Below are 105,694 nucleotides of genomic sequence, written 5' to 3'. Positions count from 1 at the left end.
GAAACAAAACTCTATTCAGGGCAGATTAAGATCACATTCTGAGGGAGGACAATGGGACCACTGATCTGGGGCCAGAAGAAATAGAGAAGATTACTTTACTGACCTTAGCTTGAGATTCACCTTTTTCCTCCAGACGACTGATGTTTCTAAAAAGAAACCAAAGACACTTGAGGTAAATCTTCAGTCCACTGGCGTTTTGAGTTAAGTGTCATAGAGATTTATAGATCCAATTCCAGTAATCCCATCAGCTAAACTGCTGATGAAACCCTTTTCTGGTTAGCTATGAAGTTTAAGTATGAATGCAACATGAAGTTTCTCCTTGCTTTGGACAACAATAACCCTGTTTATAGGATGTCCATGCTTTGGATGGGACCAAGTAAGAAATGATAAATCTCTGATTGTTCAACTATCTACAGCAATAGTTTAGTAATTTGGGAAGCGTGTTCCTTTATTTCAGCTGGAAAGATTAATGAGAGGAATGATACATCAATTAGCTTAGCTTAGCACAAAGACTTGTAATTGGAGGAAACAGCTAGCCAAGTCATGAACCCTGCCAGCTGCCGGCTTAAGTTCTATATTAGCTTCAAACAGACAGATAAGAAAGTAGTATCAATCTTTCATCTGACTCTCACCTTGAAAGCAAGAAAAACATTTTCAACAAAATGTCCAACAACTGATTTAACTGCCTCAATCTTAATCAAATCTCTTAATTTACCAATCCTTTGTACTATTGTACAAACAAAATAGATACCACACTGATGGAAACAACATGGTACTGGGTGGAAAGCAAATTTATCAGTGGGTTAACAATTTACTGTGAGGTTTTTACCACACAGTGTCTTGTCATGTTTTAGCTTACTGAGGTGGCAACATCCACACCAACTGAGGGGAATAACAAAGTAATATTGCGGGAAAAATACGGTGCTTGGTTGCACTCAGTTCCTTTTCGGCCTATAAAAATAGCTGTACAAATAAATCTGTGGCCAGTGGATCAACCTCAGCCTCAACCATGACCACAAAAGTTAGATATGGGTCTGATATGCAGATCCTACATATGAGCATTGATTTTGGACACCGACAAACCCTTAGGTTCCTTTGGAGCCATGGACGAGGAAGCTGAACTGGCAAGTGTTGATTGATGAGGTGGTTTTATTGGGAAACGCAGCTTTAGAATTACTATCATTACAAGTAAAGCTTCCCTGTAAAACCTCTACACACACACTGTATGATCCCTCTAGCGCCCTCACTCTTTCCCTCACACAGAGTTAGAATATCTTTATATTTTCTCAGACCAATTACAATGTCGAGTAGTAGTCAATGCTTTTGAAAATAACAGCTGTAAAGTATAGTCGAAGAGACCGCATAGCCTCACCAAAGCCCATCAACATGTACCCACTCTCTAATCACGTGACCTTATATGCTCTATAACAGATGAGCCTCCACCCAACTCTGATTGAGACAGTGACTGAGGATCTCTTTAAATAGAGCCAGCAGAGCCTCAGTAAACTGACAGGCCCGGCTCATTGGCGGACAACTGGTAGTACCATTGGTTATCACCAAATGTTAAATTATTTTGAACGGGCTGCCCACTTAAGTCCAAACATTGGCACTGTTGGAAATAGGATCCAACCACATGCAACCTGCCAACATTTTGTAGACATTCAGGACATGGTGGTTATGTAACATTTCTGGAAATCCAGGATAGGATAAGTGTTTTTCTTCTGTAATTAGGCCCACATATGACTTGTTTTTTTCTCCCCATTAACATTCCATCATCAGCTAGATAACATGTTTAGCTTGGTAAGAATTATTGTCCGAAAATAAGAAATTTGTTCATTAATGAAATAAACTTTAAATACATTGACAACTTTTAAGCTGTACCTGTGTTCCTTCCCTACCTGTTACATTGGGTATTATAATGAAATATTTATGTTTGATGGACTTATATTGATCCAGATGGAGTATACTTTGGTATCAAAGTCATTATGTAACTAACACTACAAACTATACAATGTTTGATTAAAACACAATCACTAAAACTGCACTGTACAAGAGGCAGAAAAACCTTGGCTTGGCAATGTTACCAAAACCTCAAGGGAAGATTACGGAGTTTACAAAAAGGGAAAGGAGAAGAAACCACGAATGTCGTCAAAAAAAAACTAGGTTTATCCTTGAGGTTAGTGCTTCTACGTAGATGTACGTGGGTTGAAGGACCACATGAACACTGAGCCTCTGATCTGAACAGAAAACTCACGAGGATCTGTAACGATTGTGTGCACACGTATAAAAACGCACCCTGTATGTTCCCACGAATGATACATGTGCACAAACATGCAAAACCTAAATCCCAGACAATTATTTCTTTCACCAGTAGAGACCCTATAACCCTCCCCTCAAATCAGTGGCTGTGGCTCTAGAGCCCCGGACTTGTTCCTTCAGTGTAAACATTCTAAATAAACCAGTGTTTGATGAATCCTCCTCTGCAGAGATGCATCTCTCTGAGGGGAAGCATTCATTAGGTCACTGCACCACCCACATTCAGTTTACCGACCCCTCGACCTCACATTAACAATCTCAGCAGGCTGTGTTACTGTATGAGTGTGTGTGTGCGTGCATTCAAAGTGCTCATGTGGTTTGGTTGGTCTGAAGGCTTTCCCGCCCTGCAGACCCTGTTACACTTTCTCCTGGAAAACCCTTCTAGACCTCAACAGAGATTTTGAGCCAGTATGTTAGCCTCTGTTGATAATTCTGAATAAGGAATTACTCACAAACACTTTTAGCAACTTTTTCAGTTCCACAGTAGCAAGAAGAAAAAAAAAACCAGCATGCGGTTTTGGTCTTAAGAAAAGTATGTTCCTTCTGTAAGTGTGGACATAAGGCCACAAGTTGGATCTAGCTTTTACGGTACCCAAACGGAACAGTTTAACATTCTTGAAAATATGCTTATGCTAGTATGCCATGATTAAAACAAGGCACCACTCTCCTATCTGAGTTTTAAATGTTTAGCAGGAGGCAGGAGACTTAGCTTATCACTAAGTAGCTTGCATCTTGTTTGTTTCATCCATTAAAAACTAGTGGAAAAACTAATTAGAAAATTTAGGGGACTCAGTGCTGGGTTATTTAACCTGGGTACAGTGACTTGGAGTCTCCAGTGGTTGCCCTAGACAAAGCAAAACTAGCTGCTTCCCCTCAGTCATATGCAATTCTAAGCTAAGCAATCTGTAGTTTTATATATAACTAGAAGTGGGCTCTACTAACCTTTATAAACAGGACGATGAATGTAAAACCTGTTTCATACTGACAGAATCCCACTCTTTCAGACCTTCATTCTTATCATAATTAAGTAGGAAAATAGTCTGACCGAAACTGAGAAGAAAATATTTCTGTTATGATAATGAAGGCGTTGTTTGTGATCTTTTGATTTTAAGACCTAAAATGAATCATTTTTTTTGTTGGATGGCGAATTAGAACACACAAAAGAATAGAGTGATAGGCCTACTATCGATTTCATTGATTTTTTTGACAGTAGTAGAATGTAGTAGGCGGTTTCAAAAAAAGCCAGTTTTTAAGAGAACTGAGATGCAGGGTGGGTATCATGTGGTGCTGAGTCCAGGGATGTAAGGTGTTGACGCTTATTAATACAGATTAATCCTGGAGAGCGATCTGGGTTTAGACTGATGGTATGCCAGTCAAATTGTTGCTATGATTGGTCAGCGGCCAGAGTGATTGTAGACATGCTGAGTTGTTATTCTTTGGATACCTCAGGCTAATGTGGTGAGACAGGAAGCCAAGGAGATCTTTGCAAACACAGTGGAACCTGGCCAAGGTGGAGTAGAGAGTTGCGGTGTGAAACACCGGCCATAAAACAGAAGAGTGAGATCTGTAGAGCACCCAAACATTTTGTTCAAACAGCTTCGTGGTGTTGGGACAAAAGGCTTAACTTCCCTTTTCAGGAATGTAGGGAGCGAAGAAGTACTTTGAGAATAATGTCAAGGAAATTGCTCAGACTCTAACATGGAAGTGAGACAGACTTCTGTCCTGTGGGTTTCCATGCTCACACATTTAAGTTACGCTAAACCCATTATAAATAACACCACAGTTTATTGCTAGAAATTAAAAGTCTGGAAACACTTGTTGTAATTCTTTTAACTGCTGCCTGTTAATTGAATTGTGACTGTTTGGTGTGAAGTAGTGGGATTTATGGATTTAATTCCTAAATACCAGTTTTTAATGGAAGAATTTAAGAGACCATCCTATCACATGTTCAGAGAGACTGCAAAGCATTATGTAAGTTTTCCTCACAGGCTAAACACAAAATACTCTTAGGGAGACGTGTTTCTAGTTGCTATACCTCATGTTGGGCACTGGATGTCCCTCTTGGTATGGCATGTTCAGTGAACCGGCTCTTGCTCTGGAATTGGGGTGACAAATGAAAAGAATTCTTGAAAACAGGTCGATATGTCTATAATAAATCACACTCTGTCTATAGTAAACTTAATTCAAGTTTACGTACAAATTGTAAATAGTGGTTTCTAGCTTATAAAATAATGAAATACTTGATTTTACAATACACCGACTTATTACTTGTGAATAATTTCTCAGGGACAAGCTTCAACTCAACAGGACCTAGATGTCAGAATAAATAGTCTACTGTATCTTACCACTTTTTGTTCTCGTTTTAAAAGAGATTCTCACCAAATGTCACCCACACAGCTGTTCTCAACTATGCTTGCCTGATTAGACCCCTGCTCAGAACTGTGTGGGCTAGTAGACCCCGTAGGCCTGCTTTATTGACATCTCCCTGACTCACCTGTCTGTAAGTCCACATTTAAAACGAACCAGACTTTTACGTCTTTTATAACAGGGAAAAACACTCATATTTAGTGAATAATTTTAGCAGTCGGAGGTTGAAATGCGAGAAATTAAATGTACAATGCAAGCACAATGCATTTCGTATATTACTAGTAAAAAACAAGTGCTTACAGAAATACACAATCCATTACAAAGCCACCACAAATTGCACCTGTGGGTTTAAAAGTGCGCCAGGTTAGAGTCGACACTTCTGTAGCACTTGTTGAAGTTTAATACGGTGAAGAAAAGTCATCCAACCTGACTGTAGAAACAGCAACACACAACTCCAGCTGGCTTTAGATCACGAGAGGCACACACAGCACTTAGCAAGTACCGTAGCTAAAAACATTCAGCTCACAACTGCTAATACTTTATGCTTTATTTCAGACCCATAGGTCCATATCATTACTTACGGTGTGACTGTGAATGCAAGCTCCGTCCGACAGTCCACTTCTTCACCACCCTCTGCAGGTTACATTTTCTCTCCCCCTTTTGCTGCAATAATATTTAAAGCGCTCTTTAGGCTACTGCTCTCTTAACACAAACTTGTTTTGTTTACTAAAAACTCGTCATATGCAAGCAAGACTAGTAGGCTAACTGTTGGAGAAAGGTTTACTTTCTATCTTACCATTCAATCAAACTTTGAACGATATAACCCACCAATCAAACTAGCAGAAAAAAGGTAAAAGGTAATCATCACTGTCAATTGCGTCTCTCAAAAATATAATTAAAAAAAAAAGTTTGTTTAAAGTTTTTGTATTTTTTGGTAAATACCATATCATTAAAATGAAATGGCCAGATAATAAGCCAAATATTTAATTTAACTCAACCTATTTACAAATATGAATACACCATTTAAAACAAGAAAGCAGTCTGTGCAATCATATCAACATAGCCTACAAAATGATTAAATAATGACCAGACTTCCACCACTTTATTGGGCTATTATTATTAGTTAATCTAATACTGTCACATTATTGAACGTTGATAACTGTAACTGAGGCCCATTTTTTACTTTATGCGCTTTTTTTCTAAGTCCCCTGGCACAGTGAAACTCATTAAGAAGGCCTGCTCTGTGACAGGCTGCAAGCTGGACTCTTTTGTAGTGGTGACAGAGAGGAGGACTCTTAACAAGCTGTTATCCATTATGGATAATCCTGATCACCCTCTGCACACCCTACTGGACAAACAGCGGAGCAGCTTCTCCAACAGACTGACACAACTCCGCTGTCACAAGGACAGATACAGGAAATCTTTCTTACCGAAGGCCATAACTCTGTACAACAGCTCACCTCATGCGAGCAGAGAACTGTCATCATGATAATATCTGTCTCTCCATACTGTAATCTGTTCTGCACATGTTAAATTTACAAATTATCCCTGCACTCATGTTCACTTTATTTGGCTGTCTACTCGCCGTTATATTGTATAGTTTCTGCTTATAATATGTCTACACTCATGCACTTTAACTTATGTCAATACTGTCCATTTACGACTCTGTTTTTGCACATTTACATTCAATCTTCCATATTTAATCTTCCTATTTAAGACTAGTAATGCTTAGTTAAATCCTGGTTGTACATATTCCCATTCTTACTTTTGATATTTTTAGTGCTTATCTACTTTGTATTTAATGTTATATTGTGTTTAGATTTGCTAACATTGTGTTTTTTGCTCATATTGTGTGTTTGGATAACCTGCTGCTGTAACGCCACAATTTCCCAGTTTGGGATCAATAAAGTAATTCTATTCTATTCTATTCTATTCCTCTTTTTGTTTTTATTGTTTGATGAATATAAGCCAGACTGATGTATCCATTTGAACAGATTGTTTTATCCCATAACTTTCCCTAGCAGAATAGCTTAAGAGTTCGGCTGTGGCATGAAATAGATAGGCCTATTTTCGCACTGGTTTAACAATTACCTCTCAGTGGTCAATGTCAATCACCTCCACATGTAACTCTGTGCACCACAACTAACAGAAATATTTTATTGGATTTGCACAATGTAATGCAAAATACGCTTAAGGAAAAAATATAAAAAATGCTTCCTCTAATGGAGCTCCCATTCTTTGTTGAATTAGCATTAACATTGATTAATATCTTTATTTTGAAAATCTAAATAAAAGGACAACAAGATAAATATACTTTGGAAGAACAAAATCATAAACAGTACAGCTATACAACAATCTTAATTGCAAATTCACATAAGCACACACACATATATATTACATATTTGAAAAAGAGCAGGATAGCCTATTCACATATCTAAATCCTGTAAATAAGTTACACTGAGGACGGTCCCAAGTCTTTGTGTAACCATTATTTTCAACCGAGTCAAAAGCAAAGTCAAACTATAGGCCAGCCTTTCCAAACTCATATACCTAAAAGATATTTAATTTCTACAAAAATCTTAATAAATGTTCCTGCTTGAATGCTTCTGAACTTAGAATTTAATACAGATTTTCCTACTAACCAAATTGACAACAAACTTATTTCAACCCTACTTTCTGTCAGTCTCTGTCGGCTCTGAACTAATCACACATCCTCCATCATTAACCATGCCATTCAGCTTGGCCTTAGGAGTTGAAAAGGGACAGTTTGTCCAGGTATGTTAGGGCCTTGCAGGTCACGAGACCATAGTAGGTCTTTAAAAGTGAGCATCTCCCACCCTCCTGTCTCAGGTCTGCCCAAACTCTATCTAGTTCTTGGCTTCCCATCCCTGCTGAGCTGAACAGGTAGCGGTAGCAGCATGCGTTGTAGCGGATATGTTTCCCTCCAGAGAACCTGGCACTGTGGGTTGGTGCCACTCCAGCTTTCTGGGCACAAAGACCCACAAAAACATCAGTTGGTACAGGCGCACGGACTGCTGTGGATGCTACGTACACTTTTCTAACCACATCTTGGGATAGAACATAAGCTGTGTCGTCACAGTATTCGGGCAGGTATTTGTCAGGGTAAAAAGCTGGGGGGAGATAGCCAGGACTGTTGGGGTCCCTGTCAGGAGAGTCTCTCTGGAGCACCCTGCCAAGGTAGAGATCTTCAGGGTGCCTGTGCAACCCGAGAAGGTAACCTCCAATTGCAGGGAGATTGACGAAGACCGAGTCCTTTGTAAGCAGAACAAAGCGCGCCATGGGACAGAAAGCAATCACCCAACGGAGAGCAAGAACCGTTTTTTCTGTTGGGCCACGGCGGGACGAGTCGGAAACAGCGTGACCTTGCACCATGTCTCCATAGCGTTCAGATTCTGTCAGAAGGGAGTCTTGTGCAGCGGCCGTCTGAGTTGATCCTAAGAAGAAGAGAATCCGTGCCGGTAGGCCTTGGACGACCGTTTGATTGGCCCATGTCCTTCTGACTGCGTCTCTTTGTGTGCTATTAGTTGTCGAACTGAAGACTAGGGCGAGGAGGAAGAGATCGGAGTTCCTACAGGCATCAGGGTTAGCAATAGGGTAGGCCCGCGATATGTTCTCTTTGACGTTGCTCAGGTCTAGTTTCCTTGCTTTCTCTCTTACATCAACAACCATGCCGTCAGTGTAGACCCCCGGTGTGGGCTGCAGGAGGTACTCCTCGACGAAGTCTGCGCCAAACAACAAAGCATGGAAGAGGAGCACGTTGAAGATGAGGAAACACCACTGGTGGGTACGCAGCTTGCACAGAGAGAACTGGAGCATGAGACAGAAAAAAAGAGCATGAAACACAATAAATGTAGCCAATAGAACTTGGGCAAAATTGTACGAGTTGGTAAGAATCGACACAGTACCTGCATGACACCTGCCTTAACAGCCTTGTTGTTTCTTTGCATTTATTTGGTGCTCGTGATCCCTCTGAAATCTCCCCTACAACAATATGCGCTGACAGACAAGGTTTCCACTTTCATGAAACTCTAGCAGCATGTAACTCTGCACCCCGACCCTGTCACATGCTTCATCAAGAGGAGTGTGTCCTGCATCATGCATACAAAGTGAATGATTTTGAGAAGGAACAGTTTGTTTACACCAAAATGCTTTACTTTTAATTGTAATTTTTGACTGATTAAGGTTCTTCCTTGAAAAGGTCAACTGACTTCATAAAACTTCTTAAAATGATTTCCGCTAATCTTCCAAACAATCTATGAATGTATAATGTTTTGGTTTTCAAGGTTTTTTATGCAAAGAAGATGTCTCCTGTCTAACTCTTAGTGAATCTAGCCTGGTGGTTCAAGTTGCGTTCTTTTCAGGATACAAACTGGACCATGATGGGCTTGACAATCATGCTTGAAATTTGCCTCCTTTAAGATGAATGTGAAAACAAGCTGTTTGAGTCTAACTGTGCACAACAGAGCTCAGACAACCAAGTTCAGTAAGAAACGTGCAATTTTGAGTTGGAGAGTGAGTTATGGATTGTGTTTGGCATCAAATTTAAACTGTATGAAATGTTAAACAGTCAATTCCGTAACATTGATGTTTTAAATTTACAGACATTTGCCGGCTCAGAAAGTTTGACAGAAGTCTCAGAAGTTTTGTTCTGAAAATTTGACTATTAGATACTTTTTTTAGACAAAGATTTGTCTATTGAAATATGAAGCAACTCTACACTGTAAAAAACAAAAAGTCATAACCTAACATTTTAAGTTGCTGGTAGTGACGATGATGGTGGCGATAATAATGATGAAGCGAACGATGATGTTGTGGAACATTACTTATTCATTCATTTATTATTTTTATTATAATAATGTCATATAATAATGTTGATTTCAAGTCAAAAGAAATTGATAGACCATTTTGCCTTAACTAGATAATTTCACAGGAACTGAATTGTGATTTAAAGTTTTGTTAGCTTAAAGATTTAAGTACAGCTGACTTAATTGTATTTCTTTGGAATAATCACAAATTTATCTCAACTTATCTTTTTAAGTTCAGTTAACTTAAAATTTTAAGGCAGCACTAACTTTTTTAAGTTGTAACAACTAGTTTTTTTTTTTACAGTGTACTTATAAGCTATTCTTTGGTCTTACTTTACACGTTAAAAAAATCCATTCAGACCATCAAATTTGTAGCTCTGTCACACAGTTTAAAAGGTTCCTTTAACACCGTCTGAAAATGTTGTTTCTACTGACCTCCAGTGTTTAACCTTTTACCCTGCTGCTACAGTGATTTAGAAATGTCCTCCGGTATGTTTATGTACGTCAGTTTCGTTTAAACACAAACTTGTAAAACCTAATGTGTAAAAGTGTGTTCAAATAGCTTGCATGAAATAAAAAGCATCACATTTCAGGAGCAGCTTAGTGCACTTTGCTTAAAACCAATGGATACAAAGGTATGCTTGTTGAAGTGCCTCTGTGAATGCTCACATGCCAAAATGTATACAGCTCCTATTATCTGAGCTGTGGCCTGATGAAGAGAGACGGAAAGCTTTACAGACACAATGGAAGTCAGCCAAGTTTCAAACTTTTAGTCTGTGAAGCAAGGTGAATCCGAGATCAGGGAGAGACTTTAAATCCACATTTGTTTCCTTTTCCCTATATTTGGCTTTAGTATAAACATTACTGAATCAAGTTCAGGTTAAAGTCACTTAGTTAATCAAGCAATATTTAAAGGACTTAACCATGAAGGTCTTTACTGTTGTTGACATGTGACTTCTCACATGAAAACAGATGGGTTGCCAGTTTTTTTTTTTTTATTAACAATTGTACATTGCAATTTCTTGTAGGAATCAAATTTAAATATAGGCTATAATATGTCTACCACATTTTCAACAAGTAGCAGTGATGTATTTCCCTGTTTTGTGACACATTTCTTCAGAAATAATAATAGGCAGTCTTTGTATTTTTATTCCCATTAAACATGTTCCCACTCAGCTACAGTACGAGCAAAGTCTGAAAGCAAGGCCAGACCTAAATTTCATTTTGTTTAACTAGGGATCTAATTTTGCACTCGTGGTTAATATTTGTGTACTCCATGACACAACTTAATTGTAAAATTTAAGGAAGTGGTTTAGAGGTTTTAGGAAACTGTAAAATATGAGTTCCCCGTGTTAAAAGAATACTCGAAGAGACAAAGGGAAGACATTTATACTCAATCCAGAGGGAAATAGATAAAGTAAAATACAGAGGGAGCAACAGAATAGAGGAGGTCGTAATGTCCAGCTTAAGAATTGGTCACGGTAATTTAAATAGCAACTCTACATATCATTGGAAAACATTCATCCGGTCTTTGTGAGATATGCGATCTAGCAGAATGAACATGTAGTTATTAAATGTAGAAAGTATGTAGCACATAGACATAACATGATGTCAGACATGGAGAGAGAGAGGGACTCGTGAGAAGAGATTTAAAAAGTATTTTGGAGTGTGGGGAGAGAGGGAGAGGCCGAAGATGCTTGTTTAAAGATCTCTTGAGAACAGGTTTATTGAGGAGGATTTAGGAATTTGAGTAATAATTGAATCCAGCAGATGGCAGTTATGCAACTTGCCAGCTGCCAATAAAATCCAAAGAAGAAGAAGAAGAAGAAGAAGAAGAAGAAGAAGAAGAAGAAGAAGAAGATTACTCGAAGTGTTCCGCTCAGTCCAGCAGGTGGCGGTAATGCTCAACAACGTTACGTTAGGCAGAAAAGAAGGCGAAGAAGAAGTAGGCGGACTTTTTTGTCGGTGGTTTTTCTCCCAAACATTGAGAGTCATGGCTGCCACCATAGAGAGCTTACTGGAGGAAATCTCCGACGTTGAAGATCCAATTGAGGAGCTGCAGAGTTTGAAAACAGCCTTGATAGCGATACCTGTCAGCGCTTTGAGGGACTCAGTGAGCGGACAGCGTTTCAATGTGATATTCTCCCTGTTAAACTCAGACAACAGGTTGGTTTGGCACAATGATTGTTCACCCATGTCTGTTACAAACTGCTGAGTCAGTCTTATGTCAATATGTTTTGGTGAATATCCAGTCCAGTATGGATGTGAAATAGTATAAAATATTCTTAGCTCAGAGTCATTAAAAATGTGTAGCAGGTTTAAACTGTATGTCTGTGTTCACAGGGAGCAGGTGGAGCTGTGTGTGGACATTCTTGAACGCATCTTGTTGGCCCTCAGCCCTTTGACTCTGTCTCAGAACTACAGGGTGGAGCTGCGGGGGGGTCTGACCCATCCCAATGAAACTGTCAAGATACTGGCCCTGTCACAGGTCAGCTAGTTGCACACAGTACACACACACACACACACACACACACACACACACACACACACACACACACACACACACACACACACACACACAAGTCTCTTACTGCCACTGATATTGACCAGATAACTCTGTCTCTCCATACTGTAATCTGTTCTGCACATGTTAAATTTACAAATTATCCCTGCACTCATGTTCACTTCATTTGGCTGTCTACTCGCCGTTATATTGTATAGTTTCTGCTTATAATATGTCTACACTCATGCACTTTAACTTATGTCAATACTGTCCATTTACAACTCTGTTTTTGCACATTTACATTTAATCTTCCATATTTAATTTACAACCATCTACAACTCTGTTTTTGCACATTTACATTCAATCTTCCATATTTAATCCTCCTATTTAAGACTAGTAATGCTTAGTTAAATCCTGGTTGTATATATTCACATTCTTATTTTTGATATCTTTTAGTACTTATTTACTTTGTAGTTAATATTATATTATGTTTAGATTTGCTAACATTGTGTTTTTTGCTCATATTGTGTGTTTGGATAACCTGCTGCTGTAACGCCACAATTTCCCAGTTTGGGATCAGTAAAGTAATTCTATTCTATTCTATTCTATGATTTTCCTCTTGTCAGATTGGTAGAATAGTGGAGCACCCTGACGCTGCCACCGAAGTCCTCAACAACCATGACATTCTTGGAGCTGTGATCAACTGCATTGGGGAGGAGAAGATGGCTGTGGCAAAACAGGTAACAACTGAAGCTTGAAATGTCCTGCGTTATGTTGGAAGTTAGTCAACAGTGGGGGTTGCAGTGTTTCTTTTGTGTGTGTGTGTGTGTGTTTGTTTTTAGGCCATCCAGTCGTTGTCCAAACTGAGCCACTCCAAGCCCGGGTTAGACAAACTGTTCCAGAGCGACCTGCTGAAAGTTATGAAGGACGTGATGACCAAAAGTGACATCATCAGATACAGAATATATGAGGTACGTTAAAACTGTGTTTCGCTTCACTTGCATTGTGGCTGAACACTCAAATACATCAACACTTTCTTGAGTGACATTTTGTTTGGATGGAATCAGTGAAAAAGATGACTAATCCTTCCATGGAGTCATGCCAGACTGTGGGCTTTTAGTCTGCATTCAGTCTGCAGAATAAACGCAGCAAACATGTATTTTTTTCCTGCTTAGATGTTACTGATGCATGTTCACAAATCAAATAGATGTTTGATTTTTGTTTTCTGATCTGACCTTTGTTCTACCGGTCTTATTTGCTATTACACAAATATAGAGTGACATATTGAACAATTCTCTGCCGGCACTGACAGGTGCAAAACGGAATAAAATAACATTGCAGGCGAGCTTGTAATCATGTACTTGATGGCAGATGAACGACTATTACGTGTATGTACGTATTACCTGGTGTCATAATTTTTTTCTTTTCATACAATCACCTTTCAGTCATAAGAAAGAAAGTTGCACAACACCGCTCATGGTTGATAATTGTAACCGGTTGCCTGGATGGAAAGAGAGATCCGATGCCAAATTCAAATGTCTCTAGTGTGTCCACTTCAAGGCTTTTTTTTTTTTTTTTGCTTCTTGCAGCTGGTGGTGGAAATCTCGTCTGTTTCTCCCATTTCCCTCGGTTACTGCGCCAACAGCAGCTTCATCTCTCAGCTGCTTGGAGAGCTGACGGGAGATGATGTATTGGTCAGGTAATACAACAAATCCTGAAGAGGAAAATACCACATTAGTTTAAACGGCCTTCTCTTTTGCTTTATGTTTCAAGCTGTCGTTTCTCTTTCTCCAGAGCCACAGCCATTGAGATGGTGACCACTCTGGCCAACAGTCAGCATGGCCGGCAATATTTGGCCCAACAGGGTATAATGGACAAGATCTCCAATATGATCAGAGGAGCAGATACAGACCCCTTGTCCTCCCTCTACCTTCCTGGTGAGTCTTGGTAGAAAACCTGCTCAAAGGATATAGTTTATTGTTGTTCTGTCTTGATGTTCAACTTAAACATGATTTTGTGGTTTCCCTTTTCCACAATCTATGAGGATTCATGTGTTTTTCATGCCAGATCATTAGTAACCATGTCTACCACACTGTGCATTATTACTGCATTATTTAAGCTTATTTTAGTCAGATCATAACGCTACACACCCCGAGCAAAATAAGGTACATTTTTTGTGTGCAAGAAAGTCACATATAGTTTTTATTTATAAAAGTAAGGTGTTCATAGTGTCTATAGTTTTTGTTACTTTTAGTATTTACATGGTCGTTTTGTTATCCTTTGATTGACCTCGGCCTTTTTGTGAGCTTACCCCCTGTGGGGCTTTAATAGCTTATTGTATCTTAGATGTGTAAGACTATTTATTTCCAATATTGGAGCAGTAATGACATAATTAGGTCAGATATGCTCTATCAGAAATAAAATATATATTATTTGGAAGAACTTAAGTGGAGGGGAAAAAAAAATTCTCCTCTGATCAACATCATCATAACCAGAGTGCCATTCAGTGCTGCGTTTTTCAGTCCCTGACACTCGTGATAATTATGCAGGTTTGGTGAAGTTCTTTGGAAACTTGGCCATCATGGACAGCCCTCAGCAGGTTTGTGAAACGTACCCGGCCTTCCAGAACAAAGTCTTTGAGATGGCTCTGGATCCGGACCCTGCGATGATCGGTGTTGCTCTGGACACTCTGGGTTTACTCGGATCTACTGTGGAGGGGAAGCAGGTCCTTCAGAAAACAGGTGAGCTCATTTTTTTTTTAAAGCTCTCCTTTAGTAAATGCCTGCTTTACTGAAAGAGGTATTTTAAATGTATTGTCAATGTATACATATGAGTTCAACTCAAAGTTTCTTTCAGTGATAAATAAATGTCCTTGCCCCCTTAAAGAATGTGTTTATGTCTTATAACTCAAGCTCATACCTTGGCTTCTTTGTGTGTCTTTAGGACAAAAGTTTAAATCTGTGTTGTTAAGAATGAGCCAGCTTGCCAGCTCTGGAGCCACGGAGCTCAGAGTGCGCAGCTTGGACGCCATATCACAACTCCTCACCCTTCAGGTATTTATGTACCCATTGGGGGAAAAAAAAAAAAAACAACTTGACATCTGTATGTCTTTTAAATTCTGTCTACAGGGAAACACACATGATCGGTCTATAATTTCTGAATGTTTTATCACAGCCAGAGCAGCAGAATGAAGACCTTTTGGCCCTGACGGAGTCCTGGTTCAAGCTTCTGTCCAACCAGCCCATTGACATGATACGCAACATCAGCACTCAGCCGTTTCCAGAGCTGCATTGTGGGGCTTTACGGATATTCACTGTGAGTGCTCGACTGTTACTAACGACCATCATTTATCTGTGTTACTGATTGTTTTGTAGCCTGTAAAGAAACACCAGTGCTATAACTATTTGAGACTTTTTGCTTGTTGTTTGTATTGTTAGCACAATGTGATGTTTAATGCTTCAGTCATTTTTTTTCATTTCGTGGATATCTGTGTGTTTGTTTCCAGGCCATTGCCTCTCAGCCGTGGGGTCAGAGGTCAATGATCAGCTCTCCCAGCTTCATGGAATTTGTGTTGGATCGTTCAGCGGGTAAGACGAAGGAGGCCAAAGACGCAAAGTTTGAACTGGTGGGGGCGCTCGTGTGTTCGTCGACAGCAGCGGAGATTCTGGGCAGCCAGCACTACATCCGACTGAAAACGTATCTGAGAGAAGGGCCGTACTATATTTCAGCTGTGGCCTCAGTCAGCACAGAGGGAGCAGAATGAGGAGAATACACACACACTGACACACACACACTTTGGTTTCTGGTTAATGCTTAAATAACAGGTAAGTGCCTGAATCATCTGGGTTAACATATACATACGTAATGTGACGTGAACAGAGTTTTTGTCCTTACAAAAATCTGAAGGTGATTTTTACAAGGATGCATCTTCTAATGTTGACAACAGCACACACTTGACTTTACTAAAAAACACAAGCTCATAAAAGGATGGGTTAAGGACTTGAGTATTTACACACAAATACGTTTTTCATCTTTTATACTTGCTTTTCCTGAGACCTCTTTGGTTTATTTAAAACTTAATTCAGGGTTTTTTTTCCCACACTCTATATATTTATCAGACTTTTGTGACAGGACATTAAACTTGTGAGAATTATCTTTACTCAGTTTTCATGAGTAAACCGAGCATTGCAGGCCACCATATCCTCCATATCCTCTAAGTAATGGGGAGTTTTGACAATGAAAAGATTACAATTCTACATTTTAAGAATTCAACAGCATAAGAAATGTGTTCAGTTAACGTAGCTGACTTTGTTTTTTTGAACATGTTCTTTAAGGCAGACTTTGTTTGACAGTTTTTAGTCAGCAGAGAAAAGATGGGAGTGTTTCAAAGAAAGTGTTAAACGGAAAAAAAAAGTCACTAAACAATTTAGAGATAGCAGTAACAGTAGTGGTATGTTAAGGGCACTCCAATTCCGTCTATCATAAGCCCTACGATGCAGTCCTCGATGAAAGTTTAGTTAGGAGAGATACAAAAAAAAAAATGCATGTATCATAACCCAGGGTTTCTGAGTTTGAAACACGTGGAGAATTACAGAGCAGTGTTAATAAAAGACATACTGTATTTACCTTAAGAGGCATTGTGGGAATTGTAGGAGATTGGAGCCTTACCAGAATTAGAGACAAAATGTTTGAATATTTTGAAATCTGTGGCGTCAATGTTAATGAATGAGTCAAGTATCCTTTATATAAAGCTAACATTAAATCACTGGAGTTTCCCTTGAGAACTGGGATCCAAATAAAAGTTCTTGCAGCACTTATGTAACAAGATAGCATTCATGGTTGATGTGTGCTTATAATATACACATACATGTTTAAAAACTGCCACATAACTATTGACGTTAAAAAGTTCCCATCATCACACCAAAGGCTTTTACTTTATATTAAGCATCAATTAATAAAAGGTAAAAATGTACTCTGAAATGTTTACCCTCACACACTTGGTCAGACGTACTCGCATCCTAATATCGCTTTTTTATTTTTATGAAACTGTACTTATCTAAAAATGTCACTTCATAAATCAAATCCCTGCTCTCAAGATTCAAACATTGATTCCATTGGTTTGTGTCAAAAGTATTTTTGTTTGCTAAAGAAATGGAAATGGTGATTTTTCTTTTTGTAATTAAAGAGGTTGTAGTATGAAAAATAATGTGTTTGTTAATTTTTTATTTTTTCCACAAATGCTGTGGAAAAAAAAAACCCAGAACAGAACCTTGTATTTTCTAATAAAAAAATATTTGTAGTAACAGATCATTTAAGGAGACTTTGGATTTAACTATGCTACTTGTCATTGTTATTCATTTAAAAAAGTGAATCCAGCATGTGAGGTGATTTTAAAATGTTTGTCATACATGCTCAAATGAATAGAGTTCGAACCCCCAGTAGCTTTAGTTTGTCATCTCCACTAGAGGGCGACATCTCCCATTTCTTACGCTGAAGAACATACTGAGTGGGGGATTGATATTCTGGCCCTTTCCTAAATAGACAATGTATAAAATGTCCTGTTAGAAATGTAATAATGTATGTTAAGTCAAGTTTGTCTATTTCAAACATTTCAGCAACAAGGCCGTTCAAAGTGTTTCACACGAGACATTAAAAGCATCCAGACACGAGAAAAAGAAACATTAAAACAGAACATTTCAAAATCACTAAAAAAATGATCACAGAGAAGATTAAATGTGAAAATATTAAATAAAACTGAAATAGAAAGATCCAAAAGAAATACAGAAATAGGTAAATCGTGTAAAAATACAGATGTCATATCAGTGACATTTACTCCAAGAATCAAAGTTAAAGTACTTCTACAAAAAACAACCATGTGCTTATAAATTATATATTTTACATGATTGGATTGCTAATACTCAGTAGAATCTTACCGTTGCAACAGGTTGCATGTAAGTTAACTTCTTTAAAAAATAGTGGGTCAGTGTGTCTCCTTGGTTAAAAAGTGAGGTTGTCTCTAATACAAGAAAAATCCAAATAGATCAATAAGATTTTTGTTTTTAAATTTTGATATACAGTAGGAATAAGGAGGCCTTACCTGTAAAAAAAAAAACAATTCAACAATACAGCAAAGATAACCTGAAAATTGGGCTTGAGCGCAGAACATAACAAGTTCCACCATTATGCTGAGTCATCATTTCCTGTAAGTTACAATTGTAATTAAATCAAACAAGTCAACCACTTACCCGTTGATATTTTCCAGAGTTATGTGTCATTTTATGCGATACACTTCATAGAATTAGCTGATGGAAAACCAACTCTCTGAGTGTTTTCATACATGCTTCATGTTACAGGAAGAATAGGAAATTCAGACTTCGAAAGGTGAGTCTGCAAATGACAATGAACCCCAAAAATCCAACCCCAGTTAAACTCCAATACAACTAATCTTGAAGGCTTTGAAAAGAGTGATGTTCTGTTTTTTGCTGTTTGCCATTTTCAGAATTAGGATTTGTATAAAGAAGTGCAGTGGAGGGGTCAGCTTGGTGTGGGAGTACCCACACACCAGATGGGGACTGTCATAGTGCAGGATTAAGGTCTGACTGAATATAGTAACTAAGCTTATGAGAGTTTGTTTTACAAGTAAGCTGAGTCCTTTGCAAAATGCTGATAATTGAGTTAGATAAAAAAATATATAGTCCTCTCTGTCACATCACTGCTGTTGTACACACATTTAAACTTTAAATTAGTGTTACACAAACAACAGTTGAGGTGCTACATCAGAAGTGAAGGCATCACCAAATTCTTAGGAATTGAATCTCTTGGAACCACAAATGTCCGCAAATTTCACAGCAACACGTCCGATGGCTATTGAGATATCTCTGCCATTACGTCTTTTGATGACATAAACCTGGTTCAGAACATATTCATATTTAGCTTTATACTTTATAATCTGTAGACAAAACTCCAAGGGTTTGAGTTGTTTTTCCTCCAGCAGAAAAAAAAAGACTTCCCACTTGAGTCAGAGTGACTGACTCAATCCTGAACATCCATCATGAGCTTCAACTCTTAAAACAACCTCGTGTCAGCGTCTCCCCGGTGAATCATATCACCTCTCCCACGTCTCCTCTGTATTAGCTCCAGTTTGCGTCATCAAATAAACAGAGGGAAAAAATTTCCAGACTGTCAATCTGAATGTTATATTTTCATTTTTTCCTCTGGCATTTCTTCAAGTGGTCGATAACTAATCAACTTCAATCAGTCGGTTCGTTTTTTCTTCCTTCTGAAATCTTTTATGATTTGGCATTATGTGTATTTTTCTAAAGAATAAAATAATCTGCTACTTTAGCCCAACAACCCTGAGAAACACTGACATCATCAGTCACAAGATGACGCAAACTATAGGATTTTCATATTTGATTTTCTTGATGAGTCACAAGGTCGTCATTAAGCTTTTGTATTTTGTACCAGCCTGCTTTCCTGTGAGGAATAATCACCCATGAAGCCATGTTTCTTCTTCAAACATTTTTTTCTTAATGTCAATGTGTCGATTAAGTGTGTGCCATCATTTGTGTTACATAGTTACATACAGTAGACTGCTGAAAAAAAATTAAAGTGACACTTAATCGTCACAGTATAACCAAAATTTGTCCATTTAGGAAGCAAAATGGATTGTGAGCCAATTTCACCTGCTTTTGTGCAAAAATAGTGACCATACAGTAAGCGCAATGGAGAAGCAAAAACAAGATAACCCCCAAAAAGGGATTGGTTATGCATGTGGTGGCCACAGACAATTGCTCTCTCCTTCTCCTTGTTAACACTGGTAGCATGAGGCAGTACCTGCTGCCAAATCAGGTTGCACAAGTAGACCAGCTACTCAAGGATAGCACATCCATGCGTGCGGTCTCAAGAAGGTTTACCGCGTCTACCAGCCCAATCTCAAGAGCATGGAGGAGATACACCGGAGACCAGCAGTTACACCATGAGACCTGGACAGGGCCGTGGAAGGGCATCAGCCTAGCAGGAGGAGCACTACTAAATGACCTCCAGGAGGCTACTGTAGGGCTTATTTCTGACCAAATTGTCAGAAATGCATGATGGTGGCATGAGGGCCAAACGTGCTCTGGTGGGACCACGGCTCACAGCCCAGTATCTTGTAGCTCCATTGGCATTCACCAGAGAAAACTGAACAGAATTGGCAGTTTCGCCACTGTTGCCCCATTTTCTTCACAGGCGAGAGACGGTTCAAACTGAGCACATGTGACAGCCGTGAAAGAGTCTGGAGACACCATGGTAAACGTTATGACGCCTGTTACACCATCCAGCATGACTGGTTTGGCGGTGGGTCAGTGATGGTCTGGGAAGGCATAGACCTCCATGTCATAGCCTTAATATTGAGATGCTGGAGGATGCCCCTTGGAAAAAAAAAAAGCTTGATTAAGGCAGCTTGACATTGGCTCCACTTCTAAAACTAAAAACACATCTCCCACTCTCCTGTACAGTCTATCACCGAGTCAGTGTGTTGGATATGGTGTTGGCGTCTGGGGTGGCCAATCGTCATTAATCGTCCATGCAACCACAGATCTGGAGTCACACCTGGTAGACAGGTGTGCAGTAATAGTACCATTTAAGTGATGCATTTTGTGTCTATAACTAGTCATAGACAAATATGCACAAGACCACATAATTAAGATGGGTGAAACAGATTGCAAATATTTAGAAAAATGAAATGTTCCTTTGTTGTAAACAGGTTGAGAACAGTTCAGTTCAAAGTCTCTGTGTCCATGAAGGCCTTATATTTTCATTTTGTTGAACTGCTGATACGCCAAATCTCCACTAGATGGTGCTGATTTCTCTGCACATAAAGAGTTAGGTGATAATTCAACAGTTATGTCATTAGTTGTGCACCAACCTCAGGAAGGAAAACTCATCACTGATATGCTCAGTGCTGCAGATCTGTCCTTTACATTTCCTTGAATCTTGAATCTGACCACTTTGGCAGACTTACTGAAACCCAAATGACTCAATCAGCATCTTTCAGCTGCTCTGTTCAAAGAGTTGATCATAGCGGCCACTTTGCTCGCAGCTTCTAATCCGCGTGGGCGCGAGGAAAAAAAACCAAACTCTTCCACCTCCAAGATGCACCTGAGTAGGTGAGGGGGGCTTTTTCCACACTGAGCACGTCTTTCTCTCCGGCTGTGTCCACTCCCTTTTGGCAGATTTCCCTCCGATGCAATTAACCCAGGAAGAAGAGTTTGTCACGGGGGACTCAACGCCGACCACCGCAGCGCACCAGTCCGACGGCTGCGCCGGATCTCCGGCCAAAATGTGCAGTGAATGTTACGAGAACCAGTCATTCGTGAACGATGATGGGACCGTGAACGTGAACCACAAGGCACGGTAAGAGAGAGAACACGAGAAACAAGTAGGAAATAAAATAAAACTTTACGCATCATTTGTTGATGATGAATGAGATCATATTCTTTCAATAACTATTATTCATCATATTACCTAAAGTATTTCCTATCTAACAGTCATTGTAGATGATGCTATTTGTTTAATACAACTTTGAAATATGTGCACTTTTGCATATTTTCCAATGAGTTCGCTCTTGGTGTTGTGCGTAAACATGATGATTTCCAGGAGTGTTTCTCGGAGCATCATCTCTCCAGACACTGCCTGCTGATCTTCTACTGCACCGTGTGTGTGTGTTCAGCTGCTCACACTGTGTCTCAGCGTACAGTATAACATCTGTGTATGATATTACATGAATATTTTGTATTGCTTAAACTTACCACACCCAAAACAACCAAAATATTGCTGTAGTAACGTCTTGCACTTTGCCTTTTATTTTTTTGGAACATTTGTGCGACTTTTCAATAGAAACATCTTTACGTCACCAAATATATGAAGACCTAGATTTAAAGTTCAAAAGATGACACTCATCCTCCAAAATCTACCACAAAACCTGTTTAGTTTTCATTTCTGTGTATTGGGATGCACTGCGCCTCCTCCAAACTGTTTTACGAGATATTCCTGCTGCACTTTCCCCCTTAGCTCTGTTCGGTTAGCTTGGATGGATTGATTTCATGAAACCGCATCAGAAATATTCCCTTCGTCTATTATACAGTAAGTTTGACAAGTGTAATGGAGGACCGCAGCAAACAAAGTGACACAGCTGAGGGAGATTGACGAACACAGGTGTTGAAGGCTCATCAGTGCTGCTTCACTTTCCCCTTCATTTATATCTTTTAAGAAATCAGTTTTAAAGACACTGAAAGAGCACATCCATCTTCAGCTGATTTCACACCAAAGCACTTCAACTTCATTAGAATCATTAAGTTCATCTGTCTCGTTGCAGTGAGTAATATTTAATGGACGCATGATTTATCCAGGGAGTTAATGTTCAAAGAACTTCCAGCAACTGAAGCTTTTACTCTGAACATACATGTAGTGATTTAAAAAAAATATTAAGGTGTAGCCGAAATCAAATATATCAGTCAATGTCTCTACTCTGGGATCACCTTTTGAAATAACACTAGTGCGTCTTCACACACTTTATACTGGTTAAAGGTAACATCCAGCTGTCCTTCACTTCTCCTTGCCTGTCGCTCGGGCTGTGATTAAAAGAGGAGGAGGGGGAGCTGGAAGAGATGACTCAACATCTGCAGCCCTTAATGTATTAATGGAACTAAAAGTTGTGACTTCAAGCCAACCAGATCTTTTTTTCCTGTTTTTTTTTTGTGTCTTGATTTGATATCCAGATAAAGATTAGTCTGAGATTTATGAATTCAGGATTATTGATGTATTGATGATGAATACGTTACTAACTTAATGCCCCAGCACATGAATATTAAACTATCAAAAGAAAAAGACTCAAAATCCTGCATAACTCAAACAGATACTTTTCAGCACAACTTACTAAAAGTATTAAAATTAGAAAAAAATATTTTTAAAAAAGTCACAGAGCCTTCTCCAAAGCTGCCCCCTCCCTCTGGAACTCACTTCCCACACATATTCAACACTGCACTGACCCTTCTGTTCATTCAGATCACTACTCAAGACTCACCTCTATGGATGATTGTGATGTGTGCTCTGTTTATATGTGGCTTATATGTTGTACATCCTTGTTAGATGATTGAAGATGGGTTTCCTGCATTGATGTACAGCATGTTGCCTTCTGACTCGTTCCCTCTCCACACAGACTGATTTACCTTAAACAGAAACCAGACCACTTCCGATACCAAAATCTAGACTGCACGTACAGAGTCGTTAAATGGCATTTTACTGTTGTAACTAATCAACTTAAAGCAAGTTTAATCTACTCTGCTCAGTGATTCTCTGTCTAAGAGTCAACAAGCTTTTTTTGTGAGGTGTGACAGGCCTCACCACGGTCTTCTCTGATCAGTCAATGTGTTGTATTTTATCAACTTCATTTAATTTATGATGATTTTTTTTCCCCCCATGAAATCTTAATCTGTATTGTAACCAATATATTTAACTGTCAGATGAACATAGCAGAACAAAGTGCACATCATTTCTGCCTGAGATGTATTGAAGTAGGTTAATCGTAAAATGAAATAACACAGGTGAAATGCAAGTTCTTTAGAATTTTACTTACACACAGTTACAGTTTGTAATTTGTACTCTAATTTCCATCACTAGTTGAATCCTTTAAGCAGAAAAAGAAGAAAAAATGATGGAAAGTATGCAACAGTTAGTTGAGAAGGTAACCAAAAGATAATGAATTCCTGAATAGTTGGAAATCCTTTTGGTCATTTTTCAAGCAAAAATATCAAAGATGAGCTTTTCTAGCTTCTTCAAGGGAAGGATTTTCTACTTTAGTTATGTTTGAAGGGCCACAGATGTAAACGCACTGCAGATATATATTCCCTGAAGTGCAGAGTGGTGATGCAGCTGGTTAACATTGTGCTGTACTTGAACACATGTTCGCTTGTCGTGCTCTCTATTGTCTGTGTGACTCCAGGATGCTGTTTGATCAGCTCATATTACAGAACAAGCAAAACAGACTGATTACATGGTAGACAACAAAGCTCAGTGTAGAGAATTTTCTAAAAAAAATTGAAATACTTTGACCGTGTTTTTTTTTTCTTTTTCATATTCTCTAACTTTTACTTTTCTGCATTCCTGTAATAGTCCACCATCTGCACTCTACCATCCTTTAATTCCTTACTTCCTCTCCTCTCCTGCTCCTGGTTTCTTTCAACAAGGCCTGCTCTTTAAAACCCCCTCACTTTGCACTTCCTCTCTTTACCTCTCTTCATTTCCTTTCTTTTTCTTTACTTTTCTCCTCGCCCTCCTTCAGCTCCTCTCAAGCTCCTCTCCCGACCAACACCAACAGCAGCGGGGTTATCTTAGACATCTCGACCCTGAAGATGGAGCAGCAGGAGAGTGAGGTACTTCCTCTGCCGCCCCGCTTTCGCTTCAGAGACCTGCTGCTCGGGGACCAGAACTTCCAGAATGATGACAGGTAGGCAGCAGGGCATTATCACCACGAAATACTCTCAGGAGGCAGGTGGAGCAAGAGCAGTGCTGTTTGACATGGTCAGAGAAAGAAACCTCAGATCATTTTGTCGTGGGACAAAGGTGGATAAAACGTAAAATTGATTTTAACACCAGTTATAGATAATTGATTGTTTTAGAAAATTAAATCTTATTCAATAAGTTGATTAACCTGTTTGTTCGTAGTTCTTTATGCCACAAATAACTCCAAAGCCCTGTTACATGAACTCAAAACCCCCTTCATTAAAACTACCATCTTATTTGAACCATTTATCTTTTTCCCAATTTAAACGTCATGCTAGCTTTAAGCTAACTATTTGAACTATTAGCCATAACTTTGAGTTACCTATTTCAAGTGTTTGTCCACTTTGTTTACTGTTTCAACTGTTTATTGACTAAAATAAGATGTTTTTCCTTTTATCCATTAGTTCTTGCTAACTTGTAAACAATAGATTCATTTCTCAAAGCCAATTATTTCAACCATTTGTCCGTAATTTAGCATCTTAGCGAACTATTGTTTTGAGTTTTCTCCTCTACGTTTAGCGAACTTTTAGTCATTTTAATCCAGCCATTTCAATAATACACAGTTATTTAATCTTTTTAATCTATTTAATTTAGCTGCTTTTTCAAACAACTAACCAGTAGTTTGAAAAAGCAAATTTATCAACTGAATAACAATTTGCATTCATTTAATGTCCACTACAACTGCTTTAGTTATCTTTAAAGTTAGACGATGTGTTGTTTTTAGGTAATTGATTTTTGTTTGGTCTGAAGCAGAACATTCAAGCACCTTGGGTTCTTGGAAATGTGATTAAGCTAAGTAAATTGAGCTAAACAAAATAAAGAACTTGTGACTTCAAAAATTACAGAATAGAATATATAGCCACATAAAAATAAAATATAAGGCTGTAAGAAAACAGCTGTAAACATCTTTACAGTCTATTTGATCTATTATTCATTTTGCTTTATTTAAACTAGAGCTCTCCTCCTTTTTTAATGACACTTGTTTGCATACAGTATGCTGTCATTACTTTTTCAGACACTTATTTTGATGAAGGGAAAAAAATGTGTTATCTGTCATCTTCTCATGTCAGATTCACAATCACAAATGCTGACTTGCCAGACTGCCAATATAGCTGACAAATACTTTTATAGGATTCCCCTTGACTGATCTTTCTGGTAGGGATTTTGTCGCAGTTATTGTGCATGGAGTGTTTACCTGTCTGCAGGGAGTCTTAGCAGGCATTCTTAAAACAAGCACAACAAAAATGTGCAGTTTGAATTTGTGTTTTAATGCTTACGATTTGTCAGCTTTGACAGAGGACTTGAAGCAAGAAACATGGTAGAGTTTGGGTGCTGTCCATGGTGCTGAAAAAAAACCAGTCGTTGAAATACTGTTGATGCATAAAGGAGTATCACAGAAGGCTACGTTGTTGTGTTTGATGCTCAACTGAAACTTGTTTTTCCTCAACCACACTATGACCCAATTCAGGGATGGAATTTAAAATGAGCTTTCACAATCTTTGTCGGACCTTTCCCCCATCGACACTTTCTTCTCTCTGCACTCTTCTCCTTCAAACACGATCAGCAGCAGTTTTTCCAGTTTTTCCAAGAACTGCATCATTCGTTTTCATCCTGTGAATCAAAACCCTGCAGGCTTTAAGAGTCAAATCATATCTGCTTTTGAAATCCAAGACAAAGAGTCAAAAAATAACTTCAAAAAGGAAAACATCCTTGCAATTGTTTTAAAGAGACTGTTGAATCCAACAATCCAGTGTGGTTAGTTATCCCTCAGCCTCATATCTGCATTTCCTCCTGATATGTTTTTCAGTTTTATAATCTAGGTTTCTGCCAGATGGACCTCAAGAGAGTGATGATCAAATGTAATTTTAGATGTGATTGCAGCTGCAGCAGAAAACCTTTTCGACTGCGCTGCTGTTTGTAATACTTGACATATCTATTTGACGCTGAAAAACAACACAGTCTGCCAATGCTTTCACTCAAATGTGACCTTTCCCCAGCTGTCCTTGCAACAACCTCCTTGATAAAGCTGTCTACATGTTCAGCAGCTCCTATTTGGACACTTATTATCATTTCTGTTGTTTTTTCCCTTTCAAAAACCCCTTCCTCTGCGTTGGTTAGATAATGTTGTTGTTGGTGAGGGATGTTGCTGGTTAGATCATTCGAGGTTAGAGTCCTCGCCTGTGTTCAGCACCTCTGTCCACTTAGAAATGTCACTGGTCACATCCATCACACAAAGGTTTCTTTCTCAAAGGTGGCCATGCATGAGAAAAAAAAAATACACAAGCTTTATTGGAAGTGTTGCAGTAGCATATTCTCCTTGGCTGACTCTTTAATCTGTTCTGTGTTTGCAATTTTAGTCATTGTTTTCCAATTTACTGCATTTTCACATTTTATAACCCTTTTAGCATCCTAACGAGATCTCCGAGGATTTTTAACAAGAAACTTGACAAACATGTTGTAGCGACTTCTGAGACTTAAAACATGTTGAAAAGGAGGATGATATGTGACATTTTAACTTAAAATGGATAAAAGGTTTAATCAAAACATAAGATACGAAAGGGCTTCTGAGCCAAACTAACTAGCATAAAAAAATATATAGTTAGAAACTCTTCCTTTATATGTTTATTAAAGTTTTACAGTACATTAAAAAAAATGACACAGGAAGGCAGCATCAGCAAGGTATATGAACAAAAGGTGAGATTCTAGGAAGATTATATTTAAGAAAAGGAAAATCCAAGAGATCTTTGGAAATCCAAGTAGTATTGAAGATGACAATATATGGCCAGTATAGCCTAGACACTTTATAGAAAATCAACAGAGGAGTGATGAACACATGTAATATATCCATTAGGCTATAAGGTTGTGCCATTTTTGTAGGGACAGTGTCTCTGATCCAGAAAAGTGAAATATTCTTCCTTGCTGTAAAAGTTAGTAGACTAAATAGTCCTTCATGTTTGCCATGTATGCTTTTGTAATATGAACATCATACACTATTTGTGATCAAATGTCTCATGTCGTACAGGCAGGGGTTTTTGTGTCACTCTGGCCCCCTTGTGTTTCTTGAACAGCCACACTGAGTGGCATTTCAGTGCCAGCGTGGGCTGAAGGGGTTCAAGTGGAGTGCCCTCTTCCGGTATTTTCTCTGACTCATGGAGGAGGTCATCCGTATATCACTACTTCAGACTCTTTCACATTAGGAGACAACCAAAAAGGTGGGAAGGATGGAGAGAGAGAGAGAGAGAGAGAGAGAGAGAGAGAGAGAGAGCAGATCCTCCTACAATGTTGTTTGTTTTCATTTTTCAGGACAGAAATAGGGGATACAACCTGTATTCTTTCACTAGATCCAACTTAGGTACTGAAAAATATGAAACAATGTAGCCTTCATGGGCTTAAGATCATTGTGGCTTTATATAAGGTGTTGAAGCATTTCTATGAGCCTGTAGGCCTACATTCTAAAATGCTGCAGACCTTCTCTTTTTTTTTTTAAGGAAAAATCTGTGTTTATTTGCATCTGATCTCTATGACCACTCCTCCACTGTATCAGGGGGAACGCTAACAGCCTTGCCTGTAGCTGTAGTGTTGCTGGTTAAGGGGTTATACTCTGTCGATGCAACGTTGCTGTGGCAACAGGCCCGCGCACGAGAGAGAAAGAGAGAGATTGAATACATTTCTAAATGTATTCCAATAATCACTTCATCTCTCAAAGTAAATTATGCATAAAGCACAAAGCTTTTTTTTAAAGCTTGTTATTATAATATTCGTCTCGTGATTTTTGGAAAACTCAACAACAAAAAATAATTTTCTCGTTAAAAAAAACAAAGAACTGTAGCCTAGTGTTGTGCTATTCAACAGCTGCGGGGAAGCGCGTTGGTCAAGAAGCATTAACACTGTAGGAATTAAGCCTGGGAGCACGACGCAGGTGTCAATGGATCCGAGGATCGTCATTCCCACCTGGGTCAATCCGTCCGTGAGCGCGTGGAGGTCGGATCCTTTTGATGGTGACACAGGGCAGAGGTAGGGCCAACTTCGGAACAATTTTACCTCAAATGTGTGTCCCAATGTCAGAGCGAGAGCTGCATGCGGTGATAGTGATAGAACCCAGCTGTGAGAAGTTACATTTTTTTATTCATTTCTCAACTGAGCAGTTATGCAACAGTTTACATTTGCAGGTAACTCTGGAGGAAGCAAACGTCGTGAGCTCGCCCTGACAAATTTAATCCGCGCGCCCAAAAAAATGTGCTGACTTGTAGGCTATAATGCTGCCTGCGTGTTTATTTATATAATGGCACTGTCCTCAAAGGCTAATATTTAAATTATTTATGCATCTCCTGTTATACAACGTAGAGCTGTGACGAACATTATTCATTTTTAATCTTTTGGTTCAAAGTGTCACGATGTCCAAGCTGACTCATTGCAATTACATATTTTCTGCCACGAATAGGCTATGAATCTAATGATAATTTTAATTAAGTTTTTATAGATAAGGCTAAGTCCTGTGGGCTAGGATTGTTTTTTATATTTTTTTGTCATAATAAATTAATTCACTGTAAGTGAATTGTCAGAGAATTGTGAGAAATGTAAAGTTACAGCCCAAGATGATATATTCGCTTTTCTTTCTTTCTTTCTTTTTTTAAAAAAAAAATCCAGAAGTAAAAAAAACAACAACAAAATATATTCAGTGTGATATAAAATATCAAAGAAACAGAAAACAACAGGGATTTTCAGTATTTTTGCTCTACTAAATTCAAAACAATCTAATTGATTTATGTTTCTGTGCACGAGCTTATCGACCAATCAGTGAATCATTTCAGCTTTAATACAAAGAGTTAGAGCTAAAGCAAATGATTCTCTTTACAATGCCAATTTTAACTGACCACATTTTTCACATTCTTTGTGGTTTACTTTGATGTTAAAGAAATATAAGCAATGCCTCACAATTAGGAAGTATGGAATTTTACAAGTTTTGCTGATTTTTTTAATTATTTTTTTTATAACTATTTGCTTAAGTGTTATAACTTTGTTGATACAGCTCCTAAAATATTTTTCCCATGACTAACTCTGGCTTTGTGTGAAGTTTTTGCATTCAGATCAACAGGTCTCTTTCTGTTGTAAATGAACACCTCTGGGCTAAAAGATGTAATATAACCAGACTGCAGAATTATTTGACATGCAGAACTTTCTCTGCCGCAATTAGTTTTAAAAAAAGATCTGATTACTCCCAGAGCTGAGCGTCTTATTACCTCAAACTCTATGTGAAATGGCAGTATGACTAATGTCAGACCACTTCAGCTGGTAATTGTGTGCTCAAGAGGAGCTGATTATGGTTCATTACTTGCACCACAATATGTGTGTGTGAGTGTGTGTGTGGGTGTGTGGAGGGGGTTAGACACTGAGACAGACAGAACAATCTGTAGGACCCTCATATGTGACATATCTGTTCTGCTGCCAGGCACGTGCAACAGCTGTTCGGCTCTCATCACACAGGATTCCTCTGAAGGGTTTCTCCTCTCTGTCGTGTTGTTTTATGATCCAGCAGACCTGAAATAGCTGTTGAACACAGAGTCGCTACATCCAACTACCCACACTGCTTTTCCCTTCCCACTGTGAACCTTCCAGCCACGAGCCCGAACCTTGGATTACTCTACAGCACGACTTTCAACCTTCCTGAGATTCGTCTATTCCATTTTGTGCTTCTTTTTCATTCCTCTCTGTTTGTGCTCTCTTCTGCAGGCAGCACTCTAAAGATGATACTTTATTAGTCTACAGCTTTTCTGTGTGTTGCCAAGCTACCTGCTGGAGGAGTTGTCGCTTATTCCCTCTGACTTACTCTGGTCCACTGACCAGGGATATAAAAGCACTTTGAGTAGAAGTCTAGAAAAGCGCTATACAAGCTCAGGTCCATTTACCCTTTACATGTATTTGGAAGTCAGTGTTAGCCAAGATTAAAAAAGTTACAATTAAAAAAGAAATTGCATACTCAAGTTTATTTTTCTTTGGCAACATTTTAATTCAATAATAAAAAGTACCACAAACAAAAAGTAAAATGGAAAACAGTGTATATTAACGTCTGAAATGAAAGCACAAATGAACATATAACTTTTAATCTATTCATCTTAATCAATCAATGTTTATTTGTATGGCGCCAACTAATTACAAATGTTTTCTCATGACATGACATTTTATTCTATTATTTACAAAGACCCCCAAAAAAACATCCTTATAACAGATACAGACTCATGATGAACAGCCATCTGCCAAAAACTGTGTTGGGCTTGTGAAATGGGACAGAAGGAAAAGATAGAGATTGAGACAAACAGCAACAAAAAAAATAACAACAATGAATAAAATACATTTATCTAAAAGAGAGAATTGATTATATGGTGTATAATATAAAGTCTGTAGGGGAGACTTTTTATGTTTTTCAAGCTGTGTGAAAGATGAAATTAATTTTACCATGGTTTGATTTTGTACTAAATAACAATTTAATTTCCACATTTTTACTTTATCCTTTCACCTTGGTGTTAATTATGTAAATTGTCCTTCCTGTTGTAACAGCGACTCAGGTGTCTTCGGTCTAATCAACATGTCTCAAAGTTACCCTGTCCTGTAATAGGAAACACAATCAGAGATAGACAATTACCAAACCGTCCTTGTGCAGATCATTAATAAAACTAACAACCGTAATCACACTGTGTTATTTCAGTTTTAAAAAAAACACGCTTTGAAGAATCGTCTGATTTTGCTGCTTGTTTTCTTTTCTGTTAGGGTGCAGGTAGAGTTTTATGTGAATGAAAACACCTTCAAGGAGCGTCTGAAGCTTTTCTTCATCAAAAACCAAAGATCAAGTAAGTGCAAACTGTCTTTTCATTCATTACTAAATTGTCGCTTCTCCATATTTAAAAGGGTCCATTAAAGGAAAAGACAATGACAGTAGCCTCCATTATTCAAGTGTTATGAGGCCCAGAAATATTAGGAACACAAAACAGCACGGGAGAACCACATTCGTTCCTTGTATAGCTTATAGGTTAAAAGAAACACAGCGCTCTGCTTCACTTACTGTAAGTCTACACAGATGAAAGTGTTTTAAGGCAGTAATGTTTCTCGTGAGTCAAAAAACCTCAAATTGTATTTGCTGCTAATAGTTTGTTTAGAAAATGAGTTGCTCTTTGGGTTTTAGGTCTTAGGATCCGTGTGTTCAACTTCTCCCTGAAGCTGCTCACCTGTCTGCTGTACATCATCAGGGTGGTGACTGACAACCCCGTCCACATCGCAGGACAGCAGAACCCTCTCAGTGGCAAATGGTTTGTTCACACTTTGAGATACGTGTCAAGTCATGCTTGATGTCAACACACGTAGAACACTTGAAACCCCAGAAAAACTAACAAATTATCAAAAGATAAAAGGTAGAAAGTGACAACACATAAACAATGGCAATGTATTGGCAAAAGTGCAAAAAGATGATTTAAAGGTAGCATATTATACTCTTTTATAACAAGTTGAAATAAGTCTCAGAAGTCCACAAAGTATGTCTGTGAATGTTATTGTTATAAATCCACTCTGATCCTGTATTTGATCATGCCTTTAAACCCCTCTATTTCAGCCCTGCTCAGAACAGGCTGTTTCTGTGCCTGTAGCTTTAAATGCAAATGAGCTGTGTCTGACCACGCCCCTCTCTCTCAAATCTGACCTGTGGCTACTTTCCCACATTTTCGCACGCTCTCTCTCTCCCTGATTTCTGACTCTAACCACTGTCCTGTCTCATCAGAACAAATAAGTTCACTGCTTATTGATTAATCATTTTGCTCCCTCCTCCTCATCTTCATCATCGTCATTGTTTTTGCAGTTTTGACAGCCAGTGGAACGGCTCAGTGCAGGACAGAGAAATAAACTGGTAAGAACCTGAAAATGGGATGGGGGGGTAACTAACATTATAACTTAACCTTGCATAGGATCTGTGTTTATATCAGTTTAAATGGACAGCCTGTCATTGCTCTTTCCTCCTACTTAAGTCAGCCCATTTAAAAGCTGTGCGACCTGACATAAAGTTGCCTTATAGAAGTCTCATTATGTGTCATTGGTGGTTTAAAAACAATCCATATTGCATCCTTTCTCCGATGTAGAGGGTTAACATATAAATAAATTACATATATTTTTGCTGTTACTAAAATAGTTGCTGTTATGTGCTCTATGTGGCAGGGGGTTGATCTTCTGGGTGGATAGAAAGCTTCCTGTCTGGGCCATTCAAGTGAGTCACAGCTGATTATGAATAGAGAAAAACAAATCAATCTCAAACTTGTATAAACGTAAGTATGTATGAGGTGAACAAGTAATGGTGTTCTAAACATAAACCTCAAATGCTTTATCACCAAAGTGAATAAGAGAACACTGAATTTATGACTTTGTGTTTATGAGTTCTGGTTTTGTTTGCACAGGTGATTGTGGCCATTATTAGTTTCCTGGAGACAATGCTACTGATGTATCTAAGCTACAAGGTAAAGACTTCAAGCTTGTCGGTGTGATAACTCTGATACATTCAGGTACAATTGGCCAATCGCAGTCTGTGAGATTGACAGTTCATAAGTGGCATAATTAGCCAAAGTCATTTGTCACGGCTACATTATGGAGAGACAGTAATTACAGGATCTGGTGGAGGTGAAGGATTAAGTGGTCGATAGAAGTGACAGACTACAATTAAGAAGTGCGTGTCTGCACTGAGTCACTGTCTTTTGTGTGCTTACTGTTAAAAACTGTTTTTAATTTCAGGGAAACATTTGGGAGCAGATGTTCCAGGTGTCTTTTCTTCTGGAGATGATCAACACTGTTCCCTTCATCATAACGGTAAAACATTTGACCTATGCCAATACTGAAATAATCATTATCCCAACTATCTCCTACTGGGAAACAACAAAAATATTTGACGTGTTGAATATTATGATACTAGTTTGTTATTTTTATGATTTTTTATCATTTTTTAATAAATGTTTAACATTGTCAATTACAATAAGGAAAAAAACAAAATGTTTGGTTTTGTCAACAACCCACAAACATACAGGAGAGAGGAATCATACACGTCATACAGATAGTCCCTTATGCATATCTAAAGAGAGCTACAGACAACAGGCAGAGGGGCAAACAAAGATTGAATTGTCTGTGAGTTTGTTATTTTTGACAGATGACAAAATAAGCTGTCATTCGTACAGCACAGTGGTTTGACGTTGTCAGCTGTGCCAGCAATGTTCCAACAGTTCTGATTGAGACTGTTTTTATAGCAGAAATGAACATGTTTACAGCTTGGTTAAAAAAACAGATAGGTCTGATTAGCTCTCCATTGGCACAGGAGGATTACAACCCGCCCCTCAGGTTTACTGAACGTTAGGGTGAGACAGCATGTCCAGCATGGTGACCACCATCGACAGGCTTCCAAAGCCCCCCCGCAGTAACACAGGCTGACGTCACTCAGGCTTCCATTCATACTTCAAGCCTATGAAGCTGGCATGGAAAATAAAACGCTTTACAATGTTAATGCTAATGTATTTTTATAACTAAAAAAAGTTTGATATAATACAACATTCCTATTTGTGCACATGTTTCAGCCATGCTAGCGAAGCTGCTTCAGGTGGTTAACTACCTTGGTCCAGACCATGGAGGGTATAATGGTCATAAATATTCTATGAATTGCCATGAAATGTAGAAACAATTTGATTTAGTCCAATGCTATTTCTCAGCTAAAGACATTCAATCAACCTCAGTTAAACTAGGTGTGCAAATTATATAATGCTAATAAAACACTGAACATATTTTACCAGCTGAAATTTAGCTTGTAAGCATAGCAGCATGTTAGAGTAGCATACTGACATTAGCAATTAGCTCATTAAATCACTGCATCCCAACCTCACAGAGTTGCAAGCTGAACTTTTCTTGATTTGTATATCCGAAGTGTAAGCCTTTCAAATAAACAGACATAAAAATGTTATGTCAGATAGTTTTGCCATCAACTATTCATAAAATAATAAATGGTTAGTAACTGAGGCATGTATCCCTGAGCTGCAGTCATTTGGTTGTAAAAAGGGTAAAAGGGCAAACAACCGGAGCAGGTTGTAATTTTCAAAGGTGAAGCTCTTAAGCTACAATGCATTAAGTATTTCTTATGTGCGGTTTTTAATGTAAAGGTTGTCATGAAAGGTTAACGTAAGTGTTTCACTGTTTTCGTAGATCTTCTGGCCCTCAATCAGGAACATTTTCATTCCTGTGTTTCTCAACTGCTGGTTGGCCAAGTGTGCTCTGGAGAACATGATCGTGAGTCAAACATATTAGCTTAATTGTTTCTGTTAATGACCTGTTTCTAATCAACATTTTAATGACTTTGTTAAGACCAGGCGCTGTGAGTCCCGCCATGGTTGGTCAGCCGCCAACTAGTTTGTGTCACAGCCACCACATTTCACTGATTTACACAGACCTTAATGCTCACAGTCATTTGCGTCGCTGCTGCAACAACACATCTTTCTCCTACTTTGCTTCTGCTGTGATTGTGTGCACCCTGGAGGGTTTCCATTCAGATCAAATCCTCTTGACGTTTATCATGCTGTTTTGTATTTCATGCTGTTCAGGTGTACTGCTGTGACAGAACTCATCCAAGAGAAAATCCATAATGCCATATCACTTGCAGTACATAGATAAACTTTTTATGTGAGCGGTGTTCATCTTTCAGGTTTAAATGTTAAAAAGTGTTCTTGTTACTGGGTAGAATGACGTCCACAGAGCGATCCAGAGGACAAACTCGGCTATGTTCAACCAGGTCCTCATTCTCATCTGCACCCTGCTCTGCCTGGTCTTCACTGGGTGAGGCACTCTCTCAACGATTTGTTAATTGTTTTTCTTAACTTAAATATTAATGACATATTTAACCTCTTTGATGTGCATATGAAAATGAATGGATTCAATGATTGATATTTATCTACAGATAAGATAAGACAGTCCTTTATTAAACCCCGGAGGGGAAATTCAAGTGTTGCAGCAGTTTAAAGACAAGAAGAAGAACATGCATATGAGTGAATATAACATAAGAACAGATAGGAATAAAATCAAAATACAAGATATTTAAAACTTTTAACTAGTAAGTGTAAGTAAACTATAAACCCATTAACTGCCAAACAAAAAATAATTACAGAACATTCAGACATGTTTTGCTCTCTGATGTACGTCGCTTTGGATAAAAGCGTCTGCTAAGTGAATTGTAACATTGTAACATTTTGCAGTAAGTGGCAAGCTAAAGTTAAATTGACAATTATCAGATAAAGTGACAAAGTTTGAGATAAGGTGAGAAAATGTTGTTCAGTTTGATGGCAGTGGGCACAAAGGAGCGCCTGAAGCGCTCAGTTTTGCACACTGGGGGGGATGAGGCATTGGCTGAAGGAGCTGCCCATCTGCCACAGCTCATCATGGAGACAGTGAGAGGAGTTGTCCAGGATGGCTGTGATTTTGTCCCTCATCCTCGTCTCAGCCACTGTCTCCAAGCTGTCCCGTTCCAAAGCTGTCCACCTCCAGGTCTTGAGGAGCTTTTGTGTTATAATTTATCACTTTTGAGACACATTGTATTTTCAAGGCAAGGCAAGTTTATTTATAGAGCACATTTCAACAACAAGGCAATTCAAAGTGCTTCACACAAGACAAAAGCATCATGACAGAGGAAAGAAAAGAAACATTAAAATAGAACATTAAAAAATCACTGAAATTGTTAAATCTGAAAATATGTTCAAATACAAATAATAAAAATGAAATTAATGTAAATACAAAAATAAAAATAAAAAATAAAAGTAGAGAAATTAAAAGAGTTAAAAAAAAAAAAAATAATTACAGTGCAGAGTTAAAATTTAAAATCTTATTAAAGCTGTTTAATGAAAGGCTGTAGCTGTAAACAGGTGTGTCTTCAACCTGGATTTAAAAGAGCTGAGAGTTTCAGCAGACCTGCAGTTTTCTGGGAGTTTGTTCCAGATATAAGGAGCATAGAAACTGAACGCTGCTTCTCCATGTTTTGGTTCTGACTCTGGGGACACAGAGCAGACCTGTCCCAGACGACCTGAGCGGTCTGGATGGTTCATAATTAATCAGGAGGTCACTAATGTATTTTGGCTTCAGTTTGATAGTGTTTAGCTTGTTGCACAATTAGAAAGCAGTTACTTTGAAATAGCGATCAGATTAAGCAGACCTGGGTATCTTGCAAGCAATTTTCTAAATTCTGGGAAAATAGGATATTTTACACTTTCCTTTCCCTGTATTTCCCTATATCGAAATAATAATATAATATAATAGTAGATTAAAAGTCAAACATTTGGCACCTTAATTGCTAATGTGGAGCTAACCTAGCCTTAAGACTTGTAGTTAGTTCAGTGCCTGTCAATTTTGGGTGAAAAAACATAAATATACAGTATCTTTCTGATTGTATGTGATATGTAACTTATAATACATTTATTTATTTATTATTTTATTTATATTGCGAGAACTGGCTCTTTGATGAAAATGCTGTAACGTCAAATTTTGGGGTGGCAGTTTACAGTGTGTTGTCTTGGCATTAACTATGACCTTAATATAGTTAACTTAATATACCTTTGAGATGTGGGTAAGCAAGAGCACAAGGACGACTTCTTCTGTGCAACTGGTATACTTTTAATGTTCTTCTACCAACCATCTCCTCTTATCTTATTCCTACACAGCACATGTGGAATCCAGCACCTGGAGCGAGCAGGTAAAAACCTCTCCCTCTTCAACTCCTTCTACTTCTGCATCGTCACCTTCTCCACCGTGGGCTTCGGCGACGTTACCCCCCGCATATGGCCGTCCCAGCTGCTGGTGGTCATCATGATCTGTGTGGCTCTGGTGGTGCTGCCACTGCAGGTAGGAAGATGTTTCGGTAATCTTGGGTTGCTGTCAACATTCCTCTGTGGGTTGGATTTACACTCGGCTTGTTGTGTTGTCAGTTTGAGGAGCTGATCTACCTGTGGATGGAGAGACAGAAGTCTGGAGGGAATTACAGCCGCCACAGAGCGCAGACAGAGAAGCATGTAGTGCTGTGTGTCAGCACGCTAAAGATAGACCTGCTCATGGATTTTCTCAATGAATTCTATGCCCATCCAAGACTGCAGGTATCAAGCAACACAAAAGAAACATTTGTTACCCAAAAGATCATAGCATGAGGAAATCTGTTGACAGTTTTTGTAACAGTAACATCTATTTCAGGGCTCTTTATGCATTTTTTTACTGAATGTAACTGTATTTAATCTTAAAGGATTACTATGTGGTGATCCTGTGCCCAAGTGAAATGGATCTCCAGGTGCGCAGAGTGCTGCAGATCCCTCTGTGGTCTCAAAGGGTCATATATCTGCAAGGGTCTGTTCTCAAAGATCAGGACCTGCTGAGAGCAAAGTAAGTGATTTACAAGGCAACATATTCCCAACTGTCGTCTGATATCGCTTCACTGATTGGCCCATTGTTGTTGCTGTAATAAAAATACCGTCACCAAGCAGTAGAGAGTAGAGCGGTCATTACAGACTCATTACAGACTGAAGTGATGAATATAAAATATTCATTAAAATAATATATAAAACTCAGTTTGTTCTTGAGACCTGATGTTTTTCAACAGTTCTGTGATCTATCAGTGACATTAAAGAACAGCTCCACAGACTAAAGTGCCTTTGTACTGTGAGAAAATAATCAGCATCATTAAAACACGTATCCACTGAGAGGTCTGTCAACTTGACTTCAAAACTGTCAATATGTGCACCATTAGTCGTTTTGAATTCTCAGGCAGTAATGGTAGGCTAAACATAGGATTACGTAGTCAAGGTGGGATGTTTTGAAACATCTGGCTAAAATTGTTCAAAGTGCAATAGTAGTTGTCTGAGTCGTCCTGTGTTTGCATTCATAATGTTGTTATGTTATGTTGGCCCCAAAATCCTAAATGAACTACTAGGGCTGTTTTGCAACATTTTGCGAGTAGATTTCTTTGCAATTCAATCTGGCACAGTACAAGTATATAAACTTCTCCAAACATAAATACAAGTATTTTAGGGTACACTCACACTGTGCCCAATTGCCTCATACCGTCCTGAAGCACGGTTGTGCTTGCTCTAGTCTGTCTACAAACCCCCAAATTACGAGATAAGTCCATCCTCTCCATCTTTTGCCTGCTCCACATTCCAGAAAATGTGTGCAGATCAGTTAGATTTTAAGCTATAGACACAGATAGATCCTGTTCTGAGCGTGGCTGAAATATAACGGTTTATAGGCATGATCAAATACAGGATCGGAGTGGATTTTTTTGGCAGGAAACATGTTTTGAGGAGCTCTGAGACTTATTTAACTTTGTTGGAAAGGAGTATAATACATGACCTTTAAAATCAACTTTCAGATTTGTTTTTGATGAGCTATTTTCAATCCCCGAAATCCAGCTGTTCTAAAAAAAAATAAAACACACTGATTTGTGTAATTGCTATAATTGCCGTACTTCATGGTAAAACGAATCAGCTAATTTTGATATATTTTGATTACCAGTGGGACTACTGAGAAAATGATTAGTAGTAGATCTTAGTGATTGGCCAGTACAGTGTTTGGATCATTTATGTGGTGGGTGTGATGTTATATTGAGAGGGCTTCATGGATTCCTTTGATTTTCGTCAGTCTTTGCTTGTAACTTGTCCCTTTCTTATCAAGCTGCAGAGCTTTGTCTCATATCAAATCGACTATAATGGATTCTTAGATTTGATATTTTACATGAATAAATAATTGCTTTAAACCATCAGTAGGATATGAATCTCTATTGTCCTTCTATTCCCCAATGTCACTAAGATATTCTCTCATTCCTCCCTCAATAAATAGGCTTGTCAGAGCTATTGTGCTTCCTCATCGTCGCACACCTCTGTTATTAATCATTCAAGACACCGCTTCTTTTGAAACTCAACTGGTAAACGGACCCCTTTCCTCTGAGGCATTTCATTGTTAGTGTTATCACTGAGACTAAGAGGGAAAATGTAACCGTGATGATAGGTCTGACAAACTTGCTGTCAATTAGTTTGAAAAGTTTATTTATGCAGCCTTCATGTTTCAAAGCACAGCGATGAGACCAAGCAGGAAAGCTAAACAGGATTTATCTTACACATACATTGTAGCTGACCTGTTACTTGTGTAGGTACACACTGTTTTAAAAAAAAAGTGTCTAGTCTATTAACCTGACAATGTCATCAGAAACTTCATCATAAACACAGGATATGAGTCTGTCCGGCTTTAATTTGGCATTGAATTAAAAAAAGTCTATTTTAAGTCCAGAAATGTATAGATTTAAAAATGCATTCTACAATGATTTACAACATAAAAAAAAGCATGTCAAAAACACAGACTAGTCCTGACCAGCAGTTTTAACAAAAGTAAATAAAAAACCTGATATCCAAAGAGAAACCAAGTGTAACTTGAAATGAGTTCTTTCACTTCACTGTTTGGTGAGTTTTGTGATGGAGCAATTAGAGTTGCTGTGTGTCGAGCTCACATCCTGCATCTGGTACCTTATCAAGTCCTCCCACGCTTGTTTTGCATCCTGCACCCTCCTGGGCTGTGTTAATCATATGCAAAAACATTTCAACACTCACTGCACATATACGTACAGTACAGAGCATTTTGAAGTTGATCTTTGTGGGATGGTCTATATGCACGCAGTGTGTAACTAAAGATTTCAATGAAATGATAGTGATTATGTCTCCTTTGACTGGGAACAGGTCATTTTATGTGATGTTTGATTGGCCTTTATTTTTTTAACTTATTTTTTTTTTTTAAATTAAGGTACATTTTTGGGCTTTTTGTGCCTTCATAGTAGAGATAGGACAACGGATAGAGTCGGAAATCAAGGAGCGAGAGAGAGAGAGAGAGAGAGAGAGTGGGGAATGACATGTAGGAAAGCCACAGGTCGGATTCAAACCTAGGCCGCCCGCTTGTGCCTGCCCGTACATGAGGCGTCACCGCAGTTTAAATAGTTTTTCTTCTGAGAAGGTCCTTTGCTTTTCAAATATGATTTAGTTCTATTATCTATCATATCTATATTATATCTATTATATCTATTGACTTGTTTCCCTGCTGCAGAATGGACGACGCAGAAGCTTGTTTTATTCTAAGCAGCCGTAATGAAGTGGATCGCATGGCAGCGGTAAGATAAAAACAGTTAATAAACTCACTGCCGTAACTCTTCAGAGATTATGAGTTGTCACTCTGTTGTTTACAAAAAACTTAAGTCATTAATGCTGTCACTCATACAGACAATTACCAAGTAATTAGAGGAGATTAAATAGAGAATACATGTATTATTTTGAATGTTTCCCCTCAGGACCATCAGACCATCCTAAGAGCCTGGGCAGTGAAGGACTTCGCTCCGAATTGCCCACTTTATGTTCAGATCCTCAAACCTGAGAACAAGTTCCACGTAAAATTTGCAGGTGAGACTTTCTTAACTGTTTTCAAAAGGCTTATCTGTTTTCTGGCTGAGATTTAGATGGATAAAAATGGACACACCTCTGATATCTTTCCAGTAAAGCAACTATCAAATATAGATAAATATTGGATCACGTGACATCTTAAACTGTATGTGAGAGCTCAATTGTGAAAATAAATCCTAAATGTAAACATGTTTAGCTGTTAATTTCTCCGTAGCTCTGAAAGGTCATACAGCATCTTCCCGCTTCTTCTTTAGGTTTTCCAGTCCACTATTAGCTAAATCTGTTTTTTAGGCCAGGGGGGAAAAAAAGTTAGCAACTGGATGAAAAACAAAACAGGGCACTTGTAACAGCTTCTTCCCACAGGCCATAAGACTCTTAAAAAATAATAATCCCTCCATTCCCCCTCAAACCCCCACACAGGACTACCTCACTGGACTGTAAAATACAATATAACATACATCACAAATGTGCAATATATTTATCTGTATAGTAATTTTACCCATAGCTTTTCTTTTTATATCTATTTATATCTGCACCTTATTTTTCTATGTAAATACTTGCTGCTGTTTTTTATTCTGCACTACAACGAGCCAAATGCAACAAAATTTACAAGTTTGAACGACAATAAAGAAAGTCTAAGTCTAAGTCTGGGGTGGCAGTAGCTCAGTCTGTAGGGACTTGGGTTGGGAACCAGAGGGTTGCTGGTTCAAGTCCCGGTGCAGACCAAACATGGAAGTTGGTCTGGTAGCTGAGCACTGCCAAGGTGCCCTTGAGCAAGGCACCAAACCCCCTCCCCACCATCAGCTCATCTCTCTCTTAGTGCATGTCCATAGGATCCTGTTTGTGTGCATGTGTGTGTATACTTCAGCCTATGTGTGTGTTGCATGACTACAGAGTGTAAAAACTGAAATTTCCCCTTGCAGGGATCAATAAAGGTTAATCTTCTAATCTTCTTCTTCTAAGTCTAAGTTAATAGTGCCAAGTCAGTCAAAAACGTGTTGGCCCTGAAGGTGCCCAGTTGCTGTCAGAATTCTGGTGCATCCTATAATGCCTCGTGGCTGTAACATTACAGCAGTCTTACGTGTTCTTAGGGAGCCCAGAGGTCGCACAGACTCAAGTGACTACAAGCTTCTACTCTTCTCTGACGGTGTAGAACTAAGTGACAAAAACTTTTGGTCAAGAAAAGCGACCCTAAGGTGCCCAGTGGCCGAATCGTTAAGGTTATTTAAGGCACAGTGGCTTTAGTGTCCATCCAGTGTAATCCATGTTCTATCCATCATTTGTTAGATCTGTTCAAAGAGAAAGAGCCATTTCGATATTGAGTTTTCCCTAACACAAGCAGGCACCTGTCTCAAAGAAACAGTTAAACAGAGGCACTTAACACCACACCGCTAAACTGAGATGTTTCTTTAAATTATACTTTAAATCTAGAGGTGTTTGTAGCTGTATCTTTGAGTTCTAGATAGAGCCAGTCTATAATAAGTCAAGTCAAGTCAAGTCACATTTATTTATAAAGCACATTTAAAAACAGCAACAGCTGACCAAAGTGCTGTACAATACATTAAAGAAACAACATGAGATCACAACATCCACAGGAAACAGAGAAATATATAGATATATAAAGAAAGAATATATATAAAAAATAAAGAAAGCAACAAAGGAACCTGAAAGAAACGGTCTATGCAGGACCAGAGGACTCAAATGCGAAAATGTAAAAAAAAATGTCTTGAGACTGGACTTAAAAGAGTCAACAGAGGGTGCAGACCTGATGGGATGAGGGAGGCTGTTCCACAGTTTAGGGGCTTTTACTGAATCCTCATCAACGGCGTTTTGATCAGCTCATTCACTCCTTTACAGACCACGTTGTGTGCGAGGAGGAGTTCAAGTACGCCATGTTGGCTCTCAACTGTGTGTGTCCTGCCACCTCCACCCTGGTCACTCTTCTTGTACACACCTCCCGCGGACGGTCAGTCTTCTTTGAAAACTACGGTGCCTAACTAAGGCTTATTGATTTCTCTGTGGTGCGATTTTAAAGTTCAAACTTCATCACATTTTTGATTTATGCTTCTGTGCATTCACACTTGTTTTTTTTATTTTTTTTTTATGGAACTGTCACAGGGAGGTGAATAAGCCAGCTCAAGGACAAAAGTCTTAGTTTTTGTGGGAAACTGCAGGAAGTGAAGAGAGAAAAAAACGAGCAAAAATCGATTTGATTTTTTTTTTAGCATGTGCCCTCTGTCAAACAGTGTGAAAAGCTCAGTGGTGGAAAATGATTTCCCACAGCATGTGACAGGATCACTTTTAAAAGCTGAAGTCAAAGGCTCAGGGAAACCGCATAAAGGGACAATCAATGTCTCAACTCTTTACAAAGGGAAACTGTCTGTATTTTAGCTTGAAGAATACTCTCAATGGCCACAAAGATTTGAATGAATATTTAGCATATTTATCCGACTTTGGTAAGGGAGTATGTTTATGATGGGATTTGTTTGCATTTGGGAATTTTAGGGTGCAAAAGAAGAATCTAGAGAACTGCTACTCATCAAGGAAGTTTCATAATAATGATTTAATTGTTTTAAACAGGCTGCAGTATGGAGAGTGTAAATATGATATATATTTGATGGGTACCAAGATCAACTATATGAACGTCTTCCTCAGGGTTGTTACATCTCTTGATGCCCATTGAGCACTTTAGCAATTATTGTAATAAGCAGAAAACTCTAGAAAGGGCAAGTTCCACTGATTAAGATGGATGAAGTAGTTAGCTTTGTTTGACAACACAGGAGATCACACAGGACTCTGAGGATGTGGGGGAATTAGTGGAGTGGGGATGCAGAGGTTTGCTGAAAAGCAAGATTTTTTTTTTTACTGCTCAGAGTTTTTTTTTTGTTTTTTTTTGACAGCATGGTAATGAGCATGCGTTTACTGATATGTCAAATGTTTGTATTTCCCCTGAATGAATTCAGAGAAGGACAACAGTCTCCGGAGCAGTGGCAGAGGCAGTATGGATGTTGCTCTGGCAACGAGGTCTACCACATCCGAGTGTGTGACAGCAAGTTCTTTGGAGAGTATAACGGCAAAAGCTTCACATACGCCTCCTTTCATGCTCACAAGAAGTGAGTTGACATGTAAGCTAAAGCATCTCTTTCAGATGCTGACAAGTTGAAAATGTAATAAAACTTTTCCAGGAGTTGTTACATATTTTTTTACACATTTTTACATTTCATGTTTTGTCTGACTGAAAAAAAAACAACAAACCCCAAATTCACTCATTTGTGGCATTTTACTTTTTATGGTGTTTTTTTCTTTTCTCTTTTTTTTTTTTATGTTGGAGGGCATTCAAAATATTGATAACTGAGCTTTAGATGTGCTTGAAAGAGATTTACTGTCCTAGTACAGAAAGCCAAAAGTGCCTTAATTGTCCAGTGTTTTATAGGGAGTATGATCATATACTTTTTAGATGCTGGCACAAACGCTGCTTATCTTTTCATACTTTCTGTTTTGTTCAGTCAGCACTTTGTAATTGAAACTTTGAACTCACTGTCAATGCAAAATAGAAGGAAGGACTCAGTACAGGAACATGCCTGAGTACTGTTTTTGGCATATCTTGGGTTTAAAAAATGTAGGAAAATACTTTTTAAATGAAATGTGCATTACCACAGTGGTTCTCAAACTTTTTCTGCCGTGTCCCCCTATGGAGGAGGAAAGCCATTTAAACTTGAAATAGACTCTCTTTGCTGTTTAATAGTTGGCACCTTCAGGTGTTTCCCCTAAAAACATTTTAAGCATCAGACATTTTCTTCTGCATTCTGATCAATTTGTATGAATCCATTTGTGTCTTTTCTGCCCTTTTATAATTATGATCTACTCTTTTTGTAACTATTAATGTCTCTTAAAATCTCTTTTCATGTCCAGCAGACACATGTTCACACAATGATGTCTGCATTCATTTGAATACTTTTATAAACATGTGGACAGGAGAGTCGAAGTGTTATTACTTCTGTTCCAGCTGCGTAGATTTTTTAAAGCTGTCACTTTATACAAGTAGCCTGTGTTTAGTAGCCATATAACTTAGTAGAACTGTATTTGTTTGTTGATGCACATGTAAATAATATGACAATTTAAACATAATCCAGGATGTGATTCATTTCTGTGACACATGCAGTGAAGATGTGATCTTGTTTTTTTTTCTTCTGGGTTTTGACTTGTCTTGATTTAAAGAGGCGTCGGGACAGTTGAACACGCGCCCCTCCCCTGTAATGTCGGCCCATACTTTGAGAAGTACTGCATTAAAGACAGTCAAATGATGGCCCCCTTTTGGCTCTCCATACTGGGGCTAGCTGTCTCTATGTGAACACTGCTAAATTATTCCTATAATGTCTTTAAACATCAGGTTCTTCTCTATTTAATCCCGGGTTTTAAGGGATTTACTGTTGTCGGATAAAGCTCTTCATTTAAATTCTAACAGCAGTTGTTTGTGGTGCAGGTACGGCGTGTGTCTGATCGGTATTAAGAGGGAGGACAACAAGAGCATTCTGCTGAATCCTGGCCCACGCCACATCATGGCTGCCTCTGACACCTGCTATTACATCAACATCACCAAGGAGGAGAACTCCGCCTTCATCTTCAACCAGGAGGAGAGGAAGGGCCAAACTGTGGGGGGGCTCTTTGGAGGACCGTCGCAGCTTCCTGTACACAGCATCCTCGCTAGCATGGGTATGAGAGGACGAAAAAAGATCACTAAACTCCTCTTATCGTTGAACTTTCAGACTCTGTTTTTTCTCATGTGTGATCTAAAACTCAGTTCAACTCCATTTTCAGGCACTGTGGCCATCGATCTTCAGAATACCAGTCCACCCGACCCCTCAGTTGGTAAACTAGTCCCTCCTACAGTAAATGGGGCAGGAGGGCGCCGGCCGAGTATCGCTCCAGTGCAGGAGATAGCTGACTCCTCCTTAATTCTGCCATGTGACCTCCTGAGTGACCAATCAGAAGATGACTCGGTGTTCACAGATGAGAAAGGACACTCGTCCACAGAGTAGGCTTTCTGTTTCTCGATTTAAACATAAAGAAGTATACAACACAATAGAAACTAACCACGTGGAGGCACAGTAAATAGGCACAGAGCTACTACTGTATTGCTACCTGACTTCTAAATCAAGTACAAATGTTATTCATTAAGATGACTTTTAGGACATTTTGTATTTTTAGTTTCCTGGCATTAAAGATAGAGTCAGTAGCTTTTCACTAAAAGATAAAATATACATAACTAATGCTGCTTAATCATCACTTGTTGGCCTCCATACATGTTTGGTGATGACTGTGTCTGCAGAGACCCTGTTCTCTGATGCTTTGGTTTGTTTTGGTTGACATGGGAGGTTTCTGGGCGGGGAGTGGATGTGTTTCCCCCAGCCAATCATAGCGCGCAGGCCAGTTTATGAGTGGATACAGTTCAGGTATGGATATGATTCAAACGGACGACTATGACGGACGCTGACATAGCGGCAAAGAAGAGAACATTTTATCATAGTGACGCAAAACGCCAAGCACATAATGCTCATTTTAGCTCTCACATGCAATATCTGAGTATGCTTGCTGTCCGTTGAACAGGTAAGTGCCAAACACTGGGTGGTTATGTTGTGCTAGTGTGCAGAGTAGATTGCAATGTAGGTGCAGCAAAGGTTCACACTACGTCCTGCAGTGAGTGTGCACATCTGGTGGTGATGAGCCCAGGAGGAGGGACACAGTTGTTGTGGTAAATGTTGTGGTGACAAGCTGCAATAGACAATGCTGCTGACTTTACCTTTAAAGGAGAGAGATTAAAGTTTAATTTCACCTCAGTTCAGAGTAAAATAAATGATTAGTTCATACGATAAGATTCATTGTTGTAAAAGTAGTGAAGTGGTTAATTGATAGATTGATTCTCAGCAGACTGCACAATACTATTTAATGTTTTTATTGTAGTGTTCTTTTACTTTCAATACTTTTTAAATGTATTTCATGAAAATACAACTACTTTTACCTAGAAAGACAGAATGTTTGCCTTTTATGTTGCTTGAATTGCTGAACATGGCAAATATGTAGAAAGTGGTTCTTTTGTTTTGCATAACATCCAAATAGATTCAATTTTTTTTTTTTAACTTATTCAGCATAAGTGGCAAATTTCCGAGCGAACATTTATCACTTGGAAAATGCTGCATAATTTGAATTATTATCAAATGGTTTTACACTGAAAAGCAGCGCTGGCTTTTTTTTTTTTGTCTTAGAAATCACAAAAAGAAAACCCTGACAAATCTTTGGACCACAGTATGTTTCCATGAGATGTGTCACTCATGCTTTTTTGGATTTGTTGGCAGGTACGTGAAAGGTTATCCCCTTAACTCTCCGTACATTGGGAGCTCGCCCACCCTGTGCCATCTGTTGGCTGAAAAAGCCCCGTTTTGCTGCCTACGCCTGGACCAGGTGGGCAGTTGCTGTTCCTCCAACTTAGTCACTCAAATACTTACTGCCTGCATCAGTCCTTCTCTCCTGTCTCTGTCCTTCACTTCCTTAAAAACAAACCTTAAATACCTGTCTGCGTTTTTCTTCTTCCCTTTTTGCAGGGATGCCGGCACAACAGTTTTGAAGATGCTAAAGCTTACGGTTTTAAGAACAAGCTCATTATTGTGTCAGCTGAGACTGCAGGAAACGGTCTCTATAACTTCATTGTGCCTCTCAGGGCTTATTACAGACCTCGGAAAGAACTCAACCCCATTGTTTTGCTGTTGGATAACCCGTGAGTTCACAGTAACACACACAAACACACACATTGTTCCTTTTTCCACCCTTCAGTCTTTCACTACTTCACACTGCGAAACATGAAGTACGCTAAATGCTCACGTCAGCCGAGCACTTAGGACAAGGCTGCGGAGGTGGAAATCCATTGTCGGTCCCCGATGTTAGGTTACTGCTCACGGTGACGGTGTGTTTTGAGCAACAAAGAAAATAAAAAGGCTTCACTCTGTAGCTCCAGACAGTAACCATAGCAACTTAGTTCGCCTTGAACCTGAAAGATATATATTGCTACAAGGGGAGGAAAAAGATGAAGAAAATGATTTCGAGCAGAGCAAACCGAGCAGGCTTCCATTGACAGCCCTGATGTGTCCCTTTTCAGCCCCCACACGTGAGCTCTCAGGACTCCCATAGAAACTGTTCAAAACAATCAACTCTCTCTCCCGCCTGTACTGCTCTCTCTCTCTCTCTCTCTCTCTCTCTCTCTCTCTCTCTACCTTCCTATCGCTGTTGCACACACACAAATACAAACACCCACACACTTGGATACGCAATTCAAGCACTTACGACAGCCTTGGGTCTCTAGTCAGCAGGACTGGGCAGATGCATAAAGTAATTTTCTGTCAGGGAGGGTGGAGGACAGCAGTAATAAAGCAACTCAATGTCTCTGAATGTGCTCAGCACCAGATGGACTCGTCCTTCATTCTTTAGACACATCAAGCAGCAACCATCAGCCATATCACATTTACATTTACTGTACATCACAAATGACATGTTTTTTGGGCACAAGTTCAAATAAATTGCGCACCACAGATATTGAATTTCTGTATCACATATTGTCACCAATTTTAGGGTGAAAAATGTATTGATAACTCATGTGGCAGCAGACAAAGTGAATTTATAACCAGGAAATTCAGAGAGATGGTTTTCAATCAATAAATCACTTTTGATTTATATAGCATTGAGTCATAACTAAAGCCACCTCAGCCTATCTTTCAAAAACAGGATGTCTAGACTGTACTCTGTGTTATATTACAAAAAGGTCACTCAACAGGCAGAAACCTAGAGGTGCTGCTTGTCCAAAGGAAGACCAACATCAACACAACACGAAAGCCTCTTACTGAAGCTTTAAACAACCTGATTCAAGAATATTTCACATTATTGATAGGGCTGTCTAATGATTATATTTTTGATAACGATAGCTAAATATCAGTAGTTCATCGCGATTAATCGCATTTTCAATCTCATGTTTGAAATTGTCCATTAGATATATGTATCCTTCCTACCAAACAGCAAAAGAAGTGCTACTAAGCTGACGTTTGTCCTGATGAGCAAACTTTTCTGCACATATCTATATTTTTGGGCAATTTTTGCCTTTATTATAAAGAACAGCTGAAGAGACACAGGACATTTGGGGAAGAGAAAGTAGGGGGTGAAATGCAGCAAAGGGCCAAGGCGGGGTTTAAACCCACGGCCGCAGCGTTGAGGACTATAGCCTCTGTACATGGGGCATGCGTCATAACCACTAGGCTATCTGACAGCCCATAAGTAACTTTTAAAACTTTTTTTTAAGTTTGTCTCCGTAAGTGACTTAGTGTAATGTTTGTCCACGACTTAAGAATATATTTCCATCCCTATTTTTTTTTTTCAACCTACTAACATTTTTTTGAATTTGTTGTTTTGCTGTAAAAAAAAGAAAACACAAAACAAAAGGGAATATAATTTCTCTTTATATTTCATGTTTCCCGTAGGCCAGATAATCACTTTCTGGAGGCCATCTGCTGTTTTCCTATGGTCTACTACATGGCGGGTGCCATAGACAAGTAAGACCAGCATGCTCTTCATCATTATCTCAATAAATGTGACATTTATTCTCACATTCAAATGTACTAAATAAGGAGTGTTTGTACTGCTCTTCACATTTCTGCCTTTTAATAAGTCAGTTTTTTTCTTACCACTGTAACTTTTTGCTGCTTTGCTAAAGTGGTCATGATGGATAGGTCTGGTCTTTGTAATATAGCAATAAGTACTGTATTAACATAACTATGAGTAAGGTCTTTTTACCTGCTCTTTTGTAAAGTGTCTGGAGATAACACTTGTTAAAGGTTGACGCTATACAAATAAAGATTGATTGAAGTGGATGTTCGACATGTTCCAGGGAAATCAGTGTCTTGTGTTCTGCTCATTGAGTGTATTGTGTGTGTTTCAGTCTGGACAGCCTGCTGCAGTGTGGCATCATCTACGCTGATAATTTGGTTGTTGTGGATAAAGAGAGTACAATGAGTGCCGAGGAGGACTACATGGCTGATGCCAAAACGATTGTGAATGTGCAGACAATGTTCAGGTAATTCATTATAATAATCATAACTTATTCAGGACTTTTTTATTTTATTTTAACATCCCTTTATTCTGTAATTAAGCTGTGCATTAGAGGCTGCGATTAGAGCAGTTTTGTAAAAAGATTTTAAAAGTTAGTCAGAGAAATAAGAGTCATATTTAATTTCATCCTCTGACTATTCTTGATGTACTTTCTCTTCTATAATCACCCTGTTTTTATTTAACGTTTTTCTCACTCCAGGTTGTTTCCCAGTCTCAGTATCATCACAGAGCTTACTCATCCATCCAACATGAGGTTTATGCAGTTCAGAGCAAAGGACTGCTATTCACTGGCGCTCTCCAAGCTGGAGAAGGTAAGAGATAACAAGAGGGCTTACAGTCAAGTAAATCGAGGACAGGAATCGCACAAGGGGAGATTCTTTCCTATCGTTTTTTTTTATGTTTAGTTACAAAGTTTGCCATTTCAATCTGTTTTACATCCTGTCAGAAAAAAAAAAAAAAGTGACAGACCTTTAGAAGCTGTTAACCTGCCTCTCCCCCACAGAAAGAACGTGATAAAGGCTCCAACTTGGCTTTTATGTTTCGCCTACCCTTCGCAGCAGGCAGAGTTTTCAGCATTAGCATGCTAGACACCCTGCTGTATCAGGTTGGTACACACCTACAGCTTAAAACCTCAGATGTCTCTTTTAAATACCAGGTAACGGAAATGAATGTGTCATACAGCGACAGAGAAACAGAATCACCTGAAGGAATAAAAGTGGGATTCCTTCCATGAAGCAAAAGTGCCCCCTTGTGTTCATCGACAGACACGTTGAATGAAACGTTTCTTTATGTCTGCAGATTTTTTACAATATGAAACAAAGTGATAACCGTGTTTTTCTCTGATTCCACGTCAGTCTTTTGTCAAGGACTACATGATACTTATTGCACGGCTGCTGCTGGGGCTGGACACCACTCCAGGATCAGGATTCCTCTGTGCTGTGAGTGATGGCAGAAACGATACAAAGATATGATCTGTCACGGCAGCATACTCGATCCAAGTAATGGGATGACTTTGAATGTGCTGTTGCAGATGAAAGTAACCGAGGAGGATCTGTGGATTGGCACTTATGGCAGACTTTTCCAGAAACTCTGCTCCTCCAGTGCAGAAATTCCCATCGGGATCTATCGCACCGAATCCCACATTTTCTCCACTTCAGAGGTGAGATCTTGCACCGTCTGTATTTTCATCTTCAATAGTTGTCACAAAAAAGGTTAATACGCTCATGTTTGATGCAGGATCTGGAATGATAAATATTTGCAATAGTTTTTGACTGGAAGAGTTTACAGCCATGCTAGCTGCATGTATCTTTACATCGGCACAGCGGTAGTTTCTTTAGTTAGCCAGAAGTAGTTTGAGCTAAATGATGACATCAGCATGCTACATTTCTAACAGTGGTATGCTAATATGCTGATGTTTGTTCTTTGTTTTAGTTAAGCATACTGGGATGCTAACATTTGGTTATTAGCACTAAACAGGGACCTCCTTCTCCAGGGCATATATATACCTCACCTGAAACGTGTTGCTTCTATTTCTCTGACATTTCTGACCCAAAGTGGTAACTGGCTTTTTCCCTCCACCTAGTCGCAGGTTTCAGTCAGCGTAGACGACTGCGAGGACACCAAGGAGAAGGGGGATGAGTCTCGCAGCAATGACCAATCGGATCACCCCTTGCTGAGGAAGAAGAGCATGCAATGGGCGCGGCGTCTGAGTAAGAAAAGCGTGAGGTGGCAGGGAGTGAGTCGGGACTCAAGCAGGGACCACGCTCAGAGAATCGCTCAGCAGCGTCTCAACCTGTATCGACGCTCTGAGAGGGAGGAGCTCTCTGAGCTGGTCCGAAACCGTATGAGACATCTGGGCCTCCCTACTGCTGGATACGGTAAGGAGGGTAGACTCTTAGAAAACCCAAATGTTCAGAGCCTTACCTTTTCCAGCCTTTGTCTTTAACTGCTAATGAGTTCAAATGTTTCTGTTTACAGAAGACCTAAATAATCTGACAGCCAGTGACGTCATGAACAGAGTCAATCTGGGATACCTACAAGGTAAGTGTTCAAGTTGCAATTCTGTGGCTAGCGGAAATGTCACGTTCATGCAGATGTACGTGAGCTAATTGAGATAATGATTTTGTTCCAGATGAGCAGAATGACCACCAGAACACTCTCTCCTACGTCCTTATTAACCCTGCTCCTGACACCAGACTAGAGCTAAATGACATTGTGTGAGTATCACTACTTCATTGCTTATACTGCTGCAGTGTGTGCGTGTGTGTGTGTGAGAGTGTGTGTGTGTGTGTGTGTGTGTGTGTGTGTGTGTGTGTGTGTGTGTGTGTGTGTGTGTTTTTAGATGAAGAACTTTTTGTCAATCTGACTTGTTTCAGATCTGTCAAATGAATGTTTTCATGCCTGGTCAAAGTGTTCTTCACAGTGAACCTGTCCCACTCTTGTTTTTGCCTCAACCCTCTCAAGTCTTGTTTTTGAATGTTCCTGCAGATTAATGAATGAATGAATGAAAATGTGTTAAATTTGTCTGAGTTTAATCCCAGTGACAACCGAGGTTTAAGGGGAAAAAAATCAAATACAGTTTTCCACTGAAGATTTTAAAGAAATCACTTAAAAGTGAAGGACAAAAATAAATAATAAATCCCTCTCAGTACATCGGTTTTACAGGCTGCAATGTTACTGTTTAAGTTTGCTCATCAACCTTTTTCCCATCCAAGGAGACAGATGAAAAGACACAGTGTGCTACCTGTCTAGAACCAGAACGCATAGAAAATAAAGTTAGCAATTCTTGTTGGAAAATATAGCAACTAAAGAACCTGATTTTGGAGATGTGAGGAGAAAACAGAGGTTAAGGGAACATATGGGGAGCGGCCAGAAACACGACCCCACATTTAAAGTTATGTCTACTGGATGTTAACGCAATTTTCAAAACTTTTTCTGATACCAAAAACACGTAATCATTCTTTATTAAAAGAACAGGCCCTTTCAGTTTTTAGCCACATGTATTTTAACACAATAATTTAACCAACAATGAGCCTACAGGTATCAAACATCATGACTGTCTCCTGTACAGGATTCCTAATAAATAAGGTTGAAAAGAATAGATGTTTATAGGCATTTGCAGTTACAGGATAGTACAGGTACTTGTTCATTTGTGTTAATTGCTCCTAGAATTATCTTTATGAAATATCAAGATAGAAAAGCTACAAGTTAAATTCTAATCACAAAAACACACATGAAGTATACACTAAAAATGTCTGTACACTAGACCTGGTTCATACTCTGACTGTTGCAGGGGAAATGTCAGTGAGTCGGGATCCGTTCAGGAAAACGACTGAGTTCCCATGAGTCAACACATGTTAATCTTCATCTGCCCTCTTTCTCCTTCTCTTTTTCTCTTCAGATACCTGATTCGTTCTGACCCTCTGGCTCATGTCCCCGAGGTGCCTCCGGTCCACCACAGCAGTCTGAAAGAAAGACACGAGTCCAGCGTGGACACCAAAGAGGACACTCCGCTCTGATACTGTCCTGACCTTCACTGGTGCACTCCTTCATAATCGGGGAGGGGGGGGGGTGTCTGAGAGAGGACAATTTGTGCAGCAATGTTCCAGCTCTGCAGTCTACAGCTGTATTTATGAGTGCCTACTGTTTGGTAGATGACCTTTGGCGTCGTCATTGACATTTTCTTGCCTCAGACTGTAAGTAAGAAAAGTTGATCCATGTCTGTGAAAGCTTTTTCAGACAGGCTTGTTAAGAATTAATTATAGCTAGCTGACGCCATTTCAATCATGTGTATCACACACCTTAGTACGAGTTTGTCTGATTCACCAAACAGATGAGTAATATCATCACAGGGCCATCCTGAGGTTAAGCCTCATGAATTTCTCAGTGGCTGTATGTTATCTTTAGCATCTTTTAGTGGTGGATGATGGATCCCTCTGGAAAAGTGCAAGATGAACATCGTGATCAGGTATTTAAGGATGCAGAAGTTGTTGGCACTGGATTTCTACATCTTTTCTTGACTTTTAACAGGAGTCAAATACACAAAGCTTGCATTCTTCTTAGCGATACACTTCCCTTTTTAAATAACCCTAAACACTATGTGACTTGCATAAAATATGGGTAAAAAGACTTTACTTTAAAGCTTTCAAATTGTTTTTTTGTAGCTGACTAATAGAAATAGATATCCAGTGGTGCAGAGATTTTATTAGTGAGTGATTGTAACTTGTATGTTTTCTGTATTATTCTGCAGTTTTGCACAATAGCCTGGGTCAACCCTGTAAACAGGTCAAGCCTTTTACTCAATTGTGAGCCATAAAGGATTTATTTTATTTGTACTCGATTATAATTCAGAAAACATTGTTTTACTTTCTGCAGCTGCTCAGTAAAATAACTTGCTTACTTATTTACACATGCCGCAGTTTGGTATTTCTAAAATGCTACATCCTGTACAGGGACTTTTGACTTTGTCTCTATGACTTCTTACATATTTAAATGTTCAAGATATTTGTACCCGAGTTCAATTTTTGTAAATTTGCACATTAAAGTGCTTTATTAGGAGAAACAGCAATGAGCAACTTTACCGAGTTTGTAATGTGTCAAGATTTAAGTCTAGGATATGAAATTCAAAGGAGACTGGAAGTTGAATATTTCTGAAGTTTGTAGAGATTGTTTAATGACAGTGATATCTCTTGTTTCTGTAAGGTAAATTTGAGGCTAAAGCTTGGCTCAAAAGGCTCAAAACAAGGGGAACAGCAGTTCTTAATCTAACTTTCTCACATTTTGAATCAGTAGCTAAACCCTGTAAGTATAAAAAAAAAATGAATGTCTTTATTGGAGGTTATTTGCAGGACTATTTGTTGACCTCTAGGAGGAGTTATGGCAATAAAATGTCATTGTGATAAAAATTCTTCTTTGGACTTTCCTGACATTTGTAGTGAGCTGCAGCTAATTGTTTAGCTGTTCAGCCCGCTACTTCACGGTCTCATTTACTTGACATTTTTTCATAATGTTATTTTTTTTGGCTGCAATGGGCACTTGTTCAGTGAAAAAGCTCTTAAAACCCACTACCTGTTTGGCACCAAACAGCGTTAGTCAGCAACTCGCTAGTAAAATTGTGGAGCATTAAGCAGCTTAAGCGTGTACATTTCCCTTTGGTGTTAGAAGAAACTCAAAAATAGAGCAAAAACAAACTACTAGGTGGCCAGAAACAACTCCGTAATATTGTTCTACTACTCAGGCAAATGTATCCTTTTTTCAGATTTCTCATGATAAAAAGGGTTGTGAACGAACTTGTTTCTACTGCCCCCATGTGGCCAAAGCCATTATTGCAGTTATAAAGACATTTCTGAGGGATGTGCTTTCTCTGCGCTTCTTGCACATTTTCTTGAATTAAACATATTCTTTCTTTTTTTTGGTCTTATCTGTAAAAGAACAAGCTTTTATTTTAGAGTCATGATGGACTGATCCATGGCCAGAAGCAGTGACCTCACTTTAGATTTTACAAACAGGTTACATCTGTGCTTTTCTTTTTTAATGTAAAGAAGTTTTTCTGACTTACCCGCAGATATAAATCATTTTATGTCCCATACATATGTGTGAGTGGGGCTATGTTTTGGTATAATAATATATAGTAATATCTGTGATAGTAAGTATGGTTTATGACCTTAACAGCCTTCTAGACTTTTCATTACACTGTTCACCTCCATCAAACCCAGAAGAGACAGACGTGGGGAGTGGAGAGCAGCAGAGAAAAAGTGAGATAGATGCAAAAAAGATGAGGATGAGCTCAAAGAAAGAAAAGGGGAGAGATAAGGAGCAGATACTTTAGTGTGTATGCAGCACAAAACTGAATACACAAAAATGTAAAAATACAACTTAAGTAAGCAGACACATTTCATCAGAAAAAAACCTAGTTGCATTTTATTATAGCTCTCCCAAATAAATTAACATAAATATAACACAATGAAATAAGACTCATAACATCTCTGAAGCCTGTAACAGAATACACCTGAAAATAGTGCCTGCTTATTAGTAAACATAACTTGTACGTAATGTACAAAAAATACTACTCAAAAATGTACAAAATGCAGCAAATAAATATCAAGTATTGTGCAGTTCTTCCCCCTTCTGAACATTACACCAGCTGCTGACAGTTATTCATCACAGGGAAATTACTAGTGTTGAGCGCCAGAAGCTACATTGAAATCGAACGTCTCATTAGAATCAGTGAGCAGTTGATGAGCAGAAAACAGCTCAGTGGCAGAGCTCAGTTCATTTTGGTTCAGCAATATGAGCCGGTCCAGGATCTCTGGCGGCTCATACGTGAGGTGGAATATAGTATGAAGGTAATACATTATAACAAACCACTGTATAGGCATAATGCAATAAGCTTCAAAAGCGCTTCCCGTTTGGAAAAATACTAGTAATATCTCGTCTGCTTTAAAAACATAATTTGTCTTCCACTGTAACAGCAGCTCCAAAAACATAAACAAAATCCGTTTTGTTGCTTTGCTCCATTGTTCTGTGTGCATGACAGAAGATTTAAAGCATAATCAAAAGAGCGAGAAAACATTCAGAGCTGAATGCACAAGCAGTGCATTAATCGTCCCCTTTTCCCCAACACGAAACACTCACACACTTCCCCAAACACACCAAAATAGAAAACATGATCGGACATTACCACTCACTGACTTTAACTCCATTCTCACGTTAAAAAAAGTTTTAGCAAAGCTCCCTCTTTATAAAAGCACTGACCAGTAGCGTTTACTGGTAAATACTCGGGGCTCTGGATGCTGAGCCGTGCATCAATCACAGCAGAAGGGTATTTTTTTGTCCAAGCACAAATGGCTTTACAAGACGTTAAGTGGATTTTCACCACTGCCTGTCTGTAGTTGCACTTGATATTTGTTGTGTGCTTGCTACTATGAGTAGATTCAGTGCTATTTGACTTGTCCTTCTCCGCACTGCAGCATAAAAAACGGTCCATCGTCATTTCACTGTGTTTACATGGTGCCCATTTTCCAAAACCTTCAGCCAAGGGTGGAAAGCTCAAATGCTGTTATAGTGTGGTACTCGTATCATGTAAACACAAATCGTTATCAATAGCTTTCAGATTTATCAAGAACTTTAAACAAAGCATGGTCAAAATGTGTTTGGACATTGGGCCACACTTCAGTTAAAACATATTTCAAAACCCTTAAGCTTCTGTTTCACAAAAGCTAACTTTAGCATTCCAAGCTAGTAACTGTTAAACAGAATTCCAAGATACAAAAGGAAAGGTGTAACTCCAAGCTAACAGTTATATCAGCTGCAATGAAGTTAGCTGGGTACATTAGCTACAGTAATGTTAGCTATGTTAGCTTGCTAGCTAGCAGTAAATGGAAGCGGAGTATGAGTAATAGTCATTTTAGCTAGTTTGCGGTAGTGTTAGCTGGTTAAACTAACTACCGCTAACACTCTAAGCTAGGAATCGTTTAAATGGGAAGTGTTTTTGTCATTTAACTGAAAGTACCATATGGTTTATGAAATATGTTGGTTTACCTTGAAGTTAGGCCTGATGTGCATCCAGATTTTTTACTACCAGTTGTCTTGTCAGGTTTTGATCAATCTACAAATTTGTAAAATGATAGCGATTTAACAGATTCCTACAACTATACGACTGGAAGCCATGATCAAATCAGCACACTAGAGGGAAATGGCCATCATGTAAATATTGTGAAACGTGCCTAAAATGTAGAAAATACCAACAAAGTAAAGCATAAAAGTGTCACATGCAACAACAAAAAAATCTGACAAAACAGAATGAAAAGAAAAAGCATCCAGTAGGCAGATGTTTCATTTTCTGCCATACACAGAAATTTCCATCCACGAGGACAGCTAATCCCACTTTGTCATATCAAGTCAATGACCACATGTAAATTGTCTCATCATTGGGTCCTGCCCAACATAAATCGATAAAACAGAAAATAAAACAAGTTTTTCTCCTCCTCCTCACTTCCTGCGTGCACTCCCCGGTCTCTTGACCTGCCACAGGTGATTGTGGATGGTCAGGGCGTCCACACTGACAGACACCGACTTGGCGGGGATGACCGTGAACTGCTTTCGGTCCGAGCTGTATTTGTAGAGCTTTTCCACCATCTTTGAGCTTATATTGCGCGGCCCTGTGCCTGTGAACTTGACGATCTCTTCTGTGTCCGGTGAGTAAGAGTAAATTGCACGAAACTGGCAACCACCATCTCTGAAGAGGATGATCAGGTGGTTGGACTCGCACTTTTCCAGCTCCTGTGATCAGTCAAACAGATGAGGAAATATGAGTTAGTATGAAAAGTGAATATACTTTACATAGAGTGGTAAAGAATAAAATAATAAAGATATATAGATATATAATTAATTGATTACACTGACCTCCAGAATAGCGTTCTTCTGACCCTCATTAACCTTTCCAGCCAGACAGCAGTGAGCGATGGCATTGATGATGATTGGCTTGTTAGACTTGGAGCTCGGCTCCTTGAAGAGTTTTGGACCTTTTATAAAAAAAACGTGAGAAAAAGTATCATAAGATAAATGCTTTAAAAAATAATTAAGGTAATATGCATACAAACTCAATTAGTAGAATTAAACTGATTTAAATTCTGTCCATCAAGTATGAGCCTGGACTAGACGTCGATTGGGTAAGCTTAGCAGAAATGAACACAACGATGGGTGAAGTATTTCCTGGTGTTTCGGCTTGTTGACGGCTAACTCAAGGTAAAGACAAGAATGCAAAAAGACAAGGCCAAAGCAAGATGCATTTCTTGACCTGCATATCCCCTCGTGAAAACTACATATTACTGATATTTGGTCTTTCATATTCAACAGATTAAATAAAGTGCTTAATGCTAATCAGCTGCTTGCGCTGTCTTCTATTTGCCAGACAGTTACGACAGTGGTATGAGTTAAAAAAAAAAAAACAATCCTACATCAGAAATATCAGGCCAGTTCTTTTAGGTCTTATACTTTGAGTCTTGGCTAACATTTTTATTATGGCTGTATTAAAACGTCTTTGCATATCTGCTCACCATTGTACTCCATTGAAGTGATAGAGGAGGCTATAGAACCGTTCTCCCAGTCCCTCTCCATGTTCCTGCTGGACGCTCTGCTCAGCATGGGAAACGACTCCATTGAGCAGACAGAGCCCGCCCTGAAAGACACACTTCAAGGTCAATCAAATGGAAAGGACAATGGGAATAGATCTTCTTTTCTCCAATCAAACACTACATAGCAAATCACACCTGTGGGAGTCCGCCCCTCCAGAGATAAAACTGTCCCCCTCAGTCGCCAAAGAGAGCGTCGATCCCCGATGACTGCGACTCAGATCAGCTGAAAGTGATGGAGACATAAGAAGTCAGCATCAGTTACTTCATCATGTTGAAAATATGACTAACTGTTTACAGCAATCCAACGTTAATGTTAGACTGATGTGTCTATAATAGTTAGTTGCTAAAACTACAAATACTGTACATTGTACATTGTAGCTATAAATCTTATTCATTGTTGTTGTTGTTGCTCTGTTTGTCCCTATCCTTCTTCCTGCATCCCCCTCTAGCCCACTTTCCAAGCCTAACACAGTTTTGGCAGGTGGCTGTTCATCGTGAGTCTGCTTCTGTTCGTTGTTTCTGCCTGTTTAAGGCAGTTTTTTCTTGCCACTGTAACTTTACAAAAGGTTGCTCTGTGCTCATGATGGGTTAATGTTGGGTCTTTGTAGATAATATAACAATGAGTATTGGCGCTATACAAATAAAGATTGATTGATTGACTGACTGCTAAGTCAGAATCATCCACTCTTAAAGTCTTCCCAATAGATTATTGGGCCGACCTCCCAAGAGTTTGCGTAAGCTTTTTTAACGGGCTGTGTATCATTGGTATCACATCATGCAGAGCAGGTTAGAATGTTCACCTCCCCTGCAGCCTGCTGATGCTGAGCCCTTCCCTTTGATCAACATGGACACCTTCAAAGAATTACCTGCAGAACACATGTAAACACTCAGAGCGTGACGATGAAGTGAAGTGAACTGAAAATACACACACAGATGGAACAACAGCATGTAGACAAACAAACTACTCTAACAGTTAAACATGGAGCACCAGACAAGCATATACGCTGCTTAAGTGTTCAAGGTTTCTTACATGCGGTGGATCCTTTTGAGAGGCTGTTGGACCCTTCACGGTGCAGTGATTTAGGCCGGTTCCTGCGGGATTTGGTCCGTGGGCGGGGCTTGGACAGACCCTGCTCTTCCATCAACTCTTCCTGCTTCTTCCGCAGGTATTCCTGCTTAATGAGCTCTCGTCTCACCTTCTCCTCCTCTTTACGTACACGATCCTCTTCTGCCTTCCGCCTTGAAGAAAGGCGAAAAAAAGAGAAATAGAATTTGATTGTATGAGAAAAATACACCACAAAGAATAAAACCTTGTCGACTTAAGTCCTTGCAATTAAATTGTGAGAAATAAAAACGTACTTGGCCTCATCACGTTTGAGCTCGCTCTCAGCCTCTTGCAGTTGTTTGCGTAATCTTGCCCCTTCTGCTTTGCGTTGCTGTTTGAGGAGGAAGGCTGCACGACGTTTCGCCATTTCATCCTCTGCCTTCTCTTCATCCTGTGACATAAAGGGTAATCGTAATTAAATAAGCAATTGTGGGCACCAGATTGTGCCATAAAAATTAGAAATCCCTTTACATTTTCATTTGTACATTTGTCCATTTGTACAGAAAAAAATAGAATAAAATGAAAGATGGGGAAAACATTTTTTCAAATCTTTTGTTCTTGTAATACCCATTTCCTCCACAAGAGGCTGACATGCATCATTTCAGTATGTTCTTAAATGATCTGAAAGTATTGTTTTCTTTCAGCCATGTTTTAATAATCCACTCTAAACACATGGTCCATACTTCTGTGTATCATCTGTTAACAAGTTGTCCTGCATTCATAGATAAAAAAAAAAAAAACTTTAGAAACCTGTTATTCATTATAAAACATCCAAGATGTGTGATTTACTTTCACCCCGCTAACCGCAACAGCTTCCGATGATGCAAAATTACGATTTTTGCGTCATCGGAAACTCCTTTTCCCATCTCAGGGGAAAATGAGGGTGGGATGCATGACCATTCAAAAATACTACCAGGTTTTTAATGATACAAAGCTCAATGCAAATGGGTGAAGTATCCCTTTAAGTCTGATCTTGGGCTTCTCTACCACAGGTCATTCTCTGCCCCTGGTTTCCTACTTTCACCACTGTCCTATCCATGAAAGGAAAAAAGCCCCCCCAAAAAACTAAAGGTTAAACCAAAATAAAATTAAACTATTCAACTATTATTTTTCTTCTTTGACAACTAAAGGATGGGAAACAACTAAGATTTCAAAAATCGTTCACCAACACTGCTTGTTTTGCCTCTCAGGACTTCCATACAACTCACACCAAAAAGCACACATGGAAGTCAGAAATCCAGAATTTTACCTTAAAGAAGAAGCCAAGCACATTCTTCTGTTCACCCTCTGCCATGCAGTCTTCAACATCCCCACCACCATCCTCCAGTGGATCTTTCAGTTCTGACAGGTCGACTTCAATCAGTTGGCCTTTTATCTTGGAGTTCTCATCTCCCCCCACAGCTTCCTTCCCTGAGTTGGTAACATTATTCTCGTCTTGTTCTGCAGCCTGTGACAGGGACAGTGATGCACTTTTCATGACGTGTGGGTCTTGGGATTGAGTTTTGTCCGAGGAAGGCCCAGTTCCGTCTGTGTTGTTGCGTTTGTTGGAGTCATCATGGACTCTGAATGTGGCTTTTCTCTGAATACACCTTTCTAACTTGGAGCACTCAACAGGACTCTCAGTATTCTGGTCTTCATTTGAGTCTTCCCTGGGAAATGCAGCGTTAGACTTGTCAGAGGCCTTCTTGCTATTCTCTCTGCTTTGTTTTTGCTCCAAGGTTTTGCTGCGTTGGCTGGAGCTGAGCTTGGGGGGACGGCGATTAGGGGCAGAGCTGCTGCTGCTACCACCAATATCCACGAAGTGTACGGCAAACGATCTCGACTCCGGGGAAGAGGAGTTGGATTGTGTTGTGTTGGGAGTTGTGCTTGTACATGATTCCACATTTTCCGAAGGCGACACCACATGCTTCATCAGCATGTCTTGCTGTAAAGAGAGCTGCATCATTTGTTGCTGGATAGAGCTAATGGCTTCATTGAGTAGATCGATGGAGTGGGAGCACTCGTTCAGGTCAGGTTCAGCTGCGTTATCAGGGGACAGAATGTTCAACTTTTTATCTCTGTTCAAATGTCCTCCCTCTAGTTGACCAGCTTTTGTCTGGACCTTCAGAGCGTCAAGACAGGAGTCGTCCTTGCACATCTGGGTCTTTACTCTGCTCCTGTCGGGTAGCTCTGTTGATTGGGAATGTTTCAGGGGTAGTGGGAGGGTGTCGCTCTTCCCTCCGCCCTTCTTCACAATGTTCAAGAAAGCCGCTTTCCCGAGTTTTAGCCTCTGCCGTGCTGACAGGGTCTCCATCTTCTTCTTCTGGTACTCGATGGCGCGTCTTTGCTCTTCGAGCTGCATGTGAAGCTGCAGCAGCGCTGAAGGCACTACCGGGGGACTCACCCCCAAACTCTTCTCCAATACAGAACAGGGCTCCTTCCCAAGCCAACCAGAGGTGCAGTCACTCTTCAGCCAGGGAGGGCAGGGGGCAACCTCAGAGCCATCCGGTGTGGTCTTCTGAGAGCTGCTGGTACTTGAGAATCCATCACGGAGGCCAAGTTTGAGAAGCTTTCTCTCTGCAAAGCTAGTCATCTTGACACTGGTGCTGCCTGATGCACTGCAGCTGCTCGCCCAGGATATGGTGCTGAGGCAGGGGCTCGAGCGCCCACTGTAGTCCTCCTTATCGTCCCGCTCGCTTACCTTCGAGTCTTCTCTCAGTTTGGTCGACTCACTCTCAACCTCTCCAAATTTGCACAGCTCTCCATCCTGTAAGTATCGTCCCTTTATTCTCTGCACCGTCTCTTTGGTCAGCTCCATGTGATCTTCCTCGTCATCGTCTTCCTCAAGGTCTGCTATGTCAGAATCAGAGTCAAGCCCTACCTCAGTGGAGTGAGGCTCTGGCTCTCCAGATAAATGAAGAAAGAAGCCTTGGGGCTGCTGAGAGATGCCTATCGATCCGTCTGTGGGCGGCTTGAGAGATCTCGAGCCTGATTCTACCACATGTATGGGCGTGAAGGGGCTTCTGTTTGACTCTGCCGCAGGGTTTTTCCTCTGTAACGGCCTTGGAATGTTTGTGGATGTTTTCTTAGCAGATGCTGCCCCTCTGCAGCGACTCTCGCCACTCTCCTCCTCCTTGTTCAGACTGATGCTCTTTTCTTTGGCTGGCTTGGGGACAGCAGGCATCAAAGGCTCCAGGAAGTAGCTGTCTGCCTGGTGGTCTAGGGTAAAGGAACCCATGGATCTATCTGTATTAGAAACCCTCGACGTAGTTGTTGCACTTGGGATTTCTAGCTCATCCTGCTCGAAGTCACTCCCAACTCGATGTCGAGAAAACGCAGAAGGATGAATTACAGCAACCAGTTCCTCCTCTTCTATTTCCTCCTCCTCATCCTCTATTCGCATGTGACTGAGCAGGCTTTGACCACTCAGTCTATGATGAGGACCAGGGCCCAGCATGTGTTTCGGAGTGATGCTCATAATATTGGAGGCCAAGCTGTCTTTGCTGATGGAGCGAGCAAGGCTGATACTGTCTGTGTCGTCCTCTAGTGGGTAATGCAGGGCGTAGGGCACCGGCTGGGACAAAGGCCTGGATGGGAACAAGGTAAGATTGAAAATAATGTCACAAAGAAAAAATGAAAACAAAACAATTGCAATAGTGGATGTGGGTTTTAATCACCCTGCTCACCTCTGCCTTCTCTCTGGCCAGGCCAGTATTGAGCCCTGATGTTGCCCATCTGAATGCATGATAGAGCTGGACCTCCTTCTGAGCTCTGCACAAAGAAAATATACAAAGATACAAACTTCAAAAGAGACCTCTCAAACACACATAAATCATGTTTTATACCTTTAATAATCAAAACCTGGAGGATGAAGTGTATACAGAATAAAACGTTTTTTGTTTGCCTTGTTTTTTCGTTAGAGAAAGGCTTTCAAATATGAAAGTTCAAGAACAAAACAACTCAACTCAATTACTCTGAGATCATAATGTTCTTCCTCTTTTAGCTTTCCCTATTTCTTTTTTAAGACTTTTGTTTTTGTGTGGAGGTACTGAAGCCTGAGTGAATTACCTGAAGCGCTCTCCTCCACCGGTTTTTGTTGTCGCTGTCTCAGGGGCAGTAAGGAGTGAGACGGACTTAACAAGTTTGATTTGGAGCTGTCAAGGGAAAACAGAGAAGTTTGGTTTTTTAAAATATTTTTATAGAAAACTCCCCCCCCCCCCCCCCCAAAAAAAACATAATTATGCTCTAAGGTGGTGCAATTTTAAAAGTGAAAAATAAATAAATTGGATCTTCTACCAAATTTCTAGAGTAGAGGCATTAACGATGTTACAGTTAAAATGACAAGTCCAAGTAACACAGGGTTTGAAAGAAAGTTAGAAAGTTAGAAAATTACCAAAGTACTTGATTGGATTTAAATGTTACTGGTAATTCAGTAGGAAGAACATACATTATAATTCCCATAGGTGCTGTATTCTATAGTAGGTTTTACATAACAAGATTCTCAGATACAACTGCTAAAATATTTACAAATCAACGAAAATCAACTGAAAGAATGAGTCAAGGTCTGAGAATTGGAACTCTGGATTAAAAGACACTACAGTTTATTAATCAGTGATCCTGTATCATGAAAGTAATGTTATCTCCATGTGCTGTTACTGGGAAACACAAACCAGGAAATTACCTGAGGTCTGGGCTTTGGGGCGTGGTCAATACATCAGCAGACATTGATGATGTCATAAAACTTTGCTTGGTGACATTGGAGATGGGAACATGAGGCCGGGAACTCTTAGGCTGCAGCAGCAATCGCACTATACAAACGGTAGAAAATGGGAGATTAATCGTCTGAAGCGATCATATAAGATTGTGCAGCATCGTTTAAAGGAGCAATTCACTCAAATGTTTTACCATCTCTGATTTCATGCAGGTCCCTGGGCTGCACAAAGTCAGGCTTCACACTCTCAAACCACCAGAAGAGTTCAGCTATGAAGACCATCACGTTATTCTGCAACACACAATGACCAGGTACAAGGTCAAAATGAATGAATAATGAAGGTGGAGTGTTTTCAAAGGTTGAGTCAGGGTAGGAGTGTTTCTCTGTTGCTCTGACCTTTAGTACTGGTGGAGAATACAGCATGTCCTCAGGCTTCAGGTAGAAGCATTTGTTCAGGTATTCATTTGAAAACTCTTTTAGTAGCTGGATGTTGTACATGCTGTCGGTTATGGAGGGAACCTCTTTCAGACAGATATCTGCACAGTAAGGACAATAATAGTCAACACTAATCTGTAGCAGTTACGTTTTAGATCTAGGCATATTTAAGATTAAATTATACAACTCACACATCTGTAGGTACAATATGAGGCAAGGGTTAGCAGGTGATAACTCAGAATATATATATGAGAGGTGTTATAATATAAAATGACAGTCTGATTAGGGAATCTTTACAAGTGTTAGCCAGCTGATTTATTTGCCTTATCTTAACAGTTATCCAGGCTAGCTGTTCTCTCTGTTCACAGTCTTAAGGGTAGCTTAGCTTCATATTTATCATCCAGACATGACAGTTCTATTTATCTGTAAGTCCAGCATTAGCATACGTACCTTCCAGTCTGATGAGTTCTGGACAGTAGAAATGGATCACAGCAAGCAAAGCCGTGCCGTCACACACATCCTTCAACAGGTCGTCCAACAGAGGGAAGTGTTGAAGAGTCCGACCTGACAGGTGATCTCTACGGTAGCGGACCTATGCAGCAAGAGATAGAACACACTTTAGACAAAGCACACAAATGTAGCTAATCAAAAAACAGTCACATGCTCACGTCTTCAAACACTAACAGAACTTTAATATTTTTTAAATCATTCTCTGGCTCTCTTATACATATATTGTAGACAAAGTATCTTTATCTGTATCCAATGCTAATAGCTTTTATTAATCCGATATCAGATCAATTAAAATAATCATCTGGTATAAGAAAAGTATTTTGAGAGCATTTGGTTAGTCCATAAGGCCATGTGGGGATGTTTTCTACTTAAGCAGGTGGTTTCGATTAGTCAATGGTGCATGTGATACATTTTAAAGTAGGGAAAAAAAAAAAAGCTAAGGATGAAAGTAAAAGGGAGTGAAATGGTGAGTACATTACCATGTAAGAAAACTCCAAAGGCTCCAATAAGCAGTGGGAGAGGGCATGCAATATATCAGGCTGGTGAGGGAAGAAAGAAATCAAATGAAATGGAAGGAAATGTTTGGAAGGAAGTTAATGAAATAAGTTGGGCCTTGAATGGATGAGTGGACTTTTTTAAGAACTCCCATACACGGAAAAAAGTAAAGAAGGGTGTAGAGTGTGGATGGTTTTGGGGTTGACGGGTGAAAGCTCAGCTAGAAGGTAGAAGGAACTGATGAAGGAGTCAATGAAAAGAACATTTTAAAGAACGGGCAAAAAGTTTCATCAGCTTGTTCTTTTGCAACCAGGGGGCACTGTGTTGTCTTCACTGAATACAACATTGTACATTTGAATCTCTCAATCTCTTGTTATACTGGCCAAACTCATTTGCTATCATTCCTTTTTGTGCCATCTGAACTCACACTGATACATACACAAAACAGACATACACACACTCGCACAGAGGATTGCTAGAGGTTGCACTTACAGGTACAAGCTTCCAGTACCATTTGGAGGGAGACTAGTATCCAAGAGGCAGAGAACGGAGGAAAAGTTGGGGAGACACAAACAGGAAGAGCAGCAGACAATTCAGGGGTCATAAACAGTGACAGCTTATCAAATCTCATCCCCTGTTACCATGGAGACAGATCTGATTTTAAAGACAGGGTTAGGCAGAAGGAGTCAAGAGTTTCTAGCTTTAACAGAACATGCCAATGAGGAAATGAGTAGAGGCTTTTTGTGTGTGTTTATATTTCAAACCCTTTTACCCTCTTTAAAGCAGCCCAACAAGACACTTTGCTAACACTTGTCTTTAAACGGTGTTCCTTAAAAGACAAGTGTGAGTCAAGATAGTGCAAATGTTTTGTAACTGTGAAGGGTACTTCCCCCAGAGGGCGTAGGGGAGTTGAGTCATTACTCAGTTGAATATAAACACACAGACAGGACGAACAGAGTTGCAGATTCAGCTTGACTAACACTCCTCGAGGATATCAATAGGTCTGGGCTCCATAGCTTATAAACATCCATCAAACAAGACAGAAAATATAGAAACGATTCTCTTTATAACAACAGCCTTATAGTGAACTGCCATTATCAAAGTAATGCAGTTCTGAGTTTCATGCACATCTATGGGTAGATTGCAAACAGGAGCTGCTAATGGGTAGTTTCAATTTTCAATGGTAGACGCCCCCCCCCCCCCCCCCCCCCCCCCTTTTGTTTGTAGCTGGCGTCAGTGTGTTAAAAGCCCAGGAGACCTTGTACCGGGCAGCAGAAGCAGGGCTCTCGAGTAGACGGAGCTCCCCCGACCTACAGCGAGGTGATAAGGCACGTTTACTACCCGACATCCTTTACGCCCAGCCATAATCATCGCGGTCCTCATTCATGCACGGCCTGCTCCGACCTCCAACCCAGCGGCAAGTACGTGTGGACAACAGGAACCCGAGGAATACAAAGGAGAAATCCTTCCTGCATCTTATCCATCCTGTTCTTTTGTAACACAACAATGAGTACGGTCTTTTACCCTCTCTTTTGTAATATTAAAAAACAAGGAGTAAGGTATTTTACCTGCTTTTTGTAAAGTGTCTTGAGATACATTATACAAATAATGATTGATTGATTGATTGTAAAACTATACTTCCTATTTAAATCCCTCAAAGCCCCCAACGTATGAGATACTGAGATAATGATATCCTCTGGAAATGTAAGTTTTGTCTGAATCTATGATAATGATGTGTGCTGTTCATTAGATCACAATACAAGCAGAATCCGATGACTCAGCCTGCAGATCTAAGAGTTAATACAGGCAGTGAGGAAAGGATGCATGTGTGTAAACTATATCCTGAAGGACACTAGAGAGAGATCAACATAATTTATGAAAGATACTATTTAACAGAGAGGAAGTGTTCTCTCTGAAGAAGCAGACGAAGTGACAGAGAGTGAGAAAAGCCGGAAAAAAAAGAGTGTGTGTTTTACCTTCTGGTGACTGGGTGAATCTAGCAGATGTTGCTTCATTTTTAACTCTTTTTCGATGATCTCCCTCATCTTTATGTTCACCTGCAGTGCCACAAAATAATATTGTAGGTCATCATAGAAAGAAAACAAATAAATGCAGAACAGTAACATGAGTGTTTTTCTTTTTTTTTAACCTTGTTGATCCAAAAGATCATTGCATCTTCCAGGTCAAAAGGCAGCTCCTTGGAGGCACTGAAGTTGGAAAAACGCTTGATGCTGGACACGACCTTCTCTATACTGATCATCTCCACTATATAAGCCATCATTAGGGCGTCAATGAGGTGGATGTGGGAGCTCTGGAGGGACACAGGATTAAAGATTTCTTTGAGCAACCATAGAAAATTTTATTACATTGCAAATACATTGTTACATACATACATACATTGCATTAGAAACATGGATCTAGTTATGTTGCTTAAAATCTGTGTAAAGCACTATTCATAGCTGTAAGTATTTTGTGTGTTTTTTAAGGAAAAGACCAACAGATACTAAAACCATAAGACGTGCTCCATCACTGAGTTACCATGGAAACAAGGCACTTCTTCCAGAATAAAACATTCAGACTCCTAAGAGCAGAGTCCTTACAGAACATGTGAGACAATTACTTTTTCATTACTGTATGATTGTTATTTGTACAAAAGATTGGGGATATTGAGGAAGCTGTCAAGAAAGCTTGAAGCCTCGCACATGGACATCTTTAATTACAAGTGCATAGATATCACGGGATGAACAACTAAAGCTTTGTAGGAATCTGTAGCCATAAGGAAAGGTGACTTGCATAGTGAGAGCTAACACAGCATAAACTGCGACTTTCAAACCAGCCTGTTGCCTTTTGAGTTTTCACACCTGTAACCAATATGACTAATACCCCAGCAGAGGGAGTCCACATTAAAGAAAAGAGCTAGCTAATTTTTTTGGTTCATTTTGTTTCATTAATATTTCATCTACACATTTTGAAAACCTGCAAAGCACTCACATTTGCTGGTGCATTATTTATTCAGAAACTCTTGGCTCATAGTTGGCTCTGGAAAGCAGAGTCACTGTGTGGGCTGCCAGTTTACGACTGCAGAGATGGCAGATGCCTCCTGATTTACAGAAGAGTGAACATTTCTTGATTTAATTTTTGAATAATTCTTAAAAAAGAAAGTTTAATGTTTATTTGAGGGCTGTGTAACAAACCAAACATCTACATATATTGTTACTGCTGTATGTTTCCCTGTGTTGTTTGTCCCTTCACCCCTTCTGATACAGTGCAGAGTTCAGAAAGGGGGAGTGGGGACTGCTGAGTGTTGCCTTTCAGACAAGGATTTTGTAAGTTCACTTGTTGCTTTAGTCCTTTGTTCACTTTTGTCAATGATTTAGTTTGTTTTGTTGTTCATTAATATCATTTTTTTTTACTTTCTTTTGTGGGTTGCTGTTAGCCCCTCAGAGAAGCCTTAGGGTGGGGTGTAACAATAATCACCATGTCAAAATTTTTATAGTAAATGTGCAAGCAAAGAGTTTTAGACATCAGGAGAAACAGAGCAACATTAGCATTTACTGGGAGTTGTATGGCTGATCACCTGATGAATACAAATCCAATATTGACAATTATTTTAGCTTTGATTTGATCTCCTCCAACTCCTGAGAGACATGTCTGGCTCTTTAGCAGCTAATGATCCACTATGTTCCCAAACTAGTCATTTACTCTGCCAACATAATTTTTGGGTGTTGGCAGGTATATACTTTAAGATGCTTCATAATCTCTCTGCACACTGGTAATGCAGAGATCACAAAACTAATACTCCAGAAGAAATAAGCCGAGTTTAAGATACAAAATAGTACTTCATTTGATTTTCTTGTGATTGCAAAAGTATACTTTCCGCTATAACTAGACATAAAGTTAGACCGCCTACCATCTTGATGGGAGCCGAGCTGAGGTCTAGATGAGAGACAGGTGTGTTGTCTGCCTGCAGGACATAGATGCCTTTCCTGGACAGAGCCTGGATGACAGACTGGTGACCTTGGAGGGAGGCGGCCTGCTCAGCGTGCAGGATGAGCCCACACACCCGGCAGTAGAGATCGGCAGACAGCAGCTTGCGGATGATGGGGGGCTTGATATGTTCTTGCTCATACTGGTCGGTGTAGAAGGGGTCCCTCAGGTCGGCCGGTATTTGATCTGAAACAAGTACAAAGTGTTTTGTTGTTAAATTATGTCCAAGAGACAAACATTCAGTTAGCGAGTGTGTTGTTTTTTAATCTATAAAAGTTGTGACACATCAAAGAGATTAGTGAGATGGAAAGATTGACTTCCTTAGTGGGACTGAGAAAGGATGCAAAATGGTCAAAATGGAACAATATTTGATTGAATAAATAAAGTGCTTGGTGGTTTACCCCACTCGTTCTAACAGCTTTAAATGCTGTTTACCTCCCTTTCACTGTCTCTGATTAACAAACAAATTATGAAATTCTGTATAAAGATCCCCTGTGAATTGTACAACTTAGGTTATGGCCTTAAAATTGATGTTGACTGATTTTATGTTATTCATGTTTTTTCACTGGAAAAATAAATGAAGAATTAAGTGTCAAAAAAAAGTTGTGCATTCACTCTGAATACTTCTGAACACACACGTGTCCACTGATGCCTCGCCATGTTACATAACAAACAAGCTCCCAGGACACAAACTCTCAAGGTATTAGACTGTCTAAGAAAAAATCCAGGGAAAGAATGAAGCACAAAGGTAAAGTCAATGTTAAAACAACCTGCCAGGTAGCGTCCCTAATGGCAGAGAGGTGAACCAAAGACTTTAAGCCAATGAGCTAACAGGAATTAGTGGTGATGCCTAAGCTGATGGTGTTGTCCCAGCCAGCCCCATGTTTACCTGCTCATGGCAATAGGCAGCTATTTTTATATGCTTTGGAGCTGTTAATCCAGCGTTAGCACCTGAAACACTCACGTAATTTAACTTCCAGTGCTTTCTGGACAGATTCAGGCAGAAATGCACACGGAGGCCTTTTCCCTGGCTGAGATAGAAACGTGTACAGTTGTGCATATAACTGGGACAAAGAAAAAATGTTAAGGAATTAAAATGAAAAATGGGGTTCCTTATTTTGTAAACAAGAATGCATATTTGGGTCTGACTTGTTTGAAAGTTTAAATGTTCTTAAAGGGAGCATTTGTCTTTTTTGTAGTGATCTTGTAGAACACAACAGTCAGTAATTCGACCATCTAAATAAATTGAGATAGATGGGACACTCCACTTCAGTCATCAAAGCTTAGAGAAAACCCCAAGATAAAATATATGCGATGAAAACTGCCTGTTAGCAATGCCTCAAATTATAATAATCAAAACCCTATATAACAAAATAAGCAGAAGGTTTAAAACACCAACATTAAGACAATGACGATGCATCAATACTCAAGACACTTAACAGAGCATTTTCTCTTTTCTTTCACATTAGCAGCAAGCTGACTGAGACATCCATTAGTGGAAAACACACACAAACCCACACTGTAGGCTCAGACTACAACTGAGCACAATGTGAAAACCTGAGCTGTGATTTTTGCAGCAGACTGCTTGCTTGGCACAGTGGACCTACTTGTATCTATCTCACTCTCTGCTGTTGTGTGGTGCTGCCATATGGACATGGAATCATGTAGATCATGTGACAAAATGCTCCTCTTACATGCTTCCAGGTCTCTCTTTTTATCATCCTCATTTGTATTTTTCCCGGCAAAACACATTTTTTATGTCTTCCTCCAGCACACATCTCTTTAAACTGCCACTTCCTCAGCCTCAGCTGTCCAAGAAGGCCCCCCGCCTTATCCTCCCCGGTTGCCAAGGAGACTGTGATGGGGGATGCCAGCATGGCCGGAGGTGGGGGCTGGGTTGCTCTCCCATTGCCTCACTAAGAGCCTGTTCTTTGGATCGGCCTCAGATATCAGGAGGTGTGTGTGTGTGTGGTGTAAAGATTGGGGAGCTGCTCTTTAATCCTATGCTAAGGCTAATTCTGCTTAAATATTTATTATCCACCTGATCCACGCGTTAAAGCCCACCCTGGTGTGCATGTGTGTGGAAGGTAAATCAAGTGGAGGTGGGGCAGGGGAAGCCTTTGTTACTATTGTCTCAGAGCGAAGGTCAGATTGATCAGCAGAGATCTTGCTGACAGTCAGGGCAGAGCTGTCACAGTCTGGGCTCTGCAGGGGAAAGCCACAGCCATGCTCTGCAATAAGAAGGCTTAATGGAGGCTCCTTTAGAGGACATTATGTTGGGGAAACAGCCTTTAAGCCGATGCACCCTGGAGGAACATTCGAAGTCTGACCTGCTGAATAAATGTTAGTTGGCATTTGAAGTAAATCTGTGAGGGCTACTGTTAAAAGGGCTGAGACTTTTGATGTATAGTTCTTGAAGTCTGTTACGTAAAGTTTGTTTTTAGCCCAAGCCACTTACTATAAACTAATGGTCATACACATTTTCAATATATATATATTAACCAGAAGGAATATAGATTCTCATAATCATTTGCAAAGGGATCTTTATTGCATAATGTGTTACAATTGTTAAGCATGCTCTCATTTAAGTTTGGGACATCTGCAGCCCTGAAAAATTGTGTGCAGGAATTGATTGCATCCCATAATAAATATTAAGTCAGTGTCAGAGTCAGTATTAACTACCAGTAGTAATTGCGAAATAGATATTGGTTTGGTAAAATAATCATTGTTTCAACTCTTTAGGTTTGATCATTTTTCCATTGTTTATATTCCAACATTAAACCATTTTAAAACACCATTGGAGAAAGGGGATAGCTCAGTTGAGGCTGACCGAGCATGTCAATATATCTGAGCATTTTTAATAACAGCTGTATATTTTATTTTGTATAGATTATTTTGGGGATTTTCTGCCTTTACTAGATAAGATAGCTTCACAGGGAATCTTTGGGTGTCTCACGATTCAATTTCGATTCTTGGGGTCACAATTCGAATCTATTTTCGATTCAAAACGTTTCTGGATTCATGATTCAAAGTCTTTTTTGAATTAGTACATACTTCAGGATCTACTGGCTGAATTTCTTGCTGCTCTATTTGGCATCTGACTGAGTTAAAGAGCTAGCCTTAGCACTTAGAAGGGAGTGACTGATAAGCTAAAAAAAAAAAAGATTTTTGGAAGTTATGAATCGTATTTAAAATCTCACAAGATAAGAATCTCTATTTTTACTTCAGAGTGACTTAAAATATGAGTAGAGAGAGTGGGTCATGACATGTTCCAAACAGTGTCAGGATAGGGAGTCGAACCTGCAACTAGTGCGTTCAAGGGGTTGTACCCTGAAGCGAGATTATGAGCCTGGTCTGTTGAGCCAGAATAAAGTTGTGCAGTTACAGCAACACATATTGTATGCATCACACCAAGGAGCAAAAATGCATTCAGTTAATTTGACTTCAGTTTAGCCAAACTACAAAGTTACTTCCATGTAGGCTATTTTTCATGAAGTGAAAATATCTAACCTAAAACCAGATACTGTGAATCTTGGTTAAAGTTCAGAGTTGTAGTGTGTGTAGCCTTTTTGTTATGAAAGAAATAAAAATGAGAAGCACATGCAGTATATCAGATGGCCAGATCAATAATTGAATTAATATACGAGTTATCACAGTAATTTTCTGCAGCATCCTCTTCTTCCATGCAGTGATGTTTTTTAAACCACAGTCTTTCCATTTTTCATTATTTCAGTCTGACAGAGGCGTTCCTCTTTGTGTGGCAGAAGAAGCATCAAATAAAGCGCTCAATGCCCCCTTTAGTGTGAGCGTGCACACATCCTGAAGCAGATAGCCTGAGTTGACAGCAGAAGTTTAACTAGTCTGTGATACCTGACATCTCTAAATACAACTCCAAGCTTTGTTGAGCCAGCTTCCTTAAACAAAGCCTTGGTTTGCTGAACTCGCTTCGTGGAATACCCCTCTAGTTTCAAAGACATGTGGGATCATGAAAGTGGTTGTCTCCATTATAAAAAAATGAAAATGTATGTAAAGTAACTTAATTTCCAATTAGGCATGTTTCTTTAAGTTGAGTTGTTTGATCAAATGAGTTACCCACAAAGAAAGTTAGCTAACATTTTAGTAACAGTTCACCAACTTCACCTCGTGTTTCCAATGCAAAATGAAATGGACCATTGTCTTGAATAATGCCAATCTCTGTGTTTGAATATTGTTGTAAATATTTTGATGATGTAAGTGCATAAACAACAATATATATATACGAATGGTCTAGTAATGTAGGTCAACTCTAAGAATCAATTTAATCTCAAATCCCAAATAAAGTAAAGATTTCTAAAAACACAATATTTCAAAAGGATTTTCCACCTTCAACCTCAAATGAATAAAAGGTCAATAAAACTGTCCAAACAAACAGTCCATGTTGGACAACGACACACGTCCTCAGGTCCAATCCCATTAAACACTTAAACATGTGACTGTCCTGACTCTCACACCAGCATACACCAATGACACCATCCTCCCTACATCCGTGTCTGACCATTTGCTCTCTAATCTAATAACAGTGTTTTGGAAATTTTGTCAGGATCAATTACTATCACCAGTTTTCTATTATCTGGGATGGTATCACAGAAAAACAAACATTGTACACTCCTGATAGGTTTTTGGCGTGTTTACAGAAGCTGTTTAAATTCAACGCAAGTGTAGCATTATACAGATTTGAAGTTTATAATCTGGAAATATGTTTCCAAGAACGACAAACTAAAGTGTATGCATACATGAGGTCATAGCATGTTGTTGACCAAATGTTTAATTCCTGCCTAAACCTTATTTCCATGTCTATATCGGTACTGCATCACAATAGCAATAACTGATAAAGGGGAGTTCATCTACAGGACAAAACATTAACACAGGGCATTTCAAAAGTAGCATGTCTGACCGGGAAGCAACAATCTACTCCATTAAATCTGCGTTTCATCAATACTAAGCTCATCAAGAGAAACAATTACAAAAATAATGCAATTCCTCTGTCAGTGGAATTATAAAACCCTTGTTTACGCTATCAGTTCCATTTATTCTACCATTGAGGGCTGCCAAGTCATTTAGACATGCCAACAGTGATCCCCTTCTTTAAATATACATTCTAGTCAACAAGTCCAAATCTGACACGAGTTGTTGGCATCCTTCAAAGTTTTTTCAGCTTTCAGTTGCCGATTACAATCCTGTTGTTTGCAAATCTTTTCACTTCATTTCTTTTAAAGTACACGGCCCAATAAAGTGCGTGTTCTCACAACTGTGAAATATTCCACAAGTTAAACCTGGAATCTTTTCATTATTGAGTAAAAGGTAACCCTGTTGAGGAAATAACCTGAGTATTACGTTCTGTTGTACCTCTGGGGGATCAAACCTTCTCACAAGATAAAATGCTACTATGGCCGTTTAAAAAAGTACTGTAATGACTTCAGGTCTTGACTTAGGTTAATCATTGTCCACCATGTGTTTAACACTGGAGCACCGCACGATTATTCAGTAGGAACTTGTTCAATTTCTTTTATAATTAAATCTGTAAATATTAGTGTATCGTCCATTCTGTGCAACAAGTCAAGAGTTAAAACAGCATAGTATGAATTCAGACTCCTGGTGCAAAGGGCTCCTCAGAGTCCCTGGCACACTGACGTCAGGAGGAGCCAATCAGATTAATGAAAGCACAAAGCTTGATGGGCGATAAAAGGTCATGGTTTGGTGTTTATAATGGGCATTTGATCTGTGCCCTGTAAAGACCAGCGTTGGGTAACACAGAGGTAAAGCTTTAATCAGTAAAACATTGCTTAAGATATTTCCAACATTAAAATGTTGGGAGATAAATGTGTAATCAATCAAGTTCATATATTGCAAAACGTATAGCGAATGTAAGATTGTTTTCAATTTGAGAAGGCTGTATCGTCACTTTAAAAACTAAGGTGTGTCTCTGATGACTGTTTCTATATTATGAACAGTATTTAGTACGCCATCTTTGATGACCAGCTGATGTTTACCTCACTGTAAGCTTTGAATCTTATTGTTTTGTTGCCCTATCAGATTCCAGTTTCCTGAGTCATCCACTGCAACACAGAAGACAGCTCTGCATGGTAGGAAACACTAAAGCTACAGTACCCATAAACCTGAAATGATGACAAAGACTTTTCCTTTACTGAATGACTGCCTCTGTGTCTGATAATAAAATCACAAGGACTTGTGGGCTCGCATGAACGGCACAGCTGACCTCCTGCTCACATTCCCCCAAGAGCAATCATTGGTTGACACAAAAACCCACATCCATGGAGAAATAATTTCCAGACATCTACTTGCAGCCAGGCGATAAGGCGTGATCATCATTTTGAATGTTTAAGCACATCTAGTCAGAGCTGTCAAGGCTAGTGACCTGTGTAAAAAAAAGACTTGGGCTGATCACGAGATGTCGGCCTGAGTCTCGACTCAAGAACAGAAAGACCTCAACTATGATTTCAAGTTGTAGTTTATCTGTTTCTCAAGAAGTTTGTATACACATTGGACACAGGGAACAAATAGACAACAATCAAATAAAAGTCTGATACTCAGTAAGTGTGAGAACTTACAAACTTATTACTGCAGAAAGGAAGGTTGTAGACGGCTACATTTGGGAACTGGAGATGTAGATAGAATGTATATTTATTTTCCTTTTGTAACAAATGCTGTTATCAACCATATAAAGTCAGCATGAGTTCAATTCCCTATTATGCCGACAATACATTTGACTGGTTCATCTAATACAGAATTTTCTTTATTTATATCAAACTGAAGGTAAAGGTTGGCAGACCACACAGCGGCCATGGCCACTCTGGATTGCGACGATCTTATTTTATTTCTACCTTTAGCATCACGGCCCGAGAGTAACCAAATGTCATCTCACTGTGTACTTTGTATATACCGGTAGTTGAAATGGCAATAAAGAGAACTTGACTTGACTTGAACTGGTCTTTACAGAAAAAGGTTAGATCTACCTTTTTAAAATCTTTTTTTTTCCAAGAGAAAAACAGATGCATTGTGTCTTATATTAAATCCAAGTGACTATCGTGAGGGCAGTCATCTACTAACTTAATTAACCTTGAAAGGAGATGCATAAGGAAATGAGTGGCTTAAAGCCTGGGCCAAACAATTACCAGAGTTAAACCCTGCACAGATTTTTAATGTATCCAGTTTTGTTATACCAAAACGCAGCTTAAAGATTACTTTTCAATTGATCAACTAGTCATTTATTCATGAATTATTTCAGCATTTAGAATAAACAAAAGAGGTTGCATTACATGCCGTCTTTCACTGCCTTTCATAACTGTCTTTATCTCTAGTGTTGACACTCTCCAGTGTTACAAACATACACCAACATACAAAAAGGATTTTAAAACCCGTTTTTGTACAGTTTAAATCAGTGTGTTTGACAGCATTATGTGCTGTTTTTGCATAAATTGTAAACTACCAAGTCTGTTGAATACCAGCTAATAAAGGTACTGCAATAAACTAGCAATGTTTACAATTCTGTTGCTAAGTTAACTTTTGCCTTAGGCTATAAAGGTGTGATGGTGCCATTGCTCTGACTCAATAAATAAACAGGGCTTGCATTCAGCACCCCACCATGCAAAAGGTCTACACTACACGTATTGGCAGTAACATACGCAGCTGCTGTAATTTTGTGAGAATAAAAAATACTTCAGAAATAAGGTGCACATTAGCTGATTGCTCCAAAGTACATATACATTATTACCACACAACACCCAAAAGAAAAAAACAGCCTTACCTATACCATAAGCCTTAGCAAACAGCCAGCGGAGATTTGCATCTATTTTGGCTCTTGCAGAATCGTAGAGGTCCAGCGGTACGACCTGAGCCTCCATGCTTCCTCCTCCTGCATCATCTGCTGCTGCTGCTGCTGCTGCTGCTCCTCTCCAGGTGCTGTCCCTCCCAGCACTCACCTCCACATCCATCCTGTACGGAGAGCAGCCTGCATTACATCATTGAGATGAAGAACAACAACCAGCAGGGCCTGGCCTCTGAGACAGCACCTGCTCTGGTGGTTACACGAAATAATACTACACATCACATGTATAAGACTCACCTTGCTGAACATTCTGGTATTGCAAAGGGTCAGAGCAGTCAATCATGTAATTATTGCCATGCCATTGTTACCATGCGGTTGCACGTTTAAATCATTAATTTGCATTTATTTAACTAGCTGGTAATGTGTTAGGATAGTAGTGAAAGGGAATCTGCAATTCTGGTCTTGAAACAGAGTCTCTCTGGGTCAATTGGCTATCAAAAGAAGGATAATATTAGCATCTTTTCGCATTTGCTGCTGCTATTTTCTAACGAGGTCCAGTCGAGGTTGGACGTGTTGACCAATGAATGACCTAACAGTAACCTAGCAACATTAAGTTAACAGCCTATCAACGTTAGCTATTAGCTAGCTTCACTGCGCGCACACACACAGAAATTAACAACAAAACAAAGACTTACCTCTAATACTGCATTTGTTCCTCTTCACAGCTTCGAGAGGGATGTGTTGTTATAAAGCCGACATGCTGGCTGTGCTTCAGCTACCAGTGGAATAACAGAGAGGACTCCTCCCTGCACAGCGACACAAATCTCCGGTCCGGCCTCTCAGGGTAAAAGCTGCTGCGGCTGGTCGGCTGATGGTGGTTAATCCAATAATAAAAAAAAAAATCTGTTTGGCAACCATCCGGAGGTCTGCTTTTCGAGGAAATTGTTAAATTCCAAATGCCTTCTGTTTCATATCAAGGCTGGCATCGCCTCTGTGAGACGACTAGCGGGTGTAACGGTGAGCCTGTCTCTATGGGGACGACTGGTATCTTCTGACATCTCGGCTGCAGTACAACTTGTCACGTACAGGGGGCGCTGCAGGTCTGCACTGTAATGTCCAGAGAGAGACATAGGGGACTTACCAGTGCTTTACTGGGGGGGGGGGGGGGGGGGGGGGGGTAAGGTATGTATTATGCACTGGCAATAACAAATGTTTAGTGGTAGAATACTATTGTCTAGATAGATAGATAGATAGATAGATAAAGAGAGAGAGAGAGAGAGATAGATAGAGAGAGAGAGAGAGATAGAGAGAGAGAGAGAGATAGAGAGAGATAGATAGATCGAGCGATAGAGAGAGAGAGAGAGAGAGAGAGAGATAGATAGAGAGAGAGAGATAGAGAGAGAGAGAGAGATAGATAGAGAGAGATAGATAGATCGAGCGATAGAGAGAGAGAGAGCGAGAGAGAGAGAGAGAGAGATAGATAGATAGAGAGAGAGAGAGATATACAGAGATAGATAGATAGATCGAGAGAGAGAGAGAGAGATAGATAGATAGATTGATAGATAGATAGATAGATAGATAGATAGATAGATAGATAGAGAGAGAGAGAGATAGATAGATAGATAGATAGATAGATAGATAGATAGATAGATAGATCGAGAGAGAGAGAGAGATCGATCGAGAGATAGATAGATAGATAGATAGATAGATAGATAGATAGATAGATAGATAGATAGATATTACTGTGGATACATTACCATATGAAACTAATATATTTTAGGCAATGCCTGTAGGCAAAGTACAACATAAACAGCATGTTGAGAGAGACAGCACCTGCTCTGGTGGTTACATGAAATAATACTACACATCACATGTATAAGACTCACCTTGCTGAACATTCTGGTATTGCAAAGGGTCAGAGCAGTCAATCATATATTATTCCCATGCCATTGTTACCATGCGATTGCACGTTTAAATCCCTGCCAAACACCATTCATTTGCATTTATTTAACTAGCTGGTAATGTGTTAGGATAGTAGTGAAAGGAAATCTGCAATTCTGGTCTTGAAACAGAGTCTCTCTGGGTCAATTGGCTATCAGCACATCAAACCGCATGTTGCTTGTGAAATGATTTATAAGGAGGAATCCAAATATTTATCAAGTCAAATATATCCAGGAACAAACTGCAATAATTTTAGCAACAGTGCCCGTTTACCTGATATGGTACTACCTCATTATGGCCACTAGAGGGCGCCAGACGCCTGAGGAGATACCCTGACTTTACTAATTCATTCAATTCAATGACGTAAAAATGAGGTGGCTTTACTGCCAGAAAATAAAAGTGAAACAGGAATTAATCTTAAACTTAACAGCATCTTTTATTGAATCAAGACAATTTTTACAATACATTTTGAATCAGGAAATACTTCTTTGCAAACTACTTTGCATGACCATTGATTTTGAATTACATCTTTTCTTAAAAACCTCTTATCTCAGAATTAGTTTATAAAACGTGACATTTAGACACCTTTCACTACACTCCTGTACAAAGTGCAGTCAATGTCATTGAACGCACACACACGCGCGCACGCACACACACACACACACACAAAGGTCCCCATTTCATTTCATTCACAAACAATGTTCTCCACCTTAAGAACAATCTTTTTTATAAAACAAATCTCACAAATACACTGCTTTTCTTAGGAGAAACAAAGATCACACTGGCACTATTTTTAACTGTGGCAAATGTAACAGCTTTCTACAACAGGTCTGCGATTTAACGCTTAAAAGAGTTAAACATGGTAACCATACTCACTGATTAGAGATACAATATGAACGAAACATTCCTGTTTCATAATTGATCTAAAATCAATTACTCAGCACCGGTCAAGACCATAAATTAATGAAAAATAGGCTCAGGTTGATTTAGATTCATTTTCCGCTCTTTTTTGAAAAACATCTCTCAACCAATAAGGGATATTTGTTCTGAGTTTCAGGTCCCAAATCTCCAATGTAAGCTACCTCAGCTCTCTTTATAATTCTGCAAAGAGAGGATAGTGTAGCAAGCAACAATATGAACGGTGATACTTTAAATATATATTTGATCATCATCTACAGAGACTCAGTGGTAAGACTTAGTGAAATGTAGTTTAGTAACAAAACCTCACTGAACAAGACAAAGGAGATTAAAATATAATTAATACTGAACAATTTAAAATAATCTATATAAGCTGAAAAAAAATCTGTACAAACATAACTCAATGCATATCCCAAAAAATAAAATTTAAGAAGGTGGATGCATTAAAAGATTCAAATAAATCCAGTGAATAAAGCAACACAAGACACAAATAAATAGCCAGTGTACACATCAAGGAGTTTTTTTTTTTTCTGATACACACTCCTTTTAAACAGTTTCTAGCCTTTCCATACATAACAGAACAAAATACCTTTAAAAAGCATAAATATAAAAGCATCTTCTTTATATTTCAGGTCGAAAAAGCACATAAATAAATACAAAATTACTAAAACTGTTCTTGTCGTTAGTATAAAAACTGATAATAAAAAAGGAGCATGTTCAGTCTTGAAAAAGGTTTGTCACTCTCTTTCTGTATGTTTTTTTTTTCATATCATTTTTCCACTAAAGAGTTCTGTCCATTTTAAAAGTCTCTATTTAAACTGATCTGGGATCAGATTCATCTGTGAATGGATACTTGTAGGCGGGCTGGAGATGCCTTCAGACCAGTCAGACATGTTGGAATGTGGGGACGAGCTGGACCACTGGTCAGGGGAGCCAGGAGAGGGGGTTAGAAATGGGTGGTCAGGCACCTGTAGCTGGTGATTGGGTGTGTTGTCCATGGGGCCAGAATAGCTGTGCTGGGAGGGAGGGGTGAGGAATTGGGTGCCGAGGATCTGCGTCTCCTGGGGCATTACAGTGTGGATTGACATAGAGCGAATGTTGTTCTGCTGCATGTCGGAGCCGTTCAGCTCGATGTTGGGGAAGGTCTGGTTGAGGGACTGTCCGGCTGTGGCGGAGTTGGAATTCTGGTGTTGGAGCTGCCTTTGCATCATATGTGCAGATGGACTGAGATGGCTGGTCTGCAGGTTCTGGTACCCCATGATCTGAGACAGAGTGGCAGTGCTGACGCCATGCAGAGGACCCATCATGTTGTGGGTTATCTGTGGTGCTTGGGCGAAGCCACCTTGCTGGCCTACTCCTGGGTGCATCCTGGGGACCCATTCACACTGGCCTCCTCTGCTTCCACCTATAGATGTGTTCTGACTGCCTGGGCTGGACACAGGCAGGTGGGAGAGACGGGGCGGGTGAGGGTCAAAAGACATACAGCCCATATCTTTACCCATGCTCAACTGGCCCATATGGGAGTCTCCATTGCCTTGTAGGTGATTTAAAGACATGGGTGGTGACTGCTGAAACGGTGATGTCATGGGAGGAGAGGCCACATCAGACAGGTAGCCATGTGGCGACTCAAGGGAATCAACCGGAGAGAGGACGGCTGAAGTGTCCAGCAAGTTACCCTTCCCATCCAGGGACTTCTTCTTCTTCATTCTATTATCTTTACCCCCGTCCTTCCCTCCTTTGCCAGAGCTGAGTTTGCGAACCTTCTTGGTAGAGAGGGAGGGTTTGAGGTTACTAAGGTAGTCATTGGGGGAGCAAAGCGGTGGGGAGAGGCTGGAGTTGCTTAGGGGAGCGCTGTGAAGCCCAGGACTCCTGACAATGTTGTACTCATCTAGAAGGCGGACAATGTCATGGTGCATGCGCTCCTGGGCGATATCTCTAGGCAGCTGGTCAAGATGGTCAGTGATCTCACGATTGGCAAGGTGCTCCAGAAGAACTTTGGCTGTTTCGAAGCTGCCCTCACGAGCTGCAAGGAAGAGCGGTGTCTCTTCCTAAAAGGCAAAAAATATAAATTATTACACTATGGAACACTTCTTTAAATGTAAATGTGTTCATTTTAGTACATTTTTAGATTGAAATAGTAAAGAATTCTTATATCATATCAAAGTTGATTCCCAATAAACATCCACAAAAACCTTGGTGAGAATAATTGTTCAAAACTACAGTACTGCAAAACATTCATCAAATAGCAGCTAATATTCTACTTAGATAATTTCTCAAGACTGTTGAGGAGTGGCCAATCACAAGTTGTGGTGAAGTGCAACCCTAAAGAACAAGTCTGAGTTTTCTGCATCAAAATCACAGAAGGGCACAGAAGCAAGTTACAAGAAAAGCTTTTAAATCCCTGTCGAAGTTATCAGATAGAAAACACATGCAAATATAAGCTATAATATTTATTCTTCTTTCCCACACCTTTTAATGTGTTATTTAATGAAAGCTCTGTAGTAGTGCTATATTATGTAGCTCAATTCCAACCACCGCATAAAAGGCAATGGTCGACAGTGTATCAACATGCTAACACTAAGTGTAAACAGCTGTATAGCTTACATATTACTTTCTCTATGTTTTGACTGTATAATTTATTTAGTTTTGAAAGTTCAGGGCAAATTACATAAAAATATCACACATTTGGATTGACCTGTGTTTCTAAAACTTCTTAGATGCTCTCTATAATGTAGTCAAGGCCTTATTCTATAAATTGAGAAAGAAATTGTGGATTTAGATTCTCATAAAACACCTCCATTGTAATCTTTTCACATACCTTGTTGTCTTGCATGTCTTTGTTGGCTCCATTTTTCAGCAGCACCACAGCAGCCTCCACATTGTTTACAGCTGCGGCCCAGTGAAGAGCAGATTTACCTGCAGATAGTGGAGAAGGAGACGGTTGATTATCAGAACAACAACCCGAGGGACCTCTATGGAATGTGAGAGATGATGATAACATTAGCTACCAGAATCATCGGTGGCATTAGCGTTAGCATGGCAGTTGATAAGCTCTTCCACCATGCCGTCAACGGCCAGCCGAGCTGCCAGTATCAGCGGTGTCGTTCCGTCGTGCATTCGGGCATCAAGATCAGTGGCGCGGTTTCGGATTAAAATCTGAAAGGACAAAAACTCTTGTTAAGTCAAGTGCTTTTAAGATGCGGGACGAACTTTGTCAGAAAAAACAACGCCAAGAAAACTTGGGAGACTCCTGTAGGGGAAGCATTTACCTGGAACACTCCCTGTGCATCTGCAGCCACGGCAGCGTGAAGTGGAGTGCGGCCCATGTTGTCCTGAACGTTGGCGTCGGCACTGGACTCCAGCAGGCGTTTGGCAGCATCAGAGCGGGCATACCGAGCGGCTAGGTGGAGGGCAGTCTCACCTGTGCGGTCAGTCTGATTGTGAAGGTTGGCACCCTGGTATATGAAATCAGAGATGATTTCCGCAGAGGGATCCTCTTCTTCTTCACTATTACCAGTCTCAAGGCCTCCCCCGCTACAGGAAGCGATCATCAGCGGTGTGAACCCATCTGAAAGAAGATGTGAGATTATTATATAAGCGCCCGGGCATGTGTCTATCATTTGTCACAGATGAAAACAAAATCTTAATAGGTTGTCACGGTAGGTTTAGTGCATAAAGATTAATGTACAAACCTGGTCCTCTGACATTGACATCCATGCAGTCATTCTCGATCTCTCCCTGAGGAGGGGTGGGAGCAATGGACGCGATACGCAAATCAGCTGCATCCAGATGCTGCTGTGTCCATTTCCTGTGGTCGGTACGGTCACTTAAATCCAACATAGCCTGCTCCTCAAACTAAAACACAGAAAGCATCTCAACGTCAGAATCCGAAATACATTAAAAAAAAAAGCAGTTGAGAAGAAAGTTCAAAAACAAATTGAAGTTGTTTGACTCATATTAGTTATCTGTCTTACCCTGAAGCGCCTGCAGTCTGGATCCTCATCATCCCATTCATTTTGATTGTCATCCATAAGATTGATGTCAGAGTTCTTCATAGGCCTGTTAGGAAGAGCAAGCAGGTTAAACTTACATGCCAGGTACAAAAAATGTACTTCTGACAGGCAAGGGTGAAGAAAACCCCAAGCTGCGGGTCGACATAATAGCTAAGTCACTTACTTAAGTCCAACAGAATCCTCTCCTAACGGCTCTCTGCGTTTCTTTTTGCTGGGTTCTGACACTTTGAATCCTTCAGGGAACCACAGCTGGCCGTGCTCTCGACGCCTCTTGCGGGACACCAGAACACCTAGGCAGACAAAACCCAACGCAGCCAAGCCAAGGAAGACAACGTACATGGGGTAGAGCTCTGGACCGGAGTGGGTAGGTCTCACACCTTAGAGATAGTAAAAAAAAATCATGTGTTACTGGCGATCATTTTTTTTTAACACACTGAATATATTTAAGAAAGCGTTGTGGATGAGTTACGTACTGGTGACAGCTTCAATATAGGGGACATTGAGATTCCCACTAGAAGCCAGCGCTCCAAGGAACGCCGCTACATCAGTGGCACTCTGGAAACATTCACTTGACTGCTGGTAGCACTGACGGTTGTCAATCTCCAGGTACACAATAGATCTATGAGTGGAAATGGAGAGTTGGATTAACATTTGGTACATTTCTTTAATCCAAGTATTGACTTTTTTCTGCTTTTCCATAATATGTATGGATACATTCTCCTCACAAAGGTATACAGTGGTGCTTACCCTTTGACTTGCAAGGGATCTAGTTCTCTGCGTTTCCGAGGGGTGACAATGGCAGACACACTCTCCTTCATTTGACCCAAAACATTGACAGGAACGGAAGCCCACTCAGGCCAGCCATCTGCAGAGCGTTTCAGCACGCTGTGTTTAACAAGGTCCTGTTCATTGCCATAGTATGGGAAGATCATTGGTTCTCCTTTGGCATCACGGCGGAACACTACATTGGTGTGAAGAACGCTGCTGAGCTCTCTGAGGAAGGTTGAAGAACGGTTTTTAAGATGTTCTGGGGGAATATGGACCACCAGAACTAAGTGACCATCTGCCAGCTTCTCTGGCATATTATTGGCACAGTCCAGGCCGTCCCATTCGCATTCTGCATTGTTGCAGCCTTGATCACAGTGACCGTCTGCATAGTGGTCCTTACAGTACTGGTCATAGAGCGGGCTGAAAGAAATGAAGGATATTGGATTAGTACTGTTACTTTCATTCTTCCAAGAAGCCCCCCCAAAATGTTCTCTGTTTGTAAACTTACTTGCATTGTCCTTCCTGCCCCTGACAATCAAAGCCATCATAAAGACATCCAGGACTGTTGCACTGGCCATCACACTTCCCATCGTTAAAGTAGCGCCAACACTGCAAAGCTGCAGAGCAGTTTTGCCACGGATCGTCAAAATTAAGTGAGCAGTCTCCTCCATCCCAGCCACAGGCATGGTTGTTGCAGAGGGAGTCACAGATATGGTTCCCTGCCCATTCGTCACATTGAGGAATCTCGCAGCTAACCTCAACTTTCGGAGGTGGGGTGATGTCCCGGCCAAAACCTCCCACAAAGGAATAGTCCAGGATATGGCAAAGCAGGCCATTGAAATTGCTGGGGCAGCTACACTGGAAAAATGGAACTTCTGGGGTGATCTGGCAAGTTCCACCATTGTAGCAGGGGTTTGAGATGCAGAGGCTGTCAGTGGGGGTCTGGCACTCAGGCCCAGTGAATGTTGCAGGACACAGACAGCGTGGGCCAAGGTGGCCTGATACACATGTGCCTCCGTTCCTGCAATTCAGATTCCCACAGGAGTGAGAATCATACTCGCAAGAAGAGCCAGTGAAGCCCTGGAATGACAGACAGGGACAGAGGTTAAGATAATTGTACTTTACTTTATAAAAAAAGGGATTGTAAAAGTATTCGTAAACAACTAAGCTGTACTTACAGGTGGACATTTGCAGATAAAACCATGAGGTGTGTTGCTGGCAACAGCACATGTTCCTCCATTCCTGCAGGGTCTTCCTTTGCAGCCATCAAACACTTTGTCACAACGCTGACCTGGATGACAGGAGCCACATGTACTTGTTACCATTTGTACACCATAATGACACTTCAAAGAGACATACTGCTGTATTTTTATGTGCGGCTAGATGCACATTAGTACCTGTATATCCAGTGCGACATTCACAGCGGTAGCTGTTGGTGAGCTGAATGCAGTTGTATGATCCCCTTGGGTCACAGGGGTCTGACAGACACTCGTTAACATCACCTTCACAGCGCTCGCCTACGTATCCTGCTGGGCACACACACTGGTACCCTCCTATGCGGTCCACACAACGGCCGTTGTTGAAGCACTTTGGCTCATTGGTCAGTGGGTCGGTGGAAGGGGTGCAGTCATCCAAATTTATCTCACAGTGGACACCTAACAAGGTAAGAAAACAAGTTATAACCACGTTTTTGTTTAAACGCAATGGATGAATGGAAAACTACTTTTCAGGGATGTACCTTGTGTTCCTCTGGGGCAGGAGCACTTGTATGTGTTGATGAGGTCGATGCAGGTGCCCCCATTTTGGCATGGCTGTGACTGACATTCGTTGATCTCTTTGGAGCAGTTCACACCGTGGTATCCAGGGACACACTTTTCAAGTAAAAAGAAAAAGAAATATAAGAATTGTATGACATTTTTTAAATACACTTTTGACAGCAATTCTCATCAATCAGATCACTCATCATATCTAGAGATCAAATCTGTTGGATTAACCTACCTCACAACTGTAGCCTCCCAGATAATCAGTACAGACAGCTCCATTCTGGCAAGGATTTGGTGAACACTCATCCACTTGTTCCTGGCAGTAACTCCCAGTGTAACCGGCCTGGCAGCGGCAGTAATGAGTGTTTCCAGCATCCAGACACTGGCCTGAGTTCCTGCACAGGTGAGCCACCTCCACCCCTGAAATTGACATGGAGGGAAATACAGATTTAATAAAATTACAACAAGCACTTTTACGCCCAATTCAAATAGAAAAGCTCCATTAATGTTTTGAGAATGAAGGGACAGGCAATCATACCCTGACGTTTTGCTGCGACTTCACAGGACACACTGGGGATGTCACAATAAAGGCCAGTCCATCCAGTTTGACACTGGCATGTGTAAGAGGCTCCCTGCTGCCAGCATGAGCCTCCATTTTTACAGGGGGATGAATCACACCAGCGCACAAGATTCTAACAGGGAAACAGAAAACACTTGAGTACAACTATAAATATGGAGGAGAAATCAGTAAGAAAAAAAAAAGCTGACTTCACTGTACCTGACAATTGACTCCGGTGTAGCCATGAGGACAGGTGCATTTGTACGTCCCATAACTGTCAAGACAAGATCCTCCATTGAGGCATGGTTTGGAGTCACACTCATTGATATCATATTGGCAGTAGCTGCCAGTGAATCCAGGTAAACACAGGCAGGTGAACGCATTGATTCCATCCATGCACGTCCCCCCGTTGAAGCAAGAGCTGAAGAATCACAGGAAAAGAATTGTGTTAAAACACCATGCTTTTGGTTGATTATCTTTTAATAGTTCAGATTTCGGTTTTTGGAGAATGTGAGCTACCTGTCAGTACAGTCGTTGGTGTTGATTTCACAGTTGATTCCGCTGAAGCCAGGCGGGCAGGTGCAGGTGTAGCTGTTGACACAGTCAGTACAGTTGGCGCCATTCCTGCAGGGGTTACTCTCACACTCATTTATGTCCTGCTCGCATCTGCCCCCACGAAAACCAGGCAGACACGTACATGTGAACGTGTTGATGCCATCGCGGCACAAACCACCGTTACTGCAGGGATCTGAAACACAGAACAGAGGAAGTTAAATTAAAGTTTATTCAGCATTTCTAAAGATAGACCATTTGAGAACTTGAATCAATTCTGTGCCTTACTTGGTTTGCAGTCGTCAGTGTCTGTCTCACACTTCTGGCCGGTGTAACCTGGCTGGCACTTGCACTGGTAGCTACCCATGGTATTATGACAAATAGCCCCATTGCGGCATGGGCTCTTCACACATTCGTTGATATCGATTTCACATGTTTGGCCTTTAGGGGAAGTACAAGATAGTTAATTACAATGACCAGTGGATGTGCTGTATATATCTACGGATGGGTATGCATTTAACAGTGGGCAACAGGAGTGATAAATGGATTCATACCTTGCCATCCTTCAGGGCAGATGCAGGAGAAGCTTTGGTAGTCTTCTGCCTCCTTACATACACCACCATTTTTACAGGGTCTGGGGCTGCAGGGTGCCAGCAGGGTCTCACAATTTTCACCTGGTGGCAGAAAAGTATGACCACAGTTTGCATTACGCTAGTAATATGAAGGGACTGATTCAGACTTTCGTTTTGAACACAAAACAACAAATGTACCATTTAGGTTTTCTGCTTTCAGGCCCTTGCAAAAGTTTAAAATTCAATAGTGACATAAATCCTAGTTTCCATTCAATTTCCTTATCCATTTCCATGACGACTGAGCCAAACAGGAAGGGCCTTCCTGTTTCCTGCTATTGTTTGATCACAGACAGGAAACAGGAAGTTGGAACTGGGCTTGCAGCCGGCTCCAGTTCTCCTGCCTATACGCGCCTTTTGTGGCATGTTATTCCAATACATGCACATACACACACACGTAGTAAACTGTTGTTCCTGCAAAGCAGACGGGCTGATCTCTCCGTACAGAAAATACCAAGGCAACAGGCAACCCCTTTTAGTTGCCACTGGTTGATGTTTTCTTAACACAACACAAAGCAGGACAGGATAAGCCATCTGTGTTGATTGCGGAAGAATGTCTTTACATTTTCAGATATATCCAAACGGCTGAGTAAGCAGCCACCAAGATCAAGCAACCCAGGAAGTAGTCTGATCCTTCAAATGAAAATAGGAGTTGCATGTCGTACCAGTGTAGGGCAGCAAACAGTTGCACTTGTATCCGGCCACATCGTCGATGCAGGTGCCCTGGTTGAGGCACGGGTTGGAGGCACACTCGTTGATGTTAGTTTGACAGTTAGGTCCTACAGTGGCGGGATTAGAGAACACACTGCGGTTAGATACAGGCTGACAAGGCACACAGTCACTCACTAGTAAGCAGTGGCACCACAAAAGAAAGAGCTTGGCAAAAAGAGATTTTAACTGACCAGTGAAGCCGACTCTGCATGTGCAATGGTATCCGCTGGTCATGTCCTTGCAGGTTCCCCCATTCATGCACGGGTTGGACTCACACTCGTTGTTGTTGATGTCACAGTTTGGGCCACTCCAGCCAGAGTCACAGGTACATTTGTAGCTATATTGCAAAATAAACAGCTTTAGATGCAGCCCCATTTATTTTATGCGTACTCGACTCATGCTCCTTATTCGCTCAAAACCAGGTCTGTGCTCACCCATTGATGAGGTCCTGACACCGGCCGTGGATGCAGGGGTTACTTCCACACTCATCCACCTGAGACAGACAGGTGGCGTCATTGTAGCCCTCTGGGCACAGGCAGGTGAAGCTGTTGATGCCATCGACGCATGTACCCCCATTGTGACAGGGGTTGATGGCACAATCATCGATGTTGATGTTACACATCGCTCCTAAAAGATGAAGATATGTGGTTTAAGGAGTGTATTAGATTATTTTAACGGTACTTTTTGACTATCATGACTTTATTTGATAATGACAGAAGAAGGCAGAGGAAAGTTTAGTCACAGACAAGGGGGATGACTTGCAACAAAGGGCCTGTGCTGGAATCAAAACCAAATGCTGTTATAACCAAGTGAGCTACCAGGGCACCCCATGGAGCATATTTCTTGATTGAACGATGTGAATTGAAAAATAACATCACTGGCCATTTTGAAAGCCCCACAGCTGGGTATTTTGTTCTCCGGTGTTGTATTCTTTGAGCCTTTTCAAGCTGCTATCTGAGGTGCTGTGCTCGGCTTTTGGACAATAGGTGAGCTAGAGAACACTAAGGACTCCCTGAACATTCAACAGGCAGAAGCCGTAGCAGCCTCAGTGTGTGCCTAGCCTGGCGGCCCCTGGAGTCCCCTTTGCTTCTCCTCTATTGATTGAAAGGGGCCATGTTGAATAGGCAGAAGGAGGGTTTCTGCTGGATCTGAGAGGGGGGAGGTGCTGCCAGGAGAGGGGATGATGGCTGCAGCTACTCTCCCTATTCAAACACGCTCACACACACTCACTACCCCCCATCCAGGGGCTGTTTACAGGGACAGAAGGCCAGACCATTTTCACACACAGTCGAGTAACAATTAAACCCCCCCCCCCCCCTCTGATCCCCCACCCAGCCCCCTCCTCATCTACTCTTCATCAATCAGGAGGGGAGGGCCCAACTGCCTGATCTTCAGTTACAATAGTCCTCTGTCCCTGTGTGTCTCCGTCCCGCCATGCCCTCCACACTCACCCCATCAGCACAAAAAGATGGAGGGGAGGAAGAGGAGGAGGGATGCACAGAAGCCTGCACACACACACTTGTCCTTCCCTGCCCCCTTTCTTGCATAGACACACAGCCACTACCGGTCAGAACCGGCTCAGTTGGGTCCATGAAAGGGAGGAAGACAAGAGTGGTACACTTGTTTGGGTAAGACTGCTACCACAGTTTTATATTGTACTGGGTTACAGGTGGATTTTAAAAAAACTGTTAAGATATTTATGGGATTTAACACACTGTGAGACGCTTATAAACATCCACAGTGTGATTAAAGATCAACCTCTTGTCCTTTTAAAGTATCACCTTACAGACTCGTACAGGCTCAACGTCACAGCCTTTTGAAATAGCTAACAAAGTTAGTGCTTTGTGTGTTTGTGTGTGTGTATCAGGTTGGGGGCTGTGTTCCTTTTCTCTACCCACGCATCCCCTCTTAGCACACCGGCAACCCGACACCATTGTTCCGCGGGAGTGGACCCGCCAGCCACCTGTCCTACCTGCCCCTCCCAAAGCTCAGGGGACCCACCCCCCTGCACCTGTAAACTCCACCCAGTGCTCACCTGTGTAGCCCGGCTCGCATGCACACTCATAGCCGTTGATTTTGTCGATGCACCTCCCGTAATCGCAGGGTTTGCTCTTACAGTCGTCCAGGTTAACCTCACAGTTGAAACCTGTGAATTATAAACAAACGTAAGCAAACAATAGGAGCGAAATCTCAAAATGTTATTAGAAAAACAGACAGAGCGAAGGGTTTTGCCAAAGTTTTACCTGCAGTTCCTTTTGGGCAGGCACAAATATACGTGTTCTCCCTGTCCTGACAAGTACCACCGTTCTTGCAGGGTTGGCTTAGGCACTCGTTGATGTTGGTCTCACACAGGCGGCCAGTGTAGCCAGGGCGACAATAGCAAGTAAAGGAGGCCAAGCCATCCTTACAGGTGCCATAGTGGCAGGGGTCAGAGTAGCACTCATTGATGTCGGTCTCACAGTGCTGACCTGAGTATCCTGCACAACAAAAAAAAAGAAACGTAAATATGATAGCATGATGGCAATTTTTGTAGGAATAAATGAGAAAAAAGAGATAAAAGTTGCTAGAAATTAAATTGTGTGAGGTTTACCTTCAGCACATTCACAGGTGTACTTGTTTGGACCATCGGTGCATTTTGCTCCATTCTTGCATGGGGTGCTGGCACACTCATCAATGTCAACCTGACATAGATTCCCTGAGAAACCTGCAAATGCATTGTAAAAAAAAACAAAAAAAACATTTTAGCTAGTTGTACTCTGTGAATCTACCACCTGGATAATGCGAAAATGGAGGCAAGAACTCCTAATTTGCATCTGAAGTAGGTCGGCGAGGACACTGAAGGTCCTAACGAACCATTCCATAACACTTCTTCCACCTCAGCCCCCCCCCCCTTCCTCAACTCTCACTGTGCAGTGAAATCTTTCTTTCAAACCACAGTACAATAGTCTCCAGCTTACCGGCTATAAACCAATCCCTGCCCCCTAATTTTGGCGCTAAGCTCTAACTCAAACTCTCATGCCCGCCAAATATGCTAATGTTCCCGCGACCTGATCCACCCTGCCCTCTTCACCCCTCAACTTCAGTGACACTATTAGAAGTAGTAAATCATTTACATTCAATCTGTGAGCCATATTTGGCATGCTCTACTTATTGATAGCTAAGTTAATGATGCACTATTTTATAGCCCCTAGGCTGCTCCCAACACTGTAAACAAAAAGGGGTTAAAAGAGACAAAGAGAAAACCAATAAACTTTTGGTTTCACTCCATTAACTCCATCATCTTTCACAGCCCCAGATATTTTCTCACCTTTAGGGCACTCGCAGTGGAAGGAGTTGATCTTGTCAACACACTTTCCATTGTTAAGGCAAGGCTGGCTGGCACACTCGTCTGTGTTGATGTGGCAGAACACACCCTCGTAGCCTGAAATTCCAAAGACACAGGAGTTAGATTTATTTTCTTATCACAGTCAACAGCTTAACAACGGTCCAAAACTTGAGATTCATTCAGCTTTCCCCTTTCTTTCCCTGTTCAATATTCAGGAATGTGATTGGTATGGGACAAAAAAGGAGGAAAAAAATCCCCCACCTCAGCCACACACACACACACACACACAAATATTGACCAATTTTAGTGCATTTTCTGCAGCATTTCATAATTTTGATTGGGTCATCTATTGTGTGGAATTTAAAAAAGTGTTCATTAGGAACATTTTCACACAAGTTAAAAGCATTCATTTGAATACTTTTGAAAACATAAGGACTTGAATAGTTATTTTGCATCAGCAGTTTGAACTGCTGTTTGTTGTTTCCCTCATGATTCCCTTAATTCCCTTGCTTAAATCAGGAAAAATCACAACCCTGCAACCAGTGCTCTTACCTGGCATACAGATGCAATGGAACCCCCCAATCTGGTCAAGGCATGTGGCATCATTATGGCAAGGATTCGACATGCATTCATTGACATCCATCTCACAACGAGGTCCCTCATATCCTTGAAGACACTTGCACTTAAAAGAGCCTTTGGTGTTAAGGCATCGACCACCATGTTCACAGGGGTTGGCACCTACAAATGTAAGGAACAAGGTGTTGTAATATTTGATCATAAGGCATAATAGGAATAACTGAAGCAAAAAAAACAGTTGCTTTCAGAACTTACCGAGGGAGCACTCGTCAATGTCCAGGTTGCAGGCTGACCCAGTGTAACCCGGGGGGCAGGTGCAGATCGCTTTGCCATTGACTGGGTTAGTGTCACAATTGGAGCCCTTCTGGCATGGATTGCTGATGCAGGCATCATCAAGGTGGCACAGCAGACCTGTGGGCAGCCAAACAAAGGAAAGATTATGCATTTAATAAATAATGAATACCTTTGTTAAGGTGTGCGTATCTGGCAGAGCTGGAGTTGGTCATACCTGTGCGCCCATGGGGACACTCGCAGAAGAAGGAGGCAACGCGGTCATGGCAGGTAGCACCTTGGTAACAAGCGGCGCTGGCACAGTCGTCGATGTTCTCGCTGCAGTCGTCTCCCGTCCATCCGTTGACACAGACACAATGATAGCTGCCGTGAGTGTCATGGCACGTCCCTCCGTTTTGGCAGGCGTTGGGCATCAACTCACACTCGTCCACATTTTCAGTGCAGTATTGACCTGAATCCATTTAAAATTGCAAACGTTAGGAGAGGTTCATCTTTGGTTTCTGTACTTTTTTCCTGATTTACTGTGAAAGTTAAACTAAAGAAGGAGTTTTTGCAATGCTTTTAGCCTCACCTGTGAAATGAGGTGGGCACTGGCAGTTGTAGGTGTTTACACCGTCCACACACACACCATTGTTCTGACAGTTGTGGCCTGGACAGTCATCGATGTTATGCTCACAATGTGGACCTGTGAAGCCTGAAGCAAAAGGGAGCCAACAAGACAAAATTAGACAAGGAGAGGAGTAATAAAGATACAGAAAAAGATTAAGCAACATTTTACTTTAGTTAACAATCACACCCTTCTTCCTCTCGTTATCACATTGTGCACTTAAGGAAAAGATAAGCTTGCCACATCCTCGTGGCATATTGTTTTAATGCCCTGTGGATGACAGGTCAACTTGCCTCCTCCTTAGACATCAAAGGCATGAGTGGGTGTTTTACAGCCAGAATTGTCTGATTAACTATCAACCCGGAGCTCTGTAGGTGCCCGTGCAGCTTGGCTATCTGGCCACATACCAGCACAAACACCCACAGCATGGGTTAAATTTTAACACACAATAGCAAAATACACCTCATTATCCGCATATCTAAACAGCTTTCTCTTTTTGTTGAAATGCAATCAGACAAAAAAAGCAGCTGAAGCTTAAATGATCCCAATAACACATTACAGCAAAATATAAATGCATTTTTTCACAACTGCTGAGACGCCAGAAAACACAGAGATTAAACAAAGCTTTACACAACTGATTTGAGTGCCAATACAATAGAGATGCCTACCACACAAGTCATTTTTGTACGTGTGTGACCCCCATGAATAGGGTGTGTATCTATACATTTGTGTGTATGTGCGTATCTTTAGTGTTGTTGGAGCTCTCCAGCGATTATCAGAAGGAAACGTCTGCATCCTGCCAGTCGAGGCTGGCAGGGGGAGGTAACCAGAGATCACTCATTCCACACACTCAGAATTTACTACGACAACAACAGACTGCTTTTTAGGTCAACTGATGTAATTGGAAAAAAAAAGTGTGTTTTTTTTTCATTGTTGCACTAGACATATGCAACAAATGTTTGTTCCAATCTGAAGCCCTTTTGATGGCATGTTTGTAAGCATGGTGCTGTAGTAATGATGTTATATATGGTTGCATATATATGGTCGAGTGTTACCTGGCAGGCAGCTGCAGTCATAGGTGGTGTCTCCCTTCTGCACACAGGTTCCTCCGTTCTGGCATGGTGAGGGGCTGCACGGCAGGTAGGTGTTCTCGCAGTGTTGGCCTGTGTACTCCTGAGGGCAGCGGCAGTGGTAGGAGCCCACCTCGTTCACACACACGCCACCGTTTAGGCAAGGGGTTGGACTTCGGGCGCACTCGTTGACGTCCTGCTTGCAGGTTTGACCGTGGAAAGCGGACGGGCAGGTGCAAATGTAGGTGGAATCAAAGGCTGAGCACTGGCCGCCATTTGCGCAGGGATTGGAGGCGCATGGGTTGGCGAGCTGGCAGGTTTTACCTTGTAAAAAAAAAAGGTGAAAAAGTGTCATTAACAAAAGTTTTTCATGTTGGACAGAGGAAAATAAAAGTGTAGAAGTTATTATTTGAATAATTATTCAAATTTTATTTTCATACCTGACCAGCCAGGTGGGCAGCGGCATTGGTATGTAGTGAGGGTAAGGAGGTCACATGTGCCCCCATTGCGACAGGGGGAGCTCATGCAGGCATGGTTGTTGGGGGTCAGGCATAGCCGGTCGGTAAAACCCAGGCGGCACACACACTTGAAATCAAATGTGTTGCCATGGGAAATAGCTCGGCACTCGCCACCATTTCTGCAGGGTGAAGGGCTGCAGGGACTTGGATACTGGCACCGGTTTCCTACATAGTCAGTGGGACACCTGTGAGTAGACAGAGAAGGAGGAATGATTAGAAAATGAGGATCTTTTTTTTTGTTTGGATCATGGGAACAATTAGCAGAACAAAAGGGGGAGTATAGGGGAGGCTGGGGTTAAAGTTTCCCGCCCAGGCAAGTCCCAATGGGGACGGCATGTTGTTCTAGTGTGTCTCTCTGGATTAGACTCCCTCAGAACCTTGAAAACACATTCTGCCGGGACAACAGAAAAGTCTAGCAGTAACAGCCCATTCCCATCTACCTTTAGCCCCAACGCTGTCCACACTCATCCTCAGTGACCCTGGAGATCAAGGGGACTGTGCCGACTCTGGATGTCCTCTATGAAGCTCTGTATTCTGGCCTTAAGCCGTTGTTTGCTTGTCTCCTATCCACACTAAGCATAGATGCTGCTACAGTCACATAGATTGAGCTGTCTGGGTAAATGGAGTATGAGGACTGGCCACTGTTTCTTCAAAAAAAAATTGTATTTACCAGTTCACAATAAAAAACAAGTACAAAGAATTTACTGAGATTGAACTCTAAAAGTCACAGAAAATCGTTTTCATGCTCAAGTCATGTGCAGGAGCATCAAAATTCACCAAGAAGTGTTTATCTTTGAATTTGGGCTTGTGTGAGTGTGTGTACATACTCGTGCGAGCGTGTGGGTGTTTATGTGTAGTGGACGGCATCTGTTGGCCTCTGAGATCTCCACAGGGAGCAGGTGCGCATGTTAATGAAGGCAGCTGTTGGACAGGACTCCTCCTCCTCCACCCTCCTTATCCCTCCCCCTCACTCCCTCCCCTCTGTCCCCTTGTCAGATGGGGGTGCCGGCAAGCCAAACCTCGCCTCCAGGGACATAAAGAACCCATGTGAAGTCAGCTGTTGCAACTTCTGTCTCTTCACCCCCACTTCGACAACAAAATCCATTCTTAATTCCGCTCTTCCTTACCTGTTCCTCTTTTAATTTCCTTTTTTCTGACTTTTCCTTCCCCCTAGTTCCACTTCTTGTTTCTGTCATCGATCCACATTCAGCTTTTCTTTGCTCCCTTTTGTTGTTTCTCTTCCACAAAAGCTTTTTACAGCTCACTGCAATTTGCTTTTAACAGTGTTCCCCTTATGTCACATGGGACTGCTGAAATCTCCCTTGTTGACTTAGTTGGGTGAGACCAATCAGGGAGTTTTTAACAGTCTCCTGTGCCCCACAGGGGGCCCAGACAGTCGCAATTGGCAGAAGATTGTAAATGCATTTGAGTTGTCTTTGAAGTTTCCCTGCTTCCCTTTTCACTTTACTATGAAAACACAGAATTATCACCTATAGCTGATGAACTGATTCGGTTTCAAATCCAATCACTATTTTCCGAGGTATAATGAAACAGATGTACTGGTGTGTGCACCCGTGTGTGTGTCATTCCACCTTTACTAACTGTAATAGATCCTCTTTGTCCTGCAGTCAGTCCAGTCTCGGATAAAGATCCACCCACATGCTGAAAAGCCGAGCAGCACACACCACGGCAACAGGTCTCTCCCGGCGCTGCAATGTCCCCTCAGGCCGGAGCAGATGCTTCCCTGATCTCTGACCCCAAACACTTTTGTGACTGTGGGACGGCCTCTTTGCCTTCTCTCCCCCGCTGGGCCTGATCTACCATCTGCCATTTCGGGGATGACTTTATGTTGCGACACAAAGCCAATCACACCGTGCACTGGAAATGCCACTGCTGTGGAAAGTTATGTAAATGACTGACACGGGCGTACAGTTATCATGCGAGTATGACTTTTACACTCTTTTTGTTTATTCCACACTTTTTTTTTATTCAAGTCAAACATCACCATCTCCCCTATGTCTTATATCACTTTAACACTCACTCTCCCCCTTTTTCTCTTATAAGTGACCATTTGTCTGTGTTCTTTCCCACTCATTTATTTCGTCTAGTTAGCTGATACTCCTTTGAATGTGTGTAATCATTAGCCGAAGTCTGACCTTTGGGGTACACATCTGTTAGTAACACCAAGAACAGGACAGTGACGCTCTGATGGAGGAAATTAGAAATGTATACGGTCTGTAAGGCTCTGAACTCCCACCACATGAATGATCTTCACTTCACTAGAATAAACAGGCTTGATACCACAGCTTATAGTCTCAGCTACTTAACTAAAAAACACATTCAGAAAGCCATTGAGCAATGTTTGAAGTATACAGGTAGATCTCAACTCTTTTAATCCATCTCTCCCTTTTTCTGTCTGTCTCTCTTTATCCTGCAGCATATGGCCCTCAGAAAATCAGTCTGGTTCTTGTGGAGGTTTCAGCCTGTTAGACGAAAGCTTTTCTGTGACACTGCTGCCAAGTGCTCGCTCACTGGTGTTACAAAAATAAGTACAGTCTAGACCTGCTCTGCTCATTAAGTTTAATGAAAACACTTTAGTTGTGATTCAGCTTTTATGAACAAATATGTATGATTGATTGAGATTTATCTCGGGGGGGAAAAATCTACTAGTTTTTCCTGTCCCGCTCCCTAAAAGGTCCAAGGTGGACATATTTATGAGGGTCAGATAAGGAAGGAGCACCTGCTTGACTAATGACAACAAAATCACTTTCACTTTCACACACATAAAATACCATGTACCAATACCAATGTTAAATGTTGGTATAGGAGATGAGACCTAACTAAACTGATAACTTTTCCTGTCAAGCATGTCATTAAAACACAGTAAGGAAACATGCACGCATAAACATCCAACCCAGTTACTCCACTGTCCCATGCTTGATGCGTCATTGGCATGCTGGAAAATTCTGCACTGGACAGCCTGTGCTTGGGCCTGTGAACTTTCAGCACCCACTAGAGCCAGATAGCCTCTTATCTCTTTACCCTGACAGCACAGCTTTGATTGACCCGCTTTGAGGATCTCCAGACTCAACGGATCCCCAAGTCCACAGAGAGGCCCCTGTCAAGATGTATGGAAATATTTGTAAAAAAAAAAAAAAAAAAAGTTTTCTATCTACAGTAGCCTCTTGTTGGTGTTTTTGAGACAGAAAATTGAAAGATTAAATGCACATCGTCTTCATTCATTGCTCTATTAAAGGGGCCCTGGCATCCTGGGAATGGGCCCAACCAGGGGAGTGGCGGCCTTAGAACTTAAACCCCAATAAAAGCCCAACACCAGCAGGCACACTTGACCCAGCAGTGCTCCTGATTCGTTTTAAGCCCACACGGAGCTGAGCCTTAACAGAGACCTGCTTTTGGTAATCCTATAGGAGGACAAATGAAGAGCGACATTCCTCAAGAGAGAGTGGAACATCTTTTTAGTGGTGCTCTAGACCCCGTTTATGGTTGAGACATTTTATCAGCAATATGCAACACCAGACATCTCTGTGCAAGGTCTGCCTTCACCAACCACAGCAGGCTTTCAGTAAATTTTTTCTGCCTGGAGTCTATTTCGGTCAGACGTCTTGCAGCATTACAAGCATGTAGCGAGACAGTTGAGATGTTTTCTGGGTTTATTATTAACATTCACCTCAGACCAAAACAGTCTCTATTTCAGCAAACAAGCATCTACAGGCACTCAGTCATGCAAAGGCAGGGTTAAGGGCAACAACCTTTCAACCCCGGTGTGCCCTCATAACTGTGTCACAAATGGAAACTAAATTTGACTCACGCAATGCAGTGCCCCTACACATTTTTAAGCTGCCTACATTACAAGACGACAACAGCACCATGGGAAACAGGAAGCCCCAGACCTTCAGATAACCTCTTACTTCGCTTAGCTAGACCGACGTGCTTCCCCATAACAGCAGCTTGTGTTTTTTCCCCCGAGTCCCCTCTACCATTACCACAAAGTGAAGTACACCCTTAATGTCTAGACACTCTGATTTTCCCTAAACTTAGGCCTTCTCCTTTCATGAATTAATCTGTGGAAAGTAGTAAACCTAAAAAGCATAAAAGACTAACATTATACAAGTTAACGCTATACAACCTTTGCCTTTTCGAACCAAACTGCCCACTGCTAGTTAAACCTGTGTTAAACCTTCTTTACTTCATCTTGATGATTCCTGTTTTAAACAAAGTATTGGTTTTGATAAAAATACAACCTTACTTATTTGTTTTTATGACCAACAAAAAATATGAGGATGATAGGAGATAAAGCTGGTCAAGGAGAAATAGTCAAAAACAGCTATTCTAAAACGTAGTTAGCCTAGCTTGGCAGAGTTTGGTAGCTTGACTGCCACCAGATCATTTGAGTGCTTTGAGTTGACTCCCTTCAGTTGTGGTAAAGTAACTTTCAGATCACTTATTTAAATGTGTAAAATAGAAACACATGTTGTTAATTAATTTTGAGGTATAAATACATCAAATATGCATATCTTGAGGGACTTTTAATGAATGTTTTTGCTGTTTCCCAGACCAAACTCCTTACCTTTCTTGTGCTCAGCCTTTGTACTGTAGATACAGATGACATCGGTGTCCCTGAACGAATGCTTAACCCAATGTTACTTTTAAAGGAATTTAGAGAACAGGTCACAAGCCGGTTCCTGTTCCCAAGATTGATCCATAGGCCTATTGAAAATTACTTTTTTTTTTTTAATTATGGGTGACTAATTTAAGAACCGTGAAGGACAGAAAATGTTCTTTCCTGCAGGAAGGATGGGATATCAGTTTTGTTTCAACATGGACTTAATCCCACTAAACCCATCCATAAGACGTCTGATTACCACAGTTTACACCAAGCCTAACCCTGTTCTCTATGCCAACATGTGATTTCACTCTCTGTTCTCAACACTCGTGGGAACAGTACTGAAAGAGGATTTAAATGTACCTTACCACTCAAATCTGTGTCACCTTATGCTTACACAGTGCTTCAAAAAAAACCACAATGCATAACATGACTCAATGTTTTTTTTTAAATGCAACATATGTGGGTTTAATGAGGTTTGGCAATGCACTTTGTCTCTCAATATTACTTTGTATGACGGAAAATGCACATCTCAACCTCTTTTAACTCCTCAGCAGTCTGAACTTGGAGTCTGCCTTTCCTTGCGTCAACAGGAGGACTTTCCACCTATGTCATAATACGTCTGACATAGTAAACTTGCTCCAAATATCAAAAAGTGATGAAAAAAGTCTGACTTATTGGACACCCCTCCTCCTCTGCTACACTCTGACCTCTGATGATTTGAGTGTTGAATCTCCCACTGCTCCCGTGACTGATGGCTGCCTGGCTTGGCAGGGATGAATGATTAATGGCAGGAAAAGCAGGGAGGAAGAGAGAGAGAGAGAGAGAGAGAGCTGGTGGGTAAAGTGATGCTCTCATCCTGTGTGTATTTGATTGGACCGAGCAGAGATGGAGACCACAATAACAGCTTTGTGGAGGAGGAAGAGGAGGGTGGAGGGAGAGTTTCAGTGTGTGCACACGTGTGGGGGTCTGTGTGTGTGGAGTGTGCAGATTAGATATCGTGAATTGGTGGCCTCGGGCTAGCAGCATGGGCTCTTCATTAGCTCCCCCTTGTCCTCTACAGACCAGGGAAGCGCCTGCCATGACCAAGATGCCCTCAGGGTAAACCAGGCCACCCCTGATTCTCTTTGCAGATAGATGAAAAAGATGACACAGTGTTCAAAAGTTCCTTACTGTCAAAGTCATCCTAATTTCACCTCACAATTTGACTTCTTGCACAAGAAGATTTTAAGGTGAATTAGTAAGATAATCAACCTAAATGCAGGTTAGCTTAAATGGAAATATGTTAACATATTAGGTTTCTCACCCACAAATCATTAACATGAATCCATATCCCAAACAAACTGCCCACAATCTGCTCCTCTGTCTGTTCCCACTTGTTTGCCTTCAAATTTCTGCACTTTATTCCAATTAATCTCACTCTCTTGACATCCAATCCAATTACATTTCACAGCCATCTGGCTTCTAATGGAGATCATAAGCGGGTGAGGTTGGGGTTGGAGGTAGAGGGGGGGGGCGGGGGGGGTGCAACCATTCAGAAAGCAGGAGACAAGAGGGGTGGGGGTTTGAAGAAGGGGTGGGTGGGGGGGGGGGGGGGTTATGGCAGGGGTTTGGTGTGTGTTGTGGTGTTTGGGGTGGCTGTGGCATGATGGGAAGCCCTACTCAGATTAGTCACACAGCATTATTCTGACTGCAGGACAATGGGTGACGGGCGGCGGGCGAGCCCCAGCTGTCGCCCATGAAAAGACAGAAAAACAAGATTTAGGACTGGACGCGTCCTCTCACTTTGCTTGGGGTCTTGCATTCATTAACGGGGCCCTATTGATGTGTGTGTGTGTGTGTGTGAGTGCGTGTGTGGATGAAGCAGCTTTGTCCAACTACTGCTCTTGGAACTATGGTTTTTTACTTCACTCTTTTCTTTTTGGGGAAAGTGTGCAGCACTGCAGAGAAATGCAGCTCCTGGCGGGGTACCGGGGCACACACCAGAGCAGATTAAAAAAAAAAAAAAAAAACCTTTAAGGCCCCTGGTTGCTGGGTACAGGGGCCCTCTCAAAAGCTTGAATGAAAGGACGAATATGTGGCCCCTTTTCTTTTTAAACCAAAAAGCACTTTCAAGTACCAGAAATGACGCTACACTGCACTTCTAAGGCGGCTCAAATTCCAAAACATGGCAAAAAAAAAAAAGGGGGTTACACACAAATTAGAGAGGAAGCAGCAATGCTCTGTGATGGTCTGCAGTGCAACATCTGCTGCATCACATCTTGTTGCTGGTGGGTTTTTTTCTGGTTACTTACTTGCATTCTCCATTTCCATTGGAGGTGGCTTCACACCATCCTCCATTCAGGCATGATTCAGTGGGTAGGGAGCATTTTAGACCTGTTGAGTACAGAAAAGTTGATCAAAAACATCGCAAAACATGACGGCAGAATGCAGGGAATATATCAGCCATCTGTACTGTTCAACTAGCTGTTAGGATTAGTAAGGATTAGCTCAAATATGGGAATTATTCATAAGTGAAATTATTTAATTCATCTTTATTCACAGGAATTTCTTTTTTTTCCTTTTTTGATTTACACACACACGCGCTCACGCTGATCTTTAATTGATTTGTTACACAGTCATCCGTAGGGGATATTGGTTGGGAAAGAAGCCTGTCGTGGACATCGGTGAGGGCATCAGAGCGCGTGTTGCGTATAGCTTTTTTTTTTTTTGGGGGGGGGGGGGGGGGCACGCTTTTGCGGGGAAAGCGCAGCAGCTGCGGAGCTCAGATGCGGAACAAAAGAAATCAGAGTCCAGCACGAGCCATAAAACACTCTCCTCGGGCATTGTTTACCGGCAGACGGGTATAACAGCACCCCCCACCCACAACAGTCTCCCACACATGCAGACAAAAGGTGCCCCCCCCCCAGCCCCCTCCGAGCGTCCCTCCTGCACCAACACACACACCGGCTTCAATTATCCCTCTAAAACCGGTTAACTTCATATTAGAATAAAACTGTATTAACACAGGTACAAAGTATTATATTTCACTTCAATATCACTCTAAAATCAAATAACATTTTAAATCAATTCGCATTCAAGAACTTTCTCATTTTGAATCGTTGTATTAAAAAGTACAGGATCGATTATATTATAATGGCCCGGAGTGTTTGTGTGGACACAGTAAACAGTTAAGTCTGTAAAATAGCCTCACTTTAACGAGAGTACACTTGGGGAAGTCCGCAGCCAAACGCACCACAGCACTTGGCTCCTGCACTTGTAGTGAATTAATTCCCACGACCAAGAAACTCTCTTTAATAACCCACTTAAAGTTTATGGAAGGTTTACATGGCTTCGTCAGCTTTTTTCATCTTGAGTTATATTTGTATACTAAACAAGTGAGATTAAAAAAAAATCACCCAATAACAGACAATGCAACGAACGTATTGATTATTCAGTAACTTCTTTAAGGACTGCTTTCAATTGTTCCAGTTAACTTGCTCCTCAGTCATGCTCTCCAGTGTTTATCTCTCATTCTCTGCAACACATCTCTAAAAAAACAGAAAAGCACTTTCTTTCTTTACCTTGTGTGATGACGATCGCAGGAATCAGAAATGTTAGTTTCACAAAGAAACGATACATTCCTCCTGTTCAGCTTCACAAACGTCGTTGACTCCCACGTAGGGTGCGCATAGATCCGCAGTTTGGTATACTCCAGATGTTGGCTTAAAAAAAAAAAATCAGAAATAAATATCCTCGGCAAAGAAAACGAGTAAATCCAGCAGAAAGAGAGCAGAAGTCTTCACGGGGGCTCAGTTCATAGATGTTAACCTGCTGCTTTCCGAGTTCTGAATGAAATGTGCAGGCAACTCTACAAGTTCCTCCCACTCACCCCCCTTAGCCCCCCCTCCCCCCCTCCCGCCTCTCTCTCTTTTTTCTCCTCATGCTGCAGGAGACACTAACACTCGACCTACCTCACACTTTATAGATATTTGAATATTAGGTTAAAGATACTTTAACTGAAGTTGTATACAAAACATTTTTTAACTTTCTACATCACTTAAAATCTTGGGGTGATTATGTTGGGCTACTTTTATTGTCTCAGGTTCATTTGATGCTGTAAATACAAAAAAAAAAAAAACGCTTTCATGTAAAGTGTAAAACTTCTTGATATAAATGAACTGAGTTTGAAATACAAAACATTTTTGTCCAAAAGCAGATCAGGAAATAGAAATGCTCTCATGTTATAGCTCACAGTGCCATTATTACCCTGTCAGAGCACTTCAACTTTATGTGTCATTTTTAGTTCATTTTGCTAACAATACTTCTGAAGGTCTTTCCTTCTGGGAAAGAAGGAAAGACCTTTCCTTCTACTCTTACTCACATTTTCTTTTAGAACTTGATGTGCAGACTTTCTTTTAAAAAGTCTACACGTGAAGTTTCTACTAAATTACCTATTTGACTGCATTCATCATACACCTCTGTCACATCCAAA

The 105,694-nt window shown here is 40.5% G+C and overlaps 5 protein-coding genes across 6 annotated transcripts; 2 read left to right on the top strand and 3 right to left on the bottom strand.

The window, feature by feature from the left end:
* Positions 1–7,224: 7,224 nt before the first annotated feature.
* Positions 7,225–8,680, bottom strand: LOC132992531 (beta-1,3-galactosyltransferase 9). Its single transcript, XM_061061899.1, has 2 exons — positions 8,610–8,680; positions 7,225–8,511 (listed from the first exon to the last, which is right to left on the bottom strand). The coding sequence occupies exons 1-2, from the start codon at positions 8,649–8,651 to the stop codon at positions 7,429–7,431; spliced, it is 1,125 nt and encodes a 374-aa protein (XP_060917882.1). The 5' UTR covers positions 8,652–8,680; the 3' UTR covers positions 7,225–7,428.
* A 2,785-nt stretch (positions 8,681–11,465) lies between these two features.
* psmd5 (proteasome 26S subunit, non-ATPase 5) lies at positions 11,466–17,271 on the top strand. The gene is made up of 10 exons (XM_061061263.1): positions 11,466–11,675; positions 11,853–11,997; positions 12,639–12,752; positions 12,855–12,983; positions 13,602–13,711; positions 13,807–13,949; positions 14,562–14,753; positions 14,956–15,065; positions 15,187–15,327; positions 15,518–17,271. Exons 1-10 carry the CDS (start codon positions 11,503–11,505, stop codon positions 15,773–15,775), a joined length of 1,515 nt encoding a protein of 504 aa, XP_060917246.1. The 5' UTR covers positions 11,466–11,502; the 3' UTR covers positions 15,776–17,271.
* Positions 17,272–20,812: 3,541 nt separating this feature from the next.
* Positions 20,813–55,328, top strand: kcnt1a (potassium sodium-activated channel subfamily T member 1a). Its single transcript, XM_061061136.1, has 31 exons — positions 20,813–21,408; positions 24,335–24,499; positions 31,321–31,400; positions 31,733–31,856; positions 32,399–32,446; positions 32,752–32,800; positions 32,988–33,047; positions 33,319–33,393; positions 34,768–34,851; positions 35,300–35,394; positions 37,266–37,446; positions 37,530–37,694; positions 37,838–37,974; positions 40,678–40,741; positions 40,919–41,027; positions 42,885–42,993; positions 43,991–44,140; positions 45,511–45,740; positions 45,846–46,062; positions 47,381–47,486; positions 47,627–47,799; positions 49,547–49,618; positions 50,005–50,139; positions 50,374–50,485; positions 50,677–50,778; positions 51,029–51,112; positions 51,205–51,333; positions 51,757–52,051; positions 52,152–52,214; positions 52,306–52,390; positions 53,575–55,328. Exons 1-31 carry the CDS (start codon positions 21,239–21,241, stop codon positions 53,690–53,692), a joined length of 3,786 nt encoding a protein of 1,261 aa, XP_060917119.1. The 5' UTR covers positions 20,813–21,238; the 3' UTR covers positions 53,693–55,328.
* A 747-nt stretch (positions 55,329–56,075) lies between these two features.
* Positions 56,076–79,396, bottom strand: camsap1a (calmodulin regulated spectrin-associated protein 1a). Of its 2 annotated transcripts, none has more exons than XM_061061134.1 (20): positions 79,051–79,396; positions 78,335–78,522; positions 70,454–70,716; positions 68,693–68,854; positions 68,520–68,600; positions 67,036–67,068; positions 65,989–66,130; positions 65,500–65,639; positions 65,298–65,394; positions 65,074–65,200; positions 64,461–64,546; positions 64,079–64,163; positions 61,663–63,979; positions 60,668–60,804; positions 60,339–60,547; positions 60,109–60,174; positions 59,444–59,531; positions 59,231–59,364; positions 58,578–58,696; positions 56,076–58,454 (listed from the first exon to the last, which is right to left on the bottom strand). In XM_061061134.1, the coding sequence occupies exons 2-20, from the start codon at positions 78,519–78,521 to the stop codon at positions 58,164–58,166; spliced, it is 4,764 nt and encodes a 1,587-aa protein (XP_060917117.1). In that variant the 5' UTR covers position 78,522; positions 79,051–79,396; the 3' UTR covers positions 56,076–58,163. The 2 variants fall into 2 exon arrangements, with proteins under 2 accessions (XP_060917117.1, XP_060917118.1); XM_061061135.1 differs by having other exon boundaries at positions 59,231–59,352; positions 79,051–79,395.
* A 1,311-nt stretch (positions 79,397–80,707) lies between these two features.
* On the bottom strand, positions 80,708–105,044 carry notch1a (notch receptor 1a). The gene is made up of 34 exons (XM_061060867.1): positions 104,784–105,044; positions 103,515–103,596; positions 96,519–96,781; positions 96,064–96,402; positions 94,973–95,095; positions 94,619–94,852; positions 94,366–94,521; positions 94,087–94,272; positions 93,517–93,630; positions 92,800–92,913; positions 92,453–92,686; positions 92,245–92,355; positions 90,644–90,836; positions 90,401–90,546; positions 90,164–90,277; positions 89,424–89,543; positions 89,158–89,310; positions 88,837–89,065; positions 88,537–88,738; positions 88,297–88,450; positions 87,994–88,178; positions 87,734–87,866; positions 87,393–87,650; positions 87,174–87,286; positions 86,504–87,075; positions 85,975–86,415; positions 85,701–85,846; positions 85,391–85,604; positions 85,189–85,273; positions 84,907–85,069; positions 84,484–84,782; positions 84,223–84,370; positions 84,033–84,130; positions 80,708–83,262 (listed from the first exon to the last, which is right to left on the bottom strand). The coding sequence occupies exons 1-34, from the start codon at positions 104,839–104,841 to the stop codon at positions 82,024–82,026; spliced, it is 7,419 nt and encodes a 2,472-aa protein (XP_060916850.1). The 5' UTR covers positions 104,842–105,044; the 3' UTR covers positions 80,708–82,023.
* Positions 105,045–105,694: the final 650 nt, after the last annotated feature.

The sequence above is a fragment of the Labrus mixtus genome, chromosome 17, assembly GCF_963584025.1.
Source record: "Labrus mixtus chromosome 17, fLabMix1.1, whole genome shotgun sequence".
Lineage (NCBI taxonomy): Eukaryota > Metazoa > Chordata > Actinopteri > Labriformes > Labridae > Labrus > Labrus mixtus.
Note: the sequence above shows the minus strand (reverse complement) of the source record. Positions and strands in the feature narration are given on the sequence as shown.

What these genes read in the sequence shown, in the direction of transcription:
- kcnt1a (XM_061061136.1), top strand. Translation starts at nt 21,239, where the DNA reads ATGCAATTAACCCAGGAAGAAGAGTTTGTCACGGGGGACTCAACGCCG. An exon ending in CATCAAAAACCAAAGATCAA is followed by an intron (nt 31,401 to 31,732) that starts GTAAGTGCAAAC and finishes TTTGGGTTTTAG; the next exon opens with GTCTTAGGATCCGTGTGTTC. An exon ending in GTTCCACGTAAAATTTGCAG is followed by an intron (nt 41,028 to 42,884) that starts GTGAGACTTTCT and finishes ACTCCTTTACAG; the next exon opens with ACCACGTTGTGTGCGAGGAG.
- camsap1a (XM_061061134.1), bottom strand. Translation starts at nt 78,521, where the DNA reads ATGGATGTGGAGGTGAGTGCTGGGAGGGACAGCACCTGGAGAGGAGCA. An exon ending in GGTGGAGGAGAGCGCTTCAG is followed by an intron (nt 64,164 to 64,460) that starts GTAATTCACTCA and finishes TTCTTTGTGCAG; the next exon opens with AGCTCAGAAGGAGGTCCAGC. An exon ending in TGCTTGGCTTCTTCTTTAAG is followed by an intron (nt 60,805 to 61,662) that starts GTAAAATTCTGG and finishes TTTATGTCACAG; the next exon opens with GATGAAGAGAAGGCAGAGGA.
- psmd5 (XM_061061263.1), top strand. Translation starts at nt 11,503, where the DNA reads ATGGCTGCCACCATAGAGAGCTTACTGGAGGAAATCTCCGACGTTGAA. An exon ending in TCAGATACAGAATATATGAG is followed by an intron (nt 12,984 to 13,601) that starts GTACGTTAAAAC and finishes TGCTTCTTGCAG; the next exon opens with CTGGTGGTGGAAATCTCGTC. An exon ending in CACAACTCCTCACCCTTCAG is followed by an intron (nt 15,066 to 15,186) that starts GTATTTATGTAC and finishes GTTTTATCACAG; the next exon opens with CCAGAGCAGCAGAATGAAGA.
- LOC132992531 (XM_061061899.1), bottom strand. Translation starts at nt 8,651, where the DNA reads ATGCAAAGAAACAACAAGGCTGTTAAGGCAGGTGTCATGCAG. An exon ending in TTAAGGCAGGTGTCATGCAG is followed by an intron (nt 8,512 to 8,609) that starts GTACTGTGTCGA and finishes CTCATGCTCCAG; the next exon opens with TTCTCTCTGTGCAAGCTGCG.
- notch1a (XM_061060867.1), bottom strand. Translation starts at nt 104,841, where the DNA reads ATGTATCGTTTCTTTGTGAAACTAACATTTCTGATTCCTGCGATCGTC. An exon ending in CTGCCCACCTGGCTGGTCAG is followed by an intron (nt 96,403 to 96,518) that starts GTATGAAAATAA and finishes TTTTTTTACAAG; the next exon opens with GTAAAACCTGCCAGCTCGCC. An exon ending in GGGCAGGAAGGACAATGCAA is followed by an intron (nt 86,416 to 86,503) that starts GTAAGTTTACAA and finishes CATTTCTTTCAG; the next exon opens with CCCGCTCTATGACCAGTACT.